This window comes from Pinus tabuliformis, chromosome 5_2 (genome assembly GCF_031772625.1).
Source record: "Pinus tabuliformis cultivar Carrire ecotype Pingquan chromosome 5_2, CPIR1, whole genome shotgun sequence".
In the NCBI taxonomy this organism is placed as follows: domain Eukaryota; kingdom Viridiplantae; phylum Streptophyta; class Pinopsida; order Pinales; family Pinaceae; genus Pinus; species Pinus tabuliformis.
Genome location: NC_142306.1, coordinates 756,036,635 through 756,180,813, shown reverse-complemented (window position 1 = coordinate 756,180,813; position 144,179 = coordinate 756,036,635). Strand labels below are relative to the sequence as shown.

The 144,179-nt window shown below is 36.4% G+C and overlaps 1 pseudogene; it reads right to left on the bottom strand.

Annotated features, from left to right (window-relative positions):
- Window positions 1-37,336: 37,336 nt before the first annotated feature.
- On the bottom strand, window positions 37,337-38,007 carry LOC149161469 (protein ENHANCED DISEASE RESISTANCE 2-like; annotated as a pseudogene).
- Between the last annotated feature and the right edge of the window lie 106,172 nt (window positions 38,008-144,179).

Below are 144,179 nucleotides of genomic sequence, written 5' to 3'. Positions count from 1 at the left end.
CACGTTGCATTACAGATCATTGACGCTAATCTCAATTATAATATTCTACTCGAACGGAGTTGGACCCATGCCATGCATGGTATAGCCTCGTCCTTTTTCCGCGTGATTCATTTTCCCCATCAAGGGAAGATAGTCACAGTTTATTAAATTTCCTTCTTTGCCTCTTCCTGCTCAGATGACAATGTTTTGTATGTTAAGCACACCGATGCTCCTTATGAGAGTGTGGGCGCATGAATCTTTAAAGATCCTACTCTAATGGGTATCTTTCCGCTCCCGCCTGCTCATCTTGCCTCTGTTAACATGATTTCAATCAAGTCTGATCCTTGGGTCATTCCCTCTTTGAACCTTGTTGACACATGGGGCGAGGTAATGCCATTAAGTCCCACCAAAATTAATTACATGGATATTGTTTTGGCCTCACATTTGGTACCCTCTGATCATCCTATTTCGATTTATTCTCTCGACGTGTTTTCTCAATCCCCGTGGCTTAGTTCTGGTTCGAAGGTCATGTATATGTGTCTTGAGAAGTTCTCTTTTTGGCTACCTATTGACACATTAGTTTCGCCTGCGATTGTCGAGATCTTTCAACTGAGGGCCGCTTTATCCCTTCATGGATTTAGGTTTTTTCTCCCTCCCTGAGTTTTTACCAATTTCCCATTATTGCAATGTAGTTGTCATCTGACTCGTAATGCTCCCTCACCCATGGGGCATGGGGGAAAATCCTTATATGAGTTATACTCTATTATTTGGCCGATTTGATGCTTACTCATCATGACAATAGTCAAAATCCAGTGGTCATCTGTGTTGAGTGATTACCCGAGTCCGAGCATGGACACTCTCAAAAAGTAGTATGCTTAGGTCATATTGCATGATACTTTTTTACAATAAGTGTGTCATTCCTTTTTTTGCAGTGTGGTTTGGTGTGTTGTTTTGCAAGTAGTTTTCCTGCTTATTATGTTTTTTCCTGCTTTGCAAATGTTGATGTCTCCTCACATCGGTTTCGCTGATGGTGCTTGCCGAAGTACCCGGAATCTATGATCCACAGCATGGGCCATTTATGACCCCCATGGGTAGTTGATTGATCTTCAAGGTATTTTTCTATGTCAAACAGCTAATAACAATGTTGAGTATAGCGCAGTTATCGAATTGTTGTCAAAATCTCTCACTCTTGACATCCAGGATTTGGTTGTCAACCTTGATTCACAGCTTGTCATTCTTCAAATCAACGGGCAATACTCCTTCAAAAACCCTCAAATATTGAGAATGTATCTATGTATTCGTCTATTGGAGATAAATTTTGATTACATTACATATCATCATATTCCTAGACATATGAATACATTGACAGATGCATTAGCTAATTATGTGCTAGAATGACATTTGCGAAACATGTAAAAATAAAAAGCAAATCATTTGTATCATAGTAAGCAGGAAAATATAGTGTATATATATATGTGTGTGTGTGTGTGTGTGTGTGAATAATGTTTATCATACATGAAAGCCCCAAAAAATAATATGTGTGTTCAAAGACATCCATGGCTCATAGGCCTTATATATCCATGGCTCGCATGCCACAAAAAATGTGGAATGCTAGGCCTATGCACTAATCAGCATGATGCTCATGGTAGCATGTAACTTCTCACATTACAGGATTCAACAGTCCGCAAATCCGATTTGATACTCCCACAGTGTGCCTCTGGTACTGGCGCAGAATATCACCCATCCAGACATACTCTGAGATACCGTGGGTCAATCCCTTGAGGTTTTGCATGATCTCTTCCTCATTATTGCTTCCTTCCTTATAAGGAGTGACATCGAACTGATAAGCACTATGCCTGGCAATTAGGGACATCCCAGCAATGAATTCTGGTCCTACATATGCATTCATAAATTTGAAATGTCATGAATACATATATCTAAAAACCAATAGAAAACATCGAAATATTAAAAATTTGTTTATTTTTACCTTCATCATCAAAGTCCTCCCCCTCTGGGAGCAACATATCCAAATCTCTGCAGAAGTTGGTACCGCTGTAAGGCCAATCCTTCACTACGATTAGCTGTCGTCGTAGCCATGAGAAGAAGGCAGGCTTATAGGACATCTGTTGGCCCTCTGTAACCCTGGGCATCAACTTGCTCCAACAGACCATCCGTGGGTCTCATGGCATCATTAGAACCACCTCAGTCAGATGGTATTGCAACAATGGAACTCGTTTTAGGAAGAAGGTCACTAGCATAGGCCCAAAGCAAAACTGCTTCAGGTTTCCCTCCTTAGCTTTTGATAGCTGGCACTTCATGTTGATTTTCATAGGTTCTACCCAGTTAAAAATAGTGGGCACTATGCACTCGATAGCATACAGAAACTTCGACTTCTTAGTCTCATGTAGTGCTTGGGACCCAACCACTCTACTGATTGTCAACAGTAACACTCTCAACACAAGATCCCGAACAGTTGCGATCTCGATCTTTCCATTTTTGGATTTGAGAGATTCTGGGAAATGTTCGGCAAGTAACATGGACACACTTGCCCCAATCCACCTTTACCCATATATGTTGACTATTTTCCCTCTCCAAAACAGTCCTGTAATGAAATAAATGTCTAAAGTCTCCAACTCCAGCTCTTCATCACCGATGATGAAAATTTCATGATTTATGTCGCATAGACTAATCAGGTATCGTAGCAGCTCGGGTTGAGCTCGCATCCCTGGTGTGAGAAAGAACTTGAGGAACCCATAGCTCCTCAAAGCCTCCAAGCAATTTGGATCAGCTATTACTTGAGTATTGATATCCGCATTCTCTTGTTCTTTCCAATCCACCATGTTCAACGATTTTCTTCCTGTAAAAACCATTTACTGAAGTCAATGATCACCTTTTGACCTAAGAATTTGGATTCAATTTGTCAAATTTACCAAAAAACATGTTTTCTTTTTTTCTCAGGGCATCAACGTGACTGCTTTAAAAACAGTGGCACCGACAGCGCGATTGGCAGTTTTCTTAACCTGTGGTCAGCGCGGATCCGTGCTCAGAAGTCGCACTGATTGAGGGTGAATTGTTTTTGCCAATTCCTTCCCATGAAATCACAAAAATGGATAAAAAAAACAAGTAAAAATAGTATGAAAATGGAGCTTAGGTTCTTGACTCTTACCTATAGTTGACGTGTTGGAAAATGACCTCCTGGATCTCCTACAATCTGCTCCAAAAAAATTAGGGCACAAATGGGTAAAAGCTCTTCACACAAAGGAAAAATGGTAAATGGTAAAAGATAATTACTTTTTCCCCTTTTTATTCATTTTTCATCAACATATTAGGGGTTTTAAAGTGTTTTTGACCTATTTTCCCCGAGAACTGCATAACGCATTTACCTTTATTGTGCAGTGACAGGTCATTGTTGATGATGATGCTCGAGTCTTGTTTAAGCTCTTTTCTTTGATCGTAAAACTCAAATGAAAAGGTCACTGAGTATTTTTCCCTTTTGACTCGTTAAAGAAAATAAAATGGGGGGCTCTTCTTTCAGCTCTTTTCTGACCTTTTAAACACGAAACGATTGTTGAGCTCTTGTCATTTTGAACTTGTTAAAGGATGTGAAACATCATTTACCCAATATATGTTTACCCCTTTTTCAGGCTGGGATAAACTATTTATGAAAAAGGTACTCCTTGACTAAAATGGTGAAGCGGTTCTCCCAAGTATCGTTTTCTACCTTTTCGGGATCGAGAGACACAAATGTACGAAAAGGGACCACGTGGATTTTTCTTTTTTGTGTCTTTTTCTAACTCTCTAAACATGAAAAAGATATTGAGTTACACCTTCGTCAGACTTGTTAAGGCATTAAACGACATCCGATCCATCACCATGATGAACATGAGCTTCTCCTTCCTAGGTCTCATTAAACTTACTAGGTCGGATTCGTCCGAAGGATGAAATTACAGTGAAAGCACATGCTATCCCCTTCAAGCTTGCGATAAAAAAAATTGGGGTACCTGCCAAAAATGGTGGGGGAAAATTGGAAATCATATTATTCATGTCGGCAACTCACCCTTGACCATGAGACTCTCTATTTCGTGTCAGGTTGGGGTATCCTCCCTTCATCATTGAAATTCCTGGGTTGGGTCATTCACTTGACCTTCCATTTGATCTCTGCCATGTCATCATGACCACCGATCCCATTGATCCAAAAGCTACCAAACTCTAGAATTGTGTTGACGATATGTTCAAGAGTTAGTCCCTCTGCAGTTACACTTACTCCTGATTCTCTATACCATATGAAATCATTTTCATCCCTTTGTCTCATGTCGATGATGTGGGATACATCATGACCCTCCTTCAACATAGTCACTTCCTATCAACTCCATGAAGATGACCGAGAGACTCCCTTCTAGTACCTTAGAGCTTGCATGCCCTAATGGCAAGTTCTTCACACTCGATGACAAGTTCACGTCATTGGCTTTAGATCAGGTGATTTCAAGGGTGTTTGAAATCAATTCCTTTATTCACGTTCCATGAACTATGCTGCCAGTACCTTGAGAGCCATTTCCATTATTGGTGGTTTCTCTCGCACTTGTTAATGGTTCACATCATTGACTGGTAATCAAGTGACTGCTTAGCATGCTCGACTTCAACACATTCATTCACATGTTAGGATTTGTACTTTGATCGGGTCGTTTGAGTGCAAGACCCTGGACTAAGATTACACAAGTCCAGGTTGCGAGGCAATGTGACATGGTCATGTTAATATACATGTCTCTTTCAGATGGATGGCTGCGACCATACCATGAATTGTTATATATGATCCTTCTCATTATTGGATGCCTGCGACCATACCTTGGTTCCGTTATGATCCTTTCTGCTAGATGGCTGCGCCCATGCCTTGGATTCATTTACATGATCATTCTACAGATGGCTACATCCATGCCATGATTGATGTATTATTATTCAGAGTTTTCAGTGATGTATGTGTATCTATGCTTGCTTGTAGGTTCTCCGACATCGGACTTTGGTTCCCCGCACGCACTTGTAAATCATTTCACTCCTTACTCTAGTTCAACCTTCATGCTTTAAGGGGCATCTATTACACAGTATTTTGTTACTGTCCCTGTACTCCCCGTTCCATGATCCTCGAGGACCTCTACAGTGAACCCTACATTCTTTCACATCATGAAGAAACTCCCATTGTGTCCCTCTTCATAGGTAGAACAATTCCCTTTTGCATCACTTCCCAAAAATATTTTTCTTACCCCAGTTTACAAGACCAGTGCTAATGACCCGTGTCCTCCTCATGCCAATATGTAGGGATTAGAACTGTCCATAGTGTTGATTGGACCGACTGAACCCTTTCTTAGTCACACCGATCCTCTTTTGGAAAGTTTTTTAAATATGGAGCCAAAGCTTCCATGTCTAGAAGCTTCATAATGGAAGTCTAGTAAATGGTTAGGCCAGATGGAGTCAAGGAGGTCCATTTGGGCTCCTTTCCCCTATTAGGATGGAACTAATCCAAGAGATAAGGCCTTCTCCCATGAGAAGAGAAATCATATCCCATCCATCCAAGCTATATAAACCTCTCTTTTTCCCTAGAAAAATCTAGTTTTAGGTTGGATTTAGAATTATCAGCAAGACATCTATAGTTTGAAGTTTTCTAGTGTATGTTTGAGGGAGAATAGTGTGCTTTGGTGTGATTTGAGACTAGAGGGAAAGAGGCCTTAAAACCTCTATTGTTGGGGCTGTCCATGAAGTGCTAGCAAAAGTGTGGGAACCCAGATACGTCAGAGGAGACCAACAACGTTAAGGCACCAGTTGTAATCTCTTTTTGATTTATATAAATGCAACTATTGCTTTATTTCTAACATGAAGTGTCATTTTACATCTTTATGGCTTAATGTTCCTTGACCTGTTAAGTAGGTTGAATACAATATTGTATGCTATTACGTTTGTTGTTTGTTGTTGTTTGCTTGTTTCAGGTGTTTGAAGGAAGGAAATGAAAGATATATAGAGCGAGGAAACAAGATCATCACCAAGCGGAATAGCGTTCTAAGAGGTAGGCCCTCTTAATTGATTCTAGCTTAAGGAAATCTTCCATAGATTGTCTATTTGTGACTAGACCCGCATTCTCGGGCAAGAGGAATTGTTTGTGTTTGCATTTAGAATTTACCTGCATCATAGAAATATAGACTAGTGAATCACATGATCATCATCTTTAACATACTTCTTAAGCAATGAGACATGGACATATATTGAGCCAATCTTCAGCATGAAGGAATTAAATGAATTAATGAGAGTAGAACTAGAGATATGGGCTACTCTAATGGGGACAGGAACTTATTTATTGTGGGTCATATCTAGGAATTAATAAAAGTGAAAGGGTTCTAGGTTGCCTCTGCTAGGTTGGAGGCATTATTTTTGACATGCCCAAAAATTGTAGATGATGTAGTTATTCCCATTTTTTATCCAAACACTAGCAAGGTTCCACTAACATATGTTGTGCCTACCCCTAGAAGCTCTTTGACAGAGAAATTTGTCATGGATTACCTAGCCAAGTAGGTAGCGCCATATAAAATTCTTAGGAACTTCTCATGACTCAATAATCCTCGACAACCACGATATTTGTAAATCCGCATAAATTAGTGGATGGCAGTCACGCCCTAGTTTTGATCATTTTTGTGTGGAGGGTTGTTGCTTATGGTGTGTGGACGTGTTGATATGTGTTGTAATGAATTGGGGAACTTAGCAGCCATTGTTGTTTCTGTGTGAAGGAATTGCACTATGTACCAGATCGATCTCTTCAACCTATGTTGTTGTCGTCAATCCACATTTGGGTGGATGCTCAAATCTGATTAACTTGTGTTCTCTGCTCAAGTTCCACAAGGTTAAAATCAATGTTGCACAAGAAACATAATTGTGGTTATTAAAATTCTTGGTGGAATGATTTTTTGTTTTAAATTTATTTGAAGTTTGTATTTTAAACCTATTAAGACGAGAAACTCCAATACAATTGTTTGTAAATTAAAAGTGCAAAACCAATTATTGAACAGTGGAATATAATTACATTAGTGGTTCTCGAGGTTCTTTGGTGCCAAGAGAATGTATCCCTAAGTTAATTGTGTGAATGTGTTATAGATTGATGGATATTGTTGTGCTTCGGGCTTCAAAATAATCAACTACAGGTTATGAGATCCATGTGCATAGAAAGGCTAGTTGCATAATTCACTGTTGGATACAGTCAAGTATCAAGATTGTCTTTCGAGAGATCGAGAAGCATATATTATGCAAAGTTCATAAAGGATGGTTAGAGGAGGCTATGTCTTAAATGTGCTTAGTGGGAAGTTTGAAGATTGTGGTGGTGAAAAGAGTGTTGTTTGGGAGACTTCAGAGTAGGGATAAGTGTTGAGCAAGACTAGTCAAATAGATGTGACATGTGAATTCTAATTTGTCATTTTCTGTATTAAACTTTGTAATGATGTAATGCAGGCATTAAAGGGAGGACTTGAAATAATGCTTACATTATTATATAGGTAGGATTGGGTTATTAGTTGTTGGAGTTTTGTTGAGATATTTTCTCAAAAATATTCTCCTTGTTTGGAATCTATTGGATCTCATCAACACTATTTATGTGGCTTGTAATTTGACTTTGTGTGGAATATACGAATTGTTTGTTTTGAGTGAATTTTTTTACCATGTCTGTTCCATTTTTCTTGTCTAATTAGAAGAAAAATGTTCCATTTTACAATAACACTTGTAATTCCTTTTTTTTCACAAGTTAAATTAGAACATGGCTCCCTGCTCGCCCACCAATTTCCTAGGGATTTGAGATTATTCCAATTCTAATAAGTTCATATTCTAATTTTATGGGGAAATTAATATATAAGAAAATTAATTTAGCAAAATGGTCCATTTTATAATAAGATGTGTAATTCCTTCTTTTTTTTTTCTCAAATTAAAGTTGACCCATAACCTTTTTATATATTATGTAAATGTGTGCATTGCTAAGGCATTCTTCGTGTTGCAATACCATATTAACATTTTAATGTGGTTTTATTAGTTTTAAGATAAAAAAAACTTTTGTCTTGAAAAGTCAAATATTATATTCATTATTTTACATTAAAAATTAATACCAACTGAATTCTCTTAAATATAAAATTTAAGACAAAAATAGTTCTAGACAAAAAAAATTGTGACAAAACTTTATATTTGAGACAAAAGTATTTTATTCCAAAACTTATATTTAAGACAAAATTATTATAAGACAAAACTTCATATTTAAGACAATGGCCATGTAAGACATGAAAATCAAAAGGAAACCATTTAAGACAATTAACAATTAAGACAAAACAATGCTTCCTAAGTCCGCTAGCTTTCCGATACTACTATCTCATGCATATGATAAGGATCCTTATATTTCACTTACCATTCGTGGTATCTCATATAAAGACAATGATTTGTTAGGCTCTTCGTTTTGTTAGGGTAGCAAACTTGAAGAACACAATAACATGAAATTAAATCATATCAATTTCTTTATTTTATATTATATTTTTCCTTTTTAGTAATCCTTTTTAATTAAATATAAAATTAGAATATGTTAATTATATTAAATTTTTAATTAATTATAAAATTAAAATATGTCATTTTGAAAAGTATAGTAATCCAAAAAAATTGTATCCAAAAACCATGAACCTCCATAAGAATCTGCGTAGAAGAGCTTAGCAAAGTTACTAGTAGTTTTTAGGAGCCACTGTTAAAGTGAAGGTTAAAATGTTTAGTTTTAAATATATTCAAGTGTATGTGAAGCTCATTTCTAGAAGGCTAACACAATAAGGAAATAAGACAGGAGGAAAAAGAAAGGCAACAGTCATGGGTCACAAAGCAAGGCTAAAGAAAACCAAGATTTTTTTTAAAGGGAGAGCCAAAGTATTTCGAAGAGCTCATAGAGGATATCACCACACTTTTGGAATCTAAAAGGCAAGTAGATGAAGTAGAACAATTTGGGGATGAATGGATCAGGATAGATCTAGTAACACTTCCAAAATTTACTGGTAATTTTTATTTTTATTTTTTGGAAGAGTCAAAATGAAAACTTTTCTTCGATGTAAAGAGTTGATTGAGTATCGGTCTAATAACCCATATGATGAAGTACGTGGTGCCTTAGTTTTGGATCTTATAAAACATGCATTGGATGAGAATCCATTGTACAAGGTAGAAAAAGTTGCATCTTCCTAGGAAGCATGGAAGACCTTGGAAGTAGAATTTGGTATAAAGGAAAGTGATATAAAGCATCAAATTTTGTTCCATTCTATTGAAGAATCGATAGAAATCCATATACATGTTTGAAAGTAAATGAGAAATACTCTAGGAGGAAAACAAATCTTGGAGAATCTCACTCAAATGTGGATGATGGTCATAAATATTGTAAAAGTGAAACCCATGATGTAGACATGCATATGGATGAAGAAGACACATAAAAGATTTTAGAGTGAGAAGTTGAAGCCTCTATGTGTGAAGTAGAGCAAGAGAATATAGATGCTTGAGAACCCCACTGTAACATGGATGGTGAAGATGATGGTGAATCCCATTGTGATGAGACACATGTGGATGGTGATTGCAAAGTGAGTTGTGAATTGGTGAATCCAACAATAGACCTTGTTGATGATGGTGAATCTTCCAATAAAGAAGTGAATAACATGTGTGATCTAGTTGGTATGATTGTAGTTGATGATGACCTCTTTGCATCAGAGTTTGAGGAATTTAAGTTTGAGAATAACAAAGGAAACTTTTCATATGAGGTAATGGTTTGTAGAGATGAAAGTGCATCTCTCATGAATCCAACAAAAAATGATGAATTTGGTGAAGTTGAAATTATTAATGAGCACATGCATGCTCAGATATCTCACCACATAGTGGATGAAAATTATGTTGATGAAATTTGTGGTCTCTTTTTTGAAACAAGAACTGATTGTGGAAATATTGAAAGTGCGATGTTTGATGAAGAATTGAAGGTTGAAGATACCATTGTAGCAGTAAGTTATGAAGTAATAGTTAGAATTTCTGATGAAGCAGTGCACAATCTAGTAGAAATTCATGATTAAGAAGATGATAAAGTGATTCGCTAGTTTTTTATGACAATATCCTCTAATAACATAACAATGGAAGATAGCTTCAATGAAGTTGAAGAGGAAGAGAAGTAAGAAGAAGCATAGAAATATCTCACTGCAGAGCATAATGAAGATGTTTTTAACATTGATTTTGAGTGTGCAAGTAGACAAGACAATAGTCTAATTACAGTTACAGCTAAAAGAGAAGATGGAGAAAAAGATATAGGAAAGGGAATGGAAGTTTCTGAAGAAAGATAAGAAATAATTGAAACAACCTTTCAGCAATGGAGTCAATAAGAGATCAGATTCTACTATCAAGAAATATGGTTAAAAGAAGATCAAGAATATGAAATAGAAAAAGCATGGAAAAGTTCATAGTTTTAAGATGACAAGTTGTGGTAGTATTCCATGAGTGGACGAACTTTTCAAGAGGAAGCTATATAATACATGCTCTGAAATCCTAAATTGTTTTATAGAACAAATGTAAAATAAGTCAAATAAAAATTTCAATAGCAGCAAGTGAAGAGATATGGAGCTTACATCAAGAATGCGCAACTGAAAAGGAAGCACTTTCAAGGGTATAGAATATGGAAGAAACGAAAAGAAAAAGTTGCATTGTAAAAAAAGAAAAAATTGAGTCAATTTTTTATTACAAGCGTAGCATGCATAATTGAGTCATGGTTAAGTTAAGGTTGACTCATATGGTCGTAATTAAGGGGGATTTTTAAAAATAGTAATTACTCCCACATGCATGCAATGCATGAAGAGTAGAGTAAGTTAAGGAAAGTGCTCCAATTCTAATATTAGAAGTAAAGTGAGACAGACTTAGAAGGTTAATGATTTTTTTAGAAAAGTTGAGTCAAAAAAAGAAAAATGTTGATTTAAGTTAAAGGAGAGTTAGAAAAAATTAGTTAAAGTGTGAAGCCTTAGTTTGCATAATGAAAGGAGAGTTAGATTTTGCATGATTCCATATTTTAAATGTTTGGTGTTTATATACCTATGGTTGGGCCAATGTAATGCGAAGAGAGAAGAGAAAATAATCGTAGCTAGGTGGATGTATATGAGAGAAGAATTAATGAATATAAATTATTTATTCAAGAAGAATATTGAGTATTTATTTTTCTTGTGTTTGCATGCTTATCTTTTCCTCTAGATAACAAGAACTTATCTCCTTACACATTTTCATGTAATAAAATTATTTCATGAGTCTTATGCAATGATCCACCCAATGATGTTAGACATTGGGTGATTACACACTATCCAAACCCATATAAACTTATGCATTTTTCCGCTAACTCCTTCACCAAATCTTCATCTGATCCAGGTGGATGTTGGTGGCCACCCAACTATCCCATTTGGACCCCCACAACTGTCTCTTTCAGTTTTTCTGTTTCCTTAATTATAGCACAGTTTACTATTTTTAGCAGTTTTTTCAGGTCCTAAACTTCCAGAGCCGTTTTGAGGCCCTAAACGACGTTTTTTTGGGAAATCCACCGCCAGCGATTTTTCTGACTAAAAATCGTCTTTTCCGTCGTAGTCCTCGGAGCGATCTTTCCAACGGGCTATCATGCGCGTCAAACAGAAATAATACTTCATTTCATTGATGTAAAATACTGAAATATGCTTACAAATAGAAATGGAAATAACCCAGCTAGGGCGATGGTAGCTTATCTCTGACAAGAGATGTGTCGGCTACATGCCTCTGAACTGTTCTCCAAAAACTGTGTTACAATGAGGCTCGAGGGCCTATTTATTGTTGAGAAACAATGGAAAACCCTTCACATTCCAAAACCTAACCCTAGAAGATGAAACGGCAAATTGTGGGCCCCGTTTTTGGGTAAGTTGGTACATCAACTTCCCGAGGTCGCGAATTGGTCGTACTATCTCCGTTTGACACGCATGATAGCCCGTTGGAAAGATCTCTCCAAGGACTACGACGGAAAAGATGATTTTTAGTCAAAAAAATCACTGGTGGTGGATTTCCCAAAAAACGTCGTTTAGGGCCTCAAAACGGCTCCGGAAGTTTAGGACCCGAAAAAACTGCTAAAAATAGTAAACTGTGCTATAATTAAGGAAACAGAAAAACTGAAAGAGACAGTTGTGGGGGTCCAAATGGGATAGGTGGGTGGCCACCAACATCCACCTGGATCATTCCTCCCCCCTTAGGAAGCAATGGTCCCCATTGCGTTGAGTTCCTCCCTGAGATGAGCAAGCTTCTGCTGAGCTGGGTCTCTGGTGAACTGTTTTGCAATCTCTGATGTGTCCAGAAATGGTGGGGAGCATGGTCGGCGACGGTCCACATTGAACACTCGGTGCAAGCGAAGGAATGGAGGAATGATGTGCTTCAAAGCATTGTTTCCTGTAGCCTTGTTACTGGTGTAAGGACCATGTCGAAGTGGTCTGAGTTTCTGATGGGTTCTGGTAAGGCGCTCCCTCTGCAAATGTAACCAAACTTTGTCGCCCACCTGAAACTTGTGTGGTACCCCTCCGGGTAAGGAGAAGTTGTTCCTGTGTTCTGTCACGACTGTATCCCTCTGTTGCTGCTGCTGTGTGGAGGAACCCTTCACGGGGGTCATGGATGTAGCAACGATCTTCCCCTTACTTTGGGAGCGAACCAGACAGAAAATAAATTTCCTAGTCTGTGAGATGAGCTTGTTGCCTTTCTTAGCAGTGATCAAAGAGGTGGCGGTAGGTGGGGCTACCTCCGGTATCCTGTATAATGAATTATCCAAAGAAATGATGACAGCACGAGGCCTTGACTCATACACAACATGTCGCCTCCACAAGCATGGCTGGCCTAATAGTACATCACAAACATCCAGAGGTGTAACATCACACAATACCTCATCTGTGAAGGGCTTGATGCTGTAGGGAAGGCGGCACTGCTGGCGAACTTTGAGATCTTGTCCTTCGTGAAGCCAACCGATACTGTACGGCTGTGGGTGTGGTGTAGTTGGTAGGCCCAACCGCTTCACGACCTCTGCTGAAATGAGGTTCTTTTGGCTGCCACTGTCGACAATGAATTGCAGCAGCGAACCCTTCACCCACATCTGTGAGTGGAAAAGACGTTCCCCCTCGTCTAGATCTTTGGGCTCATTTTTCTGGATCTTGGCAGTAGCAAAAGTGGCGCTGGGATCCGCATCAATGATCTACTTCCCTTTGTCATTCCCCTTGTCGGGTTTTGACTCAGAGTCGGAACATGCATCTGATTCGGAAGCCTTCAACTCGGCCACCAGCGACTGCTTGGTTCGACACTCACTTGTGTTATGAGTGGGACTCTTGTGGAACTCGCACCACTTTCCTGTGTCCTTCTTCGGCTTCGTGGTGTTGTTCTTTTCTTGCGGCTTCAACGGGTTGTCTTGGGTCACCCCGCCTTGGCTTTGTCCTTTGGGCTTTGGATTTGCAGATCCAAAGTTTCGCTTCTTTTGTTTGAATTTTTGCTCGATTTTGACAGCGTATCGGTATGCTGTGCCGAGTGAGGAGATGTTCAAGAACTCCATCTCTTCCTGGATGTATCTGTGTAGGCAGCCGTGGTATTTGAGTACCAGATACAGCTCAGAATCTTTGATACCCAATTGTGTGCGAAGGGTATGAAAAATGTTTGTGAACTCCGGCACATCTTGGTCTCGTCCCTGCCGTAGTGTGGTCCATTTGATGTATTTGTCCTCATAGCTTTTGACAGGGTAGTACTGATCCTTGATGGCATCCCGGAAGTCATTCCAAGTGGGTGCGGCTGAAAACAGTGAGCCTGTACTTTCATCCTTCTGCTCGCAGAATGTTTCCCACCAGTCCTTGACGTGGGGGGCTGCTTTGAGAAGAGTGAAAACAATCTTTTCCCGACTTGAAAATTCATGAACAGAAAAATACCCATCTAGCATATTTAACCATTTATCTATGGCATTTGCGTCTATTTGACCCTCGAAGATGGGGATTTCAAAATTAACTTGTACCTTAAACGGTGTGGCGTTTCCAGAGTAGCTGTTGGAAGCCGATGCGTCGCCTCTTGGTAGCCGTTGAAGGATCTGCGCAACGTTATCCATCATCGCGTTCCTTTGCCGCTCGAGGGCTTCTTTGAGCAAGATTCTGATAGGATCTCCTACCCCCTCATTTTTCTTCTCATCCGCCATGGGAGGTCGTCGAGATTTGCGAGGCTGGTCTTGCAAAGGTTCGACCAGTTCCAGACCTAACTCCTTATATCCTGACCTCGTTGGGGACATGCAAAGAAAAACAGAGAAAAAGCAGACCGCTCCGATACCACTGCTCCAGATTTAAACAGGAACGCAATAGATTACAGAGATAACCATAAAGACAAATATGCAGCGGAAATAATACTTCATTTCATTGATGTAAAATACTGAAATATGCTTACAAATAGAAATGGAAATAACCCAGCTAGGGCGATGGTAGCTTATCTCTGAGAAGAGATGTGTCGGCTACATGCCTCTGAACTGTTCTCCAAAAACTGTGTTACAATGAGGCTCACGGGCCTATTTATTGTTGAGAAACAATGGAAAACCCTTCACATTCCAAAACCTAACCCTAGAAGATGAAACGCCAAATTGTGGGCCCCGTTTTTGGGTAAGTTGGTACATCAACTTCCCGAGGTCGCGAATTTGTCATACTATCTCCGTTTGATGCGCATGATAGCCCGTTGGAAAGATCTCTCCGAGGACTACGACGAAAAAGACGATTTTTAGTCAGGAAAATCACTGGTGGTGGATTTCCCAAAAAACGTTGTTTAGGGCCTCAAAACGGCTCCGGAAGTTTAGGACCCAAAAAAACTGCTAAAAATAGTAAACTGTGCTATAATTAAGGAAACAAAAAAACTGAAAGAGACAGTTGTGGGGGTCCAAATGGGATAGGTGGGTGGCCACCAACATCCACCTGGATCATCATCTCACATTAGAACTTATAATCCAAATGGTACGTGGTCAAATTCTTGTTGCCTTAGCCAACTCTCTTGTCACATTTAAAAGTAATCATTCCAAATTGAATAAGGTTGCATCCTTCCAGTTTAGATGGGTCACTATTCTATATTACATACTTTTCCCAAATGATAGTTTGGGCCAACCTATCTAAATAGTCATATGTTCTCCTTTGTGATCACCTGACTTATGTGCTATCTTGCCATGACAACTCTAGTTGATTCAAATCATTCTAATGGGTGCCTCTCTACATGGATACATGCTACCCTTATATGCTCATCCCATGTGCTACACATTACCCTTGCCTTTAGACTAGACTTGTTCAATCATCTTATCCAAGCCCCTTGATGCTTCACATGCCATTAAATGGAAAACAAATGTCTAAGGATTGTGCTTGTAATCATTCCATCATATGTTTATTACTCTAACTCACCTAATATGATTATTCTAAGTGTATTTCCTTCCATACTAGGTCTGTAACTTCGAATCAAAATCTGTCTTGCATTAATATAGAATATGAATATATACAAGGAGAGGGAGACTATTAGGTTTCATCTCCCAATGTCTCTTCGTCTTCTAATATCCTTTATTTGTTTCTATTTATAATATTGAAATAATTTTTCCTAATCAAAAATATTTGGTGTCAACATTCCCCCCATTAATCTAAAGGGATGTTGGTGAGTCCAAGCATCATTTTGAATCTTTCAAACTTCTTCCTTCCAAGAGCTTTAGTGAAGATGTCTGCAATCTACTCATTTGTGGAACAATGTTGTAGGTGGATTGTTTTGGCATCAATATAATGTCAAATTAGATGATATTTTTTATTTATGTGCTTCGTTCAGTCATGGAACTTTGGGTTATTGGCCAAATTTATTGCAAAAGTGTTGTCAATCAAAAGACGAGTTGAATGTACTTGTTTCTCATGCAAATCTTCCATAATTTTCTTGAGCCACACAATTTTCTTTATTGCTTCACTTGTTGCCACATATTCCACCTCAAATGTGGAATCTGCTAGAGCTGACTATTTGTGTGACCTCGAGGAGACAATTCCCAATCAAAGACTTATAACATAACCTAAAGTAGATACTCCAGTTTATTTATCTCCATCAAACTCTGAATTGGACTATCCAATCAAGTTGAAGTCACCCACCTGTGTATACTTGATTCTAAAGTATTGAGTTCCCTTCAAGTACTTTAGAACTCTTTTTTCAGTAGACCAATGACCCTGACAATTCTTTAGCACAAACCTAGAGAGAATTCCAACAACAAATGAAATGTCTAGTCTAGTAGTATTCAAGTAGTTAAGACTTCTTACAAGTTGTTTATACTTTGTTTCATCCTCAAATTCTTTTCCTTCAATGAATGTGAGATTTAAATTATGTTCCATTGGATTAGTTAAACGTTTGCACTGAGTGATGCAAAACCTATTCAATAGAGCTCTAATGTACTTATTTTGAGAGAGGAATATAAACTTCGGGTGTTCAGTTACTTCAACACTAAGATAGTAGTGAACATAGCCCAAATATATCATTTCAAAGCCTCTCTTGAGTTCTTTCTTTATGGCTGCAATGTAGTTATCATTGTTCCTTGTCATCAAAAGATCATCTACATACACCACAAGATACACAAGTAGTTTTCCAACTTTATTGACAAACGAAGTTGCATCATCAAGATCATAATGTTTGAAATTGAGTTTCAGAAGATTCCCTATCAACTTCTCGTACCAAGCTCATGGTGCTTTCTTAAGGCCATAAAAATATTTTACAAGCTTACATACTTTTTGTTCCGGACCATTCACAACAAATCCTTCTAGTTGGGATATAAAAAAATTCTCCTTCAAACCTCCATTGAAGAAAGTAGTTTGTACATCCATTCGATGGAATTTCAAACTGTTCTGAGGTGCCAAGGAAAAGAGTGTCCAGATGGAGGCCAAATTTTCTATGAGGGAGAAATTCTCCTCATAATTGACCCCTTATTTCATTGAAAAGGATGTTACAATTTCAAACAACCACATGATGGAGAATATTATATGCTAGCAGTAATTTTTTACAGCGTTTCAAATCATATTGTGAATGTATAGGACTTTGTGAGGGTTTTATGTGAGGGTCCAGGGTTTCTAGGCCTTGATAGTTTATCATAATCGTGGCATGAGAATGTGTTATCCAACGCAATGTGGTTAGAGGAGTTGCATTTAGTTGTACATTTGCTCATGGTGAAGATGGCAAAGGTTGCGAGGTTTGTTCTGGTGACTAGAGAGGACAATGACAATTTTTCTTCACTAAGGAAGAGCATATAGAATCATCTTCTTTGGTGAGAGCTATACACAACAAAGGGGCACTGGAAAATGCATTTGTGTCTTTCGATGCCATCGTTGACAGCTTTTTCTCCTCAATGGGTTGTCGTGTTGGTTAGCTGGTGCTAGGGAATAATATGATTGAGACAATCAAGGATGGGGTTCATCAGTGTGAAGAATGTTGTGATGCCATGGGACCTGTGGACCTTTTTCTCTGCTTATCTGCTACTGCAATTTGTTGATTTTCATTGGGGTGGCCATGGTTGGGTCTTCACAGTCATTTTGGTTCCTATCTTATCTTCTCTGGGTTATTCCATGGCAACTCTATTGGTGGCCTTGTGTCATTTTCTTCATGGCTATATGTTGATTTTTTGACCTATTTTGTAATGGTTTGACGCTTATCTTTGGGAATTTGAGAGATGCACCCTTTTCTAAGGGTTCTTTTATGTAGGCGTACGTGCCTAGTTTTATAGATTGATAAGTGGTTTCCCATTGTTTGGAAATTTGACAAATGCACACTTTTCTAAGGGTTCCTTTATGCAATCTTGCATGTCTCATTTTCTCGATTGATGAGTGACTATCCGTTGTTTGCACTATATCTAGTGTTTCCCTATGGGGTTTCTTTGAGGGGACTAGGTGTCCCATAACTTGTTTTCCGTCATGTGTACATTGGGGGTTATTCTGGCACACATACTATATGCATGATTATGTAAATATATAGATATATATATTAATCTACTAAAATAGGAATTGTTTTATTAGAATGATGTATTGACAAGGGAAATTTAGTGAAAGGATTTGAGGAGGTGTTTATCAATGTCTATTTAAATTAGGTTTATTCTTTAGTATCCCAAAAACACTCATGCTATAGGTTTATTAAGTGGAAACTCAATGCCATGAGCCCATCACCTATTACATGATATGTGTTAGAAATCCTCATCTGAATGTGTCATATGATGTGTGTATCCATGAAGTGTGTTTCAATCTACCACACACTGTCTTTTCTTGTGTCCTCCTCTTCATTAGACACATTATATGTGCAACCCAAACTATTTATCCATCCATAAGTGAACCCCTTAGCATGCAACATGCCCAAGCTAAACCAATTTCTATGCACTAACTATCCAAGTCAAAATTTATCATGTTGTGCATGCTAAATTTGTGAATTTATTTCCTTATATTATTGTGCAAGAGTGTGTGCAAGAGTATTTCCTTGGACTATTTTTCAAGAGTATTTCCTGAGAGTATTTTGCAGCCCATATTCAATCATCAAGACACTTTTGTAATGAATAGAACACATGCAATACATTTATAATCATGAGGAAATATTCTCGGTCCAAGACCTACATCAATTTCGTTGATAAATAAGAGACATATTGATAAGACATCTTCATTCAACCATATTATCCTACTCTGATCAAGTATATGAGACATGCACTATGTACATCAATTCATATAATCTATGAAGTCATCAATCATCAAGATAGGGTAGACAATAAAGTAGGTTGTCATCAACGACAACACTAGAGCCATAATTCCAACACACCAATGTTCGTAAGAACTGACATCGCCATACAAATACTTATGTCTATCCACATCAGCTCAACCCTCACAAAACCTCAATCAATAATATATAAAACTGTCTTAACACCTTTCCCTCAAGACACCTCAAATAGGCTCACTTACCTTTGTGGTCGCAAACCACCATGTTTTTGTGTATTATGAACATGAAGTGAGATGGTTACATGAGTCATCCTATCCATGCTCAAATTCACTACGATATGGGAATCTCTATCATACCTCTTTATCAAATACATGAGGAAAGGCACATTGGAAATAATTTTTCCATCACAGTGCTCCACAATCCACTTAAGTTCCTGATTGTATGGTCACTCACCCCCAAGAATATTTGTGCTCAATTCAAATTCCTCTTTGGCATGCCCATACTAAGGCTACAAATGCACCTCATCACACAATTTGTATGTGATCTATTCACCTATCTTGTCCTCAAATCATTCTAATATCCTATTTTCCACAATCTTCATCTAAAATTATTGTGAAAGTCATATGCATCATTGATGCAGAAGCATCCTGCTCAGAATATTATTGTTCATTTGGTCGATTTAGGGGGTGATGTTTTTAATTATTTTTAGGAATCTTGTATAGATTGAGTGAGAAATCTATGTGTGAGGTTTTCAGTTGTGAAATATTCTCAACTATGTGAGAATATCAGGGATAATTGATATGTGTAGATCTCGTAGAGATCTTAGGGATTATGAGATCCTCGAATAGGAATTAGTTGAGTAAATTATGGGAAAAATCATGGATTTAGTATAATCCATAATTATGTAATTAATCTATAAATGTAAGCCTATGAGGAGAGTGAAAAACAAGTGTTAGAGAGAGCTAAGTAGTGGGGAGAATAGATCAGAGCACGAGATGTTCTAAATATATATATATTTAAATATTGTTATGAATGAAAGGAGTTTTGTGTTCAAAACTTGTTTCTGCGTGATCTTTTATTATGTGATTTGGTTTCGTTGATTCTTTAAATCATAGGCTGAATCCTCTGTTAAATACATGAAATTGTGTGTGAAATTAAAACCTTTAGTGGAGTTTAGTGTTTGAGGATTGCCTTGACAAAGGCTTTAATTTGTTGATTGCCGATGGAAGGCGGACAATGATTGAATGAACTAACAAATCATCATTGATCACAGGGTGGATCAATGATGATCTATTTGGGAGAATATTGACAGTGTTCATTGGTGAATGTGCACACATTTTAACACAAGAAACAGACCTGATAACATTTTAAAATCGAGTTAACCGATAAATCAATCGTGACCATTGCAGTGATCTGGCAGTCATTGCATCCGAAGATGCACACAATTTAATCCAACTTTCAGACGCGATATTTTATGGACTGTGATTTAATCCAATTGAATTCCATATCCATCATAGCCATTCATTATGAAGGGATGAGATCTGATGGATATCGCTCCAGAAGATGCCTGCTAGTTAGCATAAATTTTGGATGCGATAAGGTTTGAACTGGATTTTAATTTGTTTGGGTTCCACACAAGAGATCGGGATCAGATAGTTTGGTAAACACAGGTTTTAATTTTTTAAATTCTAGATTTTTGTAGTCAGTGCAGCTTCACTACATCAAAGTGGTATCAGAGTAGAAGAATATTTTGCATGAAGTATGATTATATTGCAGATTTGTCAGCATTAGTCTTTATAATTTTTGTGCAAAGTAACAACAGAGGAAGGTGAGAAGATTTGTTGTAGCCGAGAGCAAGGAGTGGTCATATCGTTCCAGAGAATACAACCAGAGAAATGCCAAAAGAATACTGAGCTCAGAGGAGAAAATCTTAGCGAGGTATCATGTAGCAGGGAGGACTTTCTACTGTAGAGGTTTTGTTGTAGCTCATGAATGTTTTTATGAGAGACCAAGAAAGCACAAGACAAGGAAATTTAGAGGTGTAGTGGAAGCAAAGGGAAAAGAAGAGGAGTCAGTTTTAGAATTTGATTGAGACGAGTCATGAAGAGCGTAGGATAAGTGTTGCAGTGATGAAAGCAAAGTTGAATATACTACAGGAATGTTTTCAAGAGAAAGAGAATGAAGACCGAAGACATGGATGGAGAATAAGGAAACGGGTCAAGTGGAATCTATTACAACATAAATGGAATGCTATGTTGATGAAAAAACTTGAACAAATACATATTTCTTTGTTGGAGAAGGAGAGACTCATAGGAATTGAGTCACAACAAAGAGGATTTGCTGAAACCCAGAAATCCCATGGTGGGAATTTGGTGCTTGAAGCATCAAAAGAGATCGAAAGGTCTGGTATTTTTAAAACTAATAGTTTGTCTGTGAATATCGATATGGTACTAAATAAGGAATTTGTTACCATTGTTATAATCAAGAAGTCTTTTGTGAACCTAAAGCAAATTGGGTTCATTGTTTTTCATTTCATGAAGTTGAGTTTGCAACTCAATTAGAGAAGGAAATAGTAGCTAAAGAGACAGAAGCCAAAGAATTTGATACCAGTGAAACTGTAACAATAGGAAGAAAGGACACCATAGAGAACATCAACTATGTTGATGTGATAAACAAAGAGGAATTACTCATAGAGCATGGTGGAGATTTTTTTTACAGATATATAGAATTTGATTAATAGTTCGAGTAATGATGATGGTGAACTTTCAGATTTAGTTCTTACTAATCTCAGCTCGACAGAGTTACCTGGAAATGTTATAGGGGAAGACAGTGAACCAATTCGAGACTTGTTCAAAATTTGGAAACCGGGAAAATGGGTATTGAAGCTTAATAATTCCCTGAACATATTATTCTACGAATTTAATGCCAGAATAAATGATGAAGTTATTCCTTTGAAGGACCATCAGAAAAAAAAAGTTTGGAATCCTGGAGGTAGCAACTCATTTAGACTTGTAGCTGTCACATTACTAAAGAAAAGTGACAAACCTCATAGACAAGAGTCTACAACTTTTTTTCTACATCGGGAGTCTGATGCAGGAGCATCCTACTCAGAATATTATTGTTCATTTGGTTGATTTAGGGGTTGATGTTTTTAATTATTTTTAGGAATCTTGTATAGATTGAGTGAGAAATCTATGTGTGAGGTTTTCAGTTGTGAAATATTCTCAACTATGTGAGAATATCAAGGATAATTGATATGTGTAGATATCCTAGATATCTTAGGGATTACGAGATCCTTGAATATGAATTAGTTGAGTAAATTAGGGGAAGAATAATGGATTTAGTATAATTCATAGTTATGTAAGTAAGATATAAATGTAAAACTGCGAGGAGGGTGAAAAACAAGTGTTAGAGAGAGCTAAGTAGTGGGGAGAATAGATTAGAGCATGATATGTTCTGAATATATATATGTAAATCTTGTTATGAATGAAAGGAGTTTTGTGTTAAAAACTTGTTTCTGCATGATCTTTTATTATGTGATTTGGTTTTGTTGATTCTTTAAATCATAGGCTGAATCCTCTGTTAAATACAGTAAATTGTGTGTGACATTAAAACATTGGTTGGAGTATGGTGTTTGAGGATCTCCTGGACAAAGGATTTAATTTATTGATCTTCGATTGAAAGCGAACACATATTGAATGAACTGACAAATCATCATTGATCACAGGGTGGATCAATGATGATCTATTTGTGAGAAGATCGATGGTGTTCGCTGGTGAATGTGCACGCACTTTAACACAAGAAACAAACCCGATAACATTATAAAATCAAGTTAACTGATAAATCGATTATGACCGTTGAAGTGATCCGACGGTAATCACGTCGGAAGATGCACACAGTTTAATCCAACTTGTAAACGCAATAATTTATGGACTGTGATTTAATCCAATTGAATTCTGGATCGATTATAGTCATTCATTATGAAGGGACGAGATCCGATGGATATCACTCCAAAAGATGCATGCTGGTTAGCATAAATTTTAGATGCGATAAGGTTTGAGCTAGATTTTAATTTGTTTGGGTTCCACGCAAGATATCAGGGTCAGATAGTTTGGTAAATAGGGGTTTTAATTGTTTAAATTCTGGATTTGTGTAATCAGTCCAGCTTCACTACATCAATCTTCTAACATCTCCATGGATATAATTATGTCCTCCAAGATATCCTCAAGCTTATCAATGTTCCACTTTAATACTCCCAATGTCTTTCAATCAAGTAGTATTCCTTTAGTAAGAAAAAACCCATTATTCTCAATCAACGGTGTATTTTCTTGGAGGTAAGATGCTCCTAAATCAACTTGTATTGTGCTCAAGATTTTGAGGTTCTGCATGTTATCTCTGGTTCCTCCCATATTCATCTCGAGGGCGTTCTCCCTGCTCCTTTCTATCCTCCATTCTGGGGATCCCTAGCCCTTTTGTGTACGTTTCTGTCTTTCGAATGAAAATCGTAGCAGAAAATTTCCATTTCCATTTTGCATGTTAGGTCCATGGGGCTCAAAGTGGTAGTGAAAGATAAATTAGAGTCATAAGAATAGATCTCTCCTCCGAATCGCAATTGGCCTCTCAGAGTCTGGAAATGATGGAAACTATGGCCAAGAAGAGGAAATAGATTCATCATCTTGAGGCTCATTGTAGTATTGTCTATTAATTGGACTTGGGATTGGACTGTGGAATAGTTATCAGAGAAAAAAAAACTCCTTTCCTTTCCTAGGTAAATCCCCCTTAGTTTTTGGATATTAGAGCTAGAAATATCCTTTTTCAATTTCTTGGCATTGAGGTGTGTAGATATTTCTTGACAAAGGAGGGGAAGGAAGTTCCTTCAACCTGATTTATTCAAGGCTATTTGTAGCAGATACAGAGCTAAGAGAATGAGATAATGAGTTCATAATGGACATGGCATGGAAACTATGAGAGGATCACTAGTGGTAGATTGTGTCAACCCATTAGTATTGATGATGAAATATCTACTTAACTAATTCAGAGGCTTGATGAAGAGATCTAGCTTAGTGTGCAATGATGGAAAGAAAACTTAGGATCCTATGAGAAAAAATCCTAAGAATATAATACCAATCCTTGATGCAGAAAGTGAACTTCAAGAAGTTGAAAATCAAACTAACACATTCAAATCTATAAGTGGTCATTTAGATGGAGGGAATGGGAATCATATTGAAGTAGTTGGAAATCATATCTACCTCATAGTCACTCTTGCAATCATGCCACTAGGAGAAAATGATTGTTTTCATGTGAGCTATAAATTGAAGGAAATGAATGAAAATAGGGAAATTATGATATGGCCCCTCCTTAAAAGTGAAATGAATTTCTTTAGGTGCCTACCATTGATATGAAAGTCAAACTATTATCCTTTGAGGTTAGCAAAAATGAGAGTGTTAGAGATCTTGTTGCATTTTTCAGTAATGACTTTGGGTCATAACCATAGTTTCTTAAACTTGTCATGCTTATCTAAGTCCTCATGTCTTGTGTCCCACCGTTAGTCTAGGTACCATTTTTGGAAGTCACTTGGCTTGACCTTTTTGTCAAAGACCTCCTTCCATTCTTTTTTTATATTCATTTCTCTTGTTCTGCTCCTGAATTATCTTCTCTTGGACCTTGACCAACTAATTTCTTCTCCTTCGGATCTTATCTGGTTTTGCTACTAAATCTTGTAGAAGCTTCATCATAAGTAGCTCAAGCTAAATAGGTAACACTAACTCCATGCCATACCAGCTAAAAAGGAGCTTTCCCTATGTTCTCCTTGTGTTGATCATGTTTGCCCATAGTGCTAGTACCTAAGCTATGAGTCTCATGCCTTCATGTTCTTTGCTAAAGTGCTATTGACAATTTTAATGATATTTTTGTTTGAAGACTCAACTTGGTCATTCCCATGGGGGTAGTATTGAGATAAATAGCTGAGGATTATTTTTTATTTTTGCCAGAAAGATAAAATCCTAAACGACCTACAGGCTTTAGTTTTTTTAATTACTATTTGTTTAGGACAACAAAACCTAGACAAGATGTTATCTTCTAGTAATATAATGATAATGTGGTTAGTGGCATATTTGGTGGGGATGGACACTACCCATTTGCTGAAGTAATAAATAGTTGTAAGGATTCATCTATGTTGGCCACTGAAAGGGGAGATGTATTTATCCTATGAAGTAAAGGCCCCACTATTGCAAGGGGCTTCTACTTGGAAATTCTTCAAAGGTAATGTAGGGAGATTTTTTCTTCCAGCAAATGTCTGACATTCTATGTTAGCCCTAACAAATTTATGAAGATAAAAAAACATGGTAGCTTAATAGTACCCAAATGTTATAATTTAACGAGTTGTAGACCTTACTACAAAATGACCTCCATATATCCCTTGGTACATGTCAAATATTAGATATTCAACCTCATATTACATCATGCATTTTAGCTTTAGTCCCTCAAGATTTAACCACATCAATTAAGTACCTACAACATAGTATCTAGTAGTCTTTAGCTTCAAGGATCTTCTTTGATATTTATCCAAGCATAAAGGGAAAAAATTTGTGGTCAGTAAATGGGCTATGCCTTTATAGAAAGGAGAGTGATTATAACATACTTTTCCAAAATTACTTCATAAAGACTCCCTCCCAACCATTCTTAAAACTTATGAATTGATCCACTTTTTCTCACAACTTCTTTACATAAGGACATTTTATGATCAAATGAGTTAAATTTTTATCATATTCCCTACAAAGAATGTATCTTACAGGCTCATTTTTATATTTCTTCTACAAATTATTGCATCTTAGAACTTTCTTCGTTAAGACTAGCAACAATTTTTTTGGGAATTTTTCCAACACCTTAACCTTTTAGAACTACTTCCACCACCAACCTTTGTTCTAGGCTCAGGTGAGAAATTTACATGATACCCACCATGGAAGAATAATAACCTAAAGTTTGTTTTTTATCACACCACTATATCTTCCTCCTCTAAAATTTTGACATGACTTCTCTATAAAATCATCCCACTTGATGGCTTCATCTGCTACAAACAGTAGATATTTTTCCTTCTTCCACCTTTGTTTCCAAATCGAAGTATTGGCCTATTTCACTATGTGTTCAAGGGTGAAAATTTAAAATTCCACTTCCCTACACCAATTCTATCAATCATGCAAGCCCAAATTCATTTTGGCACCCAACACATGGATCCATCTCTATTCTTATCTATTCCCCATTTCCTCCTCTAAAATGTTTCTTGTCTTCCTTTGATTCCACCAATCTATGGACATGAATCTCCATTGTCTTTTAGCCACCAAATACTTCCCAAAATAGATTATATTTTCTAATAACCATCCTTCCTCATCTTTTTTTTCACTCATGTATTCAACCAAACCAGTGGAACATTTTCATTTTTCCCTCACCAAAGAAATATCAATACCATTTTTCTTATTCTCTAGAACTACTTTGATAACATCTAATAGGGTTGAAATCACATGGGAACTGAAGGGATAATACCTTCTTCCCAGTTCAAAGATTTGAAACCATGAGCTAATAGAATAAAAGTAAAATTACAAAATCAAACACAAAAATTGACTTGATTATAGGTTTCTCAGAGCATTAACCATAGTACGCTTCTCAAAATTGATCAATGTTTTGAAACCATTTAATACTTCGATAAACATACAACCAAACAAACATTCCCACAAGAATTTAAAACACAAGTGTCATGTGTAAAGGCTCACACAAAATATTGGGATGCAAACTGCATAGAAGAAAAAAAAAGTGAAAAGAATGAAGTTCCTACGTGAGTGGAGTGAAAATTCACATTAGAGTTGAAGACTGAATTAATTCTACATATTGTGCACATCCTGTCCTCCACACAAAGCCTCCATGAGGAGCCGTAAGCCACCTCTAATGCCAAAGGCATAACTGTATGCTAAAATTTATCCATTTATGCACATGAATTCTTTATGATAATCAAAATTCAAGACATCGAATTTGCAGCATTCCACACCATTCTCCAAGTTCATCTTACTCCTACATTCCATGGTTCAAGCTCTCATTCTAGAGAAATCGAATTTATGGCATTTTTATCTTTTTTCTAACATATACAATTTTTTTCTATATTTATGAAAATACTTGACTACAAATTTGTTAAGAATAGAATGTTTAAGTGAGCATGTTTCTTTTTAGAATAGTTGTGGTCATACTCTTTTTGTTTTCATTATTTTTCCTTATTTTTAGTGCCCGCCATAGGATGAAAAATCTTCTGATTTTTTGTTGTAGCTTTTGCTTCTATTGTAAGTCTACCAAAAACATCTATAACATGAATTTTGAATGGTTAGCTATGTGAGCCAATTGTGTTTGCAATATAGTTACCAAATATGGTCGTATTTAGGCACGGGGTGCAAAAATATGGTCCAACCATGGATACAACCATACTTTGTATACTTTATGGATATATATACAATTGAAAAAAGTTAAAACACAATAATAAACACTATGATGACCTTCATTTGGCATTGCCTTTTCAATTTTTTTTTTAATCCCATCCACCTGACTAACCATTTTTCTTATACAACTGTAGCATAGTTGGGTTTTGTATGGGTTGGTTTGTCTCTGAAATTTCCCATCACAACTATAAACATAGTTACCGATCAAATGAGAAAATTACCTAATACCAGTTTTTTGGGGTAGCAACAATTGACTCGATTTTGAGAAGTGGTGATTCAAAATACACATTTTTTTAGCATATTTTTGGCAATTTAAATTTTCTTATGTATCAAGTATGGACATTTTTTTTAAACGTTAGTGATTTTCATGCTAATTTTAAAAAGTGTTGATGCAACATCAACACATTTTTTTCGAAGGCTTATTTTTTACACTTCAAATCTTTTTATGTATCAAGTGTGAACATTTTTTTTTTGTTAGTGATTTTCATCTTGATTTTGAAAAAAGTTGATGCAACATCAACACTTTTTATTTAGAGGGCTTATTTTCTACACTTTAAATTTTCTAATGTATTAAGTGTAGATATTCTTTTTAAATGTTGGTGCTTTTGATGTTAATAATAAAACATAAAAAATAAAATAAAAAAGCATGACCAAAAAAAAAATTCAAACTAAAATAATATGTAAAAGAAAAAGAAAAAGAAAACAATAAAAAAGTAAAAAATAACAAAATTAAGTTGAAAAAAGAAAAAAACTAAAAAATATCAAAAAATTCAAATATTGAAAAAAAAAAACACACAAACTTAAAAAAATAATAATAGAAAGTAATAAAACATAAAATAATAAATAAAAAAACATCACAAAAAAACAAAAATATTAAATATATTAAAAAAAAAGACAAAAAAAAATTATAAAATGTAAAAAAAAAAAAAAAAATCAAAATTAACTTGTAAAAAAAAACAAAAAAACGAAGTACAACTAAAAATTAAAATAAGGCATTAAATTAAAAAACCATTTAAAATATATATATTTAAAAAAAAAATTAAAAAAATTATAATTTAAAAAAAATTAAAAAAAAATAAAAAGTAAACAAAAAAATAGGTCAGGGTGGCAGGGGCCAATTCCAAGAGTCAGCCCTTGCCACCCCAAGGTAGTTGGGCTATAGGGGCGGGCAAGAAGGGAGTTGCACACAACCCTCTCCCCCCGGCACACCCCCGCAAACTAAGCAACCCAAGGTGGCAAGGGTTGATTCCCGGAATCGGCCCCTGCCACACATGGATCGGCTGGGATGCAAGGGTGGGCAGGGAGGGAGATGCATGAATCTCCCTCCCTGGCCATCCTCGAGAACTAGCTGGCTAGGGGGTGGCATGGGCCGACTCCCTGAGTCAACCCCTGCCACCTCCTTGTCAGCTGGGCTGTGAGGGAGCTGACCACTACTGCCCCCTGGCTAATTGGCCCGCGGGGGTGGGTGGGGGGGGAGATGCACCTAAAACGCCCACCCCCAAGGCCCAACAAGCCAGGAGTGGTAGGGTCCAATTCCTGGAATCGGACCTTACCACCCGTGGCTTGTTTTTTTTGGTTTTTTTTTTTAATTCTTTTTAATTTTTTTAAATTGGTTTTTATTATAATGTTTTATTTCTTATTGATTTTTTATTTTGTTTCTTTAAATGTTTATTATTTTCATGGTTTTTATTTTATTTTATTTATTTAATTTTTTTTTAATGTTTTATTTTGATTTTGTTAATTATTTTATTCATTGTTTTTTTAATTATTTTGTTTCTATTTTAGCTTTATTTCCTAACTTAAAAAATATTGTTTTTGATTTTTTTCGTTTATTTATAAAACAAATTCTTAAAATTGTGTGTGTGTGTCGATATATATATATATATATATATATATTGCAAGGTCCATGTCGATGCTTGTCTAGCTACCCGATCCCATTATGTGCAATTTGATAGTTGATTTTAAATTTTTCCTTGCAACGAATTGAGTTTGTATCCACAATGTGTTAATTTCATGGTTAGCCTCTAAGTTTTCATTACAATGGGTTGAATTCACCTACACTGCGTGTCAATTTGATGGTTGATTTTTAATTTTTTATTGCAATGTATCAAGTTGTGTTAGGCTAAGATTTAAAATTGCTATAAATTTACCATTTATAAAACAATTTACTCTTGGTAGAATAACTCTTTCATTCAAGTGTTCATGTTTAAATCTTTTTTAGTCATAAAAATTTTCCATAATGTCATGCTTGAAATATATAAAAAACTTAAGATTTTTTTCTAATCATAATATTTGGTTTTAATTCCATGGTTGAAAATTTGTCAAGATTTTAATGTTTTTCTAAGTCATGATATTTTAGCTTTAATGTTATTGTTGAAAACGATTATACGTATGTTTTTTTAGCAACCTCCCCAAAAATTGTTTGAATTTTAAGGTTTTTCAAAGACGTGATATTTTAAATTTAATGTCATGCCTAAAAATCTCAAAATTTTAAGGCTTTTCAAAAACATGATATTTTATCTTTAATGTCATGCTTGAAAATCATTGGAATTTTTAAAAAATTCGGAGTCATCATATTTTATTTTTAACGTCATTATTAAAAAATGTTGAAAATTAACCATGAAAAAAAAGATGTTATTCTAGCATCAACACTTTTTTTCTAGGGTGTTTCTTGCACACAAAAATTTGGTTTTTATTTTCATTTTTAAAAAATGTTGAAAATGTACCCAAAAAAAAAAAATGTTATTCGAACATCAACACTTTTTGTTTTCAACTTGTTTTTTCATGTTTTTTTTTGTGTTTTTGGGCTAGAGTACCCATTTTGAGCTAATAGTTCCTGTTTGATCAGTAACTATGTTTACAACTCACGTGGTCTCAAACAAAGTCAACTCTCTCAGTAGAGCACACTATTTTTTTTAGCCATGGTTGCACCTTGTATTAGCCATAATTTCTACATTTGTTTCTTTAGTCATCACATTGTTATGGCATGTATGGAACAAAGATTGTTTAGGGTAGTGTTACATTGGGACACATACTTGCACCTTGGTTACATATCTTGGATGGTGATGGAGTGGTGGAAACATGGATATATCCTGAATATTTCTAGGTCAGACCTCTTCTGGATGCTTGGATGTACCATGTTGGATGAGGGGACATCCATGCCTCCCCTGCCTATGATTTTACATCATGCCAAAAATCCCAAAACCTCTACTAGGTCCCAACAATTTGTAGTGGGTTCTTTCCTATCGTCTACCTTATTTAGTGTTTGTTAGTTTTCGACATTAAGTTGATTTTGGGCATTGCTTTAGAGATAGAAACTCCCATTTTTATTTGATTTTCAATGTGTTTTCCTTGGATCCAAAATTTCGCCAGCTAGAGAGTCATTCTCGTAGCATTAGAGAGGCATTCCTTTGGTGTTTGAGAGGACTATGTTTCTCTTTTTACACAATAACATTTCCTTGATTAAATTTCAAATTTTATCATTATTAGTATTATTTTTTATGAGACATGAACATTTAGAAATACATGTTTCATTAGATATCAAAATGTGCAAATGTTATGACACATGATGTTTTTAAAATTAATTAGGTTTAATTTGTTTAAATTATGCATTTTCCAATAGTTATCCATGTAATTTTTATAGATCTGGCTAGGAACCTAAGTGTCATGTCACCCTCCAATCAACAATATTTTTGTAAGTTACTATTGTACACATAAGAACACCATTGCCAATTTATTTTTCTAAAAAAATCAATAGTCTCACAAGTACATAACCTCTTTTAAATTTGTCACTGTTCCTATATTGCAAATTGTTTTTCTATGGTTTTGTAGAATTACATTTCCACCCTACGATACCATTGTATTTAAATAGGAATTAAAAGGGAGATGAGTAGTACCCCACCAAAACTTTCCTTAGACGTATATTGTTATTGGTTACCCATAAGTCCTAGAATATGCAATTCATTTATATAGCAATTTTCATTACTTACTAAGACATTGGCACCTTGTATAGTAAAAAATATGATTCCTATTCCATTTCACATGCGGTTATTACTTTTTCCCATGCAACAATCGCACCTAACCATGGTTGTGGAAATATGACTTGTCGTCGGCATACTACTGATATAATAATAATTAAGGTTTAGGAAATTTATGTGGAATAAAATGAGCATACATTACTCAACCTTTTATTAAAACTTTTTTTAAATCTCCAGTAAGTATCATGGCGAATATTAAATTTATTGTAATGTTTATTATGTGATATTTCCTCTAAGTTTGAAGTCTCTAGAGACTCCCTAGTTCCATATGGGTTAATTTATTATTTTCCATTTCACACATAGAGATCTTGGATACAAATTAAATTGCATCCATACACTTTTACCCTAGATTACCCTAAAGAATCTAACGTCTGTTAAGTGCAAGGTTGGTTTGGCAAATGTTATGGGGGAAAGGCACGGAAAATAATTCATGTTTCACCTCCTCAGCGTGAGAGGGGATAGATTCCTAGTGGTTCTCATAAGAAAACCCAACCATTCAACCTAGGAGTAGTGGCGATGTCCATTTCACACACTGAAATGACATTTCTCACTTGCCCCCGTTTTAGTTGTTTCGAGGTAAACAATTGTACCTTTGCTTCTTGGTTGCATTTTTTCTTGCTTTGGTTTTCGTGGTTCTGTCCCTTTTTGAATCACAATTTATTTTGTTTGACACTGTAGGATACTACTGGACTGTTGCAAGGGATAATTTGCTAGTGCCCAACTGATAGTATCATCACACTTGAGGTAATTCTATTCCATGACCTACCTTACATCTCTAGCATTAACTAAGTTAGGGCTTCCATCTTAATGGCTAATGGATTCCCTCTGATGTTGGCAATAAAAAAAAATCTCTGGAGCTGGAAATGGTTTTTGATTAGTCGCCTTGCAAATGGGAGTCAACATGCCTATTACAAGTAATAAACCCCTATTTTGGTTTAAAAATTTCCCTTAAGTCTTTTTTGTCCTTTCGTACCAGTTCACTGCAAGAACCCTGGAATTGTTTTATTACCTGAATTGTTCTTCCTTTTCCCCATATTTTTGTTACAGGATCATTTACTCAGTAGGGTATGCAAATGGCATTACTCTCCTTTACCCCCCTTACTATTCCTTCCATATTTGTAGGTGCCATAATTTCCTTTGCTCATTTTTATTTTCATTATTACTTTACAGGTTTTACCCTGTCCAAGGTTTTGTTCCAGTTGACATTGCTTGGAGTTCATCTTGTATATTTAGAAAGTAAAGAAAAAACTTGAGGATTGTTGGGCATTTAGCCAAGGATAATTTCCAGTTGTATATTCTTTTATTAAAACTTAGTTTGGCGGTTGTCACACTCCCAATCGTTCCACTTAGATATTCTGAAATTTTCTTGTAGAATGACATCACATTGTTTTTAAATTTATTTTGTTCCCTTATGGGGTGTAGAATTTTTCAAATGATATGGGCATATGAGAGGAATTCTTTTTTTTGGTTTGAAAAGGAGATTCATTGTATAGATTGTGCTCTCATTGTTTCTAATGGTGGTTATCATTTACTTGTTGTATTGTTAATTTTATTTCTTGTTCTTTACTAGAGTTTATTTCATTTCTTGTTCTTTACTAGATCTAGAACTACCACATCAGTGGAAAAAAAATTCTTTCTTTTTGTTTACCTTAATGTTCGGGGTATAGACAAACCCTAGTATAGATAATATTCAAATATTTCTTTTTTCTTTCACTTATCTTATAAACAAATTCCCTTATCATTCTTTATATTAGTATCGTGCTCCTGGGACTACTTTAACAGTGAGGTTATGTTACCCGATAGCTAACAATGACAAAGAAAATAATAGAAGGAAGCTATCATTCTATGGAAATTTACTTTTAAGTTATTTCATCACTCATGCCATGTTCCATCATCCATAGAGTTTGCAGTCTGCACATGGAATTTTTATAAATTAGATGATTTAAAGTGTATGTAAAATTACATATCTGGCTAAATAGCACCGGCAAACTTACATGCCTTTATTATCATTTTCATGTCTAAATAGTATAAAGTGGACATCTCATGAAAATATCATTTTTTATTGAAATGTTGAGTAATTTTTAAGTATGCTAATTTGCAGAGTTATATTGTGAGTAGTTTCCAAATCAGAGTGATCATTTTTCTCTTTGGCTTTGCTGAGATGTTCCAAAGTCCAAACCCTATGAGTCTAATACACAATGATAGTTTAGGATGCCTTTTGTTTATTTTGTCGAGTGGATTTACAAAATAGGGACCTCCTTTTCTTTAAGGTGTAGATACCAATACCTTGTCCTGACCTGGCCTTCTAACAATTGTTTAACTATATCCAGAGTGCTAGATTATGCTAGTGGCCATCTATAACTGACAGTAGAAGGAAATATGTAATAGAATTTTGTCCCATAGAATGGCCTTTGAATTTTTATTTGCAAGATAAATTAAAGTCAAATTAAAAGTCTCCAGAGTGTTAGATTATGCCATTAGAAGCCTGTAACTAAAAATATGAAATAGCATTTGGTCGCATATAATTGAATTTGAATTTTGATTGTGAGATAAATTAAAATCAAATTAAACACCTTCAAATTTTTTTATTATAATATTAAGGTTAATTTCATTGATTTTAATTGACATTTATTTCAAGGTGTTGATTGTTATTATGGATAATCTCTAGTCATAATACAATCAACAGTAGAGTTAAAGTTATAGTATTGAAACAATCTACTTTGGAATGGATGGTTTTGGTTTTCAGATACAGATTACAAGTCAACTTCCGTAATGATAATAGGGCATTGATATCGGGTTTCCCTCTCGTCATTGCTATGATTATAGGCAGGCTTTGTTGGAACACAATGTAGAATCTAGATGGGGATGAATTAGAAGTCTACTTCTAGATTAAATAGGCCAAGCTATGCTATGTTGATCCTTAAATATTAGCAAGTTTTACGTTTGATGTAGGATATAATGGTATTAGGTCAAGGTTTTCTTTTATCATTAACTGATATAGTAATATGATATGGGTTCAATTGGATGGTTTAGAAAAAAGTGTCGAACTTGAATCCAAATTAAGATGGGTAGAATTAGAGACTTAGTAATAGAGTAGACCCTTAACAAAATGATTTTATATCTCAACATTGACATGGAAAATTCTTTGGTCCCAAGTGTTGAAAAAGGTTCGCTAGTGTCATATTTCTCTTGATTGTCAAGTATGGATGGTCAATGTGAAGTTATGAACAATACATGCTATAATCAACAATAGGTAGTCTTAAGTCAATACACAGGTTTTATAGAATTGATAATGTTGAATTTTTCAGTAAAGTAGAGAAGCCACTAAGGGTTATGTTGATTATCAAATAGTGGCAAGATAATTTTTATTCCATATGTGAAGTGCATAGTTTCATATTTCTACTATCATTTTCTAGTTTCTTATAAATATTTATAGAATTTTAATTTAGATGTTCTTGAACTCAAGACTAACTTGAGTAGAGATTTTGAATTAGAAGCCTCCACAAAAGGCTTCAGATTATTATGATGATTGTTGAATTGAGGCTTCTGTGATCCATATCAATTTAATGAGAAATTTTTCGGCGTAAATCACATGAAATTTCATTTGTCGACGCGTTTCAAACCAACAAGTGTGGTTCATCGTCAGGACAAGTTGAAGAATCAGATCCAACTTCGCATATTAAATAGTAAGAGTAGAACACCCAACGACTACAAATGAAACGCATCGACAAATGAAATTTCATGTGATTTATGCCGAAAAATTTCTCATAAAATTATTATGATGATGCTAACAACCCCATATTTAGAATTACATAGGAACCTTTAGTGACATTCAATTCAATGGACTCAAGCTTAGAAACCATGAGTGGTGTGTATCTATATGGGCAAAGTCACCTAGGACATGCACTTGGCCGCAACTTCTTTTGTGCGCTCTGCATTCATTCAAAATCATGGGGCATATCACTTCATAGGACTTGTCCCCTATTGGGGGTTATATTAGCTATCCACTTTTTTCAACCCAACAAGCAATTACTAACACAGGTGTTTTTTATAATTTATGAAACACTTAAATGTGAACTTCTAACACATTTGGAGGCTTTGTAGAAGAGTAGAGACCTACTAGATGTATGTTTAATGTGTAAAAACTGCATTGAATAAAATTTGTATGTCAAAGGCGAGGTTGCTGACTAGTATTGTAAGATGTTTTTGTATAGTCAATATCACATTTTCCTCAATCTGACTGCAAATTGAAAGGATAGGAAAGTTAATACAAAAGTAGAACCCTACAATCATGTAATTGTTTGGAAGTGCCTTGGTTTGTAGTAGAAAAAATAGTGTTTTGTCACATGAAAATATATTTTTTGCATCAAAAAACTTTCCTACATGTCCCTACTGCACCAATTTCCTTAGTTATTTTTAATATCAGTCTTATAGAATCAAAATTCCTATTGTGCTTTTGGTAACTAAGCCTTCAAATAGGTGAGTCTTTTGCCTTTGGCGGGAAGAACCAGATGGCTTTTACAACATCAAATTAATTCAAAACTACGGATAGGACTTGTTAGCAACAATTTCTAATTGTCAACCACTTTGGGGATGAAATTAGAAGCCTCTAATACGAGCGCTTATAATACTATCTAACAATAACCAAAACTCATAGTTCACTAATGATAACTCTGAAGGGGGACACATATAGAAAAAAGATTTATTTCTCTTAAATTTCAGGTGTAATAATATGGTGGTCTCCATTGTTTTATTTTGGTGAAATGAAGTGTGCCAAACATCAAGTTGTCATTTGTGTTACAATTATCGATAAGTACCAAATTTCAAACGAGAGTGGCCATTAGTTGACTTTCACACCTCTGTTGGACTACCGAGTCATTATCTTACTTTCATATCTATGATGGATTATTGAGCCTTCAATTACTGCTTATAGTCAAAGCATTCACACTTTCCTTAAGGATCTTTTGAATCTCAAAAAAATAACATGTATGTGTCATGTACTTCCTTGTTCCTGGACATTTCACTACATGAATAACTTAATTGTCAATTTTTTTCTAATAATAATAATTTAGTGCACAATATAGGCATAGTGAGCACAAAGGTGAGTTCAATAACATAATTGGCATTCATCTAAACTTGTAAAATAACTGACATTGGGAAAATAGAATTAAGGGAAACTTTTGAAACTTCAAAAATAGAATTAATTTCAACTTTTGATGTGCACTCTTTTAGTGTAATGTTGTTTTTATACGTTAATAAGTGTTTTCCTAGTGTAATGTGTAAATGTAAATTGGCCTATAGTGCTAGTAGCAATGTGGTGTAATTCAAAAGGAATTTATGCTATTATTCTATTTTTTTTAATGATCCATGTTGTTTATACTATTTGTTGGTTGATAGTACTATAATCTAAAAAGATAGAGAATACCCACACAATATAGTAGATGTATGTAATTTGGATGTTAGTGGCCTATACACACCCATTGTTCAACCAAAAATGGTCTCATCATGATGTGCAAGGTATGTTTCTACACATTTTTATAGTTTGCGGGGCTGGTTTGACATCCTTCTTACAATTTGCAAACCATCGACATTGTAGAGGATGTCATCAAAGAGGTGCATAAACCCTCTCCATTTCTATTTTATTTTAGGGTTTCAATCTATAAAGTGTGCGTTAATATAATATGATCTTCTGTCGCTTATTTCTATACAATTTTTGTTCAAAACCATGCCCAAACCCCATACATGTTGTAGGTTTCACCCATTATTTTTTCTTTCATAGGAAAATTATGTAGCTTGAAAGGATTCCCCACAATCTACCTTATTTGTAGCTAGTAGTTGGTCTAATGGGAGCTCTAAGAGCCTTTCAAAGTCTCATTCCCTACTAGCAACTCCCTTGACTATGAACACTGATGCATGGAATTTCCTCTATGTATTAGAAGGATACGTTGTTAGGCTGGAGATAGATGTTTTAGGCTTGGATTTTTATTATTCCTTTAACAGCTTCAAATTTGATCTTCTGGGAATGAACACTATTTCAAAGTGAGAAACCCCTCGCTAATTTGCTTGTTGAAAACCTGATTCCTAATAATGTTCTCTTAATGGATTTCGACCACACCAATCCTCAGTGGTAATGACATCCAACCTTGTGGAAGCGCCCATATTTTTTTTAGAAACGTTAATAGCACTTAAGAGCCATCTTTCTTTAAGAAATTCTAATAACTCGTAAGAACCTTATATTTTTTGAAATGGTAACACCCCAAAGAACCTCTCTAGGAACTCATCCTCGACCTGAGACCAGAGAGTCCACCATAAATTCCATATCCACAGTGGCAGAGTTAACATACCTTAAAGCCATGTTATAATTTGATGTCCATGTTAGATTTCAAGATAATTCAAACCCTTTATATAGTTACACCTCAACGCCTTCCCCAGCAGGAAGGCTGCAGAATTTCCCAACGATGGTCTTCATGATCCACAAGCCCTTCACAATGCATTTCATGATATTGAACCTGTTATTCCTAAAATTATCATCTTTGGGGATAAAATGGTAGAAACCACCGGGATTGTGATTGAATCGATCACATAGTATAAAATAGTGTTGTGAAGCTCCTAACATAGTATAAATTCACCATGAAAATGAACGTTTTCAGCCCTTTTCCATCTCAGTTCACTTTTCCTTACGCTACCATCACTCTGTTAATAGGGTGGCTGAGTACATAGTCAAGATTTGAACCTACCTTGAGCCACTCCATGCTTAGGGTTTCAAACACTCTCTAGTAGAGACCTTTTTTCACTATTATTAACTAATTATATGCCATGTCAGGGTTCTAAAACTCTCCCATCTATAGATCTAGATTTTTCATCTGTAAATTTGCATGAAGCTATAATATGAGGATTAATAAGAAACACTTTTAACCCTTGATTTTAATTCATATGGATCAATGTTAAAAGAAATGTGAAATGAATATATGTTATTTAATCTTAACTTTTTTATTTTTATTTTTATTTTCATTGATGTTTTATTTTGCAGTCTTGAGTGTGGTGTCCATCCCTCTGGAAAATCCCTTAGGGAAAAGAATCTCTCTCTAAATGTGGTGGAATATTTTGCAATTTTTTCATGTGTTTGTCTTGTGGTCAATACTATACATGTCTCAACTTCAGACATTATGCCAAAGGAGGATTTTTTTTACTATTATATAGTATACAAGAAAGTGCACTAAAGTCCAGTAAGTGTGTTGATATTCCATACTCATGGTGTCTTGGGTATTATTACTTTGTTGGTTGTGGTCTCAACATAATACTATGAATAATTGTTTCTTTCAAATTTTACGGTCAAGAAAAAATAGAGAACTTTCCACAACCATGCTTTTTAAATTTCTCCCTCAAGAAAACTAATAAACCAAATGAAGTTCAACAAATTTTTCAAATTTCCATTATTTTCCCTGTTCTCCTCGTTGTCATGATATAATTTTTATTGTTGTTAAATTAATTGCAGTTGTAAATTCTGATTACACAATTGATTTGACTACTTTAATAACCAAACCCTAACCCTTTATTTAAGTAAAACGATGCAATGCATATATTTCACAAAAAACATAACTTTTTAGCCAGCCTTTCATTCAAAACATAAGCTTACGGATCATCATTTTCATCCATGCATCATTTTTTCTAAAACAAGTTAAATTTATAGTAAAAGAAGTTGAGACATGCAGAGAAACTTGACACATAAAATGCAACTCTATTAGAACATTAAAAACCCACTCACTTTTAACTAGATTATCTTATATTTGTGTAATGCTTGTTATTGCATTTTATAATATGTTTATGCACATGTTGATGATAATGAATTTTTAATTGCAACAATTAGTGATTACACACAATCTCTCCAATTCCAAAATCTGAATGAGGAGAAGAGGAACATTGAAGTTTAGGTGCATATCACCATCTACCTTAGTATTTGAAATTTATCATTTTTAAATTTCTTGTATATACATGTGTATATACATATGTGGAATGCTTGATATTTACTTTTCATTATTATGATCAAACATTATTTTGCATTGCTCTTTTAAGTGATCAAGGGTGGAAGAAGATGTACAATTTCCATTTTTAATCTTGTAGTGGGTGATGTCATATTTGTCAATATTGATGATAAGGTATATTGAACTCGCTTATGTAATTACTAAGAGTATTGTCAATGTGACGCTTCATTTATAAATTGAATAATTATTCTATGAAATATGTATCTCTCCTTTTCAGGTCCCTGCAGATGGAATTCTTATTACTGGAAATTCCCTGTTGATTGATGAATCTAGTATGAATGGGGAGAGTGAATTTTTATGCACTTTTCTTGTTGGTCTCTTAGCAGTGATTTTCCTGTGAAAGGTGGGAACATTTGCATGAGGCTATGGCTGCTTAAATTTTTCTTCTAGGTTTCTAAAGATAAGAAAGATCTTTGTATGATGCCTAGTTGTAAGGTGGAATATGGCTATGGAACTATGTTGATGAGTTGTTATGCCTAATTATCATATGAAAATAGTTATTCTTCGTGATTCCCATTTAAAGGATTATATTTCTCTATTAATTTTTTTGTCTACTTTTTTTTATAATAATATGGTTGGTTTGGACTTCTATTACCTTATTTCAGGTAATTGATGTGTGACTGAATCCTTCATCAATGAAGGATTTCCATCACTCCACTTAAGCAATTGACTCAATATATTTCCATCTCCTTTCATTGAAGGAATGATTTTATTAAATTTGGTTAAGTAATCAATTAATTGCCATTTCCTTCTTATGAAGCCATGATTTCAATTGGATTCAAAAGGACAAGTGGAGCATCCAAACTAATCTAGCATATTTTTTTGGAGTCTCATATATACTGATGATTAAAAGGGATGGTACTTTTTAATTTTCATACAAACTTGTTTTTCCTTATCTACCTCCTCTTTGTTTGAATTTCAAATAAAATCACTACTTTATGTCTTGCTTGTTTCATTTCCAAGTACAATTGTTGCTCCTATTCTATAGTTCTAGTCTTCATGGTCCTGATTCCTTTTTCTGTGTTGCCTTAGATCATTGCTATTATTTTTTCTCTAATTTTCTTTTACCTATGTTAAAGAAAATATTTTTCTCAACATTTTTGTCACCAATGTCATGATTCTCCTCTTCCATAAGAGGTGAAATCATGGTTTGTAGAGGTTGTAGTGGAATATTACGTATTGTGAATTATTGTTATGTTGTTTCATATAATTGTCGGGTAGTTAATAGATACTATATTATTAAATAAGGGACGCAAGGTCATACTTGATCATCCCCATTTTGGATCCAGCTTGCCTATAAAGGGAAATATATTATATGTAGTAAGGTTTATTTTTGACATTTTCTTAATACAAACATTATTTGTTTGAGAAATATCCTATTAGGGGTGACACCCAACAACCTTGTAGGCTACAACTCCATGATAATGGGTGCAAAACTATCATTTTTTTGCTTTCATGCTGGAGGATTATTTGCCTTAAAGAGTTATAATTCCATCCAATGGTATATGTCATTCTATTGTAGCTGTTAGGGGTTTAGTTTGTAGGAATTTACATGGTAAGTTCCTCAGACAAAACACCAAAAGACACCACTCACAAATAGATAACAGATCAATACACCAGTATTCTTGAGGTGGTTAAAACCATCAAAGAGGGAAACAATCTACAGCCTAAGCCAATGTGGCCACTTCAGGAAATTTATTAATAAAAGAATGAAAATTTACATAAGCTTCTCTCAAGAACGTCACCATACAAATGACTCTCCATGCTCTTTCAATACAGAACATGGACCAATCGGGTGTTAAGCCATTGATCAAGTGTTGGTAATACCGAGGAGAGAATGAACCGTCAGATCACTTCATGTCTAGAACATATTGTGACCATCGGATTGTAAGTTAGAAATGTACATAGTAAAGAAACAGACTTTACCTAACTCTACACTAGACCAAGTTATAGTTAACTAATTCCTATGTGTCGGAATATCCTAACATCCACCCTTAAGAACAACTTGGGATAGGATTGAAAGATGTACAAATATGACACAATAGGAGAAGGAAAGAGGCATTAGAACATATCCCCCGTTAGAGACAACATACCGAACTCCAACCATAATCGAAGTTTAGTAAACTTTGCCTTTGTGAGAGCCTTTGTAAAGATGTCTGCAATTTGATCATCGGTTGAACAATATTTCACTTCAAGAACATGGTCATGAATGAGATTTATGATGAAGTGCATGTGTAGTTCAATGTGTTTGTTACGCTGATGTTGGACTGTACCTTTGCATAGTTGAATGGTACTTTGATTATCACACCAAACTGTAGTCGGATGCTGCTACTGAAAGCCAAACTTTGACAAGATTTGACAAAGCCATAGGGCTTCCTTATTAGCTTCTATGGTGCCATGATACTTTGCTTCTGCTGAAGAAAGAGAAATGGAACTTTGTTTCTTGCAAGCCCATGTAATAGGTCCAGAACCAAGAGTGAAGACATAACATGAAGTAGACTTTCGATCATCATGGTCACCAGCCCAATTGGAATCAGTGAAACCAAGCAATAGAGGAGATGCTTATGCACTGTAATGAATCCCAAAATAAACTGTACCTCGAACATAACAAAGTATTATTTTAGCTACTTTCCAATGTCTTTCATGTGGGTTTTGCATAAACTGAGAAATAAGGCCAACAACAAAGGAAATGTTGTGATAGGTATGGGTCAGATGTAAAAGTTTTCCTACAAGCTGATGGTATAAGGTAGCATCAACCTCAGGGGAAGTACAAGTAACTAAAAGTTTGGTTCCAAATTGAAAGGGAGAAGGGGACGACTTATAACCTTCCATGTGAAAGTGATGTAGAGGATCACAAGCATACCTGGACTGGGAAAGGGGAATACCTTCCTTGGATTGCAAGACTTGAAGACCAAGAAAATAATGCAAGTGTCCTAAGTCTGTCATTTCAAACTGTTTTTTAAGGTTGTAATTCACATGGTTTAAAAGGTTGGGATCACTACCAGTAAGGATAATATCATCAACATAAAGAATAAGAATGATAAGAGACTTACCCACTTTCTTGGTGTAGACAATATTGTCAGAATGACACCTAGAAAATCCAATATCTAAGATAAATATATCCATTTTGGCATACCAAGCCCTAGGGGCTTGCTTGAGACCATAAAGGGATTTCTTAAGCTGACATACAATGTTGGAATTTGTTTGTATAAATCCACAAGGTTGTTCCATATAGATTTCTTCATGTAAGTCCCCATGCAAGAAGGCAGATTTAACATCCATCTATTGGACCTCCCATTTGAAAGAGGCAGCAAGGGAAAGAATAAGGCAGATAGAGTTCATTTTTGAAACAGGGGAGAAGATTTCAGTATAGTTGATGCCTTCAACTTGTAAAAAACCCTTAGAAACAAGACAAGCTTTATGTTTATCAACTTTTCCATCTGGTCCAAACTTGGTTCTGTAAACCCATTTACATCTAACAATTTTTCTTTCATTTGGAAGAGGAACAAGATCCCATGTATCATTTTCCAATAATGAATGATATTCTTCATTCATAATTGCATCCTAATCTGGATGGCCTGAAGCTTCTGCAAAGGAGTTAGGATCATAATTCGTTGAAGCTTGAGCCAGTAAAGAAGAGGATCTATCGAACTGAGAACGTGTATGTCGTTGATCTGTAGGATCACCTACTGCATCTTGAGTAGCATAGACCCATTTTGGAAGTTGAGGAGCTGAAGGAGGATCCTCAGAAGGTGGCGGAGGATTTTCATCCTCACTGTCATCATCTAAAGAAGAAATATTTTCAGAAGTAGAAGGGATAGAGAGAGGTGGCACATCCGTTGAACTAGGCTCGTAAGCCCATATATTTTCAGAAAACTTACATCTCTTCTATAATAACATCTTTGGACTTAAGTGGAATAAGTCTATATCCTTTGACATCTTTAGAATATCCAGCAAAAATACATTTTTCACTCTTAGTTTCTAAAGATTTATGTTTCTCATCTAGAATATGGGCCCATGCTTCACTTCCAAAAACACGAAAGTGACTTACATTTGGTTTAATTGAGCTCCATGATTCATCTGGAGTGATTTTCTTTAAAACCTTAGTAGTAGTGCGATTTACTATTTAATTTTCACAGTTAATTTCTTCTACCCAAAAATTAAGACTAAGTCCTTTAATTGAAGCACACAATTAGCCATTTCCTTTAAGGTGCGATTCTTCCTTTCAGCTACGCCATTTTGTTGCGGAGTATATGGAACAGTATGTTGCACGTGGATTCCATGCTTAGTGCAAAATTTGATGAATTTTTTGTTAACATATTCTCCTCCATTATCAGATATTAGCTTAAGAATTTGATGTCCAGATTGTTTCTCAACAAAGGCCTTAAAGGCCAAGAACATGTTAAATACCTCACTCTTGATTTTTAAGAAGTTTACCCAAGTGCGTCTAGAGAAATCATCAATGAAATTTAAGAAATACTTGTAGCCATATAATGAAACAACTGGAAGTGGACCACATAAATCACTATGCACAAGTTGTAAAGGGTCTGAGGCATGCCAAGAGGCATGTTTTTCAAAATTATCCCAATGATGTTTTCTGAGTACACATATGGAGAAAACACCATCTCTACAAGTTACCATAGGAAGACCTGTCACCATATTTTTTTTACATAGATTTTGAAGGCATTGATATTTTAAGTGACCAAATCGCTCATGCCAAAGTTTGATCACTTCATCATTATGAGAAACAAATATCGAGGGAAGAGTTGATGACCCAAAGTTGTTAAACATATACAACCTTGTAGAATCATCAGCAATTCCAATAGCTAAAATCTTTCTAGGATCTCTTAGGTCCTTAATTACAACATCATGAGGTGAAAATTCAACGATTTTACCTTCACGTGAATTAGTTATCTGATATACAAATAGAAGGTTGCAGGGTAAGGTTGGAACACATAATACATCATTAAATTGACCATTGTCTAGATGAATAGTTCCAGTCCCTACAACACAGAGATCTATCATCACCAACATATATATTTTTGGTGTTACAATCATTTAAAGAAGAAAACATGGCTTTGTTGTTGGCTATGTGATAAGAATCTCTAGAATAAATGAGCCACTCATGAGAATGAGAAGAAGAAGCTACATTTAGTGCGTAACCAGATTGAGATGCTTGACAACCACATGTAGAAAGTGCTATTTCTGAAGATGAAGTTGAAGTTGAAGAATGCTCCAAATGGACAATATGCTTCTTCATTGTTGCTTCCAAGAATTCCATCTTCTTAAATCATTTGGATTCTAAGTGGCCATCTCGATTACAAAAGTTGCAATGTCTATCAATCTTCTTCCTTTTGTTTTTATTGCCTTATCATTTTGTTGAATTGATTTGTCATTTTGAGACTGAAATTACTTAGGACACTTGTTTGGTTTAGGACCATTCTTTTTCGGATATTGCTTCTTAGGATTCTTTGAATTTGGTTGTTTTTGGGCAGCTAAGGCTTTCTTAGAAGAGTTTCCAAGAATAAGAAGACCAAGTTGTAAGAGTTTTTCTTGTTCTCTTATTAAAGAATCACAAAAGGCATCAAAAGATGGGGATTTGTAGTCTTGTCATTAAGAAATGAATGCTTGTTTAGTAGAATGGAAGGTGGAAACAAACATAGAGTAGGATGGTCCCAACTTAGTTAGAATGTAATAGATAAGGCTACCATGTTATTTCTTAACCTTAACACCTTCCAAGAGAAGTCTGAGGGTCTTGAACTTGGACAAAAAATTTTCAATGGAAGAAAAATTATTGGGGTCCAATGTAAGCAACTCATTTTCGAGTTCATGGGGTCTAATTTCATTTTTAATTCCAAAAACTTTAGTGAGTTGTTTCATTGCTTCATTAGGGGTATCAAGTTTTGCGATATGGAATCTAAGGTTTGCATAAATAGACATCCCTATTAACCCACGTGCTTGACCTTTCCTATTTTCTCATTTGGCTACCTTATCTTCATTTTTAGGTTTAGTTTCTTGGCCTGAGGCTATTCTGTAAAGACCTTTACTTCTAAGTAAATCCATAATATAGGACCACCATTGGAAGTAGTTGGTGTTGTTAAGAATGACTGGGCATGGAATTTACATTTTAACAGAAACTGAATCTATAGATGTTGAAGCTAAGTGTTCCAATGGAAAGATCTAAAAATATTAGGCCGATTAAAAAAAAATCAGCTCTGAAAAAGGCTTCTGGATGAAGAAGTTATGGCTTTTTGAAGAAAAGTTGTTGAAGATGCCGACAAAGTGCGTGAATGTGCGGAAGTGAATGATAATGTTATCTTTAAACAAAATCCCTTCCACCCTTCCCCTCCTTTGCAAACTTAATCTAATTATCTCACTTTAAAAAACATTTTATGTGACCCACTTTTATAAATAAGTGAATGTCATTTTTACAATGGTACTTTATGAGCTACTCATTAAATTGTAACTTAAATAAAAGAAAAAGAGACTTTAGAATTATAAGTGACTCAATTTTAATAATGGGTGCAAATGCTTTTACATAAAGTAACTTTAAAACATAAGTTACATGTGATTTTTGAAAAAGTAACTCAACAAAAGGAAAGACTTGAACCCAAGACCTCTATTCTCATAAAGTAACTTTGGACCAAGTGAGCTAGTCTAAAAGGTTAGTAATTTTTGGAAAAGAGGAAGGGTTTTTTTTTTTTTGTCACTGAAGATTTTGAGTGTGTGCTTGCTCAAAAAATCTCTTTTTGCCTACAAAATAAAAAACTGCACAACCCAACATGGACATGTAAAACAAAACCAAACCTTATGGTTTGAAGTTCGCTTTTGCCGGACACTAAATATTTTCCTCAATGTTTCTGATTTTCCGAGATCACACTAAGGCGTGACAGAAAAGAGCATACGCATGAGAAAAATCATTCCTGTATATTTTTAATTTTCCTAGATAGCATAGAGTCGCGGGGCAAAGAGAATACACATAAATGAGAGGTGTAAATCCAGTAGTAAAGAATAAAGATCTAAATAAACAAAAATAAATAGAAGATGGATAACTAAAACTATAAATAAAGATTGTATACCCCCAGATCTTGAAATGACATAGCTAGGGCTACCAGAAACCTTTTTGCGTGAAACAAAAGGGGTTCCTCGTTGGAATAGATGCTCCTAACAAAATAGAGCAGTACTCTCAACCCGAAAGCAGTCACAAACAGTAGATCTAGGAAACGACATTTAGATGCAGCTATACTGGCTTCGGATTTGGATCACCAATGGATGCAACCTTCAAATAGGGATTTAAAGGGTGAGTTCCTCAAACAGAACACCAAAGGACACTGCTCACAAAAAGATAACAGATCAATACACCAATATTCTTGATGTAGTTAAAACCCTCAAAGAGGGAAACAATCCTTGACCTATGCCAACGCGGCCATTTCAACAAATTTATTAATAAAAGAATCAAAATTTACATATTCTTCTCTCATGAATCGTCACTATAAGCCACGGATCAAGTATCAATAATACCGAGGAGAGAATGAACCGTCTGATCACTTCATGTCTAGAACATATCATGATCGCCTCATTGTAAGTTACAATTTTATATAGTAAAGAAACAAACTTTACCTAACTATACACTAGACCAAGTTATACTTAACTATTTCCTATGTGTTGGAATATCCTAGCACAGTTGTGGTGCCTTTCTTTTTGTTCTCTCACTTTGTTACTGACATAATAGCAAGGTCTTCCTTAATATAATTGTGATTTTTGGTAGAGGAATGAGAGAGCCAAGAGGTTAGTAAGAGGATCCATGTTCATAGTGTAGGCTCCCTCCCTAGAACTCCAGTGATTTGCACAAATGTGCCACATCCTTCTTGACCTTTTGGACCTAGAAAGTTATTTGCAAATGGAGTTTTTTTTTTCTTTAGTCCCAATGCTTCTTTTCCAAATAAAAAGACAACTTCTATTCTAGTGAGTTTCCATGTTGCACTGAATTCAATGGCTCAAGGGAATCTTTCTCCTAATAAAGCCACTTTCTCGGGAATATGAAGGAATTGGCTATAGATCTTAGTCACCTAGTCCTAAGAAAACATCACAAAGTCAGAATACCACAATAAATTTTTTGTTTGTTTCATAGATAGAGCCTTTTTCCCCATGACAATGCCAATTGAATTATCCCTTGCTTTACTTCAGGTTCCCCAAAAATAGGTACTAGGTGAAGACTTTATTTTATCCATTAATGGGTTCAATGCACTTTAAAACAATCTGATGTTTGTATGTTTCTATATTTAATCCAATGAAATTTTTCTTGTTATTCAGTCCCTCAAGCTTTGTGAACTTTGATCCTATAAAACTTGATAAAGCTTGTCTATATAAGCTTAAAGTTACTCATCAAATAAGTTGAACTAAATATTTTTTCTAAGTAATTCAAATTAATCCTTCATATTGGAGCTTATTCTTGACAATTGTGATTTGTCTCTCATATCCATGTAGGAAAGTAGTGAAATGGTTAACGGTTAATGGCATCTTTCCTCCAAAATAATAGATATTTCTTATTCATAACCTTCGAAGAATATTCCACACCCTTTTAATAGATTTAATGTATCTCGAGTGTTGGATATGTGTAACCTTCACATAAATCCATCGGGTGACCTATTTTGTGTGTATTTTAAGTGTGTATAGGGTTTTGTCTTAAAATATGTAATTGTCAAACTATTCATTATTTTGTATATGGTTGGTTAGGGTTGACCTAAACTTGTGAATCCATAACCCCTCTCTAGGAGGGCACGCCATTTTAAAGCGTGTATAAATGAACACACACGAACATTTTTACAAATAGATTTTTGAAGCGTTGGTTACATGTTCTCTTGTGTGATTGTATAGCATATGGGCACCACATATTGTGTTTCTCTTATTCATGGGTCCATATTTTGTTCCCTATATGTGTTTATGGTATATGTATATGAATTCCTTTGTAGTTGGTTCCATTCTATCCTTTTTTATCTCTTCTGATCTCAACATAGTATTAGAGTGAGCGTGAGCCTCCTCTTCCTTATTCGATGGTTCTCTCCTTTTGTGATTGGTATTCTACATGTGATTGGTATTTATCCTTTGTTGTTGCATCCCTTGTATTTTTTGTTCCTTTTTGTTGGGTTGACCATTCATCCCTTAGAACACTTATTACATGACTGTTTCATACATATCCTACAGGGTTGATGTCATATATTTGATGGGTTATATCCTTCTTTTTCATGTGCACTTGTTATGGTTGTTTTAACTTTTTTCCCTCCTATTTGAGATTGCACAAAGGTTGGTGCACTTATACATTTTAGAGTTTATTCTTTATCTTGCTAGTATTATATGTATCTGGAAGAAGGCTAAAATTCTGAATTAAAGATGTTTTGGGTCTATTCTATGGGTTTTCTTTCCTGGCTAGAAGACTCTCTATATATGGTTGTTTTGTGTCCATATTCTACCTTAATTATGGAAATTTTGGCACCCAACACTATGGATTTGTGTGTTGGTTGCTCATGTTGGTATTTTTTGCAACTATAGTCATTTCCAACCTTATTTGGAGCTAATCCAAAGTTTTTGGTGGATATTATTACCCTAAGGGTTATTATATTTCTTTTTCAGGTTATCTCATTTATCCTAATATTTTACTCATCTTCAAGTGCTTACTACAACATTGCCTAATAAGTGTATCTAGATCATCTTATTTTCACAAATGTTGAAGGGTTTTGAGGATTCTTCCCTTTAGGGCTTCCCAAGAGGGCCTACTTGAAATTATATGTTTTTGAGAATTTCTTGGCACAAGATTTTTTGGGTTATTCAGTTAATATGTGAGATTAGTGTCTGGTGGAATTTTCCTTAAGGTCCATTGAACTAAGGGTTTTAGATCACCTTTATTATAGGGCTTTAAACCATTCTTGGTCCCTTTAGTGGTTTTTCTAGAAGACTCATGGACGCTTCATCTGTTAGAGTAGATGGATTGTTCTTATCATACACATTTGGTTGTATGCTTTGCAGATTGGACTATATTGGTTTTATATGGTGATGTTCTTGGTATTCAATCCACCTTATTTGGATACATTTTTCATAGGTTCAAAGTGCTTGTATCTTTATATTATAAATTGTAGTTGGTCATGTGTGTTCTACTCAACTATCTACAATGATTCATATTGGCTCTAACAAGCCTATGTTGCTTGTTTACAAAGGGTCACTACACTCAACTCTTTTGATGCATTTTCCACTCACAAGTCTCTGGGATCATGGGTTGACTTATCTTCTATATTGTTCGAGTGTAGAAAGGGTTCTTTCTTAAAATATATCGTAGTCAACTCTTTATTATACTATATCTAGGTGGTGGACTATCCTAGATTAATTGGACCTAACTCCTCTTAAGGACGGTGTCCCACTTTAGAGTGTGTAAAAATATTGTACAAATACATTTTTTGATCACAAGATAGGTGCTCTATTATGCCAAATTATTTAGCTACATGTGGTGTTTCATGGTCTTATCTTCTCTTTATGTGTTTGTGTTTTTTGCATGTGGTGTTTCATGGTATTCTCTTCTCTTTATGTGTTTGTGCTTTTTTATAGTTTAGGGTTTGTTGTTGGTTCCATTTGATCCTTCTTTATCTCTCATGATCTTAATGCTTAGGGATCTTTTGTACCAATGGAATTATGTAGGGAAACATATATTAATTATCATCTAGATTTCAACTCTATGTGAGTTCCTACAAACTAGCCACTAAGAATCTAGTAGCTTGTTAGCCATCGAGTTCTGAAATTCATTGCTTTCCTTAACATATGCAGGTGCATAAATGTTAGTGAGGTTGAAAAATTGACCATGTAAGTTAAACGTAATTTGTACAAATTTCTGAATGGGTTTATGCCCCACCCTACAACTAAAGAAAGGATTTAGAAACTAAAGCAACAAGATCCCTCTTGGCATCCATATGAATAGAAATAATTTGACCAAATTGGAAATAGAATTAAGGAATGTTTGAAGTAAAAATACAATTATCTTAACTTTTGTTAACACAAAATATCTAAACTAGGGATCATATTTCTAATGTTATAAACTATTGATTTTATATATGGTTCCATAACCTCTTAGCATTTAAGAGGTAGTGACATAGACCATTTTCTCTTACCTTGTAGGCTTTTGGCGAAGCCATGCCTTTAATCTTATAAATTTGTATCCAATCATCCCTATTAGGATCCTGACTTCATTACAAATATTCCCTAATTTTTGAAACCACGGACCTGATAGCAATTGACACTATTGCAGTGGTCGACTTAACTAGTTGGGTCTTTTGTGCCACAACCACTTTCTTCATTTAAGAGTTCTACTTCTTACAGGTGATATGAACCCACCTTTGTTATTTCCTTGAGAGACATTTTGATCTTGGTACTAAGGAACATAATTAATTGAGTAGTTCAGGTGTTAGGTCTAACCATAATGGGGCAATCCCAAATCTTATTGGAAAGTCTTTGGCACCTAAATTAAGGATGATAGATGTTGATGTATCTCATTGGATGTCTAATCACTTTTTCCCAACCCTAATTTAGAGAAATTCCTTGATATATTTTGATGGATAACACCCCAATAGGAACATAAATGAAATCTAGAAAGCCTTGAATCACTTTGTCCCAACCCTAATTCAAAGAAATTCCTTGAGAAATTTTGATGGATAACACCCCAATAGGTGCATAAATGCAATCTAGAAAGCCTTGAAATTGCATAGGCAAGTTGGGGCATTCCACCCACTTAGAAAAACATCGTTGGGTAGATTATTTGGGTGATAAATTCACCTATAAATATAACGCCACTAAGGTGATGTTAGATATCCACGAGAGACAATAGTTAGTCTGACTCATCATGAAACAAAAGTAGAAAAACACCTTGTTTCAAGGTTTAGGGGCTCAAAGAGTGCCACCATGTAGTTTTTTCTTTTTCAACATGTCACAAACACCACATTTCTCAATCAACATAAATATTTATCCTAATGTCATTAGGAGTAGTTCATTACCTTGTGGAAGGTCTTCGATACAATCTTTTGTGGGGATTTTCAGTGGAACCATTCTCATAGTTAGAAGATGAAACATTGTTATGGATGACAACCATGTTCTAATGATCAAATGGGATGTCTTTAGTTCATGGGATGCAATTAATATTCCCTTTGGCTTCCTTGGGATAGGTGTAATGACCACTTGGAGACACCACAAAATAACTAAACCGTCATGGAAAGTAATGAATATAGCAATAGAAAAGGCATTCATATATACCTAAAAATATGTTGTGGCTATAATAAGGTTTCCAATATTTATAAATTCACAACATAGATTGTAGGTTGTTGGATTTGTCTTTCTTTTATTTTATGTTATTTTGAGTATGGTTTCGAATATTGTAATATTTTGTTATTATTTATCATCTTTATTTTTTGGGGGTAGTGTTTTTAATAAAGTTGATCAGGCATAATTTGTAGGTTTTAACCCCGTACAGAAATTACCTGCATACGAATTCTAAAATACAAAAAATAAACAATGCGAGAGCATAACACATAAAAACACATATACACAAAGATTTTCCCTTGGATCTCAAAACCAAGACTACCAGCTTGATTTTTCATTATTTTTCTTTCAAAGTTACAATACAAAACCATGGACGAAAAACCATCGTGTCCAAACCATGTGTGAAAATCATGCACAAAACCATAGGTAGGTCCACCCAACCTAATATAGGGTCCAAAAGAAATTTTCTCGGGGCGCTGCCCCAGACCCCGTAGAGGGGGACTACCCGCCCCCCATCAAACCCTCCTGTGACACCCCGCTGTGCAATCAATGCAACGAAGGGGGGGCTCTACCCCCTGGTTCACTACGTTGGCTAGTCGTGGAAAGAATGACACAACCCAACATTCTCCCACTTGTTGTTTTCTTTCCATGGGAAGTCACAAGAGAGCTTAGTCATCTATCCAGCACTGGGTTGAGCCCCAAACTTGCATCTTTTCTATACACCATTTTAGACTTTTTCCATTTACTTGGACCTCCTAAGTTGTCAACATCATTGCATATTCGTTTAAAAGAGCATATAAAGTGGTTTCCTAACTATGTTTTGTGTCTGCTGTTTGAATTAGATTTTTGCTCATTGAGCTACGGAATCTTGTCACTTTCGGCAACCTTTTTGTTAAAGTCTATATTGTAGGTGTCTTCAGGCAAATCGAGCCACATGGTCAAGTTGGAAATGACGTGGACATGGACCGAGTCCTATTGGCTCAGTCGAATTCATCAGAGGAGGCCATAGTCAACAGGGGTCAAGCGATGGTCAACATAAGAGTCTTATGGTAACAAGACTCCGTTTTTCAACACGTGAAGACTTGCATGGCCATTCCTAGATCTCTGGGGACATATCAACACCTGTGGACTACTCCATAAGGCGAATCCAACAACCACCCTCAATAGATTTAATCACTGCGGTAGCCATGATGCTAGATCCCTGGACGTCGTTGTTCACGTGTCCTCTGTCAGCGCAGTTCTTAGGAAATCATTTATGTAAACGTTTGCTATAAATAATGCATTTCCATACGCATAGTAGTTAGTCTTGGTAATGTAATTTTGATTGTTAACGAGCCCACTGTGTCGTGACATTATTTCTTTGTTATGACTCCGTTTTGAATACATGAGAAGACTCTGTTCATAAGCATAATTCGTGGTTGATAGCTGTTGCCCGAGGTTGTGCAGAGGGCCCCTGTACGCACCGAGGTTTTGTTTCATACTGTTGTACATTTTCACGTTGTAGTTTGAGGTTAGTTTATTTTTCTACAAGTTAGATATTAAATTGCTCATGTCATTATCAGTTACCTCCGAAAGCCATTGCGAGACTAATGGTGAGGGATTGAAGTATGAGTGTGTAGTTTGATATTAGTTTATTTTTTTGTAAGTTAGATATTAAATTTCTCATGTCATTATCAGTTACCTCCGAAAGCCATAGCGAGACTAATGGTGAGGGATTGAAGTATGAGTGTGTAATTTGATATTAGTTTATTTTTCTGCAAATTAGATATCAGATTGATCAAGTTGTTTATGATTACCACTGAAAGCCATAGCGAGACTAATGGTGAGGGGTCAGAATATGAGTTGATGTAATTTGATTTTAGCTTTACTTTGCTTGCAATTTTTGGATTTTTTTGAGTATAGTTTCTTTTGTATTTAGCTAGTAGCAAGGATAATGATTTCATGATCAATAGTTCACTGTTTGTTTAATTAGAATAGTAGCACATTTTCATTTTCTTTTAGGAATTAATTTCATCATTGCATGTTTTAAAACCTTTTTGAAAATGTTTGAAGTTTTGGAAATCATTTTAAATGACATCATTGTCTTGAACATTTAGATCCATACTTTTCTTTTAGAATTTCCATCTCACATTAGGAAATCAAGGAAGATAAACCCAAAAATAAAATAAAAACCAAAAAACGACAAAAAGTAAGAAACAGGTTATCTTGCACATATAGTGCGCCGCAGTTCAACAGTTTACGACTCCCGGATTGACAATTAATATAGAAATTTAGGACACTCTAAATTGACTAAACATTTTGGCGCCGTTGCCGGGGAGGTGTAACTAGGTAGCCGATTTCTTAAAAAAAAAGAAGAAAATTTTCAAGGAAGGTAAAAATTGATAACTTCTCTAAGTATGCTCTCCTCTTGCACCTAGTGTGATCTAGAGGATCAGAAAAGAGAGTTATTGGTTCAATAATTTCTTGAGTATGCTCTCTTCTTGCACTTAGAGTGATCTGTAAGATCAGAAAGAGAATTATTAGCCCGACTTGAAGATAAAAAATAAAAAATGACATGCATAGAGAAAGAGATTCTAGGGGAAGGTTTATAGCTAGGGCTAAGAGTTCGATTTTTACAACTCCATCTACTTCAAGGCATAGACAAGATACACCTCCATCATCTCCAACTCACACTCCCAGCCTTAGGATTCCTGGAATTCAAGGGGCAGCAGCAGAATTAGGAGACTCTCCCACACTATCCACCAATTCTGACTTATGAAACGAACCTTTCTTCACTTTTACAGGGGAAAATATTGTAATCAAAGAAGTAGAATCACTTGAAGAAGAAGAGGGAGAAATTCCTCCTCGTTCGCCATTAATAGAAGAACCAGAGGACTCTGAAACAATGGAGGAGGTAGAGGTAACAATGGGGGAAATAGGGATGGAGGTAACTCGTTTGGATTTCCTATAGTTGATGAGGAATCTCTTACAACAATGAAAAACATCTCACTATCTGTCCTTCTAAACTTTTATGGGTTGCGAAGTGAGGATCCTGAAACATTTATATTTGAGTTTGAAGTCATGTGCCGAACTTATGACTATATGGAAGACTCTCAAAAACTCAAATTGTTTCCTTCAACTTTGAAGGGAGCTTCTTTGAAATGGTTCATGGGATTAGTCACTCAATCTATTAGGAATTGGAATGATATGAAACAAACATTTTTGGATAGATACCTGGACTATTGCATGCCCACCAACCATAAGGATGAGGTATTCAAAATGGTGCAAAAAGAAGATGAAAACTTGGAGGATTTACTTGAAAGATTTCAATACAACCTGAAAAGAGCAAAAATGAGTAACTTAGATGAGGAGACCTTGAAAGCCCTTCTATTAAAAGCCATTAAAGATGAATGTATAGATATTTTAAACATGATGGGAAGGGAGATATTTCTCAACTTCCACTTCATGACATAGTAGAAGTATGTGTCCATCTCTTGAGGGGAAGATCTAAAACTGGAAAAGGGCCTAGAGATCCTTCTCTTATTAGAGCAAACAAATCTGCAACTGGATCAGTAAGTAGCACAGAGATTGGCAATATGCTTGATGAGTTCAAAAATGATATTTTAGGGAGCCTTAGTGAGCAACTAGACACCCTTAAAATACAAAACAAGCAAAAAGCAGAAGTTGAAGCTTTGGCCATCTTTTGTCCAAAATGTAGGAAGAAACATGCTCTAAGGGAATGCCCCTTGGACGAAAATCATACATGTTTCTAGAACTTTTGCATCCAAGGGGAATTCCCTTAGAGCATGTTTCTTCCTACATTTTGGACAAAAGATGGCCAAAGCTTCAGCTTCTGCTTTCTGCTTGTTTTGTATTTTAAGGGTGTCTAGTTCCTCACTAAGGCTCCCTAAAATATAATTTTTGAACTCATCAAGCATATTTCCAATCTATGTGCTACTTACTGATCCAGTTGCGGATTTGTTTGCTCTAATAAGAGAAGGATCTCTAGGCCCTTTTCCAGTTTTATATTTTCCCCTCAAGAGATGGACACATAGTTCTACTATGTCATGAAGTGGAAGTTAAGAAATATCTCCCTTTCCCATCATGTTTAAAATATCTATCCATTCATCTTTAATGGCTTTTAATAGAAGGGCTTTCAAGGTCTCCTCATCTAAGTTACTCATTTTTTCTCTTTTCAGGTTGTATTGAAATCTTTCAAGTAAATCCTCCAAGTTTTCATCTTCTTTTTGCACCATTTTGAATACCTCATCCTTATGGTTGGTGGGCATGCAATAGTTCAGGTATCTATCCAAAAATGTTTGTTTCATATCATTCCAAATCCTAATAGATTGAGTGACTAATCCCATGAACCATTTCAAAGCAGCTCCCTTCAATGTTGAAGGAAACAATTTGAGTTTTTGAGAGTCTTCCATATAGTCATAAGTTCAGCAAACGACTTCAAACTCAAATAGAAATGTTTCAGGATCCTCACTTCGCAACCCATAAAAGTTTGGAAGGACAGATGGTGAGATGTTTTTCATTACTGTATGAAATTCCTCATCAACTATAGGAAATCCAAACGAGTTACCTCCATCCCTATTTCCCCCATTGTTACCTCTACCTCCTCCTCTATTGTGAATGGCCACAGATTAAAGGTCTATCATAAGCCACTTTCAAAAGAAGAATTTGTCAAAATGTTTCAAGATAGTTCTACAATAAGGCTGGTGAAGAAGAATCCTTCTTCTCCACCAGCCTAGCCTTTGTTCATTTCTGTTAAAAAAAAATAAAATTGTATAAGCCTGAAAACCAATCACTTATTGGCAGTCTTATACAGAAAATATAGAGAAAATCAGAATCCTCTGACACCATATATTTTCAAAAAAAAAAAATATCTCTCTTTCTTTCCCATTTTCATTTCACTTCACCTCATTTTCATTCCACTCCATTTCATTTTCATTCCACTCCATTTCATCCATTTCATTTCATTTCACCAATAAAAATTTCTTTCATGACCATTTTCATTCAGTCAGTTATCATCTATCCATCTTCATTCAGTCAAGTGGTTGCTGTGTCAATTTCTGCAGCTGGAATCAGTTTCCGCAGCCAGAAGCAGTTTCCGTAGCCACCACTCTGTTTTTCAAATTGACAGTCAAGATGTTAGTTCAATAATCATGAAAGCAAATGCAGGTATGACCGAGGACATATTATGAAGACATGGAGCACCTAAAGGCATCAATAAGGAGCAGTTGATCAAGGGTTAATGGACAACAAATGGCAAAAATTCCAAGGTATGAGTAAAAATTTCTTTCAAATAGCAATCAAAGCACATTTTTGCATGGTTATTAAATCATAAGCTCCACTATATGCAATGATTGCCATGATAACTCCATAACCATTCCATGAAATTCCTCCACAAACCATGCATTTATTTTCCAAACAGTCTTATGATTAGCCTTCGGATTTAATTTGTGTTGGCTGCATTTTAACACTCCACCTGTAATCATAAGGACATGGTCGATTTGACTACGGCTCTTCTCAGCCGCACAAAATCCGCAGTCGTTTCATGAACGTGTTTGCGTCTACTCTGTAGCCAACCAATTTAAAATTGCACCGGATGCACCATACTCTCCCTACTGTTCTATTAACATCACGGCTGCATTTCCACCTTGCTCACATAAGCCTTCACCCCATTTCACCCTCCTCACGCAGACAAATTTTAAGAACAGAAGGAGGGATGGGTCTGTTTTTGAGGGCAGAACCAGAAGGGCCTAAGTTTTTGGAAGGATACTTGCAAGTGAAAGACTTACTGAAGAAGGAAAGATGGCTACATTTCATTCAAAAATTTAAGGGCCATAATAAGGAGATTGCAAAGGCTTTTGCGAGGTATTTTAATGACTAGGAGGTGAAAATTGGGGACCTTAAGTTTACAATCACCGAGGCATCCATAGCAGCTACTACAAAACTTCACTAGGAAGGTGAACGCTGGTTCAAGAACAAGAGCTTTGACGAGCAGGCTTGGAGAGTCATACTACGGAACCCAGGTATGGACGTAACTATATTCAAATGAGGAATTCCTGTCCATGCTTTAAAAGAGGAATGGGCCAGCTTACTATTAATCATTCAAAAGTTCATTACTTGTGAAGGCCATTTTGGGGCGATGTATATGTATCATACTTAGTTGTTGATGAACTTTTTAGAAAACCAAACCCTCAATCTGCCCTACTTTTTATTGTTGAGCTTGAAAAAGATGTGCACAATAGTCCAAAAGAATATAGAAGACAAAGAGCCCCATTTGTATCATCATGGGCTTGTGAAAATTCTAATTGAAGAAAAATAGGGACAACTGGGAACAGTTTTTGGTGAGAAACTACTTTCAAGAGCCACCTGAGGTACCTGAGAGCAATAAAGTGAGAAGGAGTAGTAGGAAGGAGACAAGTGTAATAATTGAAGACCCTCCTATTAGCAAAACCAAAGAAGTTGATCAAGAAGAGAGGCTGGAAAGAACAAAGGATAGAAACCAAAGAAAATCAAAAGGGAAATGAAACATAGAAGCTGTATATCAAACTTCAGAGCCTTCTCAAAAACAAGACCACCAAACACTGTCCGAAAGGTTAGCTTATCTTAGGAAACAAGCGGCTGCAGCCAAGAAGAAATGAAAGGAAAAACAGAGTAAGGAGGAAGATACTAGTCCACAGCATGTGAGAAGAAGCTTTAGGCTTAAAGGGAAATTAAAGATAGTAAAAACCAAAGGGCCCCACTTTATTGATTTGGGGGAGGAAACCCCAGAAAAGCCTCCAGCAACCTCTCCTGACTATAGCCCAAACCATACTTCCATTTCACAGCCAGATGTTGACATGAGTCCTTCTCGGCCAGAGTTTGAAATTAGTTCTTCTCAACAGGATTTTGGGGTCAGTCCAAGGAAGGCTACATCCAATGTAGACACAAATCAACAGGAGATGTACGATTATATATAATCCTTAGAGAAGACAGCTACAGGTCCAAGCACGTCATCCACTCAGCCTCACACAACACAAGAAGCTCTAGTCCAATCATTGAAACAAGAAGTCTTTGAATTGGAGGTTTTAAATAGACATATTAAAAATGAAAATGAAGCATTAAAGGAGCAAAGCAGATTGGACAAGATCATTCATGACAACACTATGTTACATCTCGGAATGTGGCAGAAAAAGAACATGAAATTAAAGAAAAAGTTTAGGAAGTTGAGTAGGGAATTGATCAGTCTCAAATTCAAATGCTTGATGAGGAAGCCCAGGATGGTAGTAGTACCAAGGAAGAGGAGAAGAGGACTAGATTTACTGGCAGAAGCTTCAGAGCACATGAACTAAAGGGAGGATGATCAAAATTTTGGTTGCATGGGGACATGCAACACCTTCACAGTGGGGGTATGTTGAGCCCCAAACTTGCATCTTTCCTATACACCTTTTTAGACTTTTTCCTTTTACTTGGACCTCCTAAGTTGTCAACATCATTGCATATTAGTTTAAAAGAGCATATAAAGTGGTTTCCTAACTATGTTTTGTGTTTGCTGTTTGAATTAGACTTTTTCTCATTGAGCTGTGGAATCTTGTCACTTTCCATAGCCAGTTCAACTTTCCACAGCCTTTTTGTTAAAGTCTATATTGTAGGTGTCTTCAGGCAAATCGAGCCACATGGGCAAGTTGGAAATGACGTGGACATGGACCGAGTCCTATTGGCTTAGTCGAATTCATCAGAGGAGGCCATAGTCAACGGGGGTCAAGTGGTGGTCAACATAAGAGACTTACGGTAACAGGACTCCGTTTTTCAACACGTGAAGACTTGCGTGGCCGTTCCTAGATCTCTGGGGACATATCAACACTTGTGGACTGCTCCATAAGGCGAATCCAACAACCACCCTCAATAGATTTAATCACCATGGCAACCATGATGCTAGATCCCTGGACGTCGTTGTTCACGTGTCCTCTGTCAGCGCAGTTCTTAGGAAATCAGTTATGTAAATGTTTGCTATAAATAATGTGTTTCCATAAGCATAGTAGTTAGTCTTGATAATGTAATTTTGACTGTTAAGGAGCCCACTGTGACGTGACATTATTTCTTTTTTATGACTGTGTTTTGAATACATGAGAAGACTCTATTCATAAGCATAATTCATGGTTGATAGCTGGTGCCCGAGGTTGTACAGAGGGCCCCTGTACACACTGAGGTTTTGTTTCATACTGCTGTACATTTTCACATTGTGTTTCTTTACGTTCATGATGCCATAATTATTCACTTGTATATATTACATTTCTTATGGTATTAATGTTTTATTTTTGTCCATAATTTTTCATGCTTTATACTACTGTTAACTGATCAGTGCCTTTGGTCCAGATTACAGTGGGCATCTCTGGCATTTACACATAGTTTTACAATGACTAATGACATGGAATTAGTCTTGTCTTTCTGCTGATTTATTTTTCTTAGTTTTTAATTCTAACACTGTTTTATTTATTTCAGTTTTGTTCATTTGCTTTATTAGTTAGATTAGATATTAAATTACTCATGTCATTATCAATTACCTCTGAAAGCCATAGTGAGACTAATGGTGAGGGATTGAAGTATGAGTGTGTAGTTTGATATTAGTTTATTTTTCTGCAAGTTTGATATTAAATTGCTCATGTCATTATCAGTTACCTCTCAAAGCCATAGCAAGACTAATGGTGAGGGATTGAGGTATGAGTGTGTAGTTTGATATTAGTTTATTTTCCTACAAATTAGATATTAAATTTCTCATGTCATTATCAGTTACCTCCGAAATCCATATTGAGACAAATGGTGAGGGATTGAAGTATGAGTGTGTAGTTTGATATTAGTTTATTTTTCTACAAGTTAGATATTAAATTGCTCATGTCATTATCAGTTACCTCCGAAAGCCATAGCGAGACTAATGGTGATGGATTGAAGTATGAGTGTGTAGTTTGATATTAGTTTATTTTTCTGCAAGTTAGATATTAAATTGCTCATGTCATTATTAGTTACCTCCGAAAGCCATAGCGAGACTAATGGTGAGGGATTGAAGTATGAGTGTGTAATTTGATATTAGTTTACTTTTTTGCAAATTAGATATCAGATTGCTCAAGTTGTTTGTGATTTCCTCCGAAAGCCATAGCGATACTAATGGTGAGGGGTCAGAATATGAGTTGATGTAATTTGATTTTAGCTTTACTTTTCTTGCAATTTTTGGATTTCTTTGAGTACAGTTTCTTTTGTATTTAGACAGCAGCAAGGATAATGGTTTCATGATCAATAGTTCATTGTTTGTTTAATTAGAATAGTAGCACATTTTCATTTTCTTTTAGGAATTAATTTCATCATTGCATGTTTTAAAACCTTTTTGAAAAAGTTTGAAGTTTTGGAAATCATTTTAAAGGACATCATTGCCTTGAACATTTAGATCCATACTTGTCTTTTAGAATTTCCATCTCACATTAGGAAATCAACGAAGATAAACCCAAAAACAAAATAAAAACCAAAAACGACAAAAAGTAAGAAATAGGTTATCTTGCACATATAGTGCGCCGCACTTCAACAGTTTATGACTCCCGGATTGAAAGATAATATAGCAATTTAGGACACTCTAAATTGACCAAACAACCTGCAATGCCAAATTTTTCTCTACACCAAGAGAACTTCTCAGAGCTCACAGATTTTGTCAATGCATCTGCAGTTTTCTTCAAAGTGTCCACCTTTACTAGCAACACCTTTTTGTCTTCTATCATATCCCTCACAAAGTGATACTAAAAATCAATGTGCTTTGTCTTTGAATGCTAAACAAGGTTCTTTCCCAAGAAAATTTCACTTTGGCTGTCACAGTCTATCCTTATAGTTCCCTATACTAACTCCATACTTGAACACAATCTCTGCAACCAAACAACTTCCTTGCTTGCATGAGTGGCTACCATGTATTCTGGGACTGTAGTTTATAGTGCCACTACAGATTGTTTCTTACTCATCCAACTGATTCCACCTCCAAATAGGTTAAACACATAGCCACTTGTAGATCTTCTCTGATCTAGATCTCTAGCCCAGTGTGCATCAAAAAAGCCACAGATATCCAAAACTCTGTCCAATCCTGGTCTTCCTTGGCAACACAAACCATAATCACTAGTGCCACGCAAATACTTGAAAACCCACTTCACTACTGTCCAATGCTCCTTCCCTGGTTTTGACATAAACTTGCTCAATACTCCCACTACATGTACAATGTCTGGTCTAGTACAAACCATCGCATACATCAGGCTACCAACTGCACTTGCATATGGAACACGGGACATAACTTCTTCCTCTTCTTGTGTCTTGGGACATTGTTCAGTAGATAAATTTACACCTATAGGAATAGGAACCTTCACTCGTTTACTATCCTGCATATTAAACCTCTATAATATTGTCTCGACATACTTCCTTTGGTTTAACTAGAGCTTCCTCTTTGCCCGATCTCTTTTGATTTCCATGCCTAAAATATGGTTTGAAGCACCAAGATCTTTCATGTCAAATTTGGAGGACAATTGGGTCTTCAAATCCTCGATAATTTCTTTATCATTTCCAACTAGCAACATATCATCCACATACAAGACCAGATAAATAACATGATCACCAATTAATTTAAAATACAGACAGTGATCTGCTTTGCTTCTATTGAAGCCAAGTCCCTGTATAAATGTATCAAATTTTTGATACCACATCCTTGGTGACTATTTTAACCCATATAGAGACTTCTTTAACTTGCATATCAGTTCTTTCTTACCCTTCACCGTAAAGCCTTCAGGTTGCTTCATGTAGATCTCCTCTTCCAGATCCCCGTGAAGAAATGATGTCTTCACATCCATCTATTCTACCTCAAAATCAAAAGTAGCAGCAACAGATAAAAGTAAACTAATAAAAGCTACCTTAGCAACAGGAGAAAAAATATCACCAAAATGAATTTCCGACATTTTAAAATAACCTTTTACTACCAATCGAGCTTTGTATTTCTCCACCTTTCCTTCTGCATTTGTCTTCTTCTTGAACACCCATTTGCTGCCAATGGGTTTCCTTCCAGCCAGCAACTCCACTAGATCCCAAGCGTCATTTTTGTGTAAAGATTCCATTTCATCAACCATGGCCTCTTTCCAGAGTTTTCCATCCTCTGAATCTACTACTTCCTTCACAGTTTTGGGATCATCATCAGTAATAGATAAAGCAAAATTTGAATAGAAAGCAGATGGACTATACCTTTCTGGCTGCCTTCTTTCTCGAACTGATCTTCTCACACCTGGAGTTTGTGGCTCTTCATCTTCTGATTCCTCCTCTGTTGTAGAGTCTGATTCTTCCTCCTTTAGCTCAAACTCTATCTTCTCAGGTTCCTTTGGTTGGACTTCATGTTTAATAACATCTTTCACCTCTCTGAACACCACATCTCAGCTGTACGCAACCTTCCTTGTTACTAGGTTCCAAAGCTTATAACCCCTTAAATCATCCTTATACCCAGTAAAAATGCACTTTTGAGATTTACTATCCAACTTGGTTCGTTTCTCCTTTGGAACATGTACATATGCATCACATCCAAATACCCTCATATGTGAAAGAGAGGGTTTCTTACTAGTCCATACCTCTTGTGGAGTCTTATCCTCCAACACTGATGAAGGTGATCTATTGACCAGGTAACATGTTGTCTCCACTGCCTCTGCCCATAATTCTTGTCCTAACCTCGCACCACTGAGCATGCTTCTTGCCCTTTCCATCAACGTCTTGTTCATTCTTTCTGCAACTCCATTTTTGTTAAGGTGTATATGGAGTAGTCTTCTGCCATTCTATACCACACTTCTTACAGAATTATTCAAATTGCTTACTGCAAAACTATCCACGGTTATCTGTTCTCAACACCTTTATCTTCTTCTCTATCTGGTTTTCCACCAGAGCCTTAAATTCTTTAAACCTGCCAAAGACTTCAGATTTCTTCTTAAGGAAATATATCCATGTATTCCTTGAGAAGTCATCTATAAATGATACATAGTAGACAAACTTACCCAGTGATGGAACCTTCACAGGTCCAAACACATCACTATGCACAAACTCTAATATCTATTTCACCCTCTTACCACCAAAGGGGAAACTCATCCGATTCTGCTTCCCATATACACAATTTTCATAGAAATGAAAATCCAGAGAGCTATTACTCATACCTTCTACCATACCTTTACCATGAAGTATTCGATGGCCCTTCTCTCCAATATGTCCAAGCCTTTGATGCCACAGCATGGTCTAACAGTTTCTACTATTAAGCTTCTCCATATTTTACTTTTTGTATTTCCATGTGTTGCATTTTTAGTGTATAAAGTCTCTTTATATCTGAATTTCACAACAAAAAATACAGATGGGTTAAATTCCCTAGTAGTGGTATGTTGCCTAGATGATTTGAAGAGCATTGTCTGCAATACTGGTATGCTTATGCCATTTTCTATGGAATTTTTTTTTCCTTGAACATAAATGTCTTCTACATGTTATAATATAACATTATCTACACGAGGTTGACAAATAAATGTTGTGAAATTTAGCTCACTAGCTAACCTAATAGTCAGTACCATGTACAATCTTTTCATTTTTCTAAAACTTGTCATGTAGCAACATGTAACATACTTTTTCTTCACTAATATGACAATACATTTTGGCTTGTTGATTTTTATCTTTTCTTACCCAGATAATACATTTCTTTAGAGGGTGCTAGCTCAATGGAAGAGAATCTTCCTTACAAGAAAGAGGTTGGTGGTTCAATTCCATCGTGCCCTAACATGATTTAATCAGGATTCACATTCTATATTTTGTTACTAAAGAGATTTTTTTATTGTCTCGAAAGAGACAATAACTGGGATTTGTCTCTAGAGAGACAATAACCGGGGTTAAAGATATATTGGCTCAATAGAGAATATAACTGGGATTTGTCTCTTGAGAGACAAAAATGAATTATCTTTTAAGAGACAATAATACTTGTCTTCTATATTGTGTTTATAGAGACAATTTTTTAAGACAATAATTTGAGACACTCACTTAAAGACAATATTTAAGACAATTTACTCAAAAAGTGTCTTAAATATTTTCTTAAGACACCCCTCTGTGTAGTAGTGTTACAATATGAAAATCCAAAACAAGAAGATATCTATAAAAGTTATGTTTGAGGAGGTAAGGACATTAAAGTTCATAATTAATCTAATACATAGAATAGAATGTATGTACATTTTTTATTCACTAAAACATATGCATACTTTCTATGTTTACAAAAGTTATGTTTGTGGAGGTTTAAGGTTCATCATTAATTAGACATATAGACTAGGAATACTACATTTTTTATTCACTAAAACATATCCATGATCTCTAGGTCATAAAACTATCCAATTCATATAAGTTAAATGGGTGACAAATGGCTATAGGTTTAGGATACCAGTGTTCGAAATACTCAGAAGGGGTGTGAATAAATATTTCACTTCAATTAGTTAACTTTTAATATTCAAAGCATTAAATAAAATTCATATAAAAAAACACAAATTAGCATCACATTTAACAACACCATTCAACAATGCACAACATCAAATATAGTACACAATATATTTTTTAGGTCGAGATGCTTCTGGGAGAAAAATGAACAAACACTTTTAATATAGGTCTTTAGATATTACATCGATAATAATCTTGAACTTCCAGTATTCTCTAGAAACATCTGAAAAGTAGCTCCAACCCATCGATTTATCAACTCTAGCAAAAGGGATCCTCTAACACCTTGATTTACTAGCTACAACTAGAAGGACACACCAACACCCTAATTTACTAGGACCATCTGGAAGGATGCTCTAGCACCCTAGAAGTCCAAACTTGTCTTAGCACCACATTGCCACCCTAAGTGTTCTTAGGCTCCAACTTGAAGGAGATTCCAATCTCTACCTTGCAACACCCTACCATATTGAATATACAAGATAAAATAATAAGATAGATTACATTGAATATGTTTCTCAATCAATGCTATCAATAACACTATTTTACTTCCTTTGCTCAAACACTACATCCATCCACCAACGTTAGAAGTCATGGTGTCATTGTTGTTAATACAAATGTTGTACCATCATTGCACTATTTCAAACATGAATATGTCATCCCATAAACTTTAAGAAACTCTATCCATACAAAATGTCAACATAAAAGTACGTATAATATAAACCCTAGCTTACCAACTCAATAGAAACATCATGCCCTCAAATATAGCTTTAACAAATCATACGAGAAGTAATATAAACAAGCTCTCTCTATTTTCCAAACAACTCATTCAAATTTCAAATCCTATCTACAACATATACATAAGATCAAGTATTCATGGCATCAACATGCCTTCTACAACATGTCAACTCAAATAAGACTTAGCCATACAAACTTTTGAAGAACATCCTAGCAACAACCTCTCTCAATTCTTTTCCCTACAACCCACTTTCTACTTCACATGACATTAGTATTAATAAAAATAAGTGGCAATGACAGTAACATATAAACTCTTACTGAAAACTTCTCTCAACCATACATGACATCGATGGAAGCATAGACACAAACTCATAGTCTTCCAACGATCCCAATCTTATGAAATATTAGCACATACAAGACTTGTACAAAAAATACATCATGGATACAACCAACCAATCAAGACTCTTAATAATACATAATAATAGTTACAAAAATAGTAGCAATATTGGTCATAGGTCTGAAGGATACACTATGTCAAAACTCAACAATAAATCAAATTGAAAAGCTCAATTAACACAACGCAAGAGTACTCTCATCATCCATACTATAGCAATACAAGTAGCAACATACTAACTCAACGTTTTCTACAAAACGTCCACCATATATAGCATAATACCTCTAGAAATACACAGGAAACTCCATCCAGTGAACAAATTCTCTAACAATTGCACCAGTTTCCCTAATGCTTTATTGGATGGAGGTTATCCTACATAGAAAATTTGACATCTACAATGAGTATGCAGTTATCCTCTCACACTCAATGAAGAAATCTAGTCGAAACCTTGGTAATTTAACAATAAATAAGTTATATCTTGTACATGAGAGTCAGAAGAAAAAGGCAAAGACATTAATCTCTCGATAAAAAGATTAATCGCAATGGTGGTGATGTGGACATTTTGTAATGGTTGATTGAATTTGTGTAATCAATGTTTTATTGCGAACAACTACTCCGTGTGATATGATCGAAACTAAACTAAAAATAGGTGGCCATACCTTGATTTCATGATCCAGATCGAACTCCAAACATCAATACAAGTAGCACACAAGTTGCTAACCACTATAGGAGATACAATACATGCTCATTTTTGAAATGTCATACACTCTAAACACTAGAAAAAAATTTAAAATGTCTTTATCAGAACTTATAGGACTAGGATTCAATTCATTTAACTGCACACATATTCTCTATGCACTAAATAGTCAACTACACCTCCACACAAGTTAACTATTCATTTGTTGATCGCTCATTCCATCATGCTTTATGTGGGCAAAGAAAATAAGAAAATGAAAAGGACATTTCTCATATCATTTTTAAGGGCTCATAGCTTTAGACTAAATTCCACCTTCAACGCTTTGTCACACAAGCTCTCCACACCAGTTTAGAGTTAGGTGAACATACTCATTAATCTCTCCCACACTAGATTGCAAATAATTTAGATCATTATTGTGCCACATACCAAGAATATAGGTATGCATTCACTCCATAAAAGGAATAGTTACAACAAGACATACTTATGCAAGAAAGTGCATACAAAGGTACAATACACACACATAACATATTTAATCTTTATTGTCCACGTATTAGATCCATAGATTATATGAATGGTCCTCAATCATGTGCGTATGCTAGGATATATGAAGGGGTGAAAATTCTTAAGATCCAAAACCTTCACGTACTTCCTTGAATTCAAATCATATTCAGTCATGCATCATTGAAATTGCACTAGCCGATAAAAATGTGACTTCAGACATCAACAATAATGTAGTTAAATCTTGATGACCCCCCTTATTTTCTATTTGTAGGAAAACAATATAATCAACTACGCTAACCAGAGCATTGTTTCCTTAGAATGAATTCTTATGATTGATCTTGTCAAGCACGAACTATATTACTTAATTGCTCCATACATGATAATGAGTGATGTGATTATGCCTTTATCACATCAGTCCTATCCAACTTCCATTTTTCTATCAAATCCTAGGCTAAGAAAAAATCAAATAAGCGATCACAATTTTGTGCCATAACAAATAACAATAAAATATATTTACACAGAACGACAAATACAAATGAAACTCAAAACTCCATGTTACTCAACCGCGTAGCTTATTGCACTACATCAAATAATAGGCGTGTGAGATCATAATGAAATAAAAAAATATAACCCCTCATTTATAAAAGTGTGGGTTCCCTCCTTTTGGGGTTTACTTCAAAAATCAAGAGACAAATGAGTCGACCTCTCATTGCAATTTAAATTTTGAAATCTATTCAATAAGAAATATTGGCTCCCAAAGCCTACTTGATCTCCCGTTTTTGAATTGATTTTCAAATAATAAAGACTTTATTTTAGGGGCTAAGCTCGTCAACATAATAACTACCAAAACCCACATAAACATCATTTAATTTTACAAAATTTTAATGCCAAAAATGGATCAATGAAGGAGACACCATTTCCATTCAATTAGGGAACCATAACCACACTCTCGAGGCTTCATCTTTGAGAGAGTTTATCTCCTCAAACGTGAGGAGTTACGAGGTTTGGCACGTACCAAAAGAAATGACAATATGAGGAAAATCATCCTATGATGTTCTTGCTTTCAAATTCTTTGATCTTCTTGACATCCAAATTCCTCATCAAAAGCTGGGTATAATGACCACACGACATGATCTTCTCATATTTCTAGGGCTTCTTAAAGATTGGACCTTCCAATCAATGTAATCCATAGATGAATATTAAGAGTGTTCAAAGAATGATTTTGTCATCAATGAAAACACCATTCAAAAATATCCCTCCATGCAACTACCATTTTTCTATCAAATCCCAGGCTATAACAAAAATAAGTTAAGATATCACAATTTTGTGCCATAATAGATAACAATAAAAATATATTTACACAGAACCATAAATACAAATGAAACTAAAAAATCCATGTTACTCAACCTAATATCTTATTGTGCTACATCAAATAATAGACAGGTGTGGTCATAATGAAATAACAAAATTTAACCGCTCACTTATACAAGTGTGGGTGTCCTCCTTTCGAGGCCAACTTTCCCTAGTAATGGCTTCAAAAATCCCAAAACAAATGAGCCGACCTATCATTGTAGTTTAAATTTTGAAATATATTCAATATGAAATATTAGATCCCAAAGCCTACTTGATCTCCCATTTCTGAATTAAATTTCAAATAATAAAGACTCTATTTTAAGGGTTGGCCCGGTCAACATAGTAACTACCAATACCCACATAAACATCATTTAATTTTACAATATTTTAATGCCAAAAATGGATCAGTCAAGGAGATTCAATTTCCATTCACTTGGGTAACCATAACCACACTCTTGGGGATTCAACTTTGACAGAGTTTATCTCCTCAACCATGAGGAGTTACAAGGTGTGGCACCTACCAAAATAAATGATAAGATAACGAAAATCATCCTATGGCATTCTTTCCTTCAAATTCATTGATATTCTCATCCAATTTCCTCATTAAAAGTGGGGTATCATGACCACATGATAGGATCTTCTAATATTTCTAGGGCTTTTTGATGATTGGAGCTTCCAATCAATGCAATCCATAGATGAATATTAAGAGTGCTCAAAGAATGATATTGTCATCAATGAAAACACCATTCAACAATATCCCTCTTTGGTATTGATGGAAACACACACACTCCCCCTATGATTACCACTCTCTTTGTCTCCATGCTTTTGATCATATCCTCCAGAATTAACTCCCTCTTCAACATGAATGGAAAAGGGTGACTCCCACTGATGAAATATCTTCCTCTCTCTTCCTCAATAATTCCTTTCTTTCATTGATTTCTTCTCCCCCCCAAATTGTTATTCCTCACACAACTTACTGTAGTTGATTCCACATATCAATATTCTTTACTCAAAAAGGTTCACATCTAAGACAAAGACAATGAGTCCTCATGAAATTCTTATATGCTTGATCATGAAGACCATAAAACTAGCCATGAATCCACTTTTTCAAATCTGATGCTCCTAATACTGACAAATTTCCCTCTGACAATTTCTTCACATTTTGCATCTGCCATTTCAAATCAAACTACTAAAGGATATATTTTCAAATTTGCAACATTTCCTAGCTAGACTCCCCCTCTTCAATATTCACAAGACAATGAGTCTTCAAGCTGGACTATTCAAAATAATGTATGAACCATCCTTATACCCATATCATCCTAAATATCAACATCTTCCATAATACCTTATGACTTTACAAATCATGAGAGCATGACCATAGGAACTTCTTCATTTCCCTGATCCTTTTTCTTTTTCTTTTTTCTTCTTCAAACTATATTGTACCTAATATTCGAGTTCTCATTCAAGGAATATTCCGTCATGTATCTATAATTATGAGTTGTGTGTCCGTAGTTATGTAATTTAAAGCATATATATGGTACTTGAATGACAAAGCAACTAATGTATAGTCTCTACTAATGAAACCATTGGATATCCATGTTGTTTTCCTACAAAATTGCTTCTAGGGTTTTGAAAATGTTTTGATAATCATCCCCATAATCAGCTTTGCAATCCATAGCATTATGCCCAAAGTTAGTACATGAAAAAAAAACAACCATTGAAAATGCTAGGGTACCTAGATGGAATGGATTGCCTTGAAGATCTCTTGAAGACATTCATTCTTGGAGGGGGACCAATCCTTTGTTATTCCTTGTCCTTAATTCCCTTAGCATGTATTCTTAGAGAAACATCACCTTCATTCTTCTTTTGTCTTTCACTCTAGTTTTGAATTTGAGGTATATTTCTATTAGGATTCTTGTAAATATTTCTCTTTAGCGACTTGGAAAAATGACTATAAAGTCAACCTTATTCTATGTTGGTGACCTCTACAACTCTAAGAAATCTTTTATATTCCCTGAAATATACTCTGCAGGAATATTCTTGTAGGTTTTAACCCTATACATAAATTACCTGTAAACAAATTCTTAAAACAAATAAAATATACAATGGCAAGAAACACACAGTTATTTTCCAATGGATACCAAAACTGGGAATACCAAATTGATTTTTCAATAGATTCCTTTCAATGATATATATATATATATATATATATATATATATATATATATATCTGTGTGTGTGTGTGTGTGTGTCGAAGCATACATAAACCCCAATCCATTAACCCTGGATTAGAACATAATCGTAGTTCCCTTGACCAGATCTACAAGATACCATGGGCAGAAAACCATCATGCCCAAAACCATGCACACATTAGAGGAAATTTCAGCCTAAAAGTGGCTTCCTAAGGAAAAATAATAAGTAAGAGTTATGAACTTTGGAGGGAAAAGAAGAAAACTACTTTTTTTCATTGTATTTTTGGCTAATCTCCTTATAGGTTTACTCAAATTTCAGGTGTAGACACTTGTTGGATGCAGAATTAAATTATGCATCCAACAATACCCATTATGCATACTTTTGAGAAGAGCCACATTAATAAAATTTGAAGATACATTAAAGAAATGTGTTAGACATGTTTTTTTAATGTATCTTCAAAATTAATCAATGTGAGTATTCTCAAAGGTATGCATAATGGGTACTCATTGGATGTGAAATTTAATTTTGCATCCAACGAGTGTCTACAGTTCAAATTTGAGCAAACCTATAAGGAGATAAGCCAAAAATACAATTAAAAAGGGTAATTTTTTATTTTCCCTCCAAAATATTTGCATTTACCTCTTTTTGAATCTAAATTATATTGATTGGTTTACATATTATGTACGTGAAAATTTCATGGGAACTTTTACGCTGAAATTTCCTCTAATGAAACCATAGGTAGGTTTTCCCACCTAATATAGAGTCCAAAAAACAAGAAGTTTTTCTCGAGCATTGCCCCAGACCCGGTAGAGGCGGCTACCACCCCCCTCAAATCCCCTAACACGGATGGCTTCCTCCCACCCTGTGAGACCCCTGGTGCACCCAACGTAGCGGATGGGGGGTTTGTCACCCCCCGTCTAATCCCCTGAATTCGTGCGTGGGGCTAGTCATGGAAAGAACATAACACACACCCATCATTATCCCAATTGTTGTTTTATTTCTACAAAGGGGCTCACAGAAGAGCTTAGTCATTAGTCTAGCACTGCAATGCCCATTGTTTCTCTACACCAAGAAAACTTCTCAATGCTCATAGACGTTTTCAATGCATCTGGAGTATTCTTCAAAGTGTCCACCTTTACCAGCAACACCTTTTTGTCCTCAACCATATCCCTCGCAAAGTGATACTGAACATTAATGTGCTTTCTCTTTGAATGATAAGAAGGGTTCTTTGCTAAGAAAATTACACTTGGGTTATCACAGTCTATCCATATAGCTCGTTGTACTAACCCCATACTTGAAAATAAACTCTTCAACCAAACTGCTTCCTTGCTTGTATGAGTGAATGTCATGTATTCTTCCTTTATAGTTGAAAGTGCCACTACAGACAATCTCTTTCTCATCGAACTAGTTGCACCTCCAAATAGGTTAAACACATACACACTTGTAGATCTTCTCTGGTCTAAATTGCCAACCGATTCTGCATCAACAAACCCACAAATATCTAAAAATCTATCCAATCTTTGTCTACCTTAGTAGTACAGACCATAATCACTAGTGCCATGCAAATACCTAAAAACCTGCTTCACTATTGTCCAATGCTCCTTCCCGGGTTTTGACATAAATCTGGTCAATAATCCCATTGCATGTGTGATGCCTGGTCTAGTACAAACCATTCCATACATCAGGTTACCGACTGCAGTTGCATATGGAACATACGACATGTCCTCTTCCTCTTCTTTTGTCTTGGGACATTGTTTAGTAGATAAATTTACACCTACAGGAGTAAGAACCTTCACCGGTTTCCTATCTTTCATATTAAACCTCTGTAGTATTGTCTTGGCATACTTCCTTTGGTTTAACTAAAGCTTCCTTTTTTCCCAATCTTGTTTAATTTCCATCCCCAAAATATAATTTGTATCACCGAGATCCTTTATGTCAAATTTGGAGGACAATTGGGCCTTCAAATCTTGGATATTCTCTTTGTCATTTCTATTCTGCAAGATATCATCTGCATATAAGACCAGATATATAACATTGTCACCAATTAATTTAAAGTACACACAGTGATCCTCTTTGCTTTTGGCGCAGCTAATTCCCCATATAAATGTATCAAGTTTCTTATACCACATCCTTGGTGACTGCTTTAACCCACACAAAGACTTTTTTACCCTACATACCAGTTCTTTCTTTCCCTTCAACGCAAAGCCTTCAATTTGCTTCATGTAGATATCTTCTTCCAGATCCTCGTGAAGAAATGTTGTCTTTATATCCATCTATTCTACCTCAAAATAAAAAGTAGCAAAAACAGATAAAAGTAATCCAATAGAAGCTACCGTGGCAAGAGGAGAAAAAAATATCACCAAAATCAATTCCCGACACCTGGGAATAACCTTTTTCTACCAATCGAGCTTTGTATTTCTCCACCTTGCATTCCACATTCATCTTCTTTTTAAATACCCATTTTCTTCCAATGGGTTTCCTTCCATCCGACAACTCCACCAGATCCCAAGCATTATTTTTATCCAAAGATTCCATTTCATCAACCATGGCCTATTTCCATAGTTTTCCATCCTCTGAATCTACTGCCTCCCTGATAGTTCTGGGATCATCATCAATAATAGATAAAGAAAATTTTGTAGTGAAAGAAGCTAGACTACACTTTTGTGGCTTCGTTCTTTCTTAAACTGATCTTCTCACATCCAGAGTTTGCGGATCTTCATCTTTTTATCCTTGTTCTATTGTAGAGTCTAATTCTTCCTCCTTTAGCTCAAACTCTATCTTATCAGGTTCCTTCAATATGACTTCATGTTTAATAACATATTTCACCTCACTAAACACCACATCTCTGTCATACACAACCTTCCTTGTTCCTGGGTTCCAAAGATTATAACCTTTCAAACCATCCTTATACCCAATAAAGATGCACCTTTCTTATTTACTATCCAACTTGGTTCTTTTCTCCTTTGGAACATGTACATATGCATCACAGCCAAATACCCTCATATATGAAAGAGAGGGTTTCTTACCAATCCATACCTCATTTGGAGACTTATCCTCCAACGCAGATGAAGGTGATCTATTAACCAGGTAACATGAAGTCTCCACAACCTCTCCTAGAATTCATGTCCTAACTCAACACCACTGAGCATGCTTCTTTAATTTTCCATCAACGTCCTATTCATTCTTTCTGCTACTCCTTTTTTCTGAGGTGTGTATGGAGTATTCTTCTATCGTTCTATACCACACTTCGTACAGAACTATTCAAATTCCTTCTTGCAGAATAATCCAAAATTATTTGTCCTCAACACCTTCATCATATTCTCTGCATGGTTTTCCACCAGAGCCTTAAATTCTTTAAACCTGTCAAAGACTTCAGATTTCTTCCTCAGGAAAGATATTCATGTTTTCCTTGAGAAGTCATCTATAAACGATACATAGTACATAGAATTACCCACTGATGGAACTAACACAGGTCCAAACACATCACTGTGCACAAGCTCTAATATCCCTTTCACCCTCTTAGCACTAGAGGGGAAACTCACCCGCCTTTACTTCCCATATACATAATGTTCACAGAAATTGAAATCTAGAATGAAATTAGACATGTCTTCTACCATACCATTACCATGAAGTATTCGAATGCCCTTCTCTCTAATATATCAAATCCTTTCATGCCATAGCATGGTATTTTCTCCAGAGACCACAAGGTTTTCTTCTACACTTTCAGGAACCATAGAACTATTGCACCTATCAATAATAGTGCTACCCAGAAGCTTGTACAGAGTTCCAATTCGAACTCCTTGCATCAATACCAATGCTCCGTCAAAAATATTGTAGGTATATTTCTCAAACATTGTTTTTACACTTACATCATCCATCTTTCTTACAGAAATCATATTTCTAGCCAACGCAGGAATATGCAGAAGACCCAGAAGTGTTCTAATCCTTCCACCTTGCAACTTTAGCTTGACTTTTCTGCATTCAAAGACTCTATCCTTCCTGTCATCCCCTAAGAATACATCACCACCATCATATTTATCATACTTGCAAAAAGCACTCCCTATGGGGAGTGAAGTGAAAGGATGCACTTGAGTCAATCAACCATGCCTCATGATATATACCTGTACTTGAAGAAGAATCCAAATACACATCCCCACCTTCATCTAAGGTGGTTTTATCCTCTTAAGAAGGAGCATCATCAGATCCCTTTCCTTTCTCAGGAGCTTTAGATCTACAATCATTTTTGAAGTGTCCTTCCTTTCAGCATTTCTAGCACACCTTTACAAGTTTTCCTAGAGATTTAGATCTCCCACTTGAGGACTTATTTTTATTTCTATTCTGAGATCGTCCTCATACAGACAAGGCGTCTCCATTTTGTCCCTCCATATTTTCCCATCTCAAATCCTCTGACAGTAAGGATGAGATTATTTCATCAAACTTTAAGTTAGTTTTATTGCTACCTATTGCAACAACCAGACTATCCCATGAATTTGGTGGAGAATACAACAAACTGATGCACTTATCTTCATCTGAAATTTTAATATCAATAAATAACAATTGGCTTACCACAGTGTTAAAGGAGTTCAAATTCTCTATCACCGAGTCTTCATCCTTCATCCTAAGGTTATACAACTTTTTCCATAGTCACATTTTGCTCACTGGAGACTTAGATTTGTACAAATTCCCTAACTTGTCCCACAAAGCCTCCATCATAGCTTACCCTTATACATTCAACAATACTAAATCTGAGATACATAATCGTATTCTGCTCTTTTCTTTCCAATCTAACTTCCCCCGGTCTTCATTTGACATTGTCATTGGTTTAATACCTGAATCTACCGTGATCTAATGATATTTATCCACTAGCAGATCCTCCATATTGAGTTTCCACAACTCAAAACTATGATGATTAAATTTTTAGATCTTTATCTTTCCACCGCTCACCATCTTCTTTCACTACAAGAATTGATCCCGTGGATCTCCCAATGAATAGGCTCTACCACAAGCCTGAGTAAAACCCCTCAGCAGTAAAGGTGTTTTGTTAAAGCCAAAATAGCTATGATACCAAATGTAGGTTTTAACCCTCTAAAGAAATTACCTACCAATGAATTATTAAAACATAGAAAATATACAATGGCGAGAAACACAAAACAATTACACATATATTCTCCCATGGATCCCAAACCGGGACTACCAGATTGATTTTTCATAATATTCCTTTCAATATTACAATACATATATATGCATGTAGAAGCATCCATAAACCCCGATCCATTAACCCTGGACTAGAACATAACGTAGTTTTCACCCCCAATCCACCCCCCTTGTGACCCCCTAGTGAGCCCAACACAACGAATGGTGGGCTGACCACCCCCCTTCTAACCCCCTGGTTTCACTCGTGGGGCTAGTCATAGAAAAAATTCTCCCAATATTCCAAGGAATCTTTCAATAAAAATGTGCATAGGATTCTGCACCGTTGGTTGCTCTCCCCCCCCGGCTTGGTGGATTTATGGTTTAAATAGATTATGGCAAGTGGACATGCCAAAGCTTGCCATGTGGTGCATTGGTAGTCACCCTCATTGTTAACCAAGATACCCAGGTTTAAAACACAGTTCCACATCATTTTTGTTTAATTGGATGTTGTTTAACAACACATGCAGCCTCGTCGGGTTGACTACATGTTAATTATTTATTTATTTATTATAATAGTCCGCAATGACCTTGTTTCTCGCTGATTATTTTGGAGTTCACTATACAAATTAATCAAGCCAAAATTTGGTCGCCTCCAACCACCACAAATGTGAAAAATGTTACCTCATTAAGGAAACAGGAAGACTGCTGACTGGGCACCACATGTCGCAGTCTGATTGGTCTATATGTCTAATTGGGTTGTTGACATCATGCTGATGTCACCTACAACGTGTCATCTACTGATGGGCTCCATGCTAGTCATAATGCCATTTCATCCCACTGACATCATCATCTATACAGATGACATCATCATTTGTATTGCTCACATCAATGCCACATGTCAACCCTGTGGGTCCTGCCTGCAAAATTTTTAGTTATTTCTCAAAATCTTCAGTGGACCATAGATTTCTGATACGATGTCGGATTGAGGTGTTGTTCTCGATGTTGGATTTAGAACAAAGAGATATTTGATTTTAGATAAGATTCACTTTGTTTCTAGGACTTAAAAAATTTAGCCTTTTAAGATCCTCCTAGATCATTCCTCCCCACTAATGTAAAAATATATAAGACCACAGATGATGGGACACGTATTCTAAGTTGAATGTTGGGAAAGAAATCCTAGTGTGGGTGTTCATTTTGATTATTATCTCTAAGGAAATTGGCAAAGGGATTATAAGGGAAAAAGGCAGTTTTGGCACATTTATTTATGAAAATAATGGAAATTAGGAGAAAAGCAAGGTGAAAGGTCACAGGTTGCATGTGAGGAGGAAATTGAAGTAAAATAATGGATAATGAAGAAAATAGAGGCCTCATTAATAAAAAGACTTTTGATGATTAGTTGGTGAGATTTTGTCAGTGTTAAGCTTTTGTTTTGGTTATTCATGTGATGAAGAAAGGCAAAAGAAGGTAAGAGGAAGGAAGGAGAAAGCAAGGATGAGAAGAATCAAGCAGCTACAACATGATTCTTTGCAAGTATCAATTTTCATGCGCATTTTCCTTACAGGATTTGGCATGCATGCTATTACATATGGTTATTTTTTTGTTATGGCATGAGTTTTTCCAGGTGTAATAGTTTTTTCAACCTAGCCTTTCCATTTCCGAATAGCCATGGTGTGATTGGGTTATCATGCTTTGGTTGAACTGGATTGCCAGTTGGATTCGAAGCTGAGTGAGGTGGATCTCCGAAATGATAGAACACATGGCCTAATAACCCCTGAACTGATCTGTGGGTTGCAGTAAAGCCAAACCTTTTTTTGCCTCATATGGCCTAGGAATCATTGCCGGTGAATGGCAGGATATACAATAAAGCCAAGAGGTGGTTTTCTATCTATTGGGCCTAATAATCATTGGTTGGGATATGTGATAAATCCTAGAGAGTGGGTCTCGGTTTAGGGCCTAGTGATCCGATGTGGATTGTAGTAAAGTCTGAGAGATTGGGTTCTCAGTTTAGGGCCTAGCAATCCAGGTATGGGTTGCGATAAATCCTGAGAGACTAGGAGACAAGAAAATTCCTCACAGTGTAGGTGGAGAAATCAAGTGGCATCCATGCTTGTTTGGCCTAGTGATCGGGTGGAGATCACGAGAGAGCATGTTATGATATGTTTATTGTGTTGGCCTAGTGATCCGTGATGGATTACAATAAAACTTGGTATCTATTTATGAGGGTGAGGATTTTTAGCCTTGTTATGACCTCGATGGTCCTTTTGGTTGAGTCCCACATTCATGCTTGGAATATGGCAAGGGGGTGGATGGATGAAGAGAGATTTGTCTTAGCCATTCTATGGTTGGGTGGAATGTGGAAGTCCCATCTTGGGTTGGATTTTGCATAATCAATAAATAGGTTATTTCTCCCTGTATTTCTATGAGCATTATGATGGATTATATGTGGGCTATATGGCTGTGATTTCATGAGTATTTTTGTCCCTATTGTTGGCATTATGTTTTCTGGTATGACTGTATGTTACAGATGTTGTACTTGATGGCAACTCCAGTGGTAAGGCTCTCAGTTTGTTGGAAATTAAGAAGGACGCAGGAAATCGGTTCAGAATGTGCGTCCCCGCAGGTATACCATGCAGAACCCGCGTCCAGGGACGCCGGCCAGCCGTTCAGGAGGTGCGTCTACCCAGTGCACACATTTCAAGGCAGAGAAAAGCACGTGGGGGTTTCTTGTGTGGTATCTAGCCGACGGTTTTGTGTTTCTATGGTGTCGGCTCGTGGTATTGTTCCATGTTTTGGGGAGGAGCTTGCCTATATAAAGCAAAGGAGTTCATTTGGATTGAGCATCGTCTTTGGTTGAATATCTTATTTGGTGAGATCTAGTCCAGATCTAAGAGGGCGAATCTTCTAATGGACTGTGATCTCTATGGCGCATGATCAGATCTGTAGATCTGACTGTTTGGGTTAGTCTTGAAGTCTTCATATCATTTATATCTGAAGGGACGCAGGTTCAGTGGAAGAAAAGTGCGCCGGGACGCAGGTACTATAAAGGGCAAGTGCGCCGAGACGCAGCACAGTAGAAATAGACCTGCGTGGGGACGCAGGGCGATCAAGGTTCAGGTGCGTCTCTGAAGTAGAAGGACGCGGCGCGATAGTGTTTTCAGGTGCGTCTCTGTAGCGAAAGACGCGGCGCGATAGTATCTTTGGGTGCGTCCCTGAAGCAACAGAACGCAGAGCAGTCAAAGGAACAGTGCGTGGGCACGCAGCGGAGCAGAAGGTTATCTGCGTGTGGACGCAGAGTAGCAGAAGGTTAACGGCGTCTAGTCGCAGGCCACAGAAAGAAAAACTGCGTCTCTGTTTTTAAGATGTTCTGTTGATTGAATTTCTCTATTGATAAGGTGTTCTGGGTTAGTTCTGTTGTTTCTGATCTGATATCTGTAGTGATCTATATCTGTTATGTACTTGTTGATTATCTGATGCTTTATGAAAAGAAGTAGGGGGTTGTAGCTCCCTTCCAGGAGTAGACTGGAAAACGAGAGAGAGAGAGAGAGTTGTAGCTCTCTGCAGGTTGCAGCCTGCGTATTGGTAAAGGACTACACCAGTACGAAATCATTGTAAAAGAAGTTTCTAAATTGAAAGAAGATAGAGACATATTGCAGCAGGTGGTTTTCACCCACATTGGGTTTCCACCTTACATCTTGTGTTCTTTGGTGTGACTATCTGTTTTTCTTTCTCATTATTTTATGGTACTGACATGCAAAAATAATTCAAAGATCAAATAAGGAAGATTTATTAAATTACTATATAATACTGATTCACCCCCCCTCTCAGTATTATTTCCAACAATTGGTATCAGAGCCGGTCCTTCAGAGAAGCTTGATCGCTTGAAGGCAGATCGTTCATCATGAGCAACTACGAGAGAGAAGCATCAATCAGGCCACCGATTTTTGATGGGACAAACTTCAATTATTGGAAGGTAAGAGTTACTGCATATCTTCAATCTCTTGGTACAGAAGTTTGGGACATTGTAGAAACAGGCTATGTTTTTCCTTCAGCTACTCCTACAGATCCAGCTGAGAAAAAGAAGTATGAAACAAATGCAAAAGCAGTCAGTACTCTATTAGGAAGTATATCCCAAACAGAATTCATGAAGGTAATGCACTTCAAATCAGCAAAAGAGATATGGGACAAAATGGTCACGAGCTATGAAGGAGATGAACAGGTAAAACAAGCCAAACTTCAAACTCTCAGGATTCAATATGAGACTCTCAAGATGTATAATGATGAAAGTGTTGCTAATTATTTTCTTCGGGTAGATGAGATTGTTAATTGTATGAAAAATCTGGGTGAAGAAATAAAAGAGGCTATAGTAGTTCAAAAGATTCTAAGATCATTATCTCCCAAGTTTGAATCTAAAGTATCTGCAATAGAAGAAAAGGAAAATCTCCGTGTTCTCACTATGTCTCAGTTACATGGAATTCTAACTGCTTATGAAATGAGAAAGGGAGGTCCATCAGACAGAAGGGAAGCTGCTTTTAAGGCATCAGGCAAAGAAGATTACTATGAAGCAAGCCATGTTCCAGAAGAAGAGGAAGAAGAATCAAATTTTGTCAGAAATCTTCAAAGGGGTTCTGGAAGATTCAGAGGTAAGCTACCTTTCAAATGCTTTGCTTGTGGAAGAGTAGGTCATTATGCTGCAAAATGTCCTTGTAAAGGAAAAGAACCTGCTAGATGGAACAGGAAACAAAGTGCAAATAAGAAAAGCTACTACACCCATGAAGATAGTGATGGCTTATCAAACAGTGATGAAGATGAACAAGGTAATAAATATAAGTTGTTAATGGCATTTGAAGATGATGATTATGAGGATGCTGTAAATGTGGATAATCTCTATGATGAAATTACTAGACTCAAGAGATGTATAGAAGAAAAGAATGTGATCATTGATACTTTGCAATTTCAAATTGATGAAAAGGAAAAACATCTTGAAAAACTAGAAGGTGAAATTGTTGGTCTCAGAAAAGAAATTGAGAAAATAAAAGCTATTAATCTTAAGTTTGTCAAAGGATCTGAAACTTTGGATGAGATTATCAATGTGCAGCGGTCTCCTCTAAACAAGACAGGTTTGGGCTATAATGGAGAAACCTCTCAAGCATCCACCTCAAAAAGTTATCTTGATGCAGCAAGAAGAAATGAGCAGAAGAACAATGAAGATAATCAGGTAAAGCAGGGACGAATTACAAACAAGAACTATCAGGGACAATCCATCCTAAGGGTGAACAAAAGCTACAACCAGCCACAGGTAAAATCTTCTCAGTTTGGTTCAAGAATAGATGAAAATAGAAATTACAATCAGTTGGTTGGTAGATTCAATAACCGCAGAAGCTTCTTCAATGGACAATGCTTTTCTTGCCATAACTTTGGTCACAAAGCAGCTCAATGTGTTGCATATAAAACAATCATGACTAGGGAAGCCCAAAAACAAAGAAGTATGACAGGGATTACAAAGAGGACCTATAACAACTTTTCGGTTCTTGAAAATGAAGTTGAATGTTCTATTTGCAATAATTTTGGTCATGAAGACTCTGAATGCAGGAGCAGGTTTCAGGAGAAAAAGGAACAAGCCACAAGCACCAAAACATGGAGAATAAAGGAACCTCAAACTGAAAGATGTGGGATAGCATTTTATGCAGAAGGACAGGAAAATCTATGGTACATTGATAGTGGATGTTCGAAACATATGACAGGTGATAAAGAAAAACTTGAATCTTATTCTACTTTGAAAAGGGAAAGAAAGTTTCTTTTGGAAATGATACTCCTGCAACTATAAAAGGAAAAGGTATTGCTCCTTTGAAAGAAAAGGTCAAGGCTGGAAATGTTTTGTATGTTGATGGATTGAAGCATAATCTACTAAGTGTCAGCCAGATGTGTGATCAAAAAACCGAGGTTATTTTCAGATCGAATGGATGTCTTGTTCGTGATCTTGATACAGGTAAAACAGTACTCAAAGGCAAAAGAACTCCAAATAATCTGTACATATTTGAAGAAGGAGAACAACAATGCTATCTTAGCAAGGATGAAGAGCACTGGTTATGGCATCGAAGGTTGGGACATCTAAGCTTCTCACAAATAAGGAAAGCATGCAAATATCAGGCAGTTCGCGATCTTCCAGATATCAAAATTCCTGACAACACCATATGCAGATCATGTCAGTTTGGAAAATAAACCAGGACTAACTTTCCAGAGAAAGAGGGATCAGCTAGCATGCCTCTTGAGCTAGTACATACAGATACATGTGGCCCATTCAGGAAAAGAACACCTAGAGGAGAGGAATACTTGATATTATTTATTGACGATTTCTCCAGGTTTGTCTGGTTAGGACTTATGAAGCACAAAGATGAAGCATTCGAAAAATTCAAGACCTTCAAAGCCTTGGTTGAAAATGAATCAGGTCACAAAATTAAGTGCCTCAGATTCGACAAAGGTGGGGAATTTACTTCAAATGAATTTTTTGATTTCTGTGATGAACATGGGATAAGGAGAGAATTCTCTACAGCTAGAACTCCTCAGCAAAATGGAGTTGTTGAAAGAATGAACAGAACAATCCAACAAATGGCTCGTGCTATGCTTGATGAATCAGGAACTCCCACAACTTTCTGGGGTGAAGCTGCACATGCTGCGGTTATTATTCTCAACAAAACAAATGTCCGGGTGAACAGCACTCAAACTCCTCATGAGCTCTGGAGTGGTAAAACTCCTTCGGTAAAGCACTTCAAAATCTTTGGGAGCAAATGCTATATCAAGAATACTGATGAGCAGCTTGGCAAACTTGAACCTAGAGCAGATGAAGGCATTCTTCTTGGCTATTCTCCACATAGCAAAGCATACAAATGATACAATAAAAGACTTGGCAGAATTGTTGACAGCATTGATGTAGTGATTGATGAGAAGGGATATATTCCTAGGCAAGTACATCATGAAGATATAGAAGAAGATGGAGGCTACCCTCAAAGACAGAATGATGAAGAAGAAGAACCTCAAGGAGAACCTCAAGAAGAACCAGAGGAGCAGACAAGAATAGAAGAGAAAACTCCATCCAGATATGTTCAGAAGAATCATCCAGAATCTCAGATTGTGGGGCAGAAAGAAGCAGGTGTACAAACAAGAAGAACAGTTGCAGAAGCCTCAAGCTATTTGGCATTACTCTCCTCTACTGAACCACAAAATGTGAAAGAAGCATGCAAAGATGAATGTTGGGTAAAAGCAATGGATGAAGAACTTGAGCAAATCGAAAAGAACAACACTTGGGAGCTGGTTCCTAGACCAAAGGATAAGAATGTTATCGGAACAAAATGGGTCTTCAAAAATAAATTGAATGAAAATGGAGAAGTAATTAGAAACAAAGCCAGACTTGTTTGTAAAGGGTATGCGCAGCAAGAAGGAATAGACTTTGAAGAAACTTTTGCTCCTGTTGCAAGACTTGAGGCCATCCGAATGTTCCTTGCTCTCTCAAGTTTTCAAAACTTCAAAGTATTTCAAATGGACGTGAAATCAGCCTTTCTGAATGGAGACTTGGAAGAAGAAGTGTACATTGAACAGCCAGATGGTTTCATTCTTGGAAATGATCCAAATTTTGTATGCCGATTGAAAAAGGCTCTCTATGGTCTCAAACAAGCTCCAAGGGCTTGGTACTACCGGTTGGACAAATATCTTCATCAACAAGGCTTCTCAAAAGGTTCAGCAGATAGCAATCTGTATATAAAAATTGAAAATGACAAATTACTAATACTTGTTGTGTATGTAGATGACATTATTTTTGGCAGCAATGAAGAAGCTATGAGTCAAAACTTTGCCTCGGTCATGCAGAAAGAATTTGAAATGTCCTTGCTAGGAGAACTGACATATTTCCTTGGTTTGCAAATCCAACAAAAGGAAGGAGGAATCTTTTTATCTCAAACCAAGTATCTCAAGCAGATTTTGAAGAAATATGGCATGGAAGATGCAAAACCAGTGTGTACACCCATGGTCACAGGATGTAGTCTCAGTGCAAATGATGAATCTGCAGCAGTACATCAACCAACCTACAGATCTATGATTGGAAGTTTACTATATTTGACAGGTACCCGACCAGACATCATGCATGCAGTTGGAATAGTTGGAAGATTTCAGGCAAATCCGAAGGAGACTCATCTTCAGGCAGTAAAGAGAATTTTCAAATATCTTCAAGGGACTCAAAATTATGGCTTATGGTATCCTAGAGATACAGATCTTACTCTTCATGCTTATACAGATGCAGATTGGGCCGGAAGCGTGGATGACAGGAAAAGCACAAGTGGTGGTGCGTTCTTTATGGGTTCCAGACTGGTATCTTGGTTCAGCAAGAAACAGAGTTCGATTGCCTTGTCTACAGCTGAAGCAGAATATGTTGCTGCTGCATCTTGTTGCACTCAACTCCTTTGGATGATGCAGACTTTGCAGGATTTTCAAATCACTTGTACACCACCTATCCCCATCTTATGTGATAACACAAGTGCAATCAGCATCTCAAAGAATCCGGTTATGCATTCAAAAACCAAGCACATACCAATCAAGTACCATTTTCTCCGGGAACAAGTGCTTGAACAGAAAGTCAAGTTGGAGTATGTTCCTTCCAAGGAACAAGTTGCTGATATTCTTACCAAACCATTGCCCAGGGACACGTTTGAATACCTCAGGCAAAAGCTGGGGGTTGTTGATGCATCATCTTGTTGAACTTCTTCTTATTGGTGGTACAGGCTCAGGGGGAGCACATAATGCATTGTTGGCATTATGGAGAAGGAGATCTTGGAAATAGCTGCAATATGTCTCTATCTCTTTCATGGTGGTGCATTGCTATAGATCTGGTTCATATTCAGGGGGAGCATGAGCTTAGGGGGAGCATACCCTTTGCCCTTTATGTCAAAGGGGGAGAATGAAGCTGAAGTTTGTAAGGTTGCCATCAAGTCCAAAGGGGGAGATTGTTGGCATTATGTTTTCTGGTATGACTGTATGTTACAGATGTTGTACTTGATGGCAACTCCAGTGGTAAGGCTCTCAGTTTGTTGGAAATTAAGAAGGACGCAGGAAATCGGTTCAGAATGTGTGTCCCCGCAGGTATACCATGCAGAACCCGCATCCAGGGACACCGGCCAGCCGTTCAGGAGGTGCGTCTACCCAGTGCACACATTTCAAGGCAGAGAAAAGCACGTGGGGGTTTCTTGTGTGGTATCTAGCCGACGGTTTTGTGTTTCTATGGTGTCGGCTCGTGGTATTGTTCCATGTTTTGGGGAGGAGCTTGCCTATATAAAGCAAAGGAGTTCATTTGGATTGAGCATCGTCTTTGGTTGAATATCTTATTTGGTGAGATCTAGTCCAGATCTAAGAGGGCGAATCTTCTAATGGACTGTGATCTCTATGGCGCATGATCAGATCTGTAGATCTGACTGTTTGGGTTAGTCTTGAAGTCTTCATATCATTTATATCTGAAGGGACGTAGGTTCAGTGGAAGAAAAGTGCGCCGGGACGCAGGTACTATAAAGGGCAAATGCGCCGAGACGCAGCACAGTAGAAATAGACCTGCGTGGGGATGCAGGGCGATCAAGGTTCAGGTGCGTCTCTGAAGTAGAAGGACGCGGCGCGATAGTGTTTTCAGGTGCGTCTCTGTAGCGAAAGACGCGGCGCGATAGTATCTTTGGGTGCATCCTTGAAGCAACAGAACGCAGAGCAGTCAAAGGAACAGTGCGTGGGCACGCAGCGGAGCAGAAGGTTATCTGCGTGTGGACGCAGAGTAGCAGAAGGTTAACGGCGTCTGGTCGCAGGCCACAGAAAGAAAAACTGCGTCTCTGTTTTTAAGATGTTCTGTTGATTGAATTTCTCTATTGATAAGGTGTTCTGGGTTAGTTCTGTTGTTGCTGATCTGATATCTGTAGTGATCTATATCTGTTATGTACTTGTTGATTATCTGATGCTTTATGAAAAGAAGTAGGGGGTTGTAGCTCCCTTCCAGGAGTAGACTGGAAAACGAGAGAGAGAGAGAGAGAGTTGTAGCTCTCTGCAAGTTGCAGCCTGCGTACTAGTAAAGGACTGCACCAGTATGAAATCATTGTAAAAGAAGTTTCTAAATTGAAAGAAGATAGAGACATATTGCAGCAGGTGGTTTTCACCCACATTGGGTTTCCACCTTACATCTTATGTTCTTTGGTGTGGCTATCTGTTTTTCTTGCTCATTATTTTATGGTACTGACATGCAAAAATAATTCAAAGATCAAATAAGGAAGATTTATTAAATTACTAGATAATACTGATTCACCCCCCCTCTCAGTATTATTTCCAACAATTATGTTGGTTATATATGTGTTTTATGATAGCAACTATGTATGGATCTCACCATGTTTTTACTTGTAATTGAATGATCAATGTATCTATGTTCTAATGGATGGAATGGTAGTTAATGTGTCGATGCATCAATGCTTCATGGAAAATCTCAGATAAGTATGAGACCCCTATGCTGAGATCTATTATTTACACCTGTGGATTACATATTCGTTATATGTTTGACAAAATGCCTGTCATGGCTAGTAGGGGTTTAGTCAAGGTCTTAAACAAGTATTTTCTTTAGTACTGTCATTTCCATGTTATTTTACTATTCTGAAGAGATGGTTTGATTTTGGACAGTAACCTAGGCTCAGTGCCTGAAAAAAATGGCTCAAATCCCAAGGATGCTGGCACATGACTGATAAAAAGAGTCTTTGGACATTGGTAGGAAATTCTATGAGAGTGACTAGAGATGCTTTAACGTTGTCATGTATATAGCATGGGAGTGATTGGGGGCTAATTTGATCAAAATTTCAATGGTACCGAGGGGCAAGCTGTTGAGGTGCTTGCATGGTTCTTATGGGGTACTGTAGCTGATGTGGAAGGTATGTGTGTTATGTTTCTATCAATTCTACTTCCTTAAGGTCACATAGGAGGTCAAGTCCAACCATAGTAGTCTCTTGTCACATGTTTACCCAAGTTGGTCAATTACTTGGGTAGATGTGGGTGGAGGGTGTTATAGAGTGGTATCAGAGAGTGGTTGTGCTCTCCTTGGGATATGTGTTGATCATGCTTTCATGTTGGTTGCATATGTGTAGCTTATGCATGTATTCCATGTGCTTGCTTCATTTTCATGGTGTTGATCATGGTTTCATTTTTTATACATGTCAGTCTTCACCTGTTTTCATGTGCACGTGATGTGGTTGTTATTTTCATGCATTAGGTCATGGTTTGTGTAGTTGATATGGTCATGCATTGATGAATGGACTCTAGCTAGAATGCTATGTATATGGTTTTGTACTCATGTGTTATATGTCTATATATAGTTGTTATGCATGCATGGTCTTGGTTATAGGTATGCGTGAAATGTAAGTCAAACAAGCCTTTTGAAGTCATGGTATGCAATTTAGGTTATCATGATGTGATTGGCATGTTAGGATGCTAATGTGTTGGTTGAGATAGAGCAATAGATAGAGCATTGGGTGTTCAGGTATGTAAGTTAAGGATTGTTATATGCATCAAGGTTATATACATTAGGCTTATGTACATGTCTCTTGATGTTATGGTTATATACATGATAGATGATAGTTGATTAGTATAGTCATAAGCACATGTGTCAGATAGTCAATAATGATAGTAACATCTTGTTGTATGCATTTCTATTGATGTTTTATGATAGTTAGCTTGATGATTAGGTTATATTTGTTGATGAGTATGTTATAGGTCAACTTGTTGTTGCTATATGTTAGTAACTTGATGATTAGGGTTATTACATTAATATTTTTATGTTATATGTATTGTGTTAACCTGGACTGGCCTATGCATATGATTATGGTTACGATATTTAGGTATGAGTTGACTTATTGTGACATGGTGTTGTCTATCCTAGAATAAGCATACATATGTGATTGCTATGCATGAATGAAAAAAGTTTATGAGCTTATGATGTGAACATGTTAGATTGTGACTATTATGGATATCATGATCTTATTTATGTTTGAGTAGAGATGTTGTGAAGTTATATCATGCTAACTAGATTGATTATGCAGACAAGATAGCCTCCCCTGAGATACACTAAGATATGAACTTGCTTAAGTCATCTACCTTGTACTTGATTGTTTGAGTATGATGTCTGTTTGGTTTTTGAGTGTTTGGTGTCTATTATGTCGTCTAGTTGATTTATTTAACATGTCATGTTTGCAAGTAAGATGAATGTTTGATGAATTGCATAATATGAGTATGTGTTCAATGATATAGTTTTAAGACGATTGTACTATGTGTTGAGACAATTGGTATGCACTTGAGTGTAGTAGGTGACAATTGTAGTATTTTGTGAAATGACTATGAGTTGACTAGGGATTATGACATGATTGTTAGTATTGGTAAAGGTTGATTTCAAATTTATAGATATGATTATCTTGATGTTTGGAACATGTTGTTGACATGTGTGAGAAGCTGCAGGGTAACAAGGTCGGTATTAACATGACAAGGTAATATGTCATATATTTAAATAACTAATAGTTGGGTGATGTGATAGTGCATGGTAAGCCTTGATTGCAACAAGGTAAGGTAAAAAGTATCTTTTTATGTTTAGTTATGCACTGACAGTTATGCATTCATGGCAATATGATGCAGGGACTTGCATGGCAAAGAGACTGCCATGAGATCTTGAAGAAGACTCGAGTTGATATTTCCTTTGGAAGCACTGGACACCATGGGGATTGAGTCATGGTGTTTGTTGAGAGTCTTGTGCTTTTGATATTTTTTTATTTTCTTGGACTTGATTTGCAGTTTTGTTATGTCTAGTGAATGATCATGCCACTTTATTTGTGGTATCGTATTGCTACTAGTTTTCATGGTTTTTTCTTGTTTGTTTCTTGTCTTTCCTTTTATGTTTTGAGACTTGGGATTTGTTTTGGAAAGATGAAAGTTAATGGATCTCAAAGAGATTTGTGTGGTACCCAACAGGTAATATAATACATGAACAAAGCTTTGTGCATGAGTAACCGTAGCGAAAGCTAAGACCATGACAGCCGGTTGGACAGGTTGGTCCGTTGTGGTAAATGGACAGTGGTAGTACAGACATGGGAAAGGTAACTATAAAGGGTAAAGTAAATGGATTTGAGGTTTAAGATACCTTGACTATGTTCGGAACAATTTCTCTCAAAGTTGTGCATGGTGTGCATAGATAAAGGGTGTTATCTTAACCTTGACATTATGATATTTGATAATTATATTGTGATCATGATTGTGTTGATGTTTATATATGTATACATGTGTGTATGTACATATGTCATGTATGACAGAGTCATCATGGATCATCATTGTTCAATGCTAATATTTATGTGTGTATGTATGTATGTATGTCACTGTCTGACAGGGTTGTTAGGAATCATTCTTGAGGAGGAATGATTACTTACACAAGTGAATGACATGAAGAGGTTTCTGGTCTTACGAGGAATCAATTGGGAGGAGTAGCCTGACAGATTTAGGAGGTTAGTATCACTTGGTTATGAATTGATATTATTTGATTATATTATGTCTATTTTATGGACAGGTAACTCAAGGGATATATCAACGAAATGAAAGAAGTGGTCTATGACATGATAAGACAAGCATGGATAAGACACTGGAAGAAACGTTGCTTGGTAAAGACAGTGTGGTTTCGGATGTGTGGCACTATTTTCGTGCATATGTTATATATGTTGTACATGTTACAGATGTTTTGTTGTGTGCATGCGGTGTTGTGGATATATAGTGTGTGTACATGTTGTTTATGCAATGTTATGTACATGATGGTACAAATAGCGTTGTGTGAATATTTCATATGTAATGCTAGGTATAGATGGTTCTAGGTACATGTTGGATATGCAGTGCTATGTACATATGGTGTTGTTTGCATGTTGTACAGGTGGTGCTAGGTACATATGGTGTTGTGTGCATGTAGTGTTGTGTACATGTTGTAAAAGTGACATTGTGTGGAGGTAGTGTTGTGTACATATTGTGCATGTGGCGCTGTGTACATGTAGTTTTGTATACATGTCGTGCATGTGGTACTATGTACATGTGGTATTGTGTACACATTGTATAGGTGGTGCAATATACATGTGGCATTGTGTACCCGTTGTTCAGGTGGTTCCGTGTACATGTGATGTTATGCAGGTGGTGCGGTGTACAAGTGGTACTGTGTACATGTTATACATATGGTATTGTTGTACGTGTGGTATTATGTGCATGTCTTACATGATGTGTTGTGGGCATGCGGTACTATGCATGTGCATTTTGTAGTCATGGTATCATGACATGTGTATTCCTTATGTTGTGCGTTGTGTAGTACATGTATTTTGTTGTGTTGTATGCTAGGTGTAGGTACATGTATTGTGTGGAATTGTACATCAGGTATCGATGTATGAGTTTTTTTGTATATCAGGTGTATCTGTATGCATTTCGATGTGTCACACATTATGTTCAGATGTATCTCTTATGATGTACATTGTATACGTATACGTGTTTGTTGTGTCATACACCGGACATAGGAATATGTATTGTGTTGTGTTCTACACTGGGTGTAGATGCATGTATTACATGGTGTTGTATGTCGTTTGTGGTTGTATGTTTGTGAGACACACTATGGGTATGTGCACATGGTTGAGGAGAAGTAACTGGGTGTTTATAGGGTGTGGAAACCAATCCAGTGTGCGTATGAAATAAGGACAAAGGTGGAAGCCAAGGATTAATTAAAGGATAAGTATCAATATTTTATTCAATTTTACTATGCATGTGATTTATGATTCTGGTTTATGATGATTACATGTGATATACAATTATGGTTCATGATGGTGACATGTGATTTATGATGTTGACCTATAATGGTTATGTTTTGAGCTAACCTGATGTGATATATTTATACATGATGATTTGGTCAAAGATGCTAGTTTGACTTGTTGTGACAGGAAGTAAACAGGATCGCTAGTGTACCTTATTGACGAGATATCAATGAGGTATGATTTGAAGTTATTTCAATTTATTTTAAATCTATTGAAAGTTATGTGATTGGTATATGAAGCACATAAATGCTCGATTGGGTGGTTGAAACTGACTACAAGAATTAGCAGTGACAACAAGAGGAATTGGAACACATAGCAATATGTTGGTAAAGCATTCAAAAGTAGGTCCATTGTGGTACACTGGTACCCAAAAGTTTCCATTGATTGACATGATCATGCTATGACTGATATGATGGTTTTAAAGCAAGGATATGCCTTGGTTTTTGTATCTTCCAATGCGAGGAAGACTTGCCAAGGGATGGATCGCCTGGGATAGGGGATGTCAGATAACTTGGAAGGTGAGTGACTACACGTAAGGGGGTGATAGGATTTCTCAAGGGATTGTGTAGTAGAGAAGGGATGGTCGTTGATATTTTTTTCTTGGTCATTATAATTTCCAGATGGAATCAAATGCACATTGGGAGTGCACCCTAGAACAACGATCCGGTAACTGTTCATTGAGAGGACAAGTGGCACGAGATTGTACCATTGGAAATTGGATGTAGTTTGACTTTGGCAGTGGATTCTAGACTTCATGGGAAGAAGGTGAATTCTAGTATTACTTTGAGGGTGGAGGTGTCAGCCTCTGGATTCCCTTGTTGCAAATGCAGGAATCATATCCTTTTATCTATTGGTTGAGAAAATGTGCATATGTGTATATGTGTGTACTATTGTAAATCATGTATCGAGCTAGATTTATAAAGCTCCATAGATAGTATGATTATTTGTTGGGTGAGGAAGATGTGGTTGTTATTGTTAATGATTCTTGTTATAAAGCTCCAGCAAACAGTATGTTTATCATGTTTTAGCAGACGATCATTATAAATACTGCAACGAGCTGTGTTATAAATCTCCATGGGTAGTATGTTTTCTTTTCAATAGTCTTGTTGCTTATAGGTGTCATTGAACACCAAGGACATTTGTTCGGTGTGTTTTATATTCTTTCCATAACTAATTGCACGTGTGGTGGGGTCACAGGGGGGGCGTTTGCCCCCCTTGTTCGTTGCGCTCAGCACAACACGAGGGTCACAGTGGGGTGGAAAACCCCCTTGTCGAGGGGTTGACGGGGGTGGGAGTCCCCCTCTACAGGGTCCGGGGTAGCACCCTGGGGAAAAAAATTGGACCCTATATTAGGTGGGTGGACCGACCTATGGTTTTGTGCGTGGATTTTCGCACATGGTTTTCGACATGATGGTTTTCTACCCATGGTATTTTATAAATCTGGTCAAGGGAACTATTGTTATGTTCTAATCCACGGTTAATGGATTGGGCTTTATGGATGCTTAGACATGTATATATATGTATTGTAACATTGAAAGGAATATAATGAAATCTAGTAGTCCTGATTTTGGGATCCACGGGAAAAATCCTCTATGTATATTTTTTTTATGTTTTATGCTCTCGCCATTATTTATATTTTTGTTTTTTAGAGGTAATTTATGTATGGGGTTAAAACCTACATTTGGTATCAAAGTTGTTTGGGCTTCAAGTCGACTGCTGAAGGTTTTTCTTTGGTCTGTGGTAGACCCTATTCAGTGGGATATCTGTGGGATCAATTCTTCTGGTGAAAGAACATAGCGAGCAATGGAAAGATAGAGATCAAGAAATTTAATGGTCAAAGTTTTGAGTTGTGGAAACTCAAGATGGAGGATCTTTTGGTGGGTAAAGATCAATAGATCATAGTAAATCTAGGTACTAAACCAATTGCAATGTCAGCTAAATACTCGGAGAAGTTGGATCAGAACGAAAAAGGCATAATATGACTTTGCATCTAAAATTCAATATTGTTGAATGTATTAGGGGAAGCTTTGATGAAGTCTTTGTGGGACAAGTTAGGAACTCTGTAACCAATCTAAGTCTCTGGTGAATAAATTGTTCCTAGGTAAAAAGTTGTATAACCTGTGGATGAAGGATGGAGACTCGGTGACAGAACATTTCAATTCCTTTAATATTGTGGTAAGATAGTTGTTACCTATTGATATAAAAATTTCAGATGAAGATAAGTGCATTAGTTTGTTGTGTTCTCTACCAGATTCATGGGATAATATGGCTGTTGCAATAGGTAGCAATGTGACTTCCTTATAGTTTGATGAAATAGTCTCATCCTTGTTGTCTGAGGAGATGAGACGAAAAAATATGGAGGGCCAGAATGGAGATGCCTTATCTGTACGAGGATGGTCCCAAAATAGAAACAAAAATAAATTCTCAAGTGGGAGATCTAAATCTTGAGGAAAACCTGTAAAGGTGTGTTGGAAATGTGGAAAGAAAGGGAACTTCAAAAAGGATTGTAGATCTAAAGCTCCTCAGAAAGGAAGGCGATCTGATGATGCTTCTTCTAGAGAGATAAAAACCAACTCAGATGAAGGTGTCAATGTGTACTTGGCTTCTTCTTCAAGTACACATGTATATAATGACGCATGGTTGATTTACTCAAGTGGATCCTTTCACTTCACTCCCCATAGGGAGTGGTTCTGCTAGTATGATAAATATTATGGTGGTGATGTCTTCTTAGGGGATGACAGGAAGGCTAGAATCACCGGTTGTGGAAAATTCAAGTTGAAGTTACAAGGTGTAAGGATTAGAACACTTTCGGGTGTTCTGCATATCTCTACATTGGCTAGAAATATGATTTCCGTAAGTATGTTGAATGATGCAGGTGTAAAAACAATGTTAGAGAGAGATACATGCAAGATGGTTCGAGGATCATTGGTATTGATGTAGGGAGTTCAGATTGGAACTTTGTACAAGCTTCAGGGTAGCATTGTTAGTGCAATAGTTCTGTGATTCCTGAAAGTGGAGTTGAAAATCTAGTGGTCTCTGGAGAAAAGACCATGTTATGGCATCAAAGGCTTGGACATATTGGAGAGAAGGGCCTTTAAATAATTCATGGTAATGGTATGGTAGAAGGTATGTCTAATTTATATTTGGATTTTGATTTCTATGAAAATTGTGTATATGGGAAGATGAATCGGGTGAGTTTCCCCTCTGGTGCTAAGAGGGCGAAAGGGATACTAAAGCTTGTGCATAGTGATGTGTTTGGACCCATGTCGGTTCCATCACTAGGTAAGTTTGTGTACAATGTATCATTTATAGATGACTTCTAAAGGAATACATGGATATATTTCCAGAGGAAGAAATTTGAAGTATTTGACAGGTTTAAAGAATTTAAGGCTCTGGTAAAAAACCAAACAAAGAAGAAGATAAAGGTGCGAAGGACAAATAATGGTGGAGAGTTTTGCAAGAAGAAATTTGAAGAGTTATGTAAGAAGTGTGGTGTAGCACAGCAAAAGACTACAATATACACACCTTAGAAAAATGGAGTTGTAGAAAGAATGAAATGGAAAAGGCAAGAAGCTTGCTCGGTGGTGTCAAGTTAGGACAGGAATTCTTAGAAGAGGTGGTGGAGATGGCATGTTACCTATCACCTTCATCAGCGTTCGAGGATAAGACTCCACAAGAGATATGGACTAGTAAGAAACCCTCTCTTTCACATCTAAGGGTATTTGGATGTGATGCACATGTACATGTTCCAAAGGAGAAAAGAACCAAGTTGGATATTAAATCTGAAATGTGCATGTTTATTGGGTATAAGGATGGTTTAAAAGGTTATAAGATTTGGAACCTAGAAAAGGAATCAGAAGATGAAGAGCTACAAACTCCAAATGTGAGAAGATTAGTTCAAGAAAGAAGGCATCCAGAAAGGTACAGTCCAACTACTTTCTGTTAAAATTTTGCTTTATATATTACATATGATGATCCCACAACTGTAAGGGAAGCAATAGATTCAGAGGATGGAAAACTCTGGAAAGATTCCATGATTGATGAAATGGCATCTTTGCACAAAAATGAGGCTTGGGATCTAGTGTGGTTGTGCTGGAAGGAAACCCATTAGCGGCAAATGGGTGTTTAAGAAGAAGATGAATGTAGAGGAAAAGGTAGAGAAATATAAAGCTCAGTTGGTAGCAAAGGGTTATTCCCAAGTGCCGGGAATTGATTTCGGTGATATTTTTTCTCTTGATACCAATGTATCTTCTATTAGATTTCTATTATCTGTTGCCGCTGCTTTTGATTTTGAGGTGGACAGATGGATGTGAATACAACATTTCTTCACGGGGATCTAGAAGAAGAGATCTACATGAAGCAACCTGATGGCTTTACGGTGAAGGGTAAAGAATTTTTATGCAGGTTAGAAAAGTCTTTGTATGGGCTAAAATAATCACCAAAGATGTGGTATCATAAATTTGATATATGTATATATATATATATATATATATATATATATATCTATGGGGACTTGGATTCACCAAATGAAAAGCAGATCCCTGTTTGTATTTTAAATTAATTCGTGACCATGTTATTTATTTGGTCTTATATGTGGATGATATGTTTTTGATTAGAAATAACAAAGAAATTATCCAATAATTGAAGACCCAATTGTCCTCCAAATTCAAAATGAAAGATATTGGTGCTGCAAACTATATTTTGGGCATGAAAATTAAATGAGATCAAGCAAGAAGGAAGTTATGGTTAAAGTAGAGGAAGTATGTCAAGACAATATTGCATAGGTTTAATATGCAAGATACTAAATAGGTGAAGGTTCCTATTCATGTCGTTGTAAAGATATATGTTGAACAGTGTCGCAAGAAACAAGAAGAGGAAGAGGACATGTCGCGTGTTCCATATGCAAGTGCAATCAATAGCCTGATGTATACAATGGTCTGTACTAGACAAGACATTGCACATGTAGTGGGAGTATTAAGTAGGTTTATGTCAAAACAAGGAAAGGAAAATTGGACAGCACTGAAGCGGGTATTCAGTTATTTGTGTGGCACTGGTGATTATGGTTTGTGCTACCAAGGAAGACCAAGATTTGATAGAGTTTTGGACGTTCGTGGATTTCATTAGGGGAATTTTGAGGTCTATAATGGGCCTCCTAAGAAAAATGTACAAGCAAAATAAACTTTATAAGAACCAATAGCATTCAAGATGATGATTTCAACCATGGGGGATGACTCACCATTTTTGGAGTAAAAAAATAGAAAGATTAAAAAATAATAAAATAATAAAACTACCTTTTCAACTTATCTCCCTAATGTTTAACTCAAATTTTGAATGGTGGTATTCATTGGATGCAAAATTTAATTCCTCATCCATGGAGTATCCATGTTGCATACTTTTGATAGACCCTGCTACACAAAAAATGAGAAATACATGAAAAAACGTGATTGCAATCACGTTTTTCATGTATTCCTCATTTTTTGTGTATTATGTTATGTTGAAAGTATGTGACATGGGTTCTTCTTAGATGAGGAATCAAATTATGCATCCAATGAGTGTTTCCGCTCGAAATTGGAGTAATCCCACAAGGAAATAAGTTGAAAATACGAGTTGAAAAATTAGTTTTTTCTTTTTTTCCCTCTAAAATTTGATGATGTAATCTATTCTTATTTTATGATTTCCACTATTATTTTATAATTTCGTTAGGAGGCTCATTTTATGCCTCAAAATTCCCCTAATGGTTGATGTAGACTGGGCTAGAGCTCTGGATCAAAGAAGATCTACAAGTGGTTATGTATTTAAACTGTTTGGAGGTGCACTCACTTGGATGAACAAGAGAGAGTCTGTAGTGGAATTTTCAGCTAAAGAGGTAGAATACATGGAAACCACTCATGCAAGCAAGGAAGCGGTTTGGTTGCAGATATTATGTTCAAGTATGGTCTTGGTATAGCGAGTTATAAGGACAGACTCTAACATCCAAAGTGCACTTTTCTTGGCAAAGAACCCTGCTTATCATTCAAAGGAAAATCACATTAATGTTAAATATAAATTTGTGAGGGATATGGTTGAGGAAAAAAAGGTGTTGCTGGTAAAGATGGACACTTTGAAGAATGTTTCAGATACATTGAAGAATTTTGTGAGCACTGAGAAGTTTTCTTAGTGTAGAGAAACAATGGGCATTGCAGGGTTGGACTAATGACTAAGCTCTCATGTGGCCCCCCCGTGGAAATAAAACAACAAGGGAATGCTGGGTGTAGGTTATATTCTTTCCATGACTAGCCCCACGCATGGGGGATCACACGGGGGGCTACAAGTTACTTTGTTCATTACTCGAGCGTATCAGGGGGGTGGTAGCCCCCTTCTACGGGGTTTGGGGCAGCACCCCAGGGAAAAAAGTTTTTGACCCTATATTATGTGGGCAGACCTACCTATGGTTTTTTATGTTGTCTTTTGCACATGGTTTTGGGCATGATGGCTTTCTTCCCATGGTATTTTGTAGATCTGGTCAAGGGAACTACCGTTATGTTCTACTCCAGGGTTAATGGATTAGGGTTTATGGATGCTTTGACATGTATATATATTTATTGTAACATTGAAATGAATATAATGAAAAATCAATGTGCTAGTCCCAGTTTGGGGATCTAGGGGCAAAATCTTTGTGTATATTTGTTTTATGTTTTATGCTCTCACCATTGTTTATTTTTTTGTTTTTAGAATTCATATGCAGCTAATTTCTGTACCGGGTTAAAAGCTACAACAATGTTCCCCTAAGGGGAAGGGTTCTGTAATAGACTTGTTTAAAAACTCATGTAAAAATATATAAGGCCACAGATGATGGGACACGTATTCCAAGATGAATGTTGGGTAGTACATCATGGCATTGGTGTTCATTTTGGTTATTATTACCAAGGAAATTGGTAAAGGTAAAGGCATTAAAAGGAAAAAAGGCATTTTTGACACATTTATTTATGAAAATAAAGGAAAATAGGATAAAAGTAAGGTGAAAGGTCATAGGTTGAATCTAAGGAGGAAATTAAAGGAAAATAATCGAAAACGAAGAAAATAGAGACCTCATTGATAAAAAGGCTTCTGAGGATCAATTGGTGAGCTTATTTCAATGTTAAGCTCTTAGTCTATGTTAATATTTTGCTTTGGTTATGCATGAGATCAAGAAACGAAAAATAAGGTAGGAGGAAGGAAGGAGCAAGAAAATGAAGAGCAGGATCAAGCAACTACAGCATGATTATTTGCAGGTATCAATTTGCATGTGTATTTTCCTTGCTAGATTTGGAATGCATGGTATTGGATGTGGTTCTTGTGTTGTTACGGCATGGGTATTGCCAAGTGCAATAGTGTTTTCAGCCTAACCTTTCCATTTACGAATAGCCATGGTGTGATGGGGTTCTCATGTTTTGGTTGAGCTAGATTGCCAGATGGATTCAAAGCTATGTGAGGTGGATCTTCGAAATGATAAAACACGTGACCTAGTACCCCCTGAACTTGACTGTGGGTTGCAGTAAAGGTAGATTTTATGTTGCCTCAGATGGCCTAGGAATCCTCGTCGGTGAATGGCAGGATACACGGTAAAGACAACAGGTGGTTTTCTCTCCATTGGGCACACTAATCCTGAGTTAGGATATGCGGTAAAGCCTGGAGAGTGGGTCTTAGTTTAGGGCCTAGTGATTTGGTGTGGATTGCAGTAAAGCCTAAGAGATTGGGGTCTCAATTTAGGGCCTAGTGATCTAGCTTTGGACTGCGGTAAAGCCTGAGAGACTAAGAGACATGAAAATTTATCACTGTGTAGGTGGAGAAATTCGATCACATCGATGCTTGTTTAGCCTCCTAAGAAAAATGTACAAGCAAAATAAACTTTATAAGAACCAATAGCATTCAAGATGATGATTTCAACCATGGGGGATGACTCACCATTTTTGGAGTAAAAAAGTAAAAAGATTAAAAAATAATAAAATAATAAACTACTTTTTCAACTCGTATTTTCAACTTATCTCCCTAATGTTTTACTCAAATTTTCAATGGGAGTATTCATTGGATGCAAAATTTAATTCCTCATCCATGGAGTATCCATGTTGCATACTTTTGATAGACCCTGCTACACAAAAAATGAGAAATACATGAAAAAACGTGATTGCAATCACGTTTTTCATGTATTCCTCATTTTTCGTGTATTATGTTCTGTTGAAAGTATGTGACATGGGTTCTTCTTAGATAAGGAATCAAATTATGCATCCAATGAGTGTTTCCGCTCGAAATTGGAGTAATCCCATAAGGAGATAAGTTGAAAATACGAGTTGAAAAATTAGTTTTTTCATTTTTTCCCTCTAAAATTTGATGATGTAATCTATTATTTTATTATTTCCACTATTATTTTATAATTTCCTTAGGAGGCTCATTTTATGCCTTAAAATTCCCCTAATGGTTGATGTAGACTGGGCTAGAGCTCTGGATCAAAGAAGATCTACAAGTGGTTATGTATTTAAACTGTTTGGAGGTGCACTCAGTTGGATGAACAAGAGAGAGTTTGTAGTGGAATTTTCAACTAAAGAGGTAGAATACATGGAAACCACTCATGCAAGCAAGGAAGCGGTTTGGTTGTAGATATTATGTTCAAGTATGGTCTTGGTATAGCGAGTTATAAGGACAGACTCTAACATCCAAAGTGCACTTTTCTTGGCAAAGAACCCTGCTTATCATTCAAAGGAAAATCACATTAATGTTAAATATCAATTTGTGAGGGATATGGTTGAGGAAAAAAAGGTGTTGCTGGTAAAGGTGGACACTTTGAAGAATGTTTCAGATACATTGAAGAATTCTGTGAGCACTGAGAAGTTTTCTTAGTGTAGAGAAAAAATGGGCATTACAGGGTTGGACTAATGACTAAGCTCTCATGTGGCCCCCCCGTGGAAATAAAACAACAAGGGAATGTTGGGTGTAGGTTATATTCTTTCCATGACTAGCCCCACGCATGGGGGATCACACGGGGGGCAACAAGTCACTTTGTTCATTACTCGAGCGTATCAGGGGGGTGGTAGCCCCCTTCTACGGGGTTTGGGGCAGCACCCCGGGGAAAAAACTTTTTGACCCTATATTACGTGGGCAGACCTACCTATGGTTTTTTATGTTGTCTTTTGCACATGGTTTTGGGCATGATGGCTTTCTTCCCATGGTATTTTGTAGATCTGGTCAAGGGAACTACCGTTATGTTCTAATCCGGGGTTAATGGATTGGGGTTTATGGATGCTTTGACATGTATATATATTTATTGTAACATTGAAATGAATATAATGAAAAATCAATGTGCTAGTCCCGGTTTGGGGATCTAGGGGAAAAATCTTTGTGTATATTTGTTTTATGTTTTATGCTCTCGCCATTGTTTATTTTTTTGTTTTTAGAATTCATATGCAGCTAATTTCTGTACCGGGTTAAAAGCTACAACAATGTTCCCCTAAGGGGAAGGGTTCTGGCTACCATGTATTCTGCGACTGTAGTTGATAGTGCCAGTATAGATTGTTTCTTACTCATCCAACTGATTCCACCTCCAAATAGGTTAAACACATAGCCACTTGTAGATCTTCTCTGATCTAGATCTCTAGCCCAGTGTGCATCAAAAAAGCCACAGATATCCAAAACTCTGTCCAATCCTGGTCTTCCTTGGCAACACAAACCATAATCACTAGTGCCACGCAAATACTTGAAAACCCACTTCACTACAATCCAATGCTCCTTCCCTGGTTTTGACATAAACCTGCTCAATACTCCCACTACATGTACAATGTCTGGTCTAGTACAAACCATTGCATACATCAGGCTACCAACTGCACTTGCATATGGAACACGAGACATAACTTCTTCCTCTTCTTGTGTCTTGGGACACTGTTCAGTAGATAAATTTACACCTATAGGAATAGGAACCTTCACTGGTTTACTATCCTGCATATTAAACCTCTGTAATATTGTCTCGGCATACTTCCTTTGGTTTAACTAGAGCTTCCTCTTTGCCTGATCTCTTTTGATTTCCATGCCTAAAATATGGTTTGAAGCACCAAGATCTTTCATGTCGAATTTGGAGGACAATTGGGTCTTCAAATCCTCGATAATTTCTTTGTCATTTCCAACTAGCAACATATCATCCACATACAAGACCAGATAAATAACATGATCACCAATTAATTTAAAATACAGGCAGTGATCTGCTTTGCTTCTATTGAAGCCAAGTCCCCGTATAAATATATCAAATTTTTGATACCACATCCTTGGTGACTGTTTTAACCCATATAGAGATTTCTTTAACTTGCATATCAGTTTTTTCTTACCCTTCACCGTAAAGCCTTCAGGTTGCTTCATGATCTGAATTTGAAACTACTTGAAATTTTGTTTGCAAGGTATTCAATTCAGAATTAAACATGTTTAAAAGATTTCCATGTCTTGCAGAAAGAAAACACATGAAATTTTCAGTTGTTCATGACCCATTTAAGCATAGCAGAGTTATTTCCTTTTACTGTTTAACACATTAAAATGAATTTGTTCTGCAAAATAAATCAACCACAAATGCAAAAGAAGTTGATAAAGCAATTCACCCCCTCCAGGGCTACGTTTGCTGGGTCCAAAGCTCCCAACCGAGCTTGTCCTTGTTTTTATTAAATGCTCAAATTTAAAATACAGCTGAATAGAAGCATCTACAGGAGAAATAGATGGTAAAAATGGATTCAGAACACTTGAATCCTTCAGGATTGACTATTGGATCACCTCCAATGGATACCTGCAACCCTATACAGTCTTCACAAAACTGGGCCCTGGTGGCTCCTAGAACTTTCATGGCTCCAAAACCTCTGCAAATGACCTCAGATGGCTGTAAGACCTGCACCAATGGCTTTAGAAGGTCAAAAATACCCAAAATCAAAAACAAATTCGTCCAAAACCGACTTTCCTAGCCAAAGTTATGGCCATTTAAAGTTTCTCCAGTTTGCCCCTAGAAAAACTCCAGCTAACTTTAGTTAACTCCAGATAGCTCCGCCAATTATGGCGGGTCCGCCAAATTTGGTGCTCCTGCCAAAATTTCGCCAACTTAATTGCAGTTACATTTAATGTTTGGGTGGTTGCCTCAGATTGCGCGCTGGTGGAATATTCCTTTTTAAATTTTTTTTTTGAAAAATTAAAATTTCTAATGTTATGGACAAATTCTTCTTTTTGCCATAACTTCCTCATACGGTGAACATTTTTCGAACCATTTGCAGCGCCGGAATCGGGAAGATGAGCACTTTCCAGTCATTCAACTTTGAACCAGTTCTAAGCGCTTTAAATTTTGAGCATTTTATGACACTTAGGACATGAGCACCTGATCACGCCTCCCCATTGGGAAGATTTTGGACCCCAAAAGCCTTCAACTACCTGTTAAAGAGGTGAGGGTACAGCTCCCTCACTCTATCCACCTCCATCCACTTTGCCTTGTTCGGTTTGCTGCCTTTGAAACCAACCCGAACATAATCTACACTGCCCCTCCTTGAAGTGCGTGTCCTTATGTCAAGGATTGTATCTTCTTTCAGCTCATCTAAAAATTCTGGCGAGAAATCTTCTATAGATGGCAGCTGAACAGCATTTTCATGATCAGCAATCAAAAGAGATTCATACAAACGTAAGTTCTCCACATTGACAACAGAATACATTTGCATGTAGGAAGGCAAATCTAATTGAAAAGCATTATTTCCAACCTTCTTGAGGATTTTGAATGGACCATAACGAATAGGCTTCAGCTTTTTACCTTCTCCTTGCATCCTTTCCTTACTAATGTACAGCCATACCTCATCTCCTTCTTGAAACTTGTGATCGACTCTATGCTTGTCGTGTCTTTCCTTGTACTTGCCTTGACTCTTCTCAAGATGTTCTTGAATTTGCTGATGTATTTGCTGAATTCTTTCAATGAATGAACGAGCTTTTTCAATGTCACTATGTCCCTCAATGGCAACATCTTTCTCAAGAATGAAATCAAGAGGTGATTTTGGCAAGTAACCAAAACAAGCTTCAAACGGTGAGGTGTTTCTGGAAGAGTTCTTCGCACGATTGTAAGCATGTTGTATGTAGTGCAAATGTTCATCCCAGAGCTTGGGATGCTTGCTGCAATAACCTCTCAAGAGGTGCACAATGGTTCTGTTCACAACTTCGGTTTGTCCATCTGTTTGCGGATGGAAAGCAGTACTTTTCTTCAACTTTGTGTCCATCATCTCCCATAGGTTGGACCAAAAATTCCCCACAAATCTGGAATCCATGTCACTAATAATGGAAGTAGGCAAACCAAAGTGAATCCATACATGATGAAAAAATAATTCAGCAGTTTGTTCAGCAGTTATAGTTTTCTTACAAGGCATAAGTATACACATTTTGCTGAAACGATCAACTACTACATATAAATAATCATGCTGCTTTCGAGATTTTGGCAAACCTCCTACAAAATCCATAGAGATGCTCTCCCATGGTCTAGAAGGTACCGGCAAAGGAGTATACAAACCAAGCTTCCTGTTGCTAGGCTTGCTTGTAGCACATAATGAACAACCTCTTATGAACCTTGAAACAGAATCTACCATGCGAGGCCAATAGCAATACCTCTGTAGATGTGCAACTGTTTTGCTCACACCAAAATGGCCAGCAATAAGAGAAGAATTAGCTTCTCTTATGACATTTATCCTCTCCCCCTGTGGTATACACAACTTGCCCAAATGAAACAGCAAATTGTTATGCATGTGATAGTTATTTTCCTCTACATGATTTCCTTTACTCAAGTTAGCATACACATCTTTAAAGTCTTCATCAGATGCATATTGTTCTATGTAACTATCATGTACAATGGAATCATTCTTAAGTAAAGTAACAGCACCAATAATAGGCCTTGAAAGCATATCAGCAACCTTATTCAAAGTACCTTTCTTATACCTTATTACCAAATGGAACTGTTGCAAGAAGCACATCCATCTGAAGTGTCGTGATTGTTGTAACTTGCTTTGTGATTGCAAGTACTGTAAGGGCTGATGGTCGGTATGTATAACAGTTTCTTTGCCCATCAAGTAGTGTTTCCACTTTTTGACGCTTTGTAGCAACGCATACAACTCCTTATCATATGTAGGATAATTTACAACAACACCATTAAAAGTTTCAGAATGAAAAGCAATAGGCTTACCATGCTGTAGAAGAACTGCACCCATAGCATAATCACTAGCATCAGTTTGTATCTCAAATGGCTGTCTCAAATCCGGTAATGCAAGGACTGGAGCTGAACTAATCTTCTCTTTCAAAGATTCGAAATATTTTTGCTACTTTCCTCCCCATTGGAAAGCATGCTTCACACTTGTCACTGCATGCATAGGAGCTACTATAGAAGAGAAGCTAGAGATAAACTTCCTCCAATATTGAGCTGCACCCAAAAAACTTCTTACCTCTGTTATGGATTTGGGAGTAGGCCACTTCACAATAGCCTCAATCTTAGCAGGATCAATTCCCAAAGCACCTCCTCCTACTATGTGTCCCAAATAAACTAAAGAAGTCTTTCCAAATTCACACTTTGACATTTTAAGAAATAACTGATTCTTCTTCAAAACATCAAGTACTTTTCTAACATGCATGACATGATCTTCTCTAGACTTGCTGAAAATTAAGATGTCATCTAAGTAGACAATAATGAAATCATCAAGAAAAGGACACAAGACATCATCCATTACCCGCATGAAAGTTGCAGGTGCATTGCACAAACAAAACGACATCACAAGCCACTCAAAGAGTCCTTGTTTGGTTTTAAAGGTTGTCTTCCAAATGTCACTTTCTTCAATTCTTACTTGATGATATCCACTACGCAAGCCTAGCTTAGTGAAATATTGAGCATCTTTCAGCTGGTCTAGCAAATCATCTATCCTTGGGAGTGGGTAACGATTCTTTACCGTTATCTTGTTCAAGGCCCTGAAATCAACACACATACGCCAAGTGCCATCTTTCTTTGGAATCAATACAATCAGTGACCCACATGGCGAAGTACTTGGCCTTATGAAACCCTTGTCCAACAAGTCCTTGATTTGCTTCTTTATTTCAGCATTCTCCATAATAGACATGCGGTACATGCCTATGTTTGGAAGAGGACAATCTGGATGCAAATGGATTTCATGCTGAATCTCCCTCTTAGGGGGCAAACCTGTTGGCTCCTGAAACATCTCATAATATGCATCAACTACATCATACAGATCTGATTTAAGTTTTGGATCACAATTGTCAAATGACTCATGATTCACATCAACCTTGGGCTTAATCATAAGAAGAACAAAATTCTTACTTGAATTGACCAGCCTTTTTACCTGTCCTGCATTCACCATCACTATATTTGTCTTCTTGCGATGAGCTCTAACAATGCACTCCTTGCCATCTTTGAACAGATGATATTTGTTTTCATGGCGATGAAAGATAGCTTTCCTGTCAAACAGGTAAGGACTTCCCAAAATAATTCCTGCCATATCAAAAGGTACCACATCAAGTTCAACTGTGTCAATAAAATGTGCAGTAATTGCAAAGCACAATGTGCACTTTCTTGAAACTTGTAAATTTGCATCCTTGCAAATCCATCCAAGTGGATATGCCTTCGGATGTGGAACGGTCTCAAGTTTAAGCTGCTTGACCAAGTCCTCTGATATAAGGTTTGCTTGTGACCCACTATCAAAAAGTGTGTCAATTTTAGTATGTTTTGAAATCACCCTCACATGAAACAGTTCAATTCTTTCTTCCTCATTAGGAGCTTGTACATGGCAGTTTGAGGTACTAGTGCTGGCTTGAGTTTCAATTTCTTTTCCCTTCAAGTTTTTCAAACCCATGGCTGCAATTTTGGTTTCATCACCTGAATCTTCCCCTAAATCTTGTGGTGTAGATGTAGTAGCAGCAGTTTTCTGTTTCCCTTTGGATTTGTTAAATTGAGGTCTTTTTTCAGGATATAATTTCCAACAGTTTTTCTCCTCATGGCCTGGTTTAGAACAGTGTTTACAGATCACTTTCTCACTCTCCTATTTGACAGATGCATTCTTTTTGCTCTTTCCCTTGGAGGTTTTCTCTTTGTTTTTCCCCTTGGGGGGCTTGTTTCTACCCTCTTCAAATGTGTTTTTTCCCCTTGCCTCTAAATGGGTAGCTTGGACACAAACCTCGTCCAGGCTAGTAGGGTTAAACATCAAGATGGTGTGTCTAAGGTAGCTATGCAAGCCACCGATGTATTTCAGCAAGGTTTCTTGGGTCTGTAAATCTACCCCTAACAAGAGAGCTCTTCTCCTGAATTCTTGGGTGTAGTCTTGGACACTCTGACCCTTAAGTTGTCTGAAATTTTGCCAATTCATAATGGCTTATTGCATGTGAGAAAGAGGATAAAATTGTTTCCTAATGGCTAACAGAAATTCAGGCCATGTTAAGGTAACCTTACCAAATTTCTTGATCTCCTATTTAGTCTTGGCCTCCCACCAGACCAATGCTGCTCCATCCATTCTCAAAGAATCCAACTGAATCTTTGTGGCATCATCATGCATATTTTAGATCCTCAAGTAAACTTCCAACTGCCTAATCCAGTTGTCAAGCTTTTCTACATTCACTTCACCATTAAACATAGGTAATTCGAATTTTACATCAAGCTTAAAAAAAGGACTTTTTCCAGAGGATCTATGCTTATGAACAGAAGAAGACGAGGATGAAGAGGAAGAAGGTGAAGATGGGGGTGGTGGATCACCATTTCCTCCATGTCCTTTCTTGGAATGATCATCATCCTTGTTACCTCCTGAAGAGCCCTCTCCTTCATGTGGATGTTTGGACCCTTCTCCAGCCAATTTCTCATTTCTTTCTTGGTACAATATCCTCACCATTTCAGTGAGGTCCAAGAAAGCCTTTCTGAAGACTCTTTCTTCTTCTCTTGGATCTGTCTCTATAGGAATTTCTCCTTCATGTTCAGATATCCTTGAAGCTTCTGCTGAGACTCTTGAGGGTGAAATTGAAGGTGGAGGTGATGGCTCTCTGGCCTTCCTTGACTGAGGATTCTCTCGTTCTCTAGTCAACTGTCCTTCCCCTCTTTTGAGTTTCAACCTGGTAAGCATCAATACTTTGCAAGACAGTTAGAAGATCTTTGCACAAAACCCTGAGCTCTGATACCAACTTGATCTGAATTTGAAACTACTTGAAATTTTGTTTGCAAGGTATTCAATTCAGAATTAAACATGTTTAAAAGATTTCCATGTCTTGCAGAAAGAAAACACATGAAATTTTCAGCTGTTCATGACCCATTTAAGCATAGCAAAGTTAATTCCTTTTACTGTTTAACATATTAAAATGAATTTTTTCTGCAAAATAAATCAACCACAAATGCAAAAGAAGTTGATAAAGCAGTTCACCCCCTCCAGGGCTACGTCTGTTGGGTCCAAAGCTCCCAACCAAGCTTGTCCTTGTTTTTATTAAATGCTCAAATTGAAAATACAGCTGAATAGAAGCATCTACAGGAGAAATAGATGGTAAAAATGGATTCAAGACACTTGAATCCTTCAGGATTGACTATTGGATCACCTCCAATGGATACCTACAACCCTATTCAGTCTTCACAAAACTGGGCCCTAGTGGCTCCTAGAACTTTCACGGCTCCAAACCCTCTGAAAATGACCTCAGATGGCTGTAAGACCTACACCAATGGCTTTATAAGGTCGAAAATACCCAAAATAAAAAAACAAATCATCCAAAACCGACTTTCCTAGCCAAAGTTATGGCCATTTAAAGTTTCTCCAGTTTGCCCCTAGAAAAACTCCAGCTAACTTTAGTTAACTCCAGATAGCTCCGCCAATTATGGCGGGTCCGCCAAATTTGGTGCTCCTGCCAAAATTCCGCCAACTTAACTGCAGTTACATTTAATGTTTGGGTGGTTGCCTCAGATTGCGTGCTGGTGGAATATTCCTTTTTTAATTTTTTTTTTTGAAAAATTAAAATTTCTAATGTTATGGACAAATTCTTCTTTTTGCCACAACTTCCTCATACGACGACCGTTTTTTGAACCGTCTATGGCGCCGGAATCGGGAAGATGAGCACTTTCCATTTATTTAACTTTGAACCAATTCTAAGCACTTTAAATTTTGAGCATTTTACGACACTTAGGACATGAGCACCTGATCACTTCATGTAGATCTCCTCTTCCAGATCCCCGTGAAGAAATGATGTCTTCACATCCATCTGTTCTACTTAAACATCAAAAGTAGCAACAACAGATAAAAGTAAACTAATAAAAGCTACCTTAGCAACAGGAGAAAAAATATCACCAAAATGAATTTCCGGCACCTTAAAATAACCTTTTACTACCAATCGAGCTTTGTATTTCTCCATCTTTCCTTCTGCATTTGTCTTCTTCTTGAACACCCATTTGCTGCCAATGGGTTTCCTTCCAGCTAGCAACTCCACTAGATCCCAAGCGTCATTTTTGTGCAAAGATTCCATTTCATCAACCATGGCCTCTTTCCAGAGTTTTCCATCCTCTGAATCTACTACTTCCTTCACAGTTTTGGGATCATCATCAGTAATAGATAAAGCAAAATTTGAATAGAAAACAGATGGACTATACCTTTCTGGCTGCCTTCTTTCTCGAACTGATCTTCTCACACCCAGAGTTTGTGGCTCTTCATCTTCTGATTCCTCCTCTGCTGTAGAGTCTAATTCTTCCTCCTTTAGCACAAAATCTATCTTCTCAGGTTCCTTTGGTTGGACTTCATGTTTAATAACATCTTTCACCTCTCTGAACACCACATCTCAGCTGTACGCAACCTTCCTTGTTACTAGGTTCCAAAGCTTATAACCCTTTAAACCATCCTTATACCCAATAAAGATGCACTTTTGAGATTTACTATCCAACTTGGTTCGTCTCTCCTTTGGAACATGTACATATGCATCACATCCAAATACCCTCATATGTGAAAGAGAGGGTTTCTTACTAGTCCATACCTCTTGTGGAGTCTTATCCTCCAACACTGATGAAGGTGATCTATTGACCAGGTAACATGTTGTCTCCACTACCTCTGCCCATAATTCTTGTTCTAACCTGGCACCACTGAGCATGCTTCTTGCCCTTTCCATCAACGTCTTGTTCATTCTTTCTGCAACTCCGTTTTTGTTAAGGTGTATATGGAGTAGTCTTCTGCCATTCTATACCACACTTCTTACAGAATTCTTCAAATTACTTACTGCAAAACTATCCACGGTTATCTGTTCTCAACACCTTTATCTTCTTCTCTATCTGGTTTTCCACCAGAGCCTTAAATTCTTTAAACTTGCCAAAGACTTCAGATTTCTTCTTAAGGAAATATATCCATGTATTCCTTGAGAAGTCATCTATAAATGATACATAGTACACAAACTTACCCAGTGATGGAACCTTCACAGCTCCAAACACATCACTATGCACAAACTCTAATATCTGTTTCACCCTCTTACCACCAAAGGGGAAACTCATCCGATTCTACTTCCCATATACACAATTTTCATAGAAATGAAAATCCAGAGAGCTATTACTCATACCTTCTACCATACCTTTACCATGAAGTATTCGATGGCCCTTCACTCCAATATGTCCAAGCCTTTGATGCCACAACATGGTCTAACAGTTTCTACTATTAAGCTTCTCCATATTTTACTTTTTGTATTTCCATGTTTACATTTTTAGTGTAGAAAGTCTCTTTATATCTGAATTTCACAACAAAAAATACATATGGGTTAAATTCCCTAGTAGTGGTATGTTGCCTAGATGATTTGAAGAGCATTGTCTGCAGTACTAGTCTGCTTATGCCATTTTCTATGGAAATTTTTTCTCCTTGAACATAAATGTCTTCTACATGTTATAATATAACATTATCTACACGAGGTTGACAAATAAATGTTGTGAAATTTAGCCCACTAGCTGACCTAATAGTCAGTACCATGTACAATCTTTTCATTTTTCTAAAACTTGTCATGTAGCAACATGTAACATACTTTTTCTTCACTAATATGACAATACATTTTGGCTTGTTGATTTTTATCTTTTCTTACCCAGATAATACATTTCTTTAGAGGGTGCTAGCTCAATGGAAGAGAATCTTCCTTACAAGAAAGAGGTTGGTGGTTCAATTCCATCATGCCATAACATGATTTAATCAGGATTCACATTCTATATTTTGTTTCTAAAGAGATTTTTTTATTGTCTCGGAAGAGACAATAACTGGGATTTGTCTCTAGAGAGACAATAACCGGGGTTAAAGATATATTGGCTCAATAGAGACAATAATTGGGATTTGTCTCTTGAGAGACAAAAATGAATTTTCTTTTAAGAGATAATAATACTTGTCTTCTATATTGTGTTTATAGAGACAATTTTTTAAGAAAATAATTTGAGACACTCACTTAAAGACAATATTTAAGACAATTTACTCAAAAAGTGTTTTAAATATTTTCTTAAGACACCCCTCTGTGTAGTAGTGTTACAATATGAAAATCCAAAACAAGAAGATATCTATAAAAGTTATGTTTGAGGAGGTAAGGACATTAAAGTTCATAATTAATCTAATACATAGAATAGAATGTATGTACATTTTTTATTCACTAAAACATATGCATACTTTCTATGTTTACAAAAGTTATGTTTGTGGAGGTTTAAGGTTCATCATTAATTTGACATATAGACTAGGAATACTACATTTTTTATTCACTAAAACATATCCATGATCTCTAGGTCATAAAACTATCCCATTCATTTAAGTTAAATGGGTGATAAATGGCTATAGGTTTAGGATACCAGTGTTCGAAATACTCAGAAGGGGTGTGAATAAATATTTCACTTCAATTAGTTAACTTTTAATATTCAAAGCATTAAATAAAATTCGTATAAAAAAACACAAATTAGCATCACATTTAATAACACCATTCAACAATGCACAACATCAAATATAGTACACAAGATATTTTTTTAGGTCGAGACGCTTCTGGGAGAAAAATGAACAAACACTTTTAATATAGGTCTTTAGATATTACATCAATAATAATCTTGAACTTCCAGTATTCTCTAGAAACATCTGAAAAGTAGCTCCAACCCATCGATTTATCAACTCTAGCAAAAGGGATCCTCTAACACCTTGATTTACTAGCTACAACTAGAAGGACACACCAACACCCTAATTTACTAGGACCATCTGGAAGGATGCTCTAGCACCCTAGAAGTTCAAACTTGTCTTAGCACCACATTGCCACCCTAAGTGTTCTTAGGCTCCAACTTGAAGGAGATTCCAATCTCTACCTTGCAACACCCTACCATATTGAATATACAAGATAAAAGAATAAGATAGATTACATTGAATGTGTTTCTCAATCAATGCTATCAATAACGCTATTTTACTTCCGCTGCTCAAACACTACATCCATCCACCAATGTTAGAAGTCATGGTGTCATTGTTGTTAATACAAATGTTGTACCATCATTGCACTGTTTCAAACATGAATATGTCATCCCATAAACTTTAAGAAACTCTATCCATACAAAATGTCAACATAAAAGTACCTATAATATAAACCCTAGCTTACCAACTCAATAGCAACATCATGCCCTCAAATATAGCTCTATCAAATCATACAAGAAGTAATATAAACAAGCTCTCTCTATTTTCCAAACAACTCATTCAAATGTCAAATCCTAGCTACAACATATACATAAGATCAAGTATTCATGGCATCAACATGCCTTCTACAACATGTCAACTCAAATAAGACTTAGCCATACAAACTTTTGAAGAACATCCTAGCAACAACCTCTCTCAATTCTTTGCCCTACAACCCACTTTCTACTTCACATGACATTAGTATTAATAAAAATAAGTGGCAATGACAGTAACATATAAACTCTTACTGAAAACTTCTCTCAACCATACATGACATCGATGGAAGCATAGACATAAACTCATAGTCTTCCAATGATCCCAATCTTATGAAATATTAGCACATACAAGACTTGTACAAAAAATACATCATGGATACAACCAAGCAATCAAGACTCTTAATAATACATAATAATAGTTACAAAAATAGTAGCAATATTAGTCATAGGTCTGAAGGATGCACTATGTCAAAACTCAACAATAAATCGAAATGAAAAGCTCAATTAACACAACGCAAGAGTACTCTCATCATCCATACTGTAGCAATACAAGTAGCAACATACTAACTCAACTTTTTCTACAAAACATCCACCATATATAGCATAATACCTCTAGAAATACACAGGAAACTCCATCTAGTGAACAAATTCTCTGACAATTGCACCAGTTTCCCTAATGCTTTACTGGATGGAGGTTATCGTACATAGAAAATTTGACATCTACAATGAGTATGCAGTTATCCTCTCACACTCAATGAAGAAACCTAGTCGAAACCTCGGTAATTTAACAATAAATAAGTTATATCTTGTACATGAGAGTCAGAAGAAAAAGGAAAAGTCATTAATCTCTCGATAAAAAGATTAATCGCAATGGTGGTGATGTGGACTTTTTGTAATGGTTGATTGAATTTGTGTAATCAATGTTTTATTGCGAACAACTACTCCATGTGATATGATCAAAACTAAACTAAAAATAGGTGGCCATACCTTGATTTCATGATCCAGATCAAACTCCAAACATCAATACAAGTAGCACACAAGTTGCTAACCACTATAGGAGACACAATACATGCTCATTTTTGAAATGTCATACACTCTAAGCACTAGAAAAAAATTTAAAATGTCTTTATCAGAACTTATAGGACTAGGATTCAATTCACTTAACTGCACACATATTCTCTATGCACTGAATAGTCAACTACACCTCCACACAAGTTAACTATTCATTTGTTGATTGCTCATTCCATCATGCTTTATGTGGGCCAAGAAAATAAGAAAATGAAAAGTACATTTATCATATCATTTTTAAGGGCTCATAGCTTTAGACTAAATTCCACCTTCAACACTTTGTCACACAAGCTCTCCACACTAGTTTAGAGTTAGGTGAACATACTCATTAATCTCTCCCAAACTAGATTGCAAATAATTTAGATCATTATTGTGCCACATACCAAGAATATAGGTATGCATTCACTCCATAAAAGGAATAGTTACAACAAGACATACTTATGCAAGAAAGTACATACAAAGGTACAATACACACACATAACATATTTAATCTTTATTGTCCATGTATTAGATCCATAGATTATATGAATGGTCCTCAATCATGTGCGTATGCTAGGATATATGAAGGGGTGAAAATTCTTAAGATCCACGTACTTCCTTGAATTCAAATCATATTCAGTCATGCATCATTGCAATTGCACTAGCCGATAAAAATGTGACTTCAGACATTAACAATAATGTAGTTAGATCTTGATGACCCCCCTTATTTTCTATTTGTAGGAAAACAATATAATCAACTACGCTAACCAGAGCATTGTTTCCTTAGAATGAATTCTTATGACTGATCTTGTCAAGCACGAACTATATTACTTAATTGCTCCATGCATGATAATGAGTGATGTGATTATGCCTTTATCACATCAGTCCTATCCAACTTCCATGTTTCTATCAAATCCTAGGCTAAGAAAAAATCAAATAAGCGATCACAATTTTGTGCCATAAAAAATAACAATAAAATATATTTACATAGAACGACAAATACAAATGAAACTCAAAACTCCATGTTACTTAACCGCGTAGCTTATTGCACTACATCAAATAATAGGCATGTGAGATCATAATGAAATAACAAAATATAACCCCTCATTTATAAAAGTGTGGGTTCCCTCCTTTTGGGGTTTACTTCAAAAATCAAGAAACAAATGAGTCGACCTCTCATTGCAATTTAAATTTTGAAATCTATTCAATAAGAAATATTGGCTCCCAAAGCCTACTTGATCTCCCATTTTTGAATTGATTTTCAAATAATAAAGACTTTATTTTAGGGGCTGAGCTCGTCAACATAATAACTACCAAAACCAACATAAACATCATTTAATTTTACAAAATTTTAATGCCAAAAATGGATCAATGAAGGAGACACCATTTCCATTCAATTAGGGAACCATAACCACACTCTCGAGGCTTCATCTTTGAGAGAGTTTATCTCCTCAAACATGAGGAGTTACGAGGTTTGGCACCTACCAAAAGAAATGACAATATGATGAAAATCATCCTATGATGTTCTTGCTTTCAAATTCTTTGATCTTCTTGACATCCAAATTCCTCATCAAAAGTTGGGTATAATGACCACATGACATGATATTCTCATATTTCTAGGGCTTCTTAAATATTTGAGCTTCCAATCAATGTAATCCATAGATGAATATTAAGAGTGTTCAAAGAATGATTTTTTCATCAATGAAAACACCATTCAAAAATATCCCTCCATGCAACTACCATTTTTCTATCAAATCCCAGGCTATAACAAAAATAAGTTAAGAGATCACAATTTTGTGCCATAATAGATAACAATAAAAATATATTTACACAGAACCATAAATACAAATGAAACTAAAAAATCCATGTTACTCAACCTAATATCTTATTGCGCTACATCAAATAATAGACAGGTGTGGTCATAATGAAATAACAAAATTTAACCCCTCACTTATACAAGTGTGGGTGTCCTCCTTTCGGGGCCAACTTTCCCTAGTAATGGCTTCAAAAATCCCAAAACAAATGAGCCGACCTGTCATTGCAGTTTAAATTTTGAAATATATTCAATATGAAATATTAGATCCCAAAGCCTACTTGATCTCCCATTTCTGAATTAAATTTCAAATAATAAAGACTCTATTTTAAGGGTTGGCCCGGTCAACATAGTAACTACCAATACCCACATAAACATCATTTAATTTTACAATATTTTAATGCCAAAAATGGATCAGTCAAGGAGATTCAATTTCCATTCACTTGGGTAACCATAACCACACTCCTGGGGCTTCAACTTTGACAGAGTTTATCTCCTCAACCATGAGGAGTTACAAGGTGTGGCACCTACCGAAATAAATGATAAGATAAGGAAAATCATCCTATGGTATTCTTTCCTTCAAATACATTGATATTCTCGTCCAATTTCCTCATTAAAAGTGGGGTATCATGACCACATGATAGGATCTTCTAATATTTCTAGGGCTTTTTGATGATTGGAGCTTCCAATCAATGCAATCCATAGATGAATATTAAGAGTGCTCAAAGAATGATATTGTCATCAATGAAAACACCATTCAACAATATCCCTCTTTGGTATTGATGGAAACACACACACTCCCCCTATGATTACCACTCTCCTTGTCTCCATGCTTTTGATCATATCCTCCAGAATTAACTCCCTCTTTAACATGAATGGAAAAGGGTGACTCCCACTGATGAAATATCTTCCTCTCTCTTCCTCAATAATTCCTTTCTTTCATTGATTGCTTCTCCCCCCCAAATTGTTATTCCTCACACAACTTACTGTAGTTGATTCCACATATCAATATGCTTTACTCAAAAAGGTTCGCATCTAAGACAAAGACAATGAGTCCTCATGAAATTCTTATACGCTTGATCATGAAGGCCGTAAAACTAGCCATGAATCCACTTTTTCAAATCTGATGCTCCTAATACTGACAAATTTCCCTCTGACAATTTCTTCAATTTTGCATCTGCCATTTCAAATCAAACTACTAAAGGATATATTTTCAAATTTGCAACATTTCCTAGCTAGACTCCCCCTATTCAATATTCACAAGACAATGAGTCTTCAAGTTGGACTATTCAAAATAATGTATGAACCATCCTTATATCCATATCATCCTAAATATCAACATCTTCCATAATACCTTGTGACTTTACAAATCATGAGAGCATGACCATAGGAACTTCTTCATTTCCCTGATCCTTTTTCTTTTTCTTTTTTCTTCTTCAAACTATATTGTACCTAATATTCGAGTTCTCATTCAAGGAATATTCCATCATGTATCTATAATTATGAGTTGTGTGTCCGTAGTTATGTAATTTGAAGCATATATATGGTACTTGAATGACAAAACAACTAATGTATAGTATCTACTAATGAAACCATTGGATATCCATGTTGTTTTCCTACAAAATTGCTTCTAGGGTTTTGAAAATGCTTTGATAATCATCCCCATAATCAGCTTTGCAATCCCTAGCATTATGCCCAAAGTTAGTACATGAAAAAAAAACAACCATTGAAAATGCTAGGGTACCTAGATGGAATGGATTGCCTTGAAGATCTCTTGAAGACATTCCTTCTTGGAGGGGGACCAATCCTTTGTTAGTCCTTGTCCTTAATTCCCTTAGCATGTATTCTTAGAGAAACATCACCTTCATTCTTCTTTTGTCTTTCACTCTAGTTTGGAATTTGAGGTATATTTCTATTAGGATTCTTGTAAATATTTCTCTTTAGCGACTTGGAAAAATGATTATAAATTCAACCTTATTCTGTGTTGGTGACCTCTGCAACTCTAAGAAATCTTTTATATTCCCTGAAATATACTCTGCAGGAATATTCTTGTAGGTTTTAACCCTATACATAAATTACCTGTAAACGAATTCTTAAAACAAATAAAATATACAATGGCAAGAAACACAAAATAAATGCACAGATATTTTCCAATGGATACCAAAACTGGGAATACCAAATTGATTTTTCAATAGATTCCTTTCAATGATATATATGTGTGTGTGTGTGTGTGTGTGTGTGTGTGTGTGTGTGTGTGTGTGTGTCGAAGCATACATAAACCCCAATCCATTAACCCTGGATTAGAACATAATCGTAGTTCCCTTGACCAGATCTACAAGATACCATGGGCAGAAAACCATCATGCCCAAAACCATGTACAAAAACCATGCACACATTAGAGGAAATTTGAGCCTAAAAGTGGCTTCCTAAGGAAAAATAATAAGTAAGAGTTAAGAATTTTGGAGGGAAAAGAAGAAAACTACTTTTTTTCATTGTATTTTTGGCTAATCTCCTTATAGGTTTACTCAAATTTCAGGTGTAGACACTTGTTGGATGCAGAATTAAATTATGCATCCAACAGTACCCATTATGCATACTTTTGAGAAGAGCCACATTAATAAAATTTGAAGATACATTAAAGAAATGTGTTAGACATGTTTTTTTAATGTATCTTCAAAATTAATCAATGTGACTATTCTCAAAGGTATGCATAATGGGTACTCATTGGATGTGAAATTTAATTTTGCATCCAACGAGTGTCTACAGTTCAAATTTGAGCAAACCTATAAGGAGATAAGCCAAAAATACAATTAAAAAGGGTAATTTTTTATTTTCCCTCCAAAATATTTGCATTTATCTCTTTTTGAATCTAAATTATATTGATTGGTTTACATATTATGTATGTGAAAATTTCATGGGAACTTTTACGCTGAAATTTCCTCTAATGAAACCATAGGTAGGTTTTCCCACCTAATATAGAGTCCAAAAAACAAGAAGTTTTTCTCGAGCATTGCCCCAGACCCGGTAGAGGCAGCTACCACCCCCCTCAAATCCCCTAACATGGATGGCTTCCTCCCCCCCTGTGAGACCCCTGGTGCACCCAACGTAGCGAATGGGTGGTTGGTCACCCCCCGTCTAACCCCCTGAATTCGTGCGTGGGGCTAGTCATGGAAAGAACATAACACACACCCATCATTATCCCAATTGTTGTTTTATTTCCACAAAGGGGGTCACAGGAGAGCTTAGTCATTAGTCTAGCACTGCAATGCCCATTGTTTCTCTACACCAAGAAAACTTCTCAATTCTCATAGACGTTTTCAATGCATCTGGAGTATTCTTCAAAGTGTCCACCTTTACCAGCAACACCTTTTTGTCCTCAACCATATCCCTCGCAAAGTGATACTGAACATTAATGTGATTTCTCTTTGAATGATAAGAAGGGTTATTTGCCAAGAAAATTACACTTGGGTTGTCACAGTCTATCCATATAGCTCATTGTACTAACCCCATACTTGAAAATAATCTCTTCAACCAAACTGCTTCCTTGCTTGTATGAGTGGATGTCATGTATTCTTCGTTTATAGTTGAAAGTGCCACTACAGACAGTCTCTTTCTCATCGAGCTAGTTGCACCTCCAAATAGGTTAAACACATACACACTTGTAGATCTTCTCTGGTCAAAATTTCCAACCCATTCTGCATCAACAAAGCCACAAATATCTAAAAATATATCCAATCTTTGTCTACCTTAGTAGTACAGACCATAATCACTAGTGCCATGCAAATACCTAAAACCTACTTCACTATTGTCCAATGCTGCTTCCTGGGTTTTGACATAAATCTGGTCAATAATCTCATTGCATGTGTAATGCCTGGTCTAGTACAAACCATTCCATACATCAGGTTACCCACTGCACTTGCATATCGAACATACGACATGTCCTCTTCCTCTTCTTTTGTCTTGGGACATTGTTTAGTAGATAAATTTACACCTACAGGAGTAAGAACCTTCACCGGTTTCCTATCTTTCATATTAAACCTCTGTAGTATTGTCTTGGCATACTTCCTTTGGTTTAACTAGAGCTTCCTTTTTTCCCAATCTTGTTTAATTTCCATCCCCAAAATATAATTTGTAGCACTGAGATCCTTTATGTCAAATTTGGAGGACAATTGGGCCTTCAAATCTTGGATAATCTCTTTGCCATTTTGATTTTGCAAGATATCATCCGCATATAAGACCAGATATATAACATTGTCACCAATTAATTTAAAGTACACACAGTGATCCTCTTTGCTTTTGGTGCAGCTAAGTCCCCATATAAATGTATCAAATTTCTGATACCACATCCTTGGTGACTGCTTTAACCCACACAAAGACTTTTTTACCCTACATACCAGTTCTTTCTTTCCCTTCAACGCAAAGCCTTCAATTTGCTTCATGTAGATATCTTCTTCCAAATCCTCGTGAAGAAATGTTGTCTTTATATCCATCTATTCTACCTCAAAATAAAAAGTAGCAAAAACAGATAAAAGTAATCCAATAGAAGCTACCGTGGCAAGAGGAGAAAAAAATATCACCAAAATCAATTCCCGACACCTGGGAATAACCTTTTTCTACCAACCGAGCTTTGTATTTCTCCACCTTGCATTATACATTCATCTTCTTTTTAAATACCCATTTTCTTCCAATGGGTTTCCTTCCATCCGACAACTCCACCAGATCCCAAGTCTTATTTTTATCCAAAGATTCCATTTCGTCAACCATGGCCTATTTCCATAGTTTTCCATCCTCTGAATCTATTGCCTCCCTGATAGTTCTGGGATCATCATCAATAATAGATAAAGAAAATTTTGTAGTGAAAGAAGCTAGACTACACTTTTGTGGCTTCGTTCTTTCTTAAACTGATCTTTTCACATCGAGAGTTTGCGGATCTTCATCTTTTTATCCTTGTTCTATTGTAGAGTCTAATTCTTCCTCCTTTAGCTCAAACTCTATCTTATCAGGTTCCTTCAATATGACTTCATGTTTAATAACATATTTCACCTCACTAAACACCACATCTCTGTCATACACAACCTTCCTTGTTCCTGGGTTCCAAAGATTATAACCTTTCAAACCATCCTTATACCCAATAAAGATGCACCTTTCTTATTTACTATCCAACTTGGTTCTTTTCTCCTTTGGAACATGTACATATGCATCACAGCCAAATACCCTCATATATGAAAGAGAGGGTTTCTTACCAATCCATACCTCATGTGGAGACTTATCCTCCAACGCAGATGAAGGTGATATATTAACCAGGTAACATGAAGTCTCCACCGCCTCTGCTAGAATTCATGTCCTAACTCAACACCACTAAGCATGCTTCTTTAATTTTCCATCAATGTCCTATTCATTCTTTCTGCTACTCCTTTTTTCTGAGGTGTGTATGGAGTATTCTTCTGTCGTTCTATACCACACTTCGTACAGAACTATTCAAATTCCTTCTTGCAGAATAATCCAAAATTATTTGTCCTCAACACCTTCATCATATTCTCTGCATGGTTTTCCACTAGAACCTTAAATTCTTTAAACCTGTCAAAGACTTCAGATTTCTTCCTCAGGAAAGATATTCATGTTTTCCTTGAGAAGTCATCCGTAAACAATACATAGTACATAGAATTACCCACTGATGGAGCTAACACAGGTCCAAACACATCACTGTGCACAAGCTCTAATATCCCTTTCACCCTCTTAGCACTAGAGGGGAAACTCACCCGGTTTTACTTCCCATATACACAATGTTCACAGAAATTGAAATCTAGAATGAAATTAGACATGTCTTCTACCATACCATTACCATGAAGTATTCGAATGCCCTTCTCTCTAATATATCAAATCCTTTCATGCCATAGCATGGTATTTTCTCCAGAGACCACAAGGTTTTCTTCTACACTTTCAGGAACCATAGAACTATTGCACCTATCAATAATAGTGCTACCCAGAAGCTTGTACATAGTTCCAATTCGAACTCCTTGCATCAATACCAATGCTCCGTCAACAATATTGTAGATATATTTCTCAAACATTGTTTTTACACCTACATCATCCATCTTTATTACAGAAATCATATTTCTAGCCAACGCAGGAATATGCAGAAGACCCAGAAGTGTTCTAATCCTTCCACCTTGCAACTTTAGCTTGACTTTTCTGCATTCAAAGATTCTATCCTTCCTGTCATCCCCTAAGAATACATCACCACCATCATATTTATCATACTTGCAAAAAACACTCCCTATGGGGAGTGAAGTGAAAGGATGCACCTGAGTCAATCAACCATGCCTCATGATATATACCTGTACTTGAAGAAGAATCCAAATACACCTCCCCACCTTCATCTAAGGTGGTTTTATCCTCTTAAGAAGGAGCATCATCAAATCCCTTTCCTTTCTCAGGAGCTTTAGATCTACAATCATTTTTGAAGTGTCCTTCCTTTCAGCATTTCTAGCACACCTTTACAAGTTTTCCTAGAGATTTAGATCTCCCACTTGAGGACTTATTTTTATTTCTATTCTGAGATCGTCCTCATACAAACAAGGCATCTCCATTTTGTCCCTCCATATTTTCCCATCTCAAATCCTCTGACAGTAAGGATGAGATTATTTCATCAAACTTTAAGTTAGTTTTATTGCTACCTATTGCAACAACCAGACTATCCCATGAATTTGGTGGAGAATACAACAAACTGATGCACTTATCTTCATCTGAAATTTTAATATCAATAGATAACAATTGGCTTACCACAGTGTTAAAGGAGTTCAAATTCTCTATCACCGAGTCTTCTTCCTTCATCCTCAGGTTATACAACTTTTTCCATAGTCACATTTTGCTCACTGGAGACTTAGATTTGTACAAATTCCGTAACTTGTCCCACAAAGCCTCCGTCATAGATTACCCTTATACATTCAACAATACTAAATCCGAGATACACAATCGTATTCTGCTCTTTTCTTTCCAATCTAACTTCCCCCGATATTCATTTGGCATTGTCATTGGTTTAATACCTGAATATACCGTGATCTAATGATATTTATCCACTAGCAGATCCTCCATATTGAGTTTCCACAACTCAAAACTATGATGGTTAAATTTTTAGATCTTTATCTTTCCACTACTCACCATCTTCTTTCACTACAAGAATCGATCTCGTGGATCTCCCACTGAATAGGCTCTACCACAAGCCTGAGTAAAACCCCTCAGCAGTAAAGGTGTTTTGTTAAAGCCAAAATAGCTATGATACCAAATGTAGGTTTTAACCCTATAAAGAAATTACCTACCAATGAATTATTAAAACATAGAAAATATACAATGGCGAGAAACACAAAACAAATACACATATATTTTCCCATGGATCCCAAACCGGGACTACCAGATTGATTTTTCATAATATCCCTTTCAATATTACAATACATATATATGCATGTAGAAGCATCCATAAACCCCGATCCATTAACCCTGGACTAGAACATAACGTAGTTCTCACCCCCAATCCGCCCCCCTTGTGACCCCCTTGTTACCCCCTAGTGAGCCCAACACAACGAATGGTGGGCTGACCACCCCCCTTCTAACCCCCCGGTTTCTCCCTTGGGGCTAGTCATAGAAAAAATTCTCCCAATATTCCAAGGAATCTTTCAATAAAAATGTGCATAGGATTCTGCACCGTTGGTTGCTCTCCCCCCCCCCGGCTTGGTGGATTTATGGTTTAAATAGATTATGGCAGGTGGACATGCCAAAGCTTGCCATGTGTTGCATTAGTAGTCACCCTCATTGTTAACCAGGATACCTAGGTTTAAAACACAGTTCCACATCATTTTTGTTATTTGGATGTTGTTTAACAACACATGCAGCCTCGTTGGGTTGACTACATGTTAATTATTTATTTATTTATTATAATAGTCCGCAATGACCTTTTTTCTCGCTGATTATTTTGGAGTTCACTATACAAATTAATCAAGCCAAAATTTGGTCGCCTCCAACCACCACAAATGTGAAAAATGTTACCTCATTAAGGAAACAGGTAGACCACTAACTGGGCACCACATGTCGCAGTCTGATTGGTCTATATGTCTAATTGGGTTGTTGACATCATGCTGATGTCACCTACAACGTGTCATCTCCTGATTGGCTCCATGCTAGTCATAATCCCATTTCATCCCACTGACATCATCATCTATACAGATGACATAATCATTTGTATTGCTCAAATTAATGCTACATGTCAACCCTGTGGGTCCTGCTTGCAAAATTTGTAGTTATTTCTCAAAATCTTCAGTGGACCATAGATTTCTGATACGATGTCGGATTGAGGTGTTGTTCACGATGTTGGATTTAGAACAAAGAGATATTTGATTTTAGATAAGATTCACTTTGTTACTAGGACTTAAAAAATTTAGCCTTTTAAGATCCTCCTAGATCATTCCTCCCCACTAATGTGAAAATATATAAGACCACAGATGATGTGACACGTATTCTAAGTTGAATGTTGGGAAAGAAATCCTGGTGTGGGTGTTCATTTTGATTATTATCTCTAAGGAAATTGGCAAAGGGATTATAAGGGAAAAAGGCAGTTTTGGCACATTTATTTATGAAAATAATGGAAATTAGGAGAAACGCAAGGTGAACGGTCACAAGTTGCATGTGAGGAGGAAATTGAAGTAAAATAATGGATAATGAAGAAAATAGAGGCCTCATTAATAAAAAGGCTTTTGTTGATTAGTTGGTGATATTTTGTCAGTATTAAGCTTTTGTTTTGGTTATTCATGTGATGAAGAAAGGCAAAAGAAGGTAAGAGGAAGGAAGGAGAAAGCAAGGATGAGAAGAATCAAGCAGCTACAACATGATTCTTTGCAAGTATCAATTTTCATGTGCATTTTCCTTATAGGATTTGGCATGCATGCTATTACATATGGTTATTTTTTTGTTATGGCATGAGTTTTGCGAGGTGTAATAGTATTTTCAACCTAGCCTTTCCATTTCCGGATAGCCATGGTGTGATTGGGTTATCATGCTTTGGTTGAGCTGGATAGCCAGTTGGATTCAAAGCTGAGTGAGGTGGATCTCCGAAATGATAGAACATATGGCCTAATAACCCCTGAACTGAATTGTGGGTTGCAGTAAAGCCAAACCTTTTGTTGCCTCATATGGCCTAGGAATCATTGCCGGTGAATGGCAGGATATACAATAAAGCCAAGAGGTGGTTTTCTATCTATTGGGCCTAATAATCATGGGTTGGGATATGTGATAAATCCTGGAGAGTGGGTCTCGGTTTAGGGCCTAGTGATCCGATGTGGATTGCAGTAAAGTCTGAGAGATTGGGGTCTCAGTTTAGGGCCTAGCAATCCAGGTATGGGTTGCGGTAAATCCTGAGAGACTAGGAGACAAGAAAATTCCTCACAGTGTAGGTGGAGAAATCAAGTGGCATCCATGCTTGTTTGGCCTAGTGATCGGGTGGAGATCACGAGAGAGCATGTTATGATATGTTTATTGTGTTGGCCTAGTGATCCGTGATGGATTACAGTAAAACCTGGTATCTATTTATGAGGGTGAGGATTTTTAGCCTTGGTATGACCTCGATGGTCCTTTTGGTTGAGTCCCACATTCATGCTTGGAATATGGCAAGGGGGTGGATGGATGAAGAGAGATTTGTCTTAGCCATTCTATGGTCGGGTGGAATGTGGAAGTCCCATCTTGGGTTGGATTTTGCATAATCAATAAATAGGTTATTTCTCCATGTATTTCTATGAGAATTATGATGGATTATATGTGGGCTATATGGCTATGATTTCATGAGTATTTTTGTCCCTATTATGTTGGTTATATATGTGTTTTATGAAAGCAACTATGTATGGATCTCACCATGTTTTTACTTGTAATTGAATGATCAATGTATCTACGTTCTAATGGATGGAATGGTAGTTAATGTGTCGATGCATCAATGCTTCATGGAAAATCTCAGATAAGTATGAGACCCCTATGCTGAGATCTATTATTTACACCTGTAGATTACATATTCATTATATGTTTGACAAAATGCCTGTCATGGCTAGTAGGGGTTTAGTCAAGGTCTTAAACAAGTATTTTCTTTAGTACTGTCATTTCCATGTTATTTTACTATTCTGAAGAGATGGTTTGATTTTGGACAGTAACCTAGGCTCAGTGCCTGAAAAAAATGGCTCAAATCCCAAGGATGCTAGCACATGACTGATAAAAAGAGTCTTTGGACATTGGTAGGAAATTCTATGAGAGTGACTAGAGATGCTTGAACGTTGTCATGTATATAGCATGGGAGTGATTGGGGGCTAATTTGATCAAAATTTCAATGGTACCGAGGGGCAAGCTGTTGAGGTGTTTGCATGGTTCTTATGGGGTCCTGTAGCTGATGTGGAAGGTATGTGTGTTATGTTTCTGTCAATTCCACTTCCTTAAGGTCACATAGGAGGCCAAGTCCAACCATAGTAGTCTCTTGTCACATGTTTACCCAAGTTGGTCAATTACTTGGGTAGATGTGGGAGGAGGGTGTTATAGAGTGGTTGCGCTCTCCTTGGGATATGTGTTGATCATGCTTTCATGTTGGTTGCATATGTGTAGCTTATGCATGTATTCCATGTGCTTGCTTCATATGCATGGTGTTGATCATGGTTGCATTTTTTATACATGTCAGTCTTCACCTGTTTTCATGTGCACGTGATGTGGTTGTTATTTTCATGCATGAGGTCATGGTTTGTGTAGTTGATATGGTCATGCATTGATGAATGGACTCTAGCTAGAATGATATGTATATGGTTTTGTACTCATGTGTTATATGTCTATATGTAGTTGTTATGCATGCATGGTCTTGGTTATAGTTATGCATGAAATGTAAGTCAAACAAGCCTTTTGAAGTCATGGTATGAAATTTAGGTTATCATGATGTGATTGGCATGTTAGGATGCTAATGTGTTGGTTGAGATAGAGAAATAGATAGAGCATTGGGTGTTCAGGTATGTAAGTTAAGGATTTTTATATGCATCAAGGTTATATACATTAGGCTTATGTACATGTCTTTTGATGTTATGGTTATATACATGATAGATGATAGTTGATTAGTATAGTCATAAGCACATGTGTTAGATAGTCAATAATGATAGTAACATCTTGTTGTATGCATTTCTATTGATGTTTTATGATAGTTAGCTTGATGATTAGGTTATATTTGTTGATGAGTGTGTTATAGGTCAACTTGTTGTTGCTATATGTTAGTAACTTGATGATTAGGGTTATTACATTAATATTTTTATGTTATATGTATTGTGTTAACCTGGACTGGCCTATGGATATGATTATGGTTACGATAGTTAGGTATGAGTTGACTTATTGTGACATGGTGTTGTCTAGCCTAGAATAAGCATACATATGTGATTGCTATGCATGAATGAAAAAAGTTTATGAGCTTATGATGTGAACATGTTAGATTGTGACTATTATGGATATCATGATCTTATTTATGTTTGAGTAGATATGTTGTGAAGTTATATCATGCTAACTAGAATGATTGTGCAAACAAGATAGCCTCCCCTGAGATACACTAAGATATGAACTTGCTTAAGTCATCTACCTTGTACTTGATTGTTTAAGTATGATGTCTGTTTGGTTTTTGAGTGTTTGGTGTCTATTATGTTGTCTAGTTGATTTATTTAACATGTCATGTTTGCAAGTTAGATGAATGTTTGATGAATTTCATAATATGAGTATGTGTTCAATGATATAGTTTTAAGACGATTGTACTATGTGTTGAGACAATTGGTATGCACTTGAGTGTAGTAGGTGACAATTGTAGTATTTTGTGAAATGACTATGAGTTGACTAGGGATTATGACATGATTGTTAGTACTGGTAAAAGTTGATTTCAAATTTATAGATATGATTCTCTTGATGTTTGGAACATGTTGTTGACATGTGTGAGAAGCTGCAGGGTAACAAGCTCGGTATTAACATGACAAGGTAATATTTCATATATTTATATAACTAATAGTTGGGTGATGTGATAGTGCATAGTAAGCCTTGATTGCAACAAGGTAAGGTAAAAAGTATCTTTTTATGTTTAGTTATGCACTGACAGTTATGCATTCATGGCAATATGATGCAGGGACTTGCATGGCAAAGAGACTGCCATGAGATCTTGAAGAAGGCTCGAGTTGATATTTCCTTTGGAAGCACTTGAAACCATGGGGATTGAGTCGCGGTGTTTGTTGAGAGTGTTGTGCTTTTCGTATTTTTTTATTTTCTTGGACTTGATTTGCAGTTTTGTTATGTCTAGTGAATGATCATGCCACTTTAATTGTGGTATCGTATTGCTACTAGTTTTCATGGTTTTCTTCTTGTTTGTTTCTTGTCTTTCCTTTTATGTTTTGAGACTTGGGATTTGTTTTGGAAAGATGAAAGTTAATGTATCTCAAAGAGATTTGTGTGGTACCCAACAGGTAATATAATACATGAACGAAGCTTTGTGCATGAGTAACCGTAGCGAAAGCTAAGACCATGACAGCCGGTTGGACTAGTTGGTCCATTGTGGTAAATGGACGGTGATAGTACAGACATGGGAAAGGTAACTATAAAGGGTAAAGTAAATGGATTTGAGGTTTCAGATACCTTGACTATGTTCGAAACAATTGCTCTCAAAGTTGTGCATGGTGTGCATAGATAAAGGGTGTTATCTTAACCTTGACATTATGATATTTGATAATTATATTGTGATCATGATTGTGTTGATGTTTATATATGTATACATGTGTGTATGTACATATGTCATGTATGACAGAATCATCATGGATCATCATTGTTCAAAGCTAATATTTATGTGTGTATGTATGTATGTATGTCACTGTCTGACGTTGTTGTTAGGAATCATTCTTGAGGAGGAATGATTACTTACACAAGTGAATGACATGAAGAGGTTTCTGGTCTTACAAGGAATCAATTGGGAGGAGTAGCCTGACAGATTTAGGAGGTTAGTATCACTTGGTTATGAATTGATATTATTTGATTATATTATGTCTATTTTATGGACAGGTAACTCAAGGGATATATCAACGAAATGAAAGAAGTGGTCTATGACATGATAAGACAAGCATGGATAAGAAACTGGAAGAAACGTTGCTTGGTAAAGACAGTGTGGTTTCGGATGTGTGGCACTATTTTTGTGCATATGTTATATATGTTGTACATGTTACAGATGTTTTGTTGTGTGCATGTGGTGTTGTGGATATATAGTGTGTGTACATGTTGTTTATGCAATGTTTTGTACATGATGGTACAAATAGTGTTGTGTGAATATTTCATATGTAATGCTAGGTATAGATGGTTCTATGTACATGTTGGATATGCAGTGCTATGTACATATGGTGTTGTTTGCATGTTGTACAGGTGGTGCTAGGTACATATGGTGTTGTGTGCATGTAGTGTTGTGTACATGTTGTAAAAGTGTCATTGTGTGGAGGTAGTGTTGTGTACATATTGTGCATGTGGCGCTGTGTACTTGTAGTTTTGTGTACATGTCATGCATGTGGTACTATGTACATGTGGTATTGTGTACAAATTGTATAGGTGGTGCAATATACATGTGGCATTGTGTACCCGTTGTTCAGGTGGTTCCGTGTACATGTGATGTTATGCACATGTTGTGCAGGTGGTACGGTGTACAAGTGGTACTGTGTACATCTTATACATATGGTATTGTTGTATGTGTGGTATTAAGTGCATGTCTTACATGATGTGTTGTGGGCATGCGGTACTATGCATGTGCATTTTGTAGTCATGGTATCATGACATTTGTATTCCTTATGTTGTGCGTTGTGTAGTACATGTATTTTGTTGTGTTGTATGCTAGGTGTAGGTACATGTATTGTGTGGAATTGTACATCAGGGATCGATGTATGAGTTTTTCTGTATATCAAGTGTATCTGTATTCATTTTGATTATTCACACATTATGTTCAGATGTATCTCTTATGATGTACATTGTATACGTATACGTGTTTGTTGTGTCATACACCGGACATAGGAATATGTATTGTGTTTTGTTCTACACTGGGTGTAGATGCATGTATTACGTGGTGTTGTATGTCGTTTGTGGTTGTATGTGTGTGAGACACACTACGCGTATGTGCACATGGTTGAGGAGAAGTAACTGGGTGTTTATAGGGTGTGGAAACCAATCCAGTGTGCGTATGAAATAAGGAAAAAGGTGGAAGCCAAGGATTAATTAAAGGATAAGTATCAATATTTTATTCAATTTTACTATGCATGTGATTTATGATTCTGGTTTATGATGATTACATGTGATATACAATTATGGTTCATGATGGTGACATGTGATTTATGATGCTGACCTATAATGGTTATGTTTTGAGCTAACCTGATGTGATATATTTATACATGATGATTTGGTCAAAGATGCTAGTTTGACTTGTTGTGACAGGAAGTAAACAGGATCGCTAGTGTACCTTTTTGACAAGATACCAATGAGGTATGATTTGAAGTTATTTCAATTTATTTTGAATCTAATGAAAGTTATGTGATTGGTATATGAAGCACATAAATGCTTGATTGGGTGGTTGAAACTGACTACAAGAATTAGCAGTGACAACAAGAGGAATTGGAACACATAGCAATATGTTGGTAAAGCATTCAAAAGTAGGTCCATTGTGGTACACTGGTACCCAAAAGTTTCCATTGATTGACATGATCATGCTATGACTGATATGATGGTTTTAAGGCAAGGATATGCCTTGGTTTTTGTATCTTCCAATGCAAGGAAGACTTGCCAAGGGATGGATCGCCTAGGATAGGGGATCTCAGATAACTTGGAAGGTGAGTGACTACATGTAAGGCGATGATAGGATTTCTCGAGGGATTGTGTAGTAGAGAAGGGATGGTCGTTGATATTTTTTTCTTGGTCATTATAATTTCCAGATGGAATCAAATGCACATTGGGAGTGCACCCTAGAACAACGATCCGGTAACTGTTCATTGGGAGGACAAGTGGCACGAGATTGTACCATTGGAAATTGGATGTAGTTTGACTTTGGCAGTGGATTCTAGACTTCCTGGGAAGAAGGTGAATTCTGGTATTACTTTGAGGGTGGAGGTGTCAGCCTCTGGATTCCCTTGTTGCAAATGTAGGAATCATATCCTCTTATCTGTTGGTTGAGAAAATGTGCATATGTGTATATGTGTGTACTATTGTAAATCATGTATCGAGCTAGATTTATAAAGCTCCATAGATAGTATGATTATTTGTTGGGTGAGGAAGATGTGGTTGTTATTGTTAATGATTCTTGTTATAAAGCTCTAGCAAACGGTATGTTTATCATGTTTTAGCAGACAATCATTATAAATACTGCAACGAGCTGTGTTATAAATCTCCATGAGCAGTATGTTTTCTTTTCAATAGTCTTGTTGCTTATAGGTGTCATTGAACACCAAGGACATTTGTTGGGTGTGTTTTATATTCTTTCCATAACTAATTGCACGTGTGGTGGGGTCACAGGGGGGGCGATTGCCCCCCTTGTTCGTTGCGCTCAGCACAACACGAGGGTCATAGTGGGGTGGAAAACCCCCTTGTCGAGCGGTTGACGAGGGTGGGAGTCCCCCTCTACAGGGTCTGGGGTAGCGCCCTGGGGAAAAAAATTGGACCCTATATTAGGTGGGTGGACCTACCTATGGTTTTTTGCGTGGATTTTCGCACATGGTTTTCGACATGATGGTTTTCTACCCATGGTATTTTATAAATCTGGTCAAGGGAACTATTGTTATGTTCTAATCCAGGGTTAATGGATTGGGCTTTATGGATGCTTCGACATGTATATATATGTATTGTAACATTGAAAGGAATATAATGAAATCTAGTAGTCCTATTTTTGGGATCCACGGGAACAATCCTCTATGTATATTTTTTTTATGTTTTATGCTCTCGCCATTATTTATATTTTTGTTTTTTAGAGGTAATTTATGTATGGGGTTAAAACCTACATTTGGTATCAAAGTTGTTTGGGCTTCAAGTCGACTGCTGAAGGTTTTTCTTTGGTCTGTGGTAGACCCTATTCAGTGGGATATCTGTGGGATCAATTTTTCTGGTGAAAGAACATAACGAGCAATGGAAAGATAGAGATCAAGAAATTTAATGGTCAAAGTTTTGAGTTGTGGAAACTCAAGATGGAGGATCTTTTGGTGGGTAAAGATCAATAGATCATAGTAAATCTGGGTACTAAACCAATTGCAATGTCAGCTAAATACTCAGAGAAGTTGGATCAGAACAAAAAAGGCATAATATGACTTTGCATCTAAAATTCAATATTGTTGAATGTATCAGGGGAAGCTTTAATGAAGTCTTTGTGGGACAAGTTAGGAACTCTGTAACCAATCTAAGTCTCTGGTGAATAAATTTTTCCTAGCTAAAAAGTTGTATAACCTGTGGATGAAGGATGGAGGCTCGGTGACAGAACATTTCAATTCCTTTAATATTGTGGTAAGATAGTTGTTACCTATTGATATAAAAATTTCAGATGAAGATAAGTGCATCAGGATATTGTGTTCTCTACCAGATTCATGGGATAATATGGCTGTTGCAATAGGTAGCAATGTGACTTCCTTATAGTTCGATGAAATAGTCTCATCCTTGTTGTTTGAGGAGATGAGACGAAAAAGTATGGAGGGCTAGAATGGAGATGCCTTATCTGTACGAGGATGGTCCCAAAATAGAAACAAAAATAAATCCTCAAGTGGGAGATCTAAATCTTGAGGAAAACCTGTAAAGGTGTGTTGGAAATGTGGAAAGAAAGGGAACTTCAAAAAGGATTGTAGATCTAAAGCTCCTCAGAAAGGAAAGGGATCTGATGATGCTTCTTCTGGAGAGATAAAAACCAACTCAGATGAAGGTGTCGATGTGTACTTGGCTTCTTCTTCAAGTACACATGTAGATAATGACACATAGTTGATTGACTCAAGTGGATCCTTTCACTTCACTCCCCACAAGGAGTGGTTCTGCTAGTATGATAAATATGATGGTGGTGATGTCTTCTTAGGGGATGACAGGAAGGCTAGAATCACCGGTTGTGGAAAATTCAAGTTGAAGTTACAAGGTGTAAGGATTAGAACACTTTCGGGTGTTCTACATATCTCTACATTGGCTAGAAATATGATTTCCGTAAGTATGTTGAATGATGCAGGTGTAAAAACAATGTTAGAGAGAGATACATGCAAGATGGTTCGAGGATCACTGGTATTGATGTAGGGAGTTCTGATTGGAACTTTGTACAAGCTTCAGGGTAGCATTGTTAGTGCAACAGTTCTATGATTCCTGAAAGTGGAGTTGAAAATCTAGTGGTCTCTGGAGAAAAGACCATGTTATGGCATCAAAGGGTTGGACATATTGGAGAGAAGGGCCTTTGAATACTTCATGGTAATGGTATGGTAGAAGGTATGTCTAATTTATATTTGGATTTTGATTTCTATGAAAATTGTGTATATGGGAAGATGAATCGGGTGAGTTTCCCCTCTGGTGCTAAGACGGCGAAAGGGATACTAAAGCTTGTGCATAGTGATGTGTTTGGACCCGTGTCGATTCCATCACTAGGTAAGTTTGTGTACAATGTATCATTTATAGATGACTTCTAAAGGAATACATGGATATATTTCCAGAGGAAGAAATTTGAAGTATTTGACAGGTTTAAAGAATTTAAGGCTCTGGTAAAAAACCAAACAAAGAAGAAGATAAAGGTGCGAAGGACAGATAATGGTGGAGAGTTTTGCAAGAAGAAATTTGAAGAGTTATGTAAGAAGTGTGGTGTAGCACAACAAAAGACTACAATATACACACCTCAGAAAAATGGAGTTGCAGAAAGAATGAATAGGACATTGATGGAAAAGAAAAGAAGCTTGCTCGGTGGTGTCAAGTTAGGACAGGAATTCTTAGAAGAGGTGGTGGAGATGGCATGTTACCTATCACCTTCGTCAGCGTTCGAGGATAAGACTCCACAAGAGATATGGACTAGTAAGAAACCCTCTCTTTCACATCTAAGGGTATTTGGATGTGATGCACATGTACATGTTCCAAAGGAGAAAAGAACCAAGTTGGATATTAAATCTGAAACATGCATGTTTATTGGGTATAAGGAAGGTTTAAAAGGTTATAAGATTTGGAACCTAGAAAAGGAATCAGAAGATGAAGAGCTACAAACTCCAAATGTGAGAAGATTAGTTCAAGAAAGAAGGCATCCAGAAAGGTACAGTCCAACTACTTTCTGTTAAAATTTTTCTTTATATATTACAGATGATGATCCCACAACTGTAAGGAAAGCAATAGATTCAGAGGATGGAAAACTCTGGAAAGATTCCATGATTGATGAAATGGCATCTTTGCACAAAAATGAGGCTTGGGATCTAGTGTGGTTGTGCTGGAAGGAAACCATTAGCAGCAAATGGGTGTTTAAGAAGAAGATGAATGTAGAGGAAAAGGTAGAGAAATATAAAGCTCATTTGGTAGCAAAGGGTTATTCCCAAGTGTCGGGAATTGATTTCGGTGATATTTTTTCTCTTGATACCAATGTATCTTCTATTAGATTTCTATTATTTGTTGCCGCTGCTTTTGATTTTGAGGTAGACAGATGGATGTGAATACAACATTTCTTCACGGGGATCTAGAAGAAGAGATCTACATGAAGCAACCTGATGGCTTTACGGTGAAGGGTAAAGAATTTTTATGTAGGTTAGAAAAGTCTTTGTATGGGTTAAAATAATCACCAAAGATGTGGTATCATAAATTTGATATATATATATATAAATATATATATATATATATAGATATATATATATATATGGGGACTTGGATTCACCAAATGAAAAGCAGATCCCTGTTTGTATTTTAAATTAATTGGTGACCATGTTATTTATTTGGTCTTATATGTGGATGATATGTTTTTGATTAGAAATAACAAAGAAATTATCCAATAATTGAAGACCCAATTGTCCTCCAAATTCAAAATGAAAGATATTGGTGCTGCAAACTATATTTTGGGCATGAAAATTAAATGAGATCAAGCAAGAAGGAAGTTATGGTTAAAGTAGAGGAAGTATGTCAAGACAATATTGCATAGGTTTAATATGTAGGATACTAAATAGGTGAAGGTTCCTATTCATGTCGGTGTAAAGATATATGTTGAACAGTGTCGCAAGACACAAGAAGAGGAAGAGGACATGTCGCGTGTTCCATATGCAAGTGCAATCAATAGCCTGATGTATACAATGGTCTGTACTAGACAAGACATTGCACATGTAGTGGGAGTATTGAGTAGGTTTATGTCAAAACAAGGAAAGGAAAATTGGACAGCACTGAAGCGGGTATTCAGTTATTTGTGTGGCATTGGTGATTATGGTTTGTGCTACCAAGGAAGACCAAGATTTGATAGAGTTTTGGACGTTCGTGGATTTCATTAGGGGAATTTTGAGGTCTATAATGGGCCTCCTAAGAAAAATGTACAAGAAAAATAAACTTTATAAGAACCAATAGCATTCAAGATGATGATTTCAACCATGGGGGATGACTCACCATTTTTGGAGTAAAAAAGTAGAAAGATTAAAAAATAATAAAATAATAAAACTACCTTTTCAACTTGTATTTTCAGCTTATCTCCCTAATGTTTAACTCAAATTTTGAATGGGAGTATTCATTGGATGCAAAATTTAATTCCTCATCCATGGAGTATCCATGTTGCATACTTTTGATAGACCCTGCTACACAAAAAATGAGAAATACATGAAAAAACGTGATTGCAATCACGTTTTTCATGTATTCCTCATTTTTCGTGTATTATGTTATGTTGAAACTATGTGACATGGGTTCTTCTTAGATGAGGAATCAAATTATGCATCCAATGAGTGTTTCCGCTCGAAATTGGAGTAATCCCACAAGGAGATAAGTTGAAAATACGAGTTGAAAAATTAGTTTTTTCTTTTTTTCCCTCTAAAATTTGATGATGTAATCTATTCTTATTTTATTATTTCCACTATTATTTTATAATTTCGTTAGGAGGCTCATTTTATGCCTCAAAATTCCCCTAATGGTTGATGTAGACTGGGCTAGAGCTCTGGATCAAAGAAGATCTACAAGTGGTTATGTATTTAAACTATTTGGAGGTGCACTCACTTGGATGAACAAGAGAGAGTCTGTAGTGGAATTTTCAACTAAAGAGGTAGAATACATGGAAACCACTCATGCAAGCAAGGAAGCGGTTTGGTTGCAGATATTATGTTCAAGTATGGTCTTGGTATAGCGAGTTATAAGGACAGACTCTAACATCCAAAGTGCACTTTTCTTGGCAAAGAACCCTGCTTATCATTCAAAGGAAAATCACATTAATGTTAAATATCAATTTGTGAGGGATATGGTTGAGGAAAAAAAGGTGTTGCTGGTAAAGATGGACACTTTGAAGAATGTTTCAGATACATTGAAGAATTTTGTGAGCACTGAGAAGTTTTCTTAGTGTAGAGAAACAATGGGCATTGCAGGGTTGGACTAATGACTAAGCTCTCATGTGGCCCCCCCGTGGAAATAAAACAACAAGGGAATGCTGGGCGTAGGTTATATTCTTTCCATGACTAGCCCCATGCATGGGGGATCACACGGGGGGCTACAAGTTACTTTGTTCATTACTCGAGCGTATCAGGGGGGTGGTAACCCCCTTCTACGGGGTTTGGGGCAACACCCCAGGGAAAAAAGTTTTTGACCCTATATTATGTGGGCAGACCTACCTATGGTTTTTTATGTTGTCTTTTGCACATGGTTTTGGGCATGATGGCTTTCTTCCCATGGTATTTTGTAGATCTGGTCAAGGGAACTACCGTTATGTTCTAATCCAGGGTTAATGGATTAGGGTTTATGGATGCTTTGACATGTATATATATTTATTGTAACATTGAAATGAATATAATGAAAAATCAATGTGCTAGTCCCGGTTTGGGGATCTAGGGGCAAAATCTTTGTGTATATTTGTTTTATGTTTTATGCTCTCACCATTGTTTATTTTTTTGTTTTTAGAATTCATATGCAGCTAATTTCTGTACCGGGTTAAAAGCTACAACAATGTTCCCCTAAGGGGAAGGGTTCTGTAATAGACTTGTTTAAAAACTCATGTAAAAATATATAAGGCCACAGATGATGGGACACGTATTCCAAGATGAATGTTGGGTAGTACATCATGGCATTGGTGTTCATTTTGGTTATTATTACCAAGGAAATTGGTAAAGGTAAAGGCATTAAAAGGAAAAAAGGCATTTTTGACACATTTATTTATGAAAATAAAGGAAAATAGGATAAAAGTAAGGTGAAAGGTCATAGGTTGAATCTAAGGAGGAAATTAAAGGAAAATAATCGAAAACGAAGAAAATAGAGACCTCATTGATAAAAAGGCTTCTGAGGATCAATTGGTGAGCTTATTGCAATGTTAAGCTCTTAGTCTATGTTAATATTTTGCTTTGGTTATGCATGAGATCAAGAAAGGAAAAATAAGGTAGGAGGAAGGAAGGAGCAAGAAAATGAAGAGCAGGATCAAGCAACTACAGCATGATTCTTTGCAGGTATCAATTTGCATGTGTATTTTCCTTGCTAGATTTGGAATGCATGGTATTGGATGTGGTTCTTGTGTTGTTACGGAATGGGTATTGCCAAGTGTAATAGTGTTTTCAGCCTAACCTTTCCATTTACGAATAGCCATGGTGTGATGGGGTTCTCATGTTTTGGTTGAGCTAGATTGCCAGATGGATTCAAAGCTATGTGAGGTGGATCTTCGAAATGATAAAACACGTGACCTAGTACCCCCTGAACTTGACTGTGGGTTGCAGTAAAGGCAGATTTTATTTTGCCTCAGATGGCCTAGGAATCCTCGTCGGTGAATGGCAGGATACACGGTAAAGACAACAGGTGGTTTTCTCTCCATTGGGCACACTAATCCTGAGTTAGGATATGCGGTAAAGCCTGGAGAGTGGGTCTTAGTTTGGGGCCTAGTGATTTGGTGTGGATTGCAGTAAAGCCTAAGAGATTGGGGTCTCAATTTAGGGCCTAGTGATCTAGCTTTGGACTGCGGTAAAGCCTGAGAGATTAAGAGACATGAAAATGTATCACTGTGTAGGTGGAGAAATTCGATCACATCGATGCTTGTTTAGCCTAGTGATTAGGTGGAGATCACAGTAAAGCATGTTATGATATGTTTATTGTGTTGGCCTAGTGATCTAGGATGGATTATGGTAAAGCCTGGTATCTATTGATGAGAGTGAGGTGGTTTAGCCTTGGTATGCCCTAATTGATTCTTTTGGTGGAGTCCCAAATTCATACTTGGAATATGGCCTAGGGGTGAATGGTTGAAGAGAGATTTGGCTCAGCTATTATGGTCAGCTCAAACATGGAATTCCAATCCCATGTTGGATTTTGCATCATCAATAAATAGGTTATTTCTCCTTGTATTTCTATGAGCATTATGATGTATTACATGTGGTCTATATGGCTATGATTTCATGAGTATTTCTGTCCCTATTATGCTGATTATGTATGTGTTTTATGAGAACAACTATGTGTGGCTATCATCATGTTGTTACTTGTAATTGAATGATCAATGTATCTATGGACTACTGGATGAAATGGTAGTTAATGTGTTGAGGCATCAATGCTTCATGGAGAATCTCAGATAAGTATGAGACCCCTATGCTCAGATCTATTTTTTACACCTATGTATTGCATATTCGTGATATGTGTGACAAAATGTATGTCATGGCTAGTAGGGGTCCAGTTAAGGTCTTAAACAAGTATTTCCTTTAGAATTTTCATTTCCATGTTATTTTACTGTCTTGACGAGATGGTTCAATTATGGGTAGTGACCTGGACTCTGGGCCTGAAAAAGTGGATCAAATCTCGAGGACACTAGCATAGTACTGACAAAAGTATTCTCTGAATACTGGCAAGCAGGCCTGTGAGAGCAACTGGAGGTCCATGGATGATGTCATGCCTATAGCATGAGAGCAATTTGGGGCTAAGTTGATCAAAACTTCAGTGGGATTGAGGGGCAAGCTTCCTGAGGTGTTGGCATGGTTCTTAGGGGGTCCTATAGCTAATGTGGAGGGTTTGTGCGTTATGTTTCCATCAATTCCACTTCATTAAGGTCACATGGGAGTTTGAATCCAACCATAGTAGCCTCTCATTTCATGTTTACCCCGGTTGGTTGATTAGTTGGGTAAATGTGGGAGGAGGGTATTACAAAGGTACTGCAAGGGCTAGTGATCTGTGTGAATGATGGCCTCATTTCCAATCAGATAATGCATCCCATTCCTCATGCTTTGGACCAAGGCATACAACGCTTATTCATATATAGGGTAGTTCACAACAACTTGTGAGAATTTCTCTGAATGGTAACATACAAGTTTCTTTTGTTGCATAAGCATGACTAACATGGCATATCCATTGACATCAGTTTTAATTTCAAAAGGTTGTTAAACTTCAGAAAAGGTCAAAACTAGTGCAATACTAATCTTCTCTTTCAATGTATCAAAGGCTTTCTTTTGCTTTCCTCTCTATTGAAAGGTATTCTTCACACTCGTCAAAGCATGCAAGGGGAATGCAATGACAGATAAGTTGGAAATGAATATTTTCCAATATTTTACTACACCCAAAAAACTATGAACCTCTGTAACATGGATGGGCTTCAGCAATTTTACAATCACATCAATTTTAGACTCGATCTATTTTTAACTGTCCACCTCAAACAATGTGATCCTAGTAAACCAAAGAGATCTTACCAAATTCACACTTAGGAATTTTGACATACAATTTTTCTTTTTGCAAAACATCAAGCACCTGTTTAACATCACTCACATGATCTTCCCAAGTTCTACTAAAAACAATAATGTCATCAAGATACACAAGTACAAAATCACCAAGAAGAGGTCTAAAATGTCATTCATCACCCTCATGAATGTGGTCATAGCATTGCACAATTAGAATGGAATTACAAACTATTTAAACAACCCTTGTTTTGTCTTGAATGAAGTCTTATATACATATTGTTCTGTAATCATGACCTGATGATAGCCACTATGCAAGTCCAGTTTTTTGAAATACACAAAAAATTTCAATTGGTCAAATAAATCATCAATGTGAGGGAGAGGGTATCAACTCTTCACCATTATTTTTTTAAGTTCCTTTTTTATCTAAATTGGATCATTATATTTTTTTCATCCATCTCGACACATTTGGAGTGGAAAAAGTGGAGTAATAAGCTCACATGAAAATTTTTATTAGCGAGACCCGATTTCGCAAAACAAGGTATGAAACCTTCCGAGATCATTTTGAAGCATCAAACGAAGTTTTTTGGGGATAAAACTTTGTTACTATAGAATTTCCCCTTTAGATACTATTCTATACACATATATCTTTCCAACGATGCAAGAATCATGTAAATCATAATCTCTATGCAAAAGTAATGCCACTCAGAGGTTGACCTTCTTTTTTTCACACCTATAGTTCGGGAGGATGTCATGTCAACCCCCATTATTTCATGAAAAATGGGATAGAAACGTGTTTGTAATGTAAACAACTCTAGAAGAGTCTATTTTGTAACTCTAGTTAAGAGTTGATGTAGTCAAACTTAACCACTAGTAGGCTATTGGGTTGTGTTATAACTGGGCCACTAGGAGGAAGAGGCATTCCATTCTTTCGAGAGAATTTTGTTCCATAGTTGAGAAAATATAGATAGGAGAGGTAGGAGGTAGAGAACAAAGAGAGGGTCTATGCACTGTAGCAGCCCACAGGCCACAGATATTACTTCTTTGTATCTGTAGCCATATTTTTAGACAGAGAAGGAGAGCGCAACAACCTCACCTTCCAGTTGGGTTTTCTCCCAAAGGGTTTCCAAGAGAGCATATCTTGTGTATTGTGTGTGTGATATTATATTTTCATACTCTACTTTTCTGCTTGATTTAATTTTACATGCATGCACTAATTACAATTAATTTTACAGCTCTAGAAATTAAATAAAACCGTAATAGTGTAGAATCTCAAAATTTTAATATAATGTTATCAGATCTGTTGTGATGAACTGTCCAGTGGAATATCCATGGCATTTTACAGATAACCTGTAGTCTACGCATATCCTCCATATTCCATCCTTCTTTGGCACAAACATGATGGATGAGATGCATGTAGAAGAACTTGGCTTTATGACTCCTTGGTTTAGCAATTCCTGCACTTGTTTATTTAGTTCCTCCATTTTGATGGCTAACAACTTGCACATACCAATATTAGGTAAAGGAGCATCCTGATGGATATGAATTTCATGTCGGATCCCACGCTTTGGAGGAAACCCACTTGGTTTCTGGAAAGTCCCATTATAGTTAGAAACAATTTCATGCAATTGTTTTTTATGAGTGGGATCACAACCTTGAAAAGCCTCACATCTCTCTGCATATTTTTCTCTCACAACCATGAACATGCACCCTTTTATGGAATTGATCAATATCTTCATCTATCTTGCACTTACAACACTTGCACTGATATTTTCACGTTGAGCCCTGACAATATATTCCACCTTATTTTTTGTGAGGTGGTACTTTTTTCCATGCTGGAAGAAAATTTCTTTCCTTTCATACAAATATGTACTCCCCAACACAATGCCACAAATATCCAAAGGTACAACATCAAGATCAACCTCATCTACAAGTTTTGATGCAATCACAAAATTAACCCTACATTCCTTGGTTACATTCAATTTGGTTATGTCCCACACCCAACCAAGTGGGTAGGGCTTTGGATGAGGCTTGGTCTCCAACCCTAACTTTTAACAATGGATTTTTAAATCAAGTTTACTTGAGAGCCCAAGTCAAATAAGGTTTCAACTTTAGTTTGTTTCACCACAAACCTAATATGGAACAATTCACTCCTCTTCCACTCATTTACAAGAGACTCATTTGAATAACTTGAACTTGCATGCATTTCAGAATTTTCACTAGCATGAAGAGAAATATTACCTTGTATGCCCACTATTATGACCTGCATCTCTTCACTGGAGTTAGATCCAAGGTCCTGTTTCACGATTTCTACAGTATTTTTCTTGCCCTTTCCACCAAATCTCTTTGGCTTAAATTTAGGATGTAACTTGCAATAATGTTCATCATCATGACATTCCTTCTTGCAATGCCTACAAGATGGGTTTCCTCCTTCTTCCTTCTTGGTTGTAGCTGCCTTTTATTCCTTTCCTTTTCCTTTTCCTTTGAACTTGCCAATATGAGGTTTGAATATGATTTCTTGGGATGATCCTCCTTGTCATTATTTCCCCTGATTTCAAGGTGAATGGCCTTCACATTAGATGCATCAATAGTAGTAGGCTTAAACAACAACAAAAAATGCTTGATATAACTATGTAAAGCACCGATATACTTTGTTATAGTTTCTGGTGAATCAAGTGGAATTCCCAAGTTTAAAGCTCGTTTTCTAAACTCTTCTATGAAGCTTTGCACATTTTGACCCTTGCCTTGACTTAAATATTTCCATTCCATTAAATCCTTTTGTCGATAGCCCAAAGGATAGAATTGATATTTGAATGCAGAAACAAAATTTGACCAAGAGGAAAGGATATTACCCAAATTTTTGCTACCTTTTTGCAGCTTTCTCTCCCACTGGATGTGAGCGGTTTCGCTCATCTAAAGAGATGCTAGTTAGACCTTGGACTCATATTCATTGATCTGTTAAATCTTGAAATAGACCTCAATCTGTTTGATCCAATTGTTCAACTTTTCTGCACTACATTCTCTATTATATGTGGGAAAATCAAACTTAACATCAAGATTTTAAAATGATTTTTTAGATGCATTTCTATGATGCCTGTTAGAATGTTGAGAAGAGGAATAAGAAGAGCTTTCACTGGAGGATGGAGAGGGAGTTTCACGAGGCTCCCTCCCTTCTCCTCAATTTACTAAGGAACTATCATCTGGTTCATTGTTCTCCTTCTTATCCATTGTCTTCTCATACTCTACAAAAAAATTGTCAACTTTGTTGACCTTGATGTAAAATACCTTGCGAAAATTTCGCTCTTCCTCCAATTGAGCTTCCTCATCTGCCATTTTTTGCCTTAGGGTTGCATGACCTTCTCCTGGATCAAAGGATTTGAGTTTTCCTTCACCACTTTGGTGCTTGTTCCTTATTATCATTCACTCATGCAATTCACATCAAGAAGACCAACTCTGATACCAAATACTTTGTCCAAATCTTTTACTTCAAGGATGCATACAAAATTGCATTTAAAAGAGGATGTAATCATATGATGCATACACATAAAAGAAGCGCAAATAAAATACAACCATGAGAAAAAAAGGCACAAAACAAGTTGGTAATGGAGTTCACCCAATGTGGGCTACGTCTTTGGGCCCTCTTTAATTTGGGGAGGCCTCTTTCATTAATCTTCAGTGGAATCAAATTACATGCAACTACAAAATGACACGTTATAACTTCACTTCCGGTGATGCCATGAAGATGCACACCTATGCTGAAGAAACAGACTGTATAGTTGAGTTCATGGAGAAAAATCATACAAAAGGACTATAAAGTCGACCATGTTTTGTGTTGGTGACCTCTAGGGCTCTAGGGAATATTTTACATTCCCTGCAAGATTTTCTACATGAATCTTTCTCAAAAAATGCACCCAAACGAGACACAGTTTTAGCTCTGGGTTCCGCAGGCAATGGTGATTGGCTTCCGCACTAATGGTCTCTCACCCCCATCAGCTTAGCGGATTTATATTTTAAATAGTTTAAGATAGGAGGACACACCAAAGCTTGCTAAGTGGCGCATTGGTGGTCGCCTTCATTTTTAACGAGAATATGTGGGGTTCAAACCATATTGTAGCATCAATTTTGTTTAATTGGATGTTTTTTAATAGTGTCGGTGGCCCCACTAGGCGGGTTTGACTCCCACCGCTTTCATATGTATATATATATATATATATATATATATATATATATATATATATATATATATATATATATATATATATATATGCCCCCCCATTTTCGAAATAATTTTCAAATAATAAAGACTCCTTTTTAGGGGTTGGCCTAGTCAACATAGTAACTACTAATACCCACATAAACAACATTTTACGAATTTTAAATTTTTTTAATTCCAAACATGGATCAGTCAAAGAATTTCCTTTTCCATTAATTTGGGCACCATAACCACACTCTTGGGGCTTCAAATTTGAGAGATTGTATCTCCTCAACTATGAAGAGTTACAAGGTGTACCGCCTACTGAAATAAATGGCAAGATGAGGACAATTGTCATGTGATCCTCTTCATTGAAAATTCATTGATATTCCCATCTAAATTCTTCATCAAAAGTGGGGTATCATGACTACAATATAGGAGTTGGAGTTTCTCATCGTTCGAGAGATTCTTGACCATTGGAGATTCCAATCAATGCAATCCAAAGATGAATATCAAGAGTTTTTAAAGACTTATGCAAAGAAGAAAGACAACTGTAGCAACCTAGTTCTGAAGAAATCAGATTTTATTATTGGAAATTATCTATATAAATTTAAAAACTGTTAATTATCTAAATAATTATAAATCTTCATTTATAAAATGCAAATATCTTATTGATTTAATCACAACCTTCTATTCATTCAATTGTGTTAATAAAGAATATTCTTTTTAATTAAATATTAAACATACCTGTAATGTTTGTTAAAAAAAAAAACTTTCGCACTCTCTTTCCATGTAAAGAATGCTTAATAAAAACCCAATTTTCCAATATCATGGCTCATTCTCCACATTTAGACCTTACTCCTTTACTCCTTATTAAGCATAAAAAACAAATGTGTTTTTAGAGATTACATTTCTCCAACCCTATGAATTTCAATTACTTTAAAGAAATAGGGTTAAGATTCAATCTTCTTAGTGGATGAACTCTCATTAACAATGTTGTGAAGCAGATTGTTTGAAATATGTTGTATAAAATCTAATTTTTTACACTTTGCAATATGAAAAATTTTGGTTTATATTTATTTATTTTTAAATAAATATTTCAATAGAAAGGAAATACCTTGAAGTACGTGCAATAAACATTTTTTTTAATATTTACGTGTTTTACATATTTTTAAAATGTTTTAGTTTTGTTTTATATTTACATGTTTTACCTATTTTTAAAATGTTTTAGTTTAGCGATTAGATGATATAAGTGACAAAGTGTTTTAGTTTATATATTATTATTTTTTGACATTATTTTATATGAAACATTACACATTGAAATTGGTATCAATGTAGAAAAAGAGATGGTGTTTAATTCCTTGTGGATGAGAGTTAGGAAAGAAGAGTTAGTTGTCCTTATGCAAAAACGATTTTCCACATACTTTAGATCATTTTTAGCAAATTCATTTTTTATGATGTTACAATAATCTTTGGAGAAATGAACTAAATTTTTTTGGGCTGGACATTTTTCTTAGTTCCATCTCATGTACCTTTTTTTTCTTCCTTCCTATGTGTTTTCCTTATAAAGGAATGTGTTCTCTTGATTTATTACACAATTTTAATTTATATTCATTTGCAAATTTTAATTTTAGGTTTTCATTTGCAAGAAAATAATTTAAAGTAGG